Source organism: Manacus candei, unplaced genomic scaffold (assembly GCF_025592945.1).
Source record: "Manacus candei isolate 608988 ecotype Guabito, Panama unplaced genomic scaffold, ASM2559294v1 h1tg000049l, whole genome shotgun sequence".
Classification (NCBI taxonomy): Eukaryota; Metazoa; Chordata; class Aves; order Passeriformes; family Pipridae; genus Manacus; species Manacus candei.
Window position 1 is genome coordinate 455,242 of NW_026138097.1, and position 118,066 is coordinate 573,307.

Consider the following 118,066-nt stretch of genomic DNA (forward strand, 5'->3'; position numbering starts at 1 on the left):
TAGATAAGACAGAGACAAAATATGTTCACAACCACGTGAGTTGTAGTTTCATTGTAAAATGGAAGCATTATGGTTTCTGTTAAAGTCTTCATACTGCAAGCAGGGAGTCCTGTTTGTTTATATGTGCCAGCTGAGCAGATGTAAGTAGAATATCCTGCATCATTTCCTACTTCTAATTCCCCACTAGTGAGGTTCTCTCTGCCATTACTGCGATGCACTCTCAGTAGCTTGAGTGTGGTTGCACAGAGGTACGTGCGAGGCCAAAACAGAGGTTAGACCTCTCCTCTCCAGCACAAATTTAGCTCAAGTCAGAACCACTATTTTCAAGGTTAGGACAAAATCTTTAAACAGGGCTGGTTTTGAGGAAAAAATTCTGATTAATGTAATATCTAGGTAGCATCCATAGTGGAAAGTAATTTCAACAACACAAAAGTTTTTATTTGTTTGTAAACATGACAGTCCCTCACCAACACTAAACATCAAAAATAGCGTACTGAATTAAATCTTCAGGATATTGATTACTGCACATATTGTTCCTTTCTTCATTGCACTTTTCAGAGCACTATTTTCCAGGGTGGCATTAAAGATTTAGCTGTCATGCTTACATGATATATAATCCCATGGTTTACCTTTCATATATGTGACTCAGAGCTAACTTGCCCAAGGTTAGAGGTTTAGCAAAGATTTTTTCTATCACAGGGATTTGTTGCCTGGCAGAAGTCAGGCCTAACCTGATGTTTTCCTATTTATGAACATTTTACATTGCCCTCCCCTTTCAGCACTAGCAAAGCTCAGTGTCCATGTTTTCATCTCCACCTCCACCACCTCTTCACCCTTGGCAGTGGCACAGCTGTGCAGCTCCCTCCTGATTGCTGGGAAGACCTAGGTTTTATTCCAAGACAGGAAAGCCCAGTGACTGCTGAATTAATTTCCTTTTATTCTAAGTTTAAGAGAAATGTTTGGATTTCTGAATCCTATAAATTGATCGTTTCTACCTGTCTCATATTTCTGCTTGCCTTGTATTAACCACGAGGTCAATGCACCTCAAACTTAGGTGGCCGCCAATAGAAAGTCTTGTAGAGATTGATCCTCAAAGTCCGAGGAGACTCTTGCTTATGAAATGCACTGTCATTTTAAAAAAGTGTTTTCTGCTTCAGTCAAGTCATATGAAGGCCATAATCTTCCATCTCAGCCCCTTAAACTGGATTTCTCGTCTGGCTTAAAATGAGTTCTCTGTATATCAGGGGCATACAACTGATGTGGCCAAATTCCCTTTCCCTTTGCTGCAGCCAGGTGCCAGCCTGCTAGAGAAGCCAGGACTGCATCAGGCTGCTATTTCAAATTTCAGCCACCTACTTTACAGCTGGATCCTAAACCCCAACCTGAAGAAACCGAGCATCACTGTGTTAACCCAATGTGAGATAAAGTCTTCCCCATTCCCATGGGAGCACCACATTCATTTTCTTCCTGCTCCAAAATCTGCAGGTGTTCCTCATGCCTGAGGCCACAGAAAGGACCCAGCAGCCCTGTCATTGGCCATGGCATTGACAACTGCACCATTTCTCCAAGTAACTCTTCCATATTTATGAATAGAAGAAATGAAAGGGCAGCTGCTTATGCTTCCCCAAATGAAGTGCTCCTGGCATGTCTTCATAAAAGCATCACAACCCAGAAAAATAAATTCAGAACATGTTAATTCTCTCTAGCTCAAAAAACCCTAAACCCAAAATTATCCACTAGATTTATCTTCCCCTCTTATTTTTACTATTTCCAGTCAGTTGGTATTTTTCTCAAATTAACATATTGCTCATGTTTTTAGATTAATTTAAAGCTCTGATCTTCTTAATACCAAACTCTTACATCTGCTAAAAATTATGAGAATATCTTTAGCACTGCACACAGTTTTAATTCTCTATTAGAAAAAAAAAAGTAAATCTGACCAAACAAGTATGTCATCCTATGAATGAAAACCCACACAGTTATTGTGGGTTATAACATGTATTGTTATTTTCAACATAGCAGGAAAGTGACAACAATCTAGGGACAACTTCAGGGACTATAATACTGGGGCTTTTGCATCCCATAACCATTTTCTCCTCTGGTGGTTGCTGTAATTGGCTTGTAAGCTTTGGACCCAAAGCACAGGGGTAGCTTTTCATGTAAAGCATCACACTCAAATGTAGTGCATGTGGCTACACTGAGGTAATCACGAGGCAATCATGTGTTACTGCTCCAGTTCAGCAGTTGAGCAGGAGGTCACTGCCTTTGGGTTGGATGCCTGCTCTGGTAATAACAAGCCCAGTCCATTGCAGCCTGCCAGCTACATTCCACATCCAGCTCTTCACATGTTCTTCTCACACAAACACAAATGTTTATCCCACCTTTTCTTTTCCAGTTGGCAACTTCCTTTGAGAGGCCCACATGTTCTCCTAGATTCCCACCACACCAAGGAGTGCTGAGGAAGAGTCTTCTCTCACTCATTGGTGCAAATGTCAGGGCACACCCAGCTCTCTGCCAGGCCAGAATATGCCGCATATGGTGCCAGGGCAGCACTTTTCACCAACAGTAGCACTAAATTGATAGTGACCGTGCTGGTCTGGGGACAAGCCGCTCCTTAGTGTTTCCTGGCAACCTTAGTGCTTTTGGAGGCCATTGACCCCTTTCAATCACATTTGAAAAAGAGAAGAATTCGCTTCATACCTACCTGGAGTCCTACAAGTTTTGGGGAAGAACAGGGAGCTAGAAAGAGACATGGAGGATCACAGCACCTTAGTCTCTCCTGTGGTAAGCATTTTGCAATGAACTTGCCATGCAGAAACTGGAATTAAGGGACAAAAGGCACAAACATGATGGCAAAGCAGGCTTCATTAGCTCTGCTGCTCACAGAACAACTCGTATTTGACACTGGGCAATTATCCAGCCAATAACAACATCTTCAGCTCAGCAAAAAGTCTTAGAGGAAGACAGGGGAGGTTTAAAGGCTGTTCAGTTACATGCCATCTGACACATATAATCATGTTCTACAATTTTGCGTATTTTTGTCTTCTTGTTACATAAAAGAATCCAAGAGATAACTTAGGTAAGGAAATCAACCGTGAAAGCGAGCAAAATAATTGCCTTCTAAAAGAGCTGAAAGAGAAAAATAGCATAGCTTAAACAGCTTGTATTGACCAGGTGAGTTACTATTTTATTTTCTCTATTTTTTTTTCCTGTAAAAAATTCTCACAGAATATGCAATAAAGTAATTTCTATTTCTCACAACTTTCCTAGTTTTAGGCCTCAACACTGTTTTATTTGTTGGCTTGTTCTTAAAGTTGATGAAAATAATTAAGGAGGCCCTTAAAAGACTTCTGTTGCTTTTGGCTGATTTCATCCTTAGGCTTGTGTTGATAGAAAGCAAAACTGGTACTTGTTAAAACCTAATAAAGGCATCAGTTTTTCTCCAAAAATATGATAAAAAAAAAAAACCTAGGAAACATTCTGGTGTTCTTTTATGATGGTTCTTAGAGGTCACTGGAAGTCTTGCAAGAGTGCTAATGCATGAATTGCCAGGCTGTTCTGCAGTGTGGTCCTCATCTTGCTATGGGGCACACGCTCCTCCTCTGTCAGCTCTCCTGACGTGGAACAGTGGACAGCCAGGTGCAATCAAGAGCAATATCCATGCATGAGCTTTCACAGACATATTGTTTACAATGAATTTGTGTGTTGAATCTATATGGAGCCTGTCCAAATGCCCTGAAGCAAGAAATGTCATTTATATTCATATCCCAGAAAGGAGGAGAAAATTATTCTAAAAGAATGAAAGGCTGCTGAGCATGGAAGAATGCCAGGCTTCCAGACAAAATCTGTGTTGCAGAGCATAGGCACAAGACAAGAATTGTTCCTCTTTGTAAAGCCACTTATTTCTACATGGATTCTGTTTGTCATCAATATCATCAGGTTTCAGGATGCTGCACACCCATAGTATTATAACATTTTCCTGTAGGATAAACAATTACAATGAGATGCTGCAGGGTATGAGAGGAGGAAGAACAATTGGTATGCTACTGGCTTGTTCTCACTACATCTCTTAGCAATGGCCTTTGTCCTCATGGACTGTTCTGTACCATCAGGTATATTTTCCGGGTGGTACATCAACCATTCTGCCCAACTGCCTGCAGCTGTGGCAAAGTGTCCTGGAGAGATCTGATGCAGAGTAGGTCAGGCCTCAGCAAGTCTGCTACTCTCTCAACCTTCCTGTGGTCTGAACAGAGATCTCCTTAGGTGTTCTTCAGAGATTAACACACCAAATCTATTCTTTTGGTCTAAATCATTTACGATTTGCATTACGCATGTCTTTGCCTCCTCTAAGTCATGTTGTTTTCCTGCAGAGCCCTGAATAACTGAGAGTAAGGGCTATCCTGCTGATAGGGTCAAGAGTACTTCATTTAAAAGCTGCAAAAATACACACCTCACCACTGTAAAAGGTCCAGGATCACCTCAATTTATACCAGGAAAGGGCACAGGCTGACAGAGACAGAAGCAAATCTCCAGCTGCACAGAATAATGAAGGCTTCACACGCTGATACGAGATTGTCCAAATAACACCTTACTCAACTGAGAGTTGAAGTCTTGGGCTTTCCTGTCTCACAGAGGAACACAGAGAAATCAGCACTACCCTGCCTGGCATCTTTGGAGGTGCACAGAAGGCTATGGACCTTGCGTATGATTCCCTGGCATTCAGGATGGTGTTCTGAAACAGCGGAACACAGAGAGACAGGTCTAGGTGTGTATGCATGATTAGGACAAATAGGTGCTTAATTTGTTTGAGTGATTTTACCATCTTCTCTTAAATCCCTTTTCCAGACCCTACAAAACTCTCTCTGCTCTTCCTGCCACTTCTAATCCTCCTTTCGCTGCTTTAGAGGAGCACCCAAAGTAATCTGCACACCAGAAACAAGCCACAGTAGTGTGGGTATCTCTAGATGGTACAGGTTGCCCTCAGAGCCAAGAAATGGTTGATGGGATTTAGGAGACATGCTTACTTTAGTCATTTAATGCACAGCACAGCAAACCCTATTCAGCAATCCACAAACCCAAACCCTAGAAAACAAGTCACCAGTAATATGGAAATGCAATTGTTTCACTCTGCAATCAAGAGTTTGCCATAGACTATATATGCAAAGCAAGTTGAAAGACTTGGTTTTCTCCAATTACTCAGTCATTTCCCACATTGCTGTGTGCCAATGAGATTAAAGACTCATTTTGTTATTTTCTGTGATGTCCCAGTAGTATTATCCTTCCTCTTATCCTTCCTTCCAGAGAGTAGGTGCTGACCTGCACAGGTGGCAAGCCTGGGGAAAAAAAAAGCAACTTGCCTGTTTCCAGACAGGCTGCTTCTCTCTAGCCTAACTGCATCAGCAAAGAGAAAAAAGGGGATGAGAGAGGTGATGGAAGAGATGTGCATGGCAGTAGCAGTAGAGGAAATGGAGACAATAGAGAAAAAGGCAGAAGGGAGCAAGAAGGAGACCATAGTTCAGCAGTAATACTTTCCTGAACTAAATGCAAGTATTCCTGGAAAAAAAATTAAAAGAAAAAAAAGAGAAAGGAAGGAATGATCATAGCTCAGTCTTGATCTGTCAGAACCAGCCACAGCTACCTCTCTACACACAGGGGGAAACACACAGCTGCATGTCACCATTGCCACTGGGACTGAAGGAAGGGTAAATCTGAGGATGGAGGATAATTCAGTGGCATGAGACTATTCTCTCATCAGCCCAATATTAGCCTCACAGATTTCCTAGACTGTTGCTGATTTCAAAGCAGTTTGCCTCACTTTGAAATGCAGCATCATGTAGGTGCAAACAAGGTAACACCTAAGCATTTCTTTGCATACCACTGGCTTTTCAAAAATGTTTTCTCACTGCTTTGGACTCTCAGCTACTGAGCACATTGAGAGGAAGAAAAATGCACCTGTGAAACCTTGTGTGTGACAGGATAGAGGAAGCTGATGGTTTTCCTGCATTGTGAAGTTCCCCTGATTCCCTCTCCCTTCCCTTCTCCTGGGGAAAAAAAAAAAGTGCAAGAGAACAATCAAACTGAGGCAAGAGGGTCGTTTAAGTAGCATCCGAAGTCAGCACCAGTCCAAGGAGCAGTCTGTTCTGTGTGTACACAAAATTTCCAGCTGAATCAACAAATGGAACAGAACTGGCTCCCAGAGTTTTGAGTAGTAATGAAAAGATTTCCGTGAATGTCAGCTATAAGTTGCAGAGAGATGGAGCTAGCTGGGCTCCCACACTGCAGTACCTTTGTTTTCTATATGCCAACTCAATAAATGTCATCTGCCAAGCCTAAAATTGGTTTTTTATTGTTTTTTACACATCAGGATCTGAATTCCTGCAGGCTTAAGAGCAGATTCAGGGCCATGCTGGCCCATAGTCTAAACAGAGGATGCAAAGCACAAGGCAGTGAAGGCCTCTCTATGTTCCCTGAAACCTGCTAGTACTCTTGGCATTGAGTGCCAAAATTATACCATTTCACCACCCAAAAATTTTGGGGGCTGATACAGTGGTCGTTGCCTATCTTTGAGAAGTCAAGCCAATGGTACTATCATTAGTCCAGGGTTTGTGCTCCACGGGAACTGTTAGATACCATGCTCCTGATTAATCATTTTCTTTCTACAGTGGTATGAAGCTGGTGTAATTAGGCCCCAAGGGGAGCAAAATATCAAAAATTTCCAGGTTTGTCTTTCATCTGATTTTTCCCATAAATGCAGCCTCTGTGCTGAGTCCTTTATTCCTTATTTCCTCCCCCTTCAGTGTCCCCTGACCCTGGGCCTTTACCCCTCTGGCTTATTTCAAACCTCACTGATTCAGAATACCAGCTAGAAGGAGGGTTGCTTGCCTGGGGAAAAGAGCCAATCTTTCATGGGGATTGATGAATGGAAGGGTGAGTTCACAGTGGCTCTTCCAGCAATGTTCCTTTATTCTACCTCTCTTAAAACAGACATTAAAAAGTAAATGTCATAATTTAAATCACTTGCTTATCTAAATCTTCCTCCTAAAAATCTTCCTTCCTTCAAAACCCTCTCTTACAGACAATGGAGTCAACAACAATCTTGAATTGCACCCATCAAGCAACTACAGCCCCTGATAATTTTTTTACTCTTCTGTGTTTTTCTATATTTCTGAGGTAGATGAACAAGAGCAGTAGTTTCTCAAGATTAAAAAGGAACTGGGACACTGACATACAAGAAAACTGCTTCTTTATTCAAACTGATTTCTGTGAGAAAAAGGAACTGGCTACTGGAGCTACTTCTAAGCAACCAGATCATCAGGAAATTCAGAAATACATATCTGGGGAAAATACGTATCCCAAGCACAGCTGAATAGGAGAGATCCAGATGTCATTCTTTTTCCATTCCAGGAAAGGGGAAAAGGTTTCCTACAAAAACATATTTTTTCCCTGTCTCAGGAAAAGCTATGTTAATAAATAAGCATCACAATATGAATCTCTGCCCTGGCTCCATCTGTTAAGCCACTACAAGACTCCAGAGAGTCTTCAGACAAATAACACTAAATAGAAACGAAGAGCAGCCTCAGATTTATTTCTCAGCGTCATAAAACCAGGAAGAACAGCTAAGTCCATGCTGCCAGCATGGAAAACGTACTCTGAATGGTACATGGTACATTTGCCTTGGTTGCTTCATTTGCCTTGGTAGCTGCTAGTGTACAAACAGACCTTACTGAGCATGGGTTAGATTTTTGATTGACCAGGTCATGTTTTTTTCCATCAGTGGATGAACCATCGAGGAGTCAAAAAGCAGCTTCTGCCTCTCCCAGAGGAGCAAAGAGGTTATCTTGAGGCACTCTCTCCCCTTGGAACTTGTGAGACAGACAGCATGGAGGAGACCCAAGGCTGATAAAGCCTCACCAAGTAAATTTCTCCCCAAACACTCTCACAGCAACTTTTTCTGTAACACTCTCCTGATGCACTAAGGTGTAGAGGTTGCAGTTACAGGACAGGAGGGTGATGAGGAATAATAAATAGGTACCAGCACACTGAGCTTATTTGGAGGTGAAACAGCCAGCTGCAACTTGAGGATAAACTTGGGTCAACTTGGCCTTAGAGAATAAACTATGCTTTGGCAGGGATGTGGGTTGCTATTTCAAGCACAGGAGGGACAGTTTTTGGAATAAAGTTCACTGCATAAATGAGCTATGGATAACAATTTATTATATAAAGTACCCCAAAAGTACAAGCACAGTCCTCTGGAATCAATCTCAGGAATTCCCTCTTTGATGGCTAACTTCTTCACATCCCAGTCATTCTTTATATTAGCAATATCTCCTTTCTTTAAATCCACCATTTCTCTAATTTTTCTGCTCTATTTTTGTTAATTAAAAATCCTTGCTAGCTCCCATCAATCTTCAGCTAACTTTCCAAGTGTTCCTCATGAGTTTTCAATCTTTTCTACATCCCCACCTCTATGATCCACTTTCTCTTCATACATCAGCCTTCTGAAACCTTGCTAATATTCATTCCTGTTTATTCATAACTGTCCAACAAGCTCTCATAATAATGCTCACATTTTGGAATTCCAAATCCTTTCCAGGGATTCAAGATCTGTGCTTTCCACACATTTCTTCAAATTTCCTTCTAAGCCTTCAGCGTGAGAATGACAAACAATATTATAATGTCATTTTACTAGAAAAACCTCACTAAATTACTGTGCACAGTAGATACTCTGAGCATGTGTGAGGCAGCTATAACCAACCACCATTTCCTAGCAAATCTGCATCTCTGTGGAGATGTAGACTCCTTGAGCTATCAACTGCTTTAGCTATCTGCTCATAAATTTCTCACATCAGACTGGAGATGGAGGACTCAGTTCTGCTGATCTACAGCTTCCAGAGTAGCAAAAGGTCAACACCTGAATGTTGTGGGACTTGTGTCCAAGGATTCAGTGTCTCCCACCTGTGTTACTTGTTTGATTGTTAAACAAAGCCCACACCGATTACTGGACATGCTCTACACCACAGGTTACCTCATTCTTGCCTTTCTTCAACCTTTGCAGCCCTTGCATAACCCTGCCTCCACCAGCTGCTGTGGCTGCAATGTGTGGTTGGGGCCTCTTCACCAAGGTGAATCACTTGCCAGCAATGCACTCTCCCGCACTTTATAGCAGGATCTCCAGAAGCCACCGCTCTGTGAACACAGGGTATCCAGGCCTTCCCAAAACTCCATTGAGCATTTCTGCTCATATCTGTGGAAAACATAGATTTGTACAACACAGTTTGGAATCACCTCCAATGTCTGCAAATATGCAGATTACCCAGCATTGCCACAGACATGGTGATAAGTCCTTGAGCCCACCCTCCTCCTGAGTACAGTGGAACACCAACAACTCCTTTTTCCTTCCTCAATTCCTATTTATTATTTTGTCTTGTTCCAGCTTCTTGTGGTTTATGAACCCAAATACTTTCCTCCCTCCCCATCCCCATGCTGGGCTTCTCTACATCCTGCTTGTAACCTTAGTACTATGTCAGGTGCCGTGCATTATGCAGGAACTTGTTTTACACATATTGGCTGGCATACAATGCTCCTAGCAGCTATTCAATGCTTCTTAACTTGGTGTCTTGCTACTCACATTCTGAACAACTTTTAAGTCATCTTCTATGTCCTCCCACTGAGAACTATTAATGCCCACCCATAACCTTCGCTTCTGCGCCCTTGCTTGCTGCTTCTCCTCCCACCAGTCCCTCCAGCTCAGAGGCCCCAGGCTGACATCCTCCTCAGCATCCCAAATCTCTCTTTCCCTTCATTTTGTAACATTTTCCCTTTTGGGATGCCAATTTCTCTCCCTGCCCCCAATACCATCTCATCTACTGATTACTTAAAACTCACATGGCACTTCTGTCACCATTTCCACATAAAAGTGTGTGGAGTTTCTGTGACAAAGCTGTCATGGCAACTTGAAGTTTGTCAGGTTTTCACATTATACATAACCTGCAAAACTGCATATTATTAAACATGTTCTGATGCTCCCAATTACTTACAAATTATTCCATTGCCAAATCCCACTGCTATATTCAGTCAACATTTGTCATCTGGAAGAAAAGTTGCCATTGCTTCAGGGCATTGATGAAGGAGGGTGTTCTGTCATGCCTGCAGCAGACTTGGAGGAGAGGAGGGTGTTCTTCTGTCATGCCTGCAGCAGACTTGGAGGAGATTAAAGTCTCCAATACTTTTCCGGCTCAGCTGGTGGATGGACCTAAGAGCCTCAGTAGGATGGGCTGCTAGGGTACACAATCACCTCTGCATGCATCTAGTGAGCCCTAAAAATGTCATACAATAGCTGTTGTCAACCCTTTTCAAGGACATTTCTTGTTAACATTCACATTTTGGTCAACTAGACTCAAATAAATGCATGGCGATAGATGTAGACATAAGTTAGATAATCCATAACACCAAGCTGAAACTCTAGTAGGTACTAACAATACTGTGTTCCCCTCCTTGGAGCCCGTAGAAGTGCTACATAAGCCTGACAGAGCCAGGTATTTCATACACATCTGTGCTACTGTAAAGACATTTCATTCACTAATTTAATTTCCCATTTCAAATGAATTATGAACACCTATTCCTAATATGGCTCAGTCTCTGATAGGTGGCAGATGGAATTTCCTTTTATTTTATTAGGTAATGAGGCTTGGGTGTGGGGAGAACTTTTTATTACCTATCTGATTTTAACTTCAGGTGTAAGCACATGCAAGTATTTTTCCATCTGTTCCCTGATTTTCTTCTTCATAGGCTTCAGACATTACTGGAACTACTCCATCTTGAAAAAAAATCTTGCTCTAAGAAAGAATACTGAGACTGCTGAGGCTTTTCCCTGAGGAAAGATAAAAGATTTAATCAACTATAATGCATTGACTGATTTCTAATTTTTAAATTCCCCATTTTTTAACTCCCAACAAACCTTTTTACTGTACAAAACCTATATTAATAAATTAATAATTAATCAATTTTCAAGAATTAAAAAATTACCTAATAAACAGTTTCATAAAGTAATAAATCAGCTTGCTTCTTCCCCTCTATATGCAGAGTGACTTTTGATTTATTCCTTTTCTGATGAAAAATTACATTTGCTCTGCAATCTCTGAGCAGCTTTAGCCATTATATTTTGTATTTGATCCTACTGGGACATCCAGGAATAAAAAGCTCATGAGAAGGCAAAAATGTGCTAAAGAATTTGTACCTGTTTTAGACTGAGGTCAGGCAGAACAACATACATTGCTTTCCCACAGACATTCAAATACCACCAAGCTCAGCAGCATCCTGAGGTACTTCTTTGGCATTATCAAGGGAGATATTACTGTTTTCTCCATCTTTTCCCAGGAGTTGTCACTATTTTGGAATATCTGAAGGATATCCACTGTGATGTGTTACAAATTAATTTGTGGATTCTGAGTGCAATAAAAATAAATTTGTGGATTCTGAGTGCAAGAGTGGCTGTGGATAGGTTATTTTCAAGACACAATTATCTGGCTTGAATCCTACCCCTCTAATGAAGTTAGAAAGTCAGTTTTTTCTCTGCACTGTGTTGAAACACTCCAGGACACACTCCATGGCCTCATCCCAGTGACAGTATCCAAGCCTTCTCTATACAGTCACATTTCTACCTCTCTGATTTTACCAAGAGAGCAGAAAAATTATGATAGGTTCTGACTCATGACTGAAGGAGTTATTGCTTGACAAACATCAATTTCCTAGGTGAATTCCTTTACTTTCTATCTTGTAGCTGCTTCTATGAACTTTCTGCCCTCTACATACTCTCCAGTAGCTACCAAATTACCCAGGTGCTTCTTTGATATGTCACAGCATTTCTCAGCTTTTTCTGCCAGGGCATCAGAAGCTGTAGCATGTGTCAGCTTTCACTTCTTTGATCTTCTGCTTGAGTTTCTGATTTTCACCTTTGTCTCTATCTTTACAGTGAATTTTTCACATCCTCTTTCAAGGCCTCATTTGGCTCTGCTATAGCCATAGTTGGTACCTCAAACCCTGAACAACTGTAGCTGTGCTCTATTCTTGTCAATATTCTGTTGTTTAAAAAAACCAAAAACAAACAACCCCCCCCCTGCAACTCACACTCAAAACCACACAGACACACACACAAAAGATTTAGGGATTTCTAGCACCTCTTTCAAATACATTCTGATTCATTTGTATTGCAATCCTTTTAAGGGATTCAATGCCTGGTGCTGCCAAATACTCACCTATGCATCTTCCCAGAAGACCTAGTATCCTGTATCTCTTACCTCCCAATAACTCTAGTTTATAATTTCAAGATCCATAAGAGCCCAGTCTGCAAACTGGATACAAATAGCACCGTATTTGTCCCTCTAGGATCATCAGATTCTTGACCTCCTTGAATCTTGCTAACTTTATAAACCCTTTCAAAATCCCTGCCTACATTTACAGTACTAACATCTAACTTTCTCTTTAACCCTTTCAGTGTCACAGTAGGTCCAATTAATTTTGGTCAGTTATGACTACTTTGCATTGCAAAGTCTTTTCTAGCAAAAGACATAATAGAGTTTTTCCAGTGTAAGTAGCATTCTCACTCAGTGTTCTACTTTAGCCTTTTTCCCCTTCTTACGATTCACTATTTCATCTCACTTGCTACAATTGCATTCAGATTTATCGATTCTTGTACACAAATGGTCTCCTTTTATTGAATTTCCCAGGGACCTATGAGATTTCCCCCAACACAAAAGGATTTCCAGTTGTTTGTAAATGTTGTAAAGAGCTGCTGGCAAAAAGAATCGAAGAATCCAGCATTGTTTGGAAGAGAAACACCTGTCTCAAGAGGCAAACAGAGATATTTCCCAGGAAACAAATCATACATAATGGTCAATAGGAATGCAAACTTGCAGAGGGTGCACTTGATCCCACTGTCTGTGTCACTGACAAAGGTGTCAAACAGTGTCAGTCCCAATATCGACCCCTGAGGAACACCATTTGTCACTACTCTCCACTCTCCTGCCCAGCTGTATTGCCCATACTTCCTCTCTCTCAGGCTCCCTTTCCTCTTCCAAACTCCAGATTCTCCTTCCTACAGGTGCCTTTCTCCTTTCTTCTCTGAGATCTCTTCCAAAGCCTACTCTCACCAGCTTTTGTCCCAGCTGTTTTTCTTGCTGTCAAAATCTCATCTTACATTAGCTCCCTGAGCCCTTCCTCACTCATGCTCAGTTTTTTTCAAGCCTTTTGCTGCTGCAAGGCCAGCCAGAACTTTCAATAGCTCATACTGAGAAGTATCCACTTCATCAGTCTCAAAAGGATGTTGACAAAAGCTTCTCAAAGGATAAGTGAGTCACTGTTTCACTGACACTATTTCATCCCTGCCCATTCTTGGACAGCTCATTTAACGAACAAGTGACCATATCAGGGGATTTGCTCTACTGACATCAGCAGCAAGTACAACCAACACAAAAAGAATGTATTATGATGGTAATATCAGCTCAATACAGGATTTTGCAGCTCTTTTCATTTTGATTTAGAAACCCCATATGTTCTAATAGCGCTGAATGTGTCATGTGTTTTGTTGGTCTTGTTTCATCTCTAAGCCCCTCCAGCAAACTGTAAACTTTGTGCTTCAACAAACAACACTAAGAGGGTTACTAAAGTCCATCTAACTTAAACTTATGTATTGCTACAGCAATTACAAAGGATTTTGCTCATATTGAGTTAACAGAATCTGCATTTTATAGTAGGACAAAGATAACAAGTAAAAAGACACTAGCAAGAGGAGGCAGTATGCCAATATAAGATATGAAGGATGATTGGAGGACTCATCATCTATATTCAAAAGAAAATGGATTCACAACTCAAACAAAAATCTAGTAAAAATAATCCTAATTCATTGGATTAAACCAGACTACTCTGTTCTAAAGCACTCCTAGGTTGTTTCCATTCCACAAAGAGGTTTAATTCAGTTGCACCCTGTATGTGTAAAAAATACAGGTATTACCTGTTTGAAGTGATGGAGCAGAATCTGGTGCCCACAGCACTTAACACTAGCAATTACTAGTCAAAACGCAGGATGATTACTGGATTTGCATACAAGTTGAAACAGGATCAATAATTTCAGACTTCCACACTGCAGGGGAAGTGTGCTGGACTACAGGAAAAATTTTCTTTTCATGTGACAAGTGCAACAAATTGAATTTGCCAATCCATGGTACCCTTGTTTTGCATGGAACTTTGAGATGCCATTTTTACAGCCAGTCAGGGTCGAGATGAACCATAACTGTGCCTCTGAGGATGGAAGACCAGTCTGTGGGCTGCATTCCCAATAAGGCTGATATAGTAAGTTCAAATTAAGGCAGTGGGCAGGAAACAGGGCTACCATACCCGAATTCTGACATTGCCTAAGGCCAAAATATTACAGCTCAGAAGGTGAGGAGGATTTAGTAACACTGGACACATCCTTTTTCACAAGAGAAGTAACTCAGTACCATCTAGGTTTACCTGGCTTTGAACAGTGCTCTTTTTGGTAATAATTTCTGGTGACATGATGATGATATCAGTCAGAGAGACCATGTTTCAAGGGGGAAATTAGTCTTCTTCTGGTCTCTGCTGCTGGAGGCTGAATCTTCCTTGGGGCACCATCATGTTGCTTCTTGCTTTTCTAATCTCCCTCCAGCCACAAGCTCTTCCAGTTTCTCTGAAGCTCTGCTTATTCGGAGTAGCAATGCAGATGGAAGAATACCTCCCTGGGGAGAAGAGTCAGCTCCCAGCTTGAAAACAGAGCTAATTTTCAGATGCCTTTTTTCCCACACAAGGCAGGAACATCCATTCTGCCCCTTCCTTCTCCCTTGTTACTGTGAAAGAAAATAAGCATTAATAAATAAAGATAATCCAATTAATTCTTGTTGTGGCTGAACCTTTTTGCAAAACACAGTGAACTGCTGCCACTCAGGGAGTGAAATCAGTGGCAGATTTGTATTTCAAGTAATAGTGTAAATGTTAATAGTCCTAGAGGTTTTTCTTTCTTATAAAAAGGTTATATATGTTTGTTATAAACAAAACCATCTTAAAATTCAGGAAGAAATGTAACACCTTTTTGGATTTCCATTTTCAAATAAAACTTGTCCATAGAAACCCATCTAACTGCCAGATCTGCACAGGGAGTTTATAACTATAATTCTTTTTTTTCCCCCCATTTAGGGAGCCTTCAGATTTCCCTGTTCTTCCATCCACACTTCCATCCTCACTTAATGTGAGTCATTGTGCTGTCTTACTTCAAAACGAGGGACTCCTCCCACAAAAAATAATTACAGCTGAGGCTTCTTTATTTAACCCAACTCAAAGCCACAGGTATGAGGAACTACAGATAAATTAGTACCACTCTTCCACCTAACACATCTCCTTACAAAATATTTGAAAGGCATTGCATAGCTGCAGCCAGCCTCAGTCTACAGAGGAAATTCTTTTCTCACATGTCCCAAAAGACTAGCTTTCTATGCTTGGTGCCCTGCTGTCCTTCCCTTCAGCTCAGCTTCTGCTCAAGAAATACTCCTTCACTAAACAAGCATTCAGAGAAAAGCACCCAAACATGACCTGGACTTGTCTTGACTGACTGAAGATGTGAAAAACCTTCCTTCATCTGCTGAGCCCTCTCCTGGCTGCTGGGTCTTTGGATGAAAAGGAGTCTCTGGCACAGCTGGCCCATGTTAGCCACAGGTGGAGGGCACAGCTGGACACAACCCTTGGGATGATTAGCAGCGACAGGCCAAGAGGAAAGCATGTGGCAGATGGTGTGAAAAGAGGCAGGAGCCTGAATGAAAAGAGTAAGCTTGATCTCAGAGGAGCAGAAGGGTAGAAAACTTAGAAATACTTGATGCCACAGTCACTTTATAGGAAGTAAATATATTGTTAAGAGGAAATATATTTTTGGTCATGAATTAATACATAGGTCACATATACATATGTAAAAGCATGTACTGCCAATTTCCAAAACAAGACAAATGGTCCCCATGCTTTCCACTTTTGCTTGGCCTGGGTGACAGAGGCAGGAACCATTTATACATCCCTTACCTCTGCCAAATTCTAGCTACCATTTCTCTTGATTACTGTGAGAGCCAGAAAGGGAGTATGAGGCTTTCTCGGAGTCCATGCCTTCCCCACATCCTGCTTTTTAAACTTCCAGTCAGTTTGTATGTTATTGCTTAGTTATTATCTGGAGACAACTATACTGAAATAAATACAATAAAATGAAAAAAGCATTTTGTGAGAAGTTAGGGCTACAGAAAGCTATTTTACCAAATCAGAAAACTCTGGCCCCAGTGGTTCTACTAAGAGCTTCCCCAAGTTTAAGATAAACTTAAGTGGAAAATATGCATCACTTTTTTGTTTGCTTTATCACAGTATTTTATTTTACTTCCATAATAACTACAGGCATTACATTTTATTTTCCAATGCAACTTTAACTAGATTTAGGTTTTAAGGTATTTAGGTATTACTTTTTTTATTTTTTTATTTTAAAATCTGACTTAAATAATTAAACTATTTTTCTCTACCACCTCTGAAATACATACAATGAGGTAGTTTGAAAAAATGACCACATGGTGTTGCTTAATCTTGGAAAAGTATCTTTCAATTTCCAAATGGAGCTTTTTTCTATTTTCTGTTACATTAAATAAGAATATTTTCTCACAGAGTCATAACGTCTACACTGAATGGCAAAAAAGTCTGTCCTGTGAAATGTTTGCTTGACCTGATTCAGAGTGATCCCAGAAAAAGAAGAAAAAAACCAGATCTGTTTTGAATAAGACAAAGCATTACTTTGGGGGTTAGAGATCTCAATCACCATTTAAACTCACTGTCTGTGTACACAAAAATTGGTCAGAAATTCTGCTTTCTCCCAGTCCGGAAAAAAATCAATTCTGGCGCCACAAAATGGAATTATCCTCCTGCCAGCTCTGCCCCAGACATGCTCGGGTTGGCCTTTATTCGCTGGGGGTTTGTTCTGTGACAGCCAGATGAATGACATGGTTCTATTTCTGCATCCATGTGTTTCCACTAAACACCTCCTTTGAATAACTCTCACTCCTTGATGCTCCTGGGACCAATTTTGTTGCACCTTCAATCAACAGGTGTCCCCTCCAGCTTTACTTTTCCTGTTTGCTGTGATGGGTTAACAGTACAGCTTCTCTGAGAGGCTTTTAAATGGAACTCAGTTAGACAAATGCCAGCTCAAGAGGCTCTCTGTTGTTTTGCATTTAGAAGAAAGTGGGTGAGATCTGGTACATTTTGATGTGGTTTCCCTTTGTACTCTTTTGCACAGATATGAATTACTATGTGAGGCTTAAGGTATGAAAACTGTTTGCTTCAGTCTGAATGATCTGAACAGTCAAAAAGAAAATAGCTGCAAGACATCATTTAAAACAAATCTGTGCCCTGACTTGAATGGCCAAAAGCAGACAGGCAGATTAAACTGTGATTATTTAATGTATTAAGAATCACTGGGATACGTTCACAGGATTGGGTCTGAATTGTTGATATATCTTAGTTTGTGTCCTGAATTTCCAAAAGATCAGAGCTGCATTAATAGCAAGACATTATACTGCCAGTAATAATACCTGACTATGATTTACTGCAGTTTTCTGCCTAATAAACAAGCCTGAAGATACTCAGTGACCAGAGCATTGCGAGTGACATCTTATTATAAGCTGTCGCAAAATGAATATCAATGCAGAAAAAAAATCCTTTTAGCTACATGTGCAGAGGATACATCAACCTTGCTGACTATTTTACTGATGTGACTAAATTAGAGATAAAAAATTCTCTAATCTTTCTCTGTTGGAATTATTTAGTTTTCCATTTTTTATCACTCTACAGAACAACCAGTTTCAAGTTTGTACTGGGGCTGGCAACTGGAACCTGTACAAAATATACATGAAGAGAAGATATATACACTATGGAGTAAGAAAATAGTGAGGTTTACATTCACTTCTCTGTAGTGTTTGTGATGCTACTTTTTTTCTTTATCCTATCCTTCCCTTCAAATTTCATAATATTAGAAGAAAAAAAGAGGGCTTTTCATGTCAAGCATTGGAAGAAACATGTTGCTTGACACCATTTTTCAAACTGGAAGAACTGCAGAGAAACATGCTAAATGCAAGCGCTTGACAGGCTTAATTATCTCAGGGTTATTGGCAGATACAGCCCACATGATGCTATGCACCAGGGAAAAAGGCAGGGATATCTGTAGAGCCCCACATCTCCAGTGACAAGTTCACTGAAGAAGAATAGAAAAAAAAAAACAACTAGGTGCACTGCTTGAGCTACTCAAACCCTTATTATTTTCCAGTGAAAAACACCTCCATGCAAACAGCTTCTCTGACGAGTGAAATCAAGGACATTCCAAAATGATTCATGAGTGTGTAACCTGGCTACAGTTGGCAGTAAGATGACTATGCCTTTATAGGGATGACAGGCTGAAAGATGAGCTCCTAATGAAATCAAGCTCAAAAGCAAAAGTAGAGAAGGCTCTAATGGCTGATAATTTAACACAGAAAAACTTAAGATATAACAGCACCTGGGAGTGCTCTGGTGTGCAGTCATGACCTACGTGGTCACATAATAAAACAAGTATCTGTAATAAAGCAGATATGATCAAAGCCTCATGAGAACACAGGTGAAGGTACAACAGCAGGACATGGTATTATTACAAGAGAGGCAAATGTTAGAACACAGCAGGTTTGCAGCAGAGGTGGGCTGTGCACACCTGGTGTACACACAGACCCACACATAAACTCATTCTACCAGAATTAAGTGCAGCTAGACTAGCACAGAATATCAAGCTGTACAGAGTAGAAACAGGGGCATAGATGGTTTGGGGATTGGTTGGGTTTTGCCATAGGGCAAAATAAGATAAAGATGGTCATAAGGAATTTGTAACACCCGATGTTAACAGGTCTTAAAGAAATTTCTGTAACATTCAAAATCTGGAGACAAATAGACTTCAGCATAGTAAAAGAAAAAGTCTAAACATGAACACTGTCTTTGTGAAAAAGACTAGTAATTTAAACAGTCCCCATATACAAAAAAAGGTTATATTAAAATGCAGGTACAGTCAATGATAGGATGTCAGCATCCAGGCTTTTTCTATAATAAATGTGTATTTTGCATCAGCACTAGAAAGAAAAGGCTTAAAACTATTGAACTCAATAACAAATCCACCAGCAGTAGAATTCATAAAATGAAATCTCACATCAGAGGAAACTGAGAAAAGGTGTACTGATTAATTTAAAATCTCACCGAGACTTTGCAAAGCCATGTTATCTACAAGTACTGCTAATCATAAGGGACAGAATAAAGGAGAGATGACAACTTACAAGGGAATTGAATAGTGGAGGTGGAGGAGCCCTTGATATGGGGGAGAAAAAGAGAGAGACACAGATATAAACAGTTCCCTAAGGAAGAAGGAGGATACTGCTCTCTACCCAGCTTGGGACGCCAGCTGTAAATCCTGGTATCGAATACATCAAATAAAAAACCCAAACACTGTGCTGGTGTGCTGCTTCCCAAATCATTTGAAGAGACTATTTGAATTAGAACTGTATCTGAATTGCAGAGTACATTTGAATTATGTAAGAGAAAAAGAAGAGCTAATGGTTCTGCTTTCTACTACTACAGAGCTTTATTCTATCTGGTTTTGGGCTGTTTTAGAACTTCTCAGAGACAGATTATTCACAAAGGGACATTATTTCTGACATCACTATTATTATTATTATTATTATTATTATTATTATTATTGTTATTGTTATTGTTATTGTTATTATTATTCCTCTGTTGAGTGTCTCTTGACTTTCTGCTAATATTTAACCTAGCATTTTTAAATTATTTTTACTTATCTGCTACTTGAATAACACCCATGCACAAAACATCAGAAAGCCCTAATTCAGTGAATTAGTTATTCACTACATTAAGGTAATCTAGCTGTTTTATAGACATGTTATCACATTCTTTGTAAGTTAATCGTTATCAGAGAAAATTAATAACTCCTTGGAGGTCAGGCAGGATGGCACAACACACTACGTGTGGTAGACAAGAATGTTAGTAGGCAGGTTGTAACATTAACAGCAGTAGCAAAATCAGAAAGTTAGCTCACATTAAGCATCATCTAGGATGCTCCAAGTATGAAGTTTTAGAGAAGTTTTCTGAAGCAGTAACCTAGACTAAATAGGATACATTTACTGCTGTAAGCTCTAGCATGCATATCTCCAGGCTACTACTCAGAGCTTCTAATGGTGGTATTTTTTTACTTAAATTATTGCTTTGAAGTTTCCCTCCTTATTTACCTGTGTGCAGCTGGGCTCCAGTAAGATGTGTTTATTGCCAAGACGTGGAAGACAAGCACTGGGCCTGGAGCTCTGTTACCTGTTACACCAGGATGATCCCCGCAGTGTAGTGGGCATCACCACACAGCAGTCCTGTAACTCCTGAGCTTTATGTTTAGTTTGAGGGTGAGGAAATAAGCTATCTGTGTTAACAAGTTTGGTCAGGAAGAAAGCAGAAGGTGCAGGTTGGAAGCTATGTTTGGGCTCCCTTTTTTGCCCAAAAGGTAAGTGATAACAGGAGAAAGTTACTATCAATGCTGCCAGGCCAGAAGCCAAACGGGCACTGCAGGCTGAGCTGTGGGGATGTATACATGGCCTAATGACTCAGCTCAGTGCTCCATGCAGGCCACCCAGATCTGCTGAGAATCAGGGCACATCTGGTCAGATGAAATTACATTGCAAGCCAGCCCTTGTGGTTTAGAATGTGGTTAAGAACTGGATCTGGCTCCAGTATTTTGTATTGAACGGACATTTTCTGTCTTCCCATTATAAGGCTTGGTTCTTCTGGGTTAGGCATGAAGTCTGCTACTGAGAATACCTCTGCTACATTTCTTCTTTAAACAAAAATTCTAACGGGTCTCTCAACAGAGTCCTGCAACCTCATTTAATTCAGCCTCTACAAATACCACCTTGCAGCATTTAAGGCTAACCAAGTATCTTGCTATTTCTGTCAAAAGCCTGGAGTTATTATTTTACTGGAGACCCTTAGCTTCCTGGAGTTGTGTTTTATTACTATTACACAGAGCATATCACATACCTCGGGGAGCAGTAAATGCTACTGCATGACATACATCAGCACATAGTGCTGCAAATCTCCCTGGAGCCGACATCCAGCCAGGATCACCTCTGGGGGATCACTCATCAGCAAACTGTGAGGGTGTCCAAGGCTCTAGATCATACTACCAACCTGAAGGAATCAAATATTTTGAATGACAACTGCAAATAGGTGTACAGTTTAGTCCTTACCACCCTGACCCCTCTACAGGCTGCTGGAGGACCTGCAATCCCCAAAGCACTTTCTGTAACTCAGCCCTGCAGTTTTACTCAGCTGCCATACATACAATTCATTTCAAAACAGCTCATTTTGATACAGTAGGACATTTTGAAAACCCCTGGCCTGCACAGCTGCCAATCCTTGCCTTCCCCCTTCCTTGTCTGTTTGATCTGCTCTGGGGACAGTTCCAATGACATCCTCCTCATAAATAATGCCAGCTCAATCAGCTCCTGAGGTGTTCCCTGGTTCTGTTTGCTTTCCCCCTCTTCCCACCTCCAATGTTACCATACCGTTCCTGATACTCCTCAATAATCACATAGGTAAATAAGCCCCCATTCCCAGGATCCACAAAACAGGCTTTTGGATAAACACTTGATCCCAAAATCACACCCATCTCTGCCTCTCAACCAGAACTTCTCACACAGCTTTTATACCAATACCTAGTTTCTTTGCTCTTTGGAAATTTTCCATTCCCACGATCTCAAGCCCTCTGAAAAGGGTTTTGGATCAAACCACTTCTTCTAGGTTTCAGCTAGCTTGTTGCAGTTAGTGACTCCACACCTCTCATCTGCCAGACACAAGCTTCAGCCCATGTCAGCAAAGTGAGCATCCCTCCTTCAGCACTGTAGGAGCACTGTGTATCATAGCACTTTCCTCATAGCATTAGGCAGCTAATAAAGGTTCTGCAACAGACTTCCTAGTGTTCCACAGGAGCAGGGTGATTTCCAGCAGCAAGAGCATAAAACAGCCACCTCCAAAGAGGGTGATATATTAACCTGCCCATGTCACATCTTCTACTTACCTTTCCATACCTCTGCAACTGTAAAACTGTCTGGGTTCAGATTATGCCAAATGCTAGCTAAAAAACTCTGTAATTTCTGCTACAACAAAGCAGTTTATTAAAAACACAAGAAAATCCATTTCAATACCTGTTTTAGATTCTACCTAGCAGATTCAAAAATGTTGCTCAAATACACTGGGTTGTTGTGAATGGGAAACTGGAAGTGTACAGTGAGATTTAGACTTGCTAGTACTCTTGGGCAGGTGTCAGACAGCATAGGAAGGGCAGGAATTTTGTGGGAGAGCTCATGAGTTGAGGTAAGGTCTCACACCCTACCACACCTGTATTCAGAACTTTGAAACAGAAGGAGGCAGCTGAGGGCTTTAGGATATTATCACAGCCTGTAGTCACTGGCAGGATTTCACAGGCCTTGATGAGTGAAAGAGAGGAAAAGAACCAGTTGGGACAGAGACACTTTCATCACAGGCAATGGGAACTGCTAATGAAGGAAAAAGGGAACTAAAAGGAATGATTAAGAGTTCCAATATTTTATTGGTGAGTTTGGAATCTGGTTAAACAATACATACATACATTTGAAACTGGGCATCCAGTAGCACTCATATACAAACCATCACAGTACCTTGGCAAATTCACAGTGCAGAAGGAAAAGCCATTTAAATGCTGCAGGCTCCCAGGAGCAGGGCAGACAGTAGTAGGTAAGCAGGTTAGCTTACCTAACTAATAGAAGGGGGGTGGAGGAGAGTGTGAGATATCCAGCTCTAGGCATCTGCTTTCCCTATCTCAAATTAGCCAACTAATTTCCCCAGGTGCTCTCTACAGAAACAAGTTTCTCCAGAGGGCAATTCACTGCACAGTGTTATACTGCTGCTCTACAGAGCTCTTGTGAATTTATTTCCTGTTTCTTAGAGGAATACTAATGCTCTCACCAGCAATTGCAGAGCATGCCCAGGGAGATGTGTTGGCTAATTTTGATGCCTAGAGATGTGTGAATCTCTGTTCCCTTTGCCTTCCCTCCACAGCTACCCATTTTGAATTACCATGTAAACCAGTGGCATTCACCCCATATTCACAAATGAGGAATTTATCAAGAAACAGGACCTTTCACAGGCTGTCATACATAGGAGACAGACACACAGAGAAAACTCTAATTTCATTATAAGCCCTGATGGACTTTTTGCATTTTGCCAAAACCCCACTTTTCCACCTCATACAGCATCAGATGTGCCCACACCATGTCCATCACATTGGCACAGAAGTCCCTGTGAATGCTCAGTAGGGTGTCCATTTGGGTGGACAACCACAGGATCTGCCTGCACAAATCTGCTGCCAACCCACATGGGTTTCAATCCATTGAAGGTAATAGGAGGGTTTTCACTGATTTTAACAGATAGGGTAGATTTAAACAAATGTCACATGCAGAATTCATTCACACATCAAACTCCAGTCGTTCCTAAAATCTGACTGATTTGGAAGAAAATATATGGACTTTCCTTCCTTGTTTCCAGCTAACTGAACAGTATCTAACTTCTGAATGAACACAATTTATCCAAAGGAAGACTTTTTTTCCATCAATATTGACTGGCTGTAATTATGTATACATTCACAACATATATGTTCCCTTATTAAAAGACTGCCCAAGTGATAAGGTGGAAAAAAAAATGCTTCCGGTTTGAAAGAATAACTGCACAGACTGCAGTTTGCTACTATATTAATGTAGCACCAATAGAGGCTGTAATTAGAAAGTAAAAGGCAACCAGAGGAATTGTTAATAGTTTTGTGCAGTGTTTAGGCTTCTAAAACTAAAATGCTTCTTCAGGGAAGTGATAGTATTCTCATATGTGATCCTGTGACTACAGTATAAATGCTAAAGATGCATTCCCACAAGTGTCACATGCCATAACCTGTGTTGGTTTTGGCTGGGGTAGAGTAAAATCGAGTCACAGTAGCTAATATGGGCCTGTGTTTTGAATTTGTGCTGGAAACAGTGTTGATAAAACAGGGATGTTTTAGTTATTGCTGAGTTGTGCTTGCATGGCCTCAAGACCTCTTCTGTTTCTCATCCCCTCCCACCAGCAAGTAGGCTGGAGGTTCACAAGAATTTGAGAGGGGACACAGCCAAGACAGTTGACCCTAAATGACCAAAGGGATATCCCATACCATAGGGTGTCATGCTGAGCATATAAAGCTGAGGAAGGAGAAGGAAGGGGAGGATATTCAGAATGAGGGAATTTGTCTTCCCAAGCAGCCACTGTTCACGATAGAGCCCAGCTTTCTTGGGGATGGCTGATGCCTGCCCATGGCAAGTGGTGAATTAATTCCCTGTTTCACTTTGCTAGCACATGTGGCTTTTGCTTTGTCCGGTAAACTGTCATTATCTCAAAACACCTTTTTTTTTTCTCACTATTACCTTTCTGATTCTCTTCCCCATCCCACTGAGCAAGCAGCTGCGTGGTGCTTAGCTGCCAGCTGGGGTTGAACCATGACATAACTGTCTGGCTATATTTGCAAATTGCTCCATTTTATACAGTTCTATTCTAAATTTATCACTATTTCTAATGAATTTCCCTGTTTCCAGGAGCACATTAGTTATTTTTTTCTTAAAGGCAGGATATTTATTATTTTTCACCGTTACCCATTCACATGCTAAATTAGATACAGAACACAAATCAGGCACAATAATATGCTGCTTCCAGTACAACAGAAGAAAAATATTTATATTCAGTAGAAAGCAAGCAGGCAATTCATTAGTTTAATGTATGTACCTAATCTCTGCTGGGAAAAGATTTCTATGTTGGCACAGGACACCAGAGAAATTGAGTGAACTAATACGGCAACTATCAAGAGACAAGATTTTTCTTCTATTCTTTTGATATGAATACAGATTCTATTTGAAGGTAGATGACTTCCAGTGTGAAAACTACCCACCTCCCCAAAAAATGAAACCACACACAAAAAACACCCCCAAAACTAAGAGGCACAACAACTAATTAGAGCAAACACACAGAACAATTCAGGGCATCTGGAAGAAAAGGTCAGAACTGTGGTGGCACAAGTTCTGCATATCAAGTAAAGAGGTGAAAAACTAAACAAGAACTTCATTGCAGCTAATACTTTTTTCTAGAAAATAGTACATGAATACTACCAAGACATATCTCATTTTCAGACATATCTGGAGTGGGGGAACACATCTTAGAAGAGAAAATTATATATAGTATTTACAGTTCTCCAGGATCTGCTCTCAGGGATATTTCCAACTGAATCACAAGAAAGCTTGTTGTTGCTAGGTTCCTATCTACCTGAAAGGACAGCAATGCATCGGTGTAGGTGAATGCTGCTTTGTTCAGGTGCAAACCAGAAGGCACACGGTATAGCCCAGGCTCTCCAGACCACCCAGAGAGTCTAGGAATCACAAGTAGTCAAAAAGAAGGTAATGAAACAGAAATAGCAACTGCTTGATGGCAACAGTGAGTTCTAGGCCTACAGCTTTTCTGTCTGCCGTGTTCTTCCTTCCCTAAGAGCAGTCTCAGGAATAGATTTTCTCTGGCTCCTCACAGTACTGTTGGATCACCTCAGCAAGGTCAAGGCACCGCAAAATTCTCCATTTCTCAGCAGCCAGCTCTTCCTTGGATACCTGGCCCAGCAGTTTTTTGGCAAAGAGGTTCTGATCCTGCATGAAAAGTCCCACAGAAGACCTTGGGGCTTCAGGGAAGTTCTCCAGGCAACCACTTGTGAAACAGAAGTTGATTTTCTTTTCACGTCTCATCCCTGGTCCCCTTTCTTCAATCCAAGTCAGAGGTCTAGTGTGAAGGAACAGAGGAAGAGTATTTATTAAGAAACGGAATCAACAGCTCTAATTTATGTGGTTTTTTCCTCAACATTTACAGAAAGTGCTCTAATAAATGCACCATTTTTAAATATCAGTCATTGCATATTCAGGCAACATGTTCTGAAAAATGTGCCTTGTGGTTACAGAGCTCAACAGCAAGTAACAGTCTTAACTCTGCCATTTCTTCACTCCATGACTTCCAGCACACCATCTAAGCTCCCTCCAGCTTTGTTTTCCCCATGCACAAAGTGAAGCCAGCAATGTCCAGCCAGCTCACAGGGAAAAGGGAAGTTTAATCTGTTTGTTCATGGACTTGGATGAAAAGTGCAGTGAAACATTCAAATATTTTGTACATGATTCAATCACAGCTAATCCCACAAGGCCCTCAATATCTAGTCATTCCTCCAGCGAGAATAAATTCAGGTCGCTCAGGTACATAATGATGATCCAGGTGCTACAGCGTGAGCTGAACCTCACCCCTTTGGGATAAACTGGACAGGTGGCAAGTTCACTCACACAGACACAAGTGTCCATACTCTCTGAACTTTGAAAATATGTTTCTTTCTCTACACTGGGACCACTGAGCTGATCCTAAAAATTATACCAGAAAATGGCAATTTTTCCTATTTCAGTTCTCAGGCTGATCTTTCTTAATCAGAGCAGAATCCTGTCTTATGCCAACTTGATAGCCACAGTCTCTAAACCAAGCACTGGTGGTAATGGCTATTGACCTGCACAGCTTGCACTTTTCCCCCCAACTTCCCATATTGGCTGAGGAGAGAGGAGCCATGGGACATGCTGCATCACTTCAGGGTACTCAGACTCCCTGACACAACACTGCAAGTGCTTGCAGAGGCTTTGAGGAATGGTCCTCAACACTAGCAACAGTCACAGTCCTCCCTTCCTGCTCTTTCTCAACTGTCTGAACCATGCCATTACCCTTCTGCAGCTCATTCATCAGCACTCACTACTGCCTCTGTTTAGAGGATGCACATTATTTTTCTTACTTGGTTATTGATAGCCCTTCCAGAGTCCTTTATATCCCACTTTAGTCTGCCATTCACAAATTATGAAGGCATCAATAGCCTGGAAGAACAAATTCTGTTTCCAAGTACTGCCCATTAAATCTTCAGTATCATTAGATCTGGAAGGAAAGTCCTTGTCAATCTACCCTGAATGCATTCTGCAGAGCACTCAACTTAATGATTCTGCACCTCTCATCTTTTATACTTTAGGATTCATTTTCTATATTTTACATCATTGTATCAGCTATTCTTTGCTCATCTGTACTGCCACACCACACCCCCCTCTAAAAATTAAGCATGGCCAGGTGAATCTGCCTGAACAGAATAAAATAACTGGAGGGGGGGAAAAATACCTAAATCACAACCTGCAAGAACACACCAAAAAAATCCTCAGGGGACTAATAAATGCAGAGACACCACGGGGTTTAGGAAGTCTCAAGGCTACATGTGGCTGCAAGCCAGAAGGGTGCTTGAGGGCCATATCACTCAGCGTTTTCTGTGTTCTCATCCTCCTTCCCTGAGGTAAAGGCTGTTGATCTGGGTCAGAGGCTGCTGAGCAAGCGAGGCTTTGCTCTGACTTGACAGAGCTGGTTTTATATTCCTATGATAGTAAACAGCCACAGAGGGTTCAGGCCACTGTTATTCAAAGCTGCTTTAGCTCAGGTAGGGAGATATGAAGAAACCACTGGGCAGGTATAGGCAAAGATCTCCATCATGTAATAGCAAGGAGTTCACAATACGATCCAAAACAGGCCCTGTCAATGCAGGGTCACCTCCCTGGGATGATCTAGAGCAGATGCACATCAGTGATCAGGCTCAAGTGTACGCCTTCTGCTCTAGCTTGGGTAAGCCACTGAACCAGAAGCACAATCATGCAGAGCAGGCAGAGTTTAATCGAAATTATTAGAATGACTGATTTAGATCAGTGAGCAGGAAAATGTTGAGTTTACTAATAGATTTCTCTTCTTCTGCAATTGGAATTATAGTCATCTTCCCAAAGAGAGGTTGATGCTACTTGATTGGTAATCAAAACATATTCTTTTTAATTGACAACTTCTACTCTAAAATTAGTCTCTTATTTTGCTATAAAAATAAGTGTGTTGTAAGTCCACATTATTTAACCAATTTTGTAGCTTAAGAAACAGGCTTATATTTTATGTCAGAAAACTGTGAAGGGCTGCTGCTTTTTTCATAGACAATTTATCCACTTTCATTAAAGATTTGTATGAAAGTATTGTCTGGCTACAGATGTATTTAGTTATTTAGAAGTGTTAGTAGTGTTACTTAGAAGCAACAAATCCAACATTTTTGATAGCTGAATAACGCCACATTAAATATGTTACATATTTAAAGAAGAAGAAGAAAAAGAAAATTTACCAAGCATTAACAAACCACTTTTATACTGACTTTTTTCAAAGCAGTCTGCAGAGAAGAAACCACCCTGACTTTCTGTCTTTCCAGATTTCAAACTGGCAGAGATATCCTAGCTACATTTTATCCAGAGATAGGAAGAGACTTTCTGCTTTTCTGATTCCCTGATTCCTCAAATAATGAGTGGCCCTTGCTGGATTGCATTAGCTCAATAAACCAAAATGAAGCAAGCATTCTTTGTATCTCCAGAAGAATTAAGCTGGCTTCATGCTTGAAAGAATTCTGGGTACACTCAGCTTAATATTCTATGCAGCAACTTCTGCAGAAAGCATGTATTACATGATTTTCTATGCAAGCTCAATTTGAAGCTATTTTATTAGACTCTGCAAGCTTAGATGTCCATAAAAACATAATTTCAAATGTTTACTGTCAGAATAGGTGTTCAGAAAATGTCTTCAATTTCTTTTAAAAATTTTCCTTTTCACACTTTGAAAATGCCAATATTTTTTATTTGTTATGCAGTCAATGAGGGTCTCCCTTAGCTTGGATGGGAATTAGACAATTGGACCCTACCTCTGGTTAACATCAAAAGAGATGTTGTCCAAATCATTATCTCTCCAGCTTGCACTAAAAATTGATTTCTGACATTTACTGAATCCAAGCTCTGTAATCCTTGGACAGGAACTGCAGTCCCAAACCAGACGCGCTGTCAGTAGAGGTTTGGCTTTTCCTGGATTGCTCAATGTTTTATCACAGAGAGGCTGTCAGCTCAGCCTTCTTGGAAACACAACAGAGGCAGAGGTCATCTCTCAAATAGCTGGGTGCCAGGCATTAACACACACCTCCAAAATTCACCCAGAGACAGACAAGCAGCCAGGGTGGGCCGTGCAGCAGAGACAGGCTATACCCTTTGCACAAATCCCTGCTTAACAAGCAGAACACAGGCTCCCGCACTCTGCACCTGCTGTATTTTCCAAGGCAGAAAATAGGATCAATTAATCTGTTTTCTCAAGGTAGTGCATTCATGTCTTTCAAAAAAGGATGGGATAGCTCTCAGGAAAGGGGCAGACCTTTCCCATCCTTCAGCAAAATGAAGATTGGGCAAATTAGAGCTGTAACACCATCACCATTGCTGCTGGGCCATAACCTCACTTGACAGACAGTGGGCCAAATTCTCTGCTGCAGTAACTCCATTGACGTCAACAGGGGAAGGTCAGCAGGAAGTATGGCCTCAGCACTGAACAGAATACAGGAACGCTATGTAACTTTCCAACTGGCATAAATTATCCCAGAGGCATAAAACTGACTGTCCCCAAAGTCATTAAAACACTCATGGTGACAAAACACTGATCCATCCAAGGGCTAAGAAAAGCAGGTATTGGTTAGTGGTGTGGAGCAGGAAAAAACCCCCAGTAAAACAGAAACAGTTCTGTATCCAGCAAATATCATATAAAGCAGCTAAGGACTACCCAGGAGACAGGACAGCAAGGGAAATGTTTAAACCACCCGCTAGTTCCACCTGCTGGAATTAGTTCAAAATCTCACTCTATCAAGATCTTTACAGCTACTTGTGTTACTAGCAAACTGCTAAGAGGGTAAACAGAGCTTGTATACAGAGTTCTGTCCTCTCACAACTGCATTTTAAAAGGAATTGGAAAGGATGTTTTATTTAAAGAGAGAGAAAAATTGCTAAAACAAGATGCTAATCCTAAGATAAACGCCAGTAGGCTCTGTAGGAGTGGCTGATAAAATGCTTAACTAGACCCGAGGTGAAACCAACAGTTCAAAGGAGCCCTGATTATTCCCTCCCCAAATACTAGTCCTTCAGGGTATTACTTTACCTAAACAGTTTTCTAAAATTCTGTGTTGGCTTTGGTTTTTTTTAAGAGTTCTAGGAAGATGTGTGCAACAAAAAAAGGGCTATTTGTTACAAATGAACATAGGCCAGCATATTTTCCCATGGGGTCTTATTTTCCCCTGCTCTCCACAGTCTTTTCAATATACTTCTTGTCATATGCCTATAAGGGGTCATCCATCTCAAAGGCAGAGCATCCTATATAGAAAACTAGGAAAGCAGGAGTAAAAAGAAAGGAACAAATTGTTCCATCACCCTTTCTACCTCCTAGGAAACACGCAGAGCTTGGGTAACTTCTCTGTACCTTTTCACATCAGATAATTCTCAAGTTGCATCTATAGCACACATTAATCTGTCATCAACAGTAACTTCAGCCTATCAGAAAGGACATAATCTCTGTACAGATGGTCCAGAATAACCAAACCTGAGAGTTTTTACCAGACTTTAGACCAAGCTGAGTACTCAACCCACAGTATGAAACACTGATTACTTACTTCATAGTCACAAAATATTTTAAAATATGCTATTTTATAGCAAGGTCATTAAAAAGATCCTATTTGAAAGAAAAGATATTGTTATCATATAGTAAAAAGGAGATCAAACTCAATACTACAAAATGCATCATCAAAAGAGTTTTCTCCTGTACACCTTCATGTCAGCATCCAACCACTGTTTCCTCAAGAGGAAGAGAGGATGCAGAATTCCTGCAGACAATGAGGAGCCTGGCTCACCTGCTGCCACAGCCATTACTCACTTCTTATTTGCCGTCTGGAAGTGAACAGTCATTCTGGAATAATTCTTATCCTTCTGTTTTTCTCTGGTGGCAGAGGTAACAGTGAGGTCTCCAAAGAGGTCAATCAGCCAAGTGAGCCGGGCAATTCCACTGAAAGCTGGGAATCCTGATTTGTTTTCATCAAGGACACTACCTGGTGCAACACAATAAAAACTCTTGAGAAATATGAAAAAGAATAATGCTTTCTGCATAGGAAAGGATGAAGTAACTGCAGAGTTGTCGACTTAAGAGATCTGGTTGTAGAAAGGTCATGAGTGGATGGACTGAGTAGGAAAGTCAACAAACACAGTCAGCCTTGAAATGGACAAGTTGGTGACCTGTGGCAGAGAAGGCTGCACAAAGTACATATACAACAAACCCTTTGGGACATGCTGAGGACAGGAGGGTGTATGTGGATTCAACAAGGGTATAAAGCAGGGAGGAAAAAGAAACAGATTAAAAAAATCTCTTCAAGGTCTTCTGTGACCAAACATCAGTATGGAAGACTAAAGGTCTTGAAATTGGAATGCTTCCTCAGCACTCAACCTCCTCTTCAAGACCAATATGAATGAGAAATTTGTCACTCACACCAGGGTACAAGAAGGTCTGAAGGAGTGCTCTCTCCTCCATACACCAAGGCATGGGCTTGCACCCCTCACCAGATAGCAGAAAGAAAGTAGCAAAGCAACAGTCCATAGAACACAACCGTTAAGGCAAAGGTGCTTTCCAGACAGTTCCATTGTTTCATGGAAATATCCAGAACCAATACCTGTGTCCCTACTCAGTTTATAGACAGACTAATGTGTAAAAGGACTGAATGAAGGACTGGTGTCCCTGTGGAGCAGGCACATAAGTCCAGATGTACTTTGATTTCCTCACAGCTACTGACCTGTGAAATGCAGCGTTCCCTTCACCAGGTCTTTCCCAGCCACCTCTTTTTTCAGCTGCTTGTACTCTTCAGTAAGAAGTTCAATGTGCTCCACATGGAGCACTTTATCTGCCAGTAAAAAAAAAAAAAACAAAAACAAAAACAAAACAAGCCAAAAATCAGGACAGATTAAATAAAAGCTTTCTGTGTGAATCAAAGTCATGTCTACACAGTGAAGACTTCACCAAGCACCAGTGGGAACTCACTTAGAAATATTCTCATGCATGGCTGGCAAAGTGATGTCAGGAAGAAAACCAAACATGTGCCCTGTGCTGAGGCATCAATCTGGGTTAAGGATTTTCGGGAGACAACAAATATAAAGACTACGGAAACAGTAGTTTATGTTTAACAGAAACTCTGTAATGAAACTCAATACCCAACTAAGGCTGACACATGAGTCTTCAGAGTAACGGATGGATTAATTCTTGGCCTCTTTTTCCTCACGTTTCCTTGTTCTGCATTTTTCCTCCCAGGGTAGTATGAAAGAAAAAGGGAAGGGAAAAAATAGTATAATGCTCAGACCCAGATTGGAACAATATGTTAAGGAGTACCTCCCTCCATTGCTATTAATTGGGTTGCTTTGGAATAGAGGTTATCCAAGTTGAATGTGGCCCTCATTCAATATGTTTTTCTGGAAGATTTCCAGCAGTGGTTTAGGCTGCTGACAGTAACTGCTGCTGTTTCAAGAAAAGATGCATAAATTCTGCTCAATGGGAAACCATTTGGTGAGCAACAAGACAGTAAGTGGTGTTGGTACAGGGAAACAGCAAAGCAGAAATCCTATACCTCTGGTGTTTCAGGACAAAAGTCACAAAGGAAATTTTTAAGAAGCAGTGGTATAAATAGTACAACTTGCCCAAATAATTTGCACTCCACTCCTACCCAGCACTGCTCTTTCCCTGGCAGCCCCATTCATCCCCACTGGCCTCAACTGAACCGCCAGCTTCTGACCCTTGTCACCACAGGGATGGTACTACACACTTCCCAGAAAAAAAAAGATTTTGCTTAGAGACAAATTGTCTTTCAGACAGGGATGCCTTGCTGCCCCACAATAGCATGAGCAGCTGTATGTGACCAGCACATCGCAAATGCTAGAAGCTAGGGGAGCTGTTTACAGTTCCATTTCAAGGGAGAAAGAGGACAGGGAAGTGCTCAAGTCTAATGGCTGCACTCACCAAGTGCTTTACTATCACTGTGACAGAAGTTTTCTTCTTTAACTGCACTCTCAGTGTCACAAACAGAGGGTATGTTTTTGCGAGGGTGAACATACTCAGCATTGACATTTGAGTGTTTGTTTCCCTACTGGCACATGTCTTAAATCCTAGATTCGCACATCTCTGAGACAGGAATACTCTCTTGAATGTGATGACTTATAGTAGGCTGGAGACACCTTTGAGTTTGATGCCTGTGGTACTACCCAACAGGTAGTACTTTACACTCTTGAGAACAAATGTGTTACCTTTCTGCTCAGCCATCTCCCAGAGCTCATGGGCTGCCTTAGCAGACAAAGCCATGGGGTACTCAACAAGGACATGTTTCCCAGCTTCTAAAAACATTCTGAAAGGGATAAAAGATCAGTCATTACAGAGAATTTTATTGTAATCATCTCTTACCACTGTGCAAGTTGCTTCTCATTCCCACAGCCAGCTCCATAAGGAGAAATGCTCAATACGGAGTAACAGAAATAAATGGCAAATTTCCTAGCAAGGATAGTGTGATGGCTACATCACACATTTAAACAGCATGGAAACTGGGGTTTAAGTCTTCTTTTTCCACAGAATTCCCTCACTCCAGCTGCTAAAATACCACAGAATTGACCACTACAATTTCTAACTTACAGACACCCAAGTAGCTGGAGAGGGGTGCTGGCATATCCTTCTGCTATATAATCTGTGAGGAAAGGCTTTGAATCCTGTTTTAAGCTGCCTGTCCATCAAACACAGGCCTAGATGTATGCAAATGGAATTACTTGGGAAACGAATGCATCTTAAATCCTTCTCTCTTCCAGAGCTTATTGGGTGCTCTAGGGAACGCACTATCATTCATTTCAGGCCTCTAGTCTGGCAGTCTCTTCTTCAGTGTCTGCATCCTCTCCTGTAACAGTTTACACAGCTCCTCTGTGCTTCCAAAATACAAGGGAAAGAGTGTGAAAAGGAGGGCAAAATCCATCAAAATACCTGATGGTTTCTTCATGGCTTCTGTTCTCTGTGCTGATGAAGGCTGCATGGACATCTTTGCTTCTTAGAGCATCTTCCAGGCTAATCTGCTTGGCCTCATTAATATTTCCAAAACTTCTCCTGCATTATTTAACATAAATATAACTGTCACAGTCCATTCTTCACAACTGCACGTTGTATAGCAGTACTTAAAAACTGTTCCCATGGACCAGCCTCACTGAGCTCAAGCAGGGTAAAACAAAGGCAGCTCAGTTATCCAGGAAGAGTGTGAGCACTTACAGACAGAAGTGGAGTGCACAAGAGAAACAAACAGATGTGCCAGTGTGTAGGTGGTGGTATCAGTACAGACACTGGCCTGCTATTGAAGTGTAAAGTGCTTTCTGATTCTGGCATTTTAGTTTTTAATAAGTATCATTACCAAAGAGCCTTTGTAAAAGAGTGACTTGAAAGAGCACTGTGCTCCCATGGGAGAACTTCTCCCCACTGTCCTGGACAAAGTGGGCAAAAGCACTTGAGCTGGCAGGGCCACACACAACTGCAAGTACGGACAAGCAGGAGAAGGACAAAGCAGATGCTTGGCTGTGATGGCTCACACCTGGCAACATACACAGCATGTCTGTGCCAAGGAGAAAGCTCTTTTGGCCAGCAACTTGAGCACATCTCCAACTGAAAATTAAACACACACACTCTCCCCAAAAGCCCTTTGCATTACTCAAGAGTGGAGCAGGCACCTTGACAGTATTAGGATAGGTGACAGAAGGCATGAAAGCAGGCCGCAAGCAGAACTTGAAAGCAGACAGGTAATGTTTGAGTGTGATTGGAATACAAGCAAGATTATGCTGAATCATGCATTTCAACAGCACTGTTTCTTAAAAGAAGTAGTAGAAACCCTGTCTTCAGTGCACTTCAAGGCTAGCTGTAGCACTGGCAGAGGCATCAGAGGACAAAAGTGTATTTGGCAGGGAGATAAAGGGAGTGACCTAATGAGTCGATTCAGTCTCAGACAACCCAGCATAATTTAAACATAGCTGGAAATATACATTTACAATCTGAGATCCGTTCATGTACTGCCTAGTTATTTAAAACTTTTATGCTCCACTGTAATGGGGCAGACAGTGTAGCAGGAATGCTCAGAGGAAATACGTACTAAATTTCCACAGCTCCAACCTAGTGAGAAAAACTGTTGATCTCTAAGAAGCAACCTTATTGTATGTACTAAATCATAGGATTTTCTTTAAAGGTATCTACAGGTTCAATATCTGGCTTTAAAAAAATACAATTTTATGATGAAGTTGTAGTATTGGGAGCTTTACAGCACATGCTTTTGTAAAAAAAGCTTTTTTAAACTCTGTAAAACTTCTTCTTTTTAAAAACAATTCTACAAACGTTATTCAAACACTATGTCATTAATGTAGTTGTTGTCGCACTACCTTAAACCTGTAGGAAATTTCAGTCAGACGGAATTGCAATTTCTTCCTGTCATACAGATCCTACAGCAAGAACATCTCTCAGCTTTTATTTTAGTAATTTCTTAAAGGTATTTCACTAAGGTAACCTATTTCTTCCCTCTTGCAAAGCTTTCTGTGCTCATTTCTGAGCTGCCACTTAGAATGATAGGTATACTTGCATAAACTTTCCCTTTTCAGCCAGCCTTAATTATAAGAGAAAAATAAAACTTTGGATCTCATCCCTGACCCCCTCAGATAGTTGTCCTCCACCTGGAAAGATACATGCACCAGAAAAATGAAACATTGCAATATACATATTAAACATGATAAGATGAAATTTCTAACCTGGATACGAATCCAAGGAGTTTCAGGTGCTCAGAAGGGCTGGAAGGCATCGGATTCATCAAGTCTCGGATTCGTGCTAAGCCAGCAATTCCAACGCCAACCACTACTGTCCCAAACATTTTGCTAGACTGTCCAAAAGAAAAAAAAAAAAGGCAATCTTGTTTTTTTTTTTAAGCAGGGAGAAGAGCAACTGGGAGGGAAGGTGGGAGAATGGATTATTCTTGAACTCTGCTTTCATACAGCCAAACCTTATTGAGATGTCAGCTAACAGAGATGTGATGCTGTATGCTACTGAGCTCACTTGCATCCCATTGAAATGTGGTCAAGCGGTTCAGCCTGTCAAAGGACTGGTCTTGAGACTTGTATTTAACAGCTATGAAATCACAGCTCCAGCAAAGTTCTTCCTTTCCGTGAATAGAAAGTAGGCTTTAGAAGTGAGACATTCTTCTATTTATATTGCCACTTCCACCCTGGAAAGGAGCCAAAAGGTTCTGCAAAACCAGCAGAGCTTTATATAAACCCTGCTGACTTCCTGAGTGTCTGCAGTACAGCGGGCCCCGGGCTGCCACACAGTCAGTCACAGAGTACAGCAGCATAGCTGGAATACTTTGGGACAGGAAGCAAAGAGCATCTTTTCTTGCCCCATGTAACCACTGGCACATCCTACAATGTCAAGCTGCAACCAACCATCTAATAATCTGGTGGAGATACTTGCTTCACATTTCCACGCACAAAGAAAGCTTTGCCAACTCTTTAATAACAAGCAGGCATGTCTTCAAGATCTACATCTCCCAAATGCACATTTCTGCCACAACGTGGAGGGCAAGACAGGTATTGCACTCACTGGCTGGGCTGCTGGGTACAGGTAATAAATTTTTCTGTTGGTTTTGATTTGCTATTGATTTGCAGAAGCACTGAGCAACTGGTGAAACCTTTCAAACCTGTACTGCTCCAGTACCCTGACAACTAGCAACACTTTGTAAAGTAATTGAAAATTTATAGGAAAAATGACCTAAAACAGTCAAGTCACATCCTCTGTACTTTTTGTTCCTTCCATCCCAAGAAAACACCCCTTCAAATTCTATTTCTTCTGTCTTGGTCTTCTCCTTCCCACCACTGCCAATCCCTTCATCTGAGTGAACTCTTTAGATTGTTTAGATTTACTGCAGCCCTTTTCTGACACTGAAACGGATAGATGGACAGTGCAGCATCACAGCCATAAATGACTGTTCTGGCAGTCTGAGAGGCTGACAGCTGCTAAGAAATTACATCAACTGGGACAAAGGAAAAAAAGATCCTGTCTCCAATCACATGCCTTGTCTGGATTTTGTTTTCCTATAAGCTCCTGCCTATATTCCTGCCAGGGCTGAACTCCATTCCCTTCATATATGCCAAAAGGGTACAAAGATAAAACACAGAGCAGCATGTTTAATGTAAAAGAAAAAATCAATGATATACTGAAGAGTTGTCCATGGGCATTACAGTGACATTCCAGTGATATTTGAGGTATAACATTATGACACTGTTCACCAGAGAAAAGAGGGCTGAGAGAGAGGTGGGGGGAAAGGAGGGCAATATAACCACACAACCCATTTTCAGGACCAGCCACAGGCAGAGTCTTGGTCTGGACTCTGTTACATTTGCTTTTCTCTGTGGCCAAAGAGAAAAGAGACTGAGACTTTCAGAATGATCTCAGCTGTGAGGAGGCCCAGAAGGTCACTTGATCCAAAACCTATTCAGTTGCACCATGGCCATGCTGAGTTCTGAGTTCTGTTCCCATGGTTGGCAATCCTCCAACCTCTCAGGCCCCTGCTGCCGTGTTTGACCGCTCTCACAACAAGAACTTCTTCTTAGCATCTACAAAAGTTTCCTGTGTTGCCTTTTGCCATTTCATAGCACACCTCCAAAAGAGTGTGGCTCAAATTCCTCTACACGTTCCCATGAGAAAGCTGTAGGTAGCAATATTAATGCCCTTTACATTTCTTTTCTGCAAGTGGGAAAAACTGAGTTCCCTAAGCCTGCCGTCATTCATCATCTCCTTGAGCCATTTACCATCTTCATAGCTCTCCACAGGACTCGCTCCTGTATTTCATCAGAGAATCATAGAATAATTTGGGTTGAAAAGGACCTTAAAGATCCTCTAGTTTCAACCTCCAGCCCCCACATGCAAGGACACCTTTCACTAGACCAGGGTGCTCAAAGTCCCAACCAAACTGGCCTTAAACACTTCCAGGGATGGGGCATCCACAACTTCTCTGGGCAACCTGTTCCAGCACCTTGCCACCCCCTCAGTAAAGAATTTCTTCCTAATATCTAATCTAAAGCCATTCTCCCTTTTCTCACCCATATAGGCCCTTGTAAAAAGTCCCTCTCTAGCTCTCTTGTAGCCCCCTTTAGGTACTGGAAGGCTGCTATAAGGTCTGCCCAGAGCCTTCTCTTCTCCAGGCTGAACAACACCAACTCTCTCATCCTGTTTTTTTAGGAGAGGTGCTCCAGCTGTCTGAGCATCTTTATGGCCTCCTCTAAAACTGCTCCAACAGGTCAATATCTTCTTATGTTGGAGGCCCAGAGCTGGATGCAGCACTCCTAGCAGGGTCTCACAAGAGCAGAGTAGAGGGGGAGAATCCCCTCCTTTGACCTGCTGGCCACGCAGCCCAGAATACAGCTGGCTTTCTGGTCTGCAAGTGCACATTGCCAGGTGACATCAAGCTTCTCCTCAATCAATGCATTCTCCACCCAGCCTGTATTTGCACTTGGGATCACTCCAATCCAGGTGCAGGACTTTGCACTTGGCCTCGCTGAACTCCATGAGGTTTGCATAGACCCATTTTTTGAGCCTGAAAAGGGCCCTCTGGATGGCATTATCCCTCTCCTCTATTATACTGACTGCACCACCCAGCATGGTGTCACTGGCAAGTGCATTGCTTAAGGTGCACTTGATCCCACTGCCCTGGGACAAAGATGTCCCAAAGACTGACAATGTCAGTCCCAATACTGACCCTTGAGGAATACCCCTCATCACTGGTGGACATTGTGTTGTTGAGTGCAACCATCCAAACAATTTATCTGCTGAGTGATCTTTCCAGTTCAGACACACGGATGTGTGCAGGACAGTGTCAAATGCTTTGCACAAACCAAGGCAGATGCCATCAATTACTCTTCCCCATCCACCAACACTGTAATTCCATCATAGAAGACCATCAAATATGTCAGGAACTACTGGCCCTGCCAGGTCCACCATCTGCCAGTTCCCTCAAAAGCCTTAGAAGTCCCATGGACTTGTGCACTTTCAGGTTCCTTAGGAGAAGGTCAGGTTCAAAAACATCTACAGTGGGCAGTTCTTCATTCTCTCAGTCCCTGCCTTTGCCTTCTGAGACTCAGGTAGTGTGCCTGGAGCACTTGCCAATGAAGATCAAGGAAAAAAAGTCATTATGTATCCCAGACTTCTCCATATCCCAGCCAGGTCTCCCATTTTCTTCCAGGGAGGACCCACATTTTCCCTAGTCTTCCTGTTATCATACCTGTAGAAGCTTTTCTTGCTGCCTTTGACATCCCTGGTCAGCTTTAATTCTATCAGGGCTTTAGCTTTCCTAATCTGCTCCCAGGCTGCTCGGACAATCTCCCTGTATTCCTTCCATACTACCTGTTCTTGCTTCCATACTTTGGAGGTTTCCTTTTTGTGTTTGAGTGTGTCCAGGAGCTCCTTGTTCATCCATGCAGGCCTCCTGGTGTTTTTGCCTGACCTCCTCTTTGTTGAGATGCATCACTCCTGAGCTCAGAGGAGGTGATCCTTGAACTTATTTCTCGTACCAGGGTACACAAAACTGGACACAGCACTGCAGACGGATTAGCCAGGTCCTGTCAGCTACACTCTTGCTAATGCAGTCCAGTTCACGGTTGGCCTTCTTTGCCACAAGAGCATGTCATGGACTGAGTTCAACCTGTCCATCAGTAGCTGCAGGGCAGCTTCTGACTTTCTAGCCACACAGTGCCCAACCTGTACTGATGCAAAGGTGTACCAGGGTGAATTTATGCTGATACTTTTGGTCTGTGTTTGGCCCCAGCCACCTGCAGTAGTTTACATTCTCTTTGCCAAGTTCACTGATAAAACAGTGAATTCGTCCTTGGAGGGAGAACTTCTGTATAAACTGTTTTAATTGGTGTTCTGTGATTGGCTAATTCTCTTCCAAGGGCATTTGAAGGAGAATTTGATGAGGAGGGGAGGAAGGTTCGCCCCCAGACTCAATTAAGAAAGACCCCCAAAGCATACTGCACGTGCGTGAGGGGATTTCTGAAGTTCTCACGCGTGCGCAGAGGAGATGCACTTACATAACTGGGAGGTGGGACTGAGGGCCTCTGGCTGGGCTGTGCTGGCCACACCTGGGAGGTCGTGGTCACTCAGTTAATTGTATAAAAGCAGATAGTGCTTTCTTGGAGAGGAGCTAATCTTCACTCCAAGGACAACATTGCCTTTTGGTGGGGACGCCTGCCAGTTTGTGAACTTACTGACTCTCCAAGGATGCAGCTTCTGCTCTGGGTAATTATAGGCATGCTAGGTCGGTAAGATAACTTTATGGGCAACAGCTGGGTAACCGGAGAGGTCGTGCTGGGGGCTTATTTCTCTCCTCCTTCCTCCCTTTTGGGTTTGTTCATTTTGTTGACCACCTCTTAGTAATAAATATTGGTTTTTAAGCTTTTAACGGTGTATGGTTTTCAGGTTTCAGTATGTCTCAAACCCCTCCCTAATACAAAAGGGGGCTATTCTACATTTGCCTTTGCTGAACATCAGGATGTTCCTGTCTGCCCAGGCCCCTCTGATGTACTGACCACTCCCTCCAGCTGGATTTCATCCACAGACTTACCAAAGCTACGCACTTACCAAAGCCACGCACTTACCAAAGCCACATTCCAGGTTATTGTGCAGGTGGTTAATAAACACATTTAACAGTATTGAAGATGAACACAATACTTACCCTTTCCAGCCATCAGGATCCTCCCTGATCACCAAATGGCTTCATAGGGATATCAAGCAAGTCCCTAGCACTCTTGGATGTACTATGTCTGCTGCCAGGGGCTGTTATACATCCAAGAGCTATATCACCATCTTCCTCTACTATGAGTAATGTAACATTCCCATAGAGTCTGTTAGTAGACTCAGAAAACCTGGAGGTCTGTGGACAAACCTTACTAGAGAAAGCCTTCGGGTTTTGTGTTGGAGGGCAGTCAGGAGAACCCTGCTGATCCATGCCAGCTTTCTGCCATGCTTGTCTCTGCTTCCAGAACACTGAAGACAGGCACCTGTGCTCTGGGGAGATCATCCCTGTAGATCAACCTCAGCCTCTCTGGCCCCCCAGGACAGTGTTCCATTAGAACTTGCCAAGTAGAGCCATCAAAAAGCCAAAATACCTGCTATTTTGAAGTATATGGTTGCAATTCTTTAAAATTTATATCCATAAAGAGCTCCAAGTGTGCATCAGGACCAGGTCAGCAGAATCTAGAAGTAGCACAGTTTGAAAACAGGAGCTTACTTTAAGTTCAGAAATTTCCAAGGTTAATAGAGTGTTAAGCTGTTAATATTTGCCTATTGCCTTCAGCAGGATTGGGAGTTGGAGTCATACAGCAAACAAATTCCACTGAACCTCCTAAAATCATCTCGTTTCCAAGAACTGCTTTTTTTTGCTGGTAAACTGCTGACCTCTGCTTCAACAAAGTGGATAAAGTGGGGGAGCTGACTACCTTCTTCAATGAACAAAGAACATCTCTCTGTAGATGCTCAGGTTGCTGAATATCAATATTTTTGCCTCTCTTTTGAAAAAAAACTTTCCTAGCTTCATACGATGAACACCTTCTGACCTCCTCAAAAGTAATATTTAAGATAAGCAAGATTATTTCATACTAAGAACAAAACCTATTACTATGCAACCTGTTGCCATAGCAACCAGTCATTTGGTCCAAGTCAAGGGTGGTTAAGGGTTTGGAGGCTAATACTGTATCCATACTGAAAGAGACAGCTACTAAATGTATATTACAGAACAATTGCTTATACACATAGCTAACAGAAAAATTGCTATGCTTGCATCCCTTCTGCCACTTTTTATTACCTTTATTTTGCTCACACAACAAAATCTGCAGCTGCTCAGGGAGAAAAGTAAATTAGATGTTTTTCAGAACTGTTACAAACCAGGTGAGAGCAGAATAGAGAATACTCATCTGATGAATATATAAAAATTTACTCCTTATTTCAAACATTTACATGAGGATAACAGCTACAGTTATCTTTCAAGCAAAAAAATGAGGAAGTAGGAAGCCCAAATCATAAACTGCTGTGCCTGCCTTTCTTGCTTTTTTCTTACTATCAGTGACCTCGGCTAAAGCTTTGACAAAAAAGATTTCAGAGGCATTTTCAAGGCTGCTGGACTTTGGCTCCCATCATACTGAAAAAAAAAAAGTACCATAAGTGATATAACAGTACATCAGCCAGTGTCCAAAAGCATTTTTCCCACCCTTTTCTAATGGGCTGTACAAAAGCAAAGGCACTGGTGAGAAGATTAGAAAAAGATGACCTTCATGCTCACACACTGTGAGTGGGGAATGCCTCCCACACTCCAGCAAGACCTGCCCTGGCCAGGTTGCAGGCAGGCCTGCCAGCTCTGCTGGGGTGCCCTCTTAAGTAGGATAGGGGGGATGGAGGCTGCCAAATGCAGTGGGAGCTCTTCCCCACTGACAGCCAGCACAAGTGGCTCCTCTTACCAATGCAGACGAGCCCTGCATGACACAGAGGCAGAGATGAGAAAGGCATTCAGCTGAAGAGGATCATTTATCCTACACTGATATATCATTGTCCCATCACTCCTCTGCTCTTGAGCTTTCTGTGCTTCTGCTGTGTATTTCCTGCAGTAGATCTAGGCTACTCGAAGTAAAAAAAAAAACAAAAATTGCTCAATACCCAAACATTCTTGCAAAATTTGGCAATGAAACAAGAATATTCAGCAGCAAAGCAAACAACGGAGTATGTCCAAAGGGATCAGTCACCCAGCAAGCGTGTTCCTCCCCATGCAATCACACTGGGACTTCAGCCTCTACATCTTAGAACTGTTTACACTTACTGAGGTAAGCTTAAGGGAAGTGAGGCTTACCTCTGTTTTGTGCAACATCACTAAGGCAATGCAAAGTCCGTGGAGAGGCAGGATAAAAGGCAGAACTTAAGAACAATTTCTTTTTCAATAAAATTTTTCATGGCATACTTAGACATTACAGAATGAGAACGGGTACCTTCTCTCATGATATATAAAGAATTTCAGTAAGCCTCATGCATTTTCCCTGCAGTTTTCACAGTCTTGTTCCCACAGATATGAATGAGTGACTCACATCAGAAATCAAAATATTTTGTAGTTCATGTCACATATAATAACATGTAGTTCATGTCACAAATAACACTGATGCAGGAGGCTTTCCTGAAGCACTGCCATCTGGGTCATTTTATGTGTGCTACTTCAAGTGCCACACATATCTTAAGAGTAACAGAAACCTCACAGATGAGTACTTAATCTGAAAAAACTGTTGTCAAGGTTAGTTCACTTTTGCATAGTCAAAAGTTGAACCATGAGTGTTTGAGCCTGGCTGCTGGAGGGATCCACCTTATACACATATATTCTCACTTACATATTCTCACTTAGCAGACCTTCAGCTTGCTCAGTCAGAAAGGGGACAAGATGAGACTGCTGGTGCTGTCTGTGTTTCTGTGAGTGCTCTGTGATTTGTGACTGACCATGTACATATGCATATACATGGCGTACATGTGTGTTCTGCATGCATGTGCTGACTGGAAATATGTTTTCAGCCTAAATACTGACCAGGGGTCATACGAAGTCTCGCCCCTTTCAGGCTGTTGGATTCCGCCTGATCTTTTCTTCTAATATAAACCAGGCTGGACTGAGGAAGTTTGCCAGAGCTCCCTTTGAATAGCCTTGTGGATTAGACATCCTCCAAAATGTTTTCCCTGTTACTGCAGTGAAACTCCGAGATGAGGGTTGCAGAACCTCAACAGAAATTTTCAGGGGAACACCAGACAGACAGCAGTAGTCACTGTAAAGTCAACAAGTTGAAAATTTGAAATTCCTTTCAGACCTAACTCACTGATTTCAAATACCCAGAGAAGTGGAAGATGCTGTACTCAAGGTTGTTGGTACATGATACAGCCTGTGCCATCACATCTTACTCTCATTGTCTACTCTTAGCAAGAAACATCTGCCTGGAGCAGGGAAAGCAGAAGCTGAACAGAGTGGCTTCTGTTAGTGTTGGGGTTTTTGTATGAAAAAATTCACAAATGCTCCAATTTAGCAGCCTATTCAGACGCATAAATACCCTTTGTTCTGCAGGAAACCATTTAGGCACTTTAACCTCTGCATGTACTGAAGGACCTGCTGGAAGTAGACCCAGCCCGGGCCTCACGAATCCTCACTAAAGGCAGGACTTGAAAAAAAAGGCAAAGCAAAAATGAAGGCAAAGAAAATTATTGTTTGAATGCCAAAATGCTGGATTGTTTTTGCTCTGCATTTGCTGCAATACAGAAAGAGAAAAGTAAAGTGTTCTGCAAGAAAGAGACAGACAGGAAGGCAACCGCCAACGCTCTGTTACTTCTCTTCAAAACATTAATTGAACATAAAGTCAGAATTTGTCTTGAAAACCTGACAAGACCATTTACAGTTTCCACATTTCAGAGGAAAACAGCAGCACTTAGAAGTTGTAGAGCAACCATGTACATTTTCCTTGAAAGCTGTTTGTTACTGCCTTAAATGTCAATGCTTGCCAGCACCTCTTCATCTCTCCTGCCCATCTTTCAGGCTATCAAAACCCAGGCCACAGTCTCTTGGCAGGCACACAGGCTCTGCTGAATGAGTTATAACTTTAAGGCACCAACTCTTACACAGGTTTGCCGGTGGAAAAGTCTCTCATCCTGACTGGCACCACTGTGGAAAGAGCCAGAGGGGACTTTTCTTCCCGCATTTTAAATGCCATTTGAACAATACACGTGCATTGTTTCACATTTTTATGCAGGTTCACCAATTAAATTATAGTTTTCCCTGGCTGCCAAAGCTGAAGTTGATATAGTTATATTGAGATATGGCCAGATGCTGTGTTACAGCTGCCAAACAAGCACCTTTAGTCTACACAGTGGATCGTTGATAATAAAGGACTGCACTTGTACCAGATACGCTGTCTCCAGCATTAATATCTGAGCAGAAGGAAAACTTTTGTTAGAACATAGTTCTGCAAGCTAAATCTGCTAACTCCAGAGTCTGCAGTGGTTCTGACTCCCATCTCAGTAGGGCTGCTTTCCACAGCCTGCAACTCCATAATTGAAGCAAAACCATCTCATGAAAGTAATATAACACCATGAGAAGTACTGAAAGAATAACCTGAAGATCTGGTTTTAATATGTGATATATTCCACCCTGTGGAGGACTGAAACAGAAGTTCTGTGAGGGACATGCATGGGTATGAATGACCATTTCATCCTGTTCCCTTGTCTGTATTCACCCTTTGGGGTTCAGATTTGGTTGCTAATATGCAAAGGAAAAACAAAGGCAAATAACACTTTTGAGATAGGTCATTTTGTTTAAAACTGAGAGTCAAATTACATTTTGATATACCTACATTGCTAAGGCTGAAACTATCCAGGAAAGAACTGAGCCTGCTTTGGGGCACCTGAAAATTAAGAGGAAGGACTCATGAAGGACTCCACTTTTTATTTTATAAAAATATTCCCATTAAAAAAAAAAAAAAAGCAAACCCTTACTTATAGTGGTAATTTTCCAGGAACTATTCTGGAGTGAATTTCAGAAAGTCTCGTGAAACTTCTGGTGGGTAAATAAACAATTGCACAAAACTGCAGCCTCATCACAGCTACTTTTTAACCAAAAGGCTGCTTGTATGTGGCTAATTAGCACATGCCTAAAACAAAGAGAGACAAAAAAACGCCCCCAAAATTTATTTCAGGCTTTAATGTGCTATAACATTTTTTGAAAGCCAGTGATAGAAGAAGAGAAGAGTGTTTTAACAAGCAACAAGCCAATTACTTTGGAGTAAAGTCTATTCAGGACAATGAGCTATGTTTTGGAGCTATCAGCAATTCACAGATCCTAATTTTCCATGAGATCAAACAATATTATTGCTACAGTCCCAATCTGTGCCTGAGAAAATAACCCCTGTAAAGCTAAAAACGGTTCTAACTCAAAAAGGAAAAAAAAAAAAAAAAAAGGTATGAGACACATCCTCCACCACTTTTTTTTGATTTAACACCCACATAAAACACTAGAGCTATCACAAAGTTGAACTCTGCCAGGTCCCTGTGGACCATGAACCATGTTTCCTGGCTTCCCTGCAGAGCAATAAAGCCCCCAGCGTAAAGTGTCTGCACAGCTAAGTGTCTGAACACTAATAGCTGAGACTCTGCTTGAACATCTATTTCATACAAAGATATTATTGTTTTGTGCTGACTCTTACACTTTTTTTTTTTTTTTTGAGAGCTTTTCATATTCTGGTAAAAACAATGACTGGAGGACTACTTATCCATACCTGCATTTCTGGGGAAACTTTACTCAGAGCTAATCACGAGGGCAGGGAGCTGAGACATGCCCGAGAATCTCAGCCCATTTCCTTCCCTCCTTCATGCTGCTCATTTTGTTTTTGCTGTATCACCTACTGAGAGAAGAGGCTTCTCCACATCACCTGATGGATTCACAAGTACTTTGCAGGTAAACTCTAATGCCAAAGAGGCTTCCAACCTTTTGTTGTAATACAACTGGAAGTGATGATGAACAATTATGGAAAAATGTTCTGAAATATTTTCTTAATTATTACATCTGCCCCTGAATTTTCCTGCCAATTACTGCACTCCTTTCTACAAGCTCTTACTTCTTCAGAGGGCCTAAAGAACGCAGAGCTGTGCTGGGCAGATGCAGGAAACCCATATTTCCAGGCTGTATTCTTACTTTCTCTGAGAAGTTTACCGGGTGACCTAAAGCAAGCAAATCACACCCCCTTTCCTCATCAGTCCTCCCAGTTCCAGAACAGCAGAAACCTCTCTCTCTGTAGAGCATTCTCAGACCTACTGACAATAAGTGCAATGTAAGAAGTAGGTATTACTACAACCTCTCTTCTTCTCTGTAGGAAATCCCACACAGAACAGACACGTAGAAAATATGACTGTAACTAAAGTTTGTATTGAAATATCTATATAAAACAGTGCCCTATAATGCATAACACAAAAAGAGATTTCTTCTTTCCCTTCTCTTGCTGTTAAATTAATCTGAAACTCGAAACCTAAAAGGAATTATATGCATGCTTAGCTTTAATCGCAAGTAATCCCATTGATCTCAATGAGAATACTCCTACGAGCCCATTAAGAAATAAGAGCTCTTGCTGTTTACTGTAATATTAGTAGGCACAAGAACAAAACACATATCCAGCTACAAGTATGTTCCATTAATATCTTTATGGACTCAACCCAATAGATGATACCTATCTTCCGGTCCACTAAAGGTCACTGCATCCCAGATCTGTAACAGGCTGACCTATTTTGAGAATTCCCCAAGCAAAAAAAGCACTCCTGCTACACGCTGCAGTCACCATAAAGATATTGCTTACCATGGCTGATGAAACCCTCTGCCAGCATCGTTAGTATGATAGCAACTTATAACACCAGAGGCCTGCCCCATACTCTCTTCAGAGCAGACAATATACACGAAATTCAGCTAGTCAGATAAGCATACTTTTTTAGCTTTCTCATCCTCTATCCAGCAGTAAAAAATATTTTCACCCTTCTAAAATAAATTGAGAGTAAGATAAAGTGTTTTTTTTTTTAATAACTAGATTGAGACAACTTAGGAAATTGATAAAGTTTTGCATAATGTTCTATTTTTAAAAATCATGCTCTAACACCTCTGCCATTTTATCAAGTCTACAACTCCATAGTAAGGCCTGAAAAATGCAATGGTTTCTCTCCATTCATATTACATTTTGGAAATCTACCAATGTCAGACATTGCTCAAGACTAGGGAAAAGGAGAAGCTTTTGAATGAAGATTAACAATTGAGGTTATTCACTCCTAACTTTAGAGCTCAGTATTTTTCATGTTACTGGGCAACACAACACTCAAGAATGAGATAGGCCAGCCTCTCTCTCATGAAGAGTTAGTCTGTAAATCAATGTGCTTTAGCAGTCAAGAAGTCCTGATGTGCTATTCATCTGTTATAATTGTCCCAAAAAAGCAAAACACCTTTACTGAAGTATCAGCCACTAGAGGGGGGTATTTGGTATCCTACCTAAAACCTGATAAGAAAATGAAATAATAAAAAAAAAAATTTAAGGTTACAGAAAACCTGTAAAAGCATATTTCCCACAGTACTGCAATTACACATAAGGTTCCATGCTAAGTGTTTTAGGAAAAACAATGCTTTCTTTGTGTATAACTGAACACAATGCAGAAGCAAACGCCACGTCTCCTCTTCCAATTCTTAGGTCTACCCACATCAAACACTGCAATCTCTGTGAGCAGAGATGTAGTTTTATATGCCAAGAACATGGCTAAATTATCACTAGGTTTGATTTGCCTGTACAGTCAGTCATCTCTGAGCATGTCTAAACCTGATCCTTCAAGCATGCCAAGCTAGAGCCTGACGTGCTCAGTCTTGGGCTTGATAAACAAGAAAAAGGACAACCTACAAAATGGTTCCTGTCTTCCTCTTTACAGATTCACAATCCCCAGATTTATCGTTCCAAAAAGTCTCCAAAAGGACCTAGAAAACTGCCATCAGGTTAGGTCCAACTTCAAGCAAAGTAGAAGATTCAACTTGGCTCAAGCCACTCCCAAACTATCTATTATTTAAAACACGTTAAGTGAAAGATGGATATACATTTCAGCTCCTGCACATGAATCTGTAATGAATACAAAACTCATCAAAAACTATAAACGGACTTGATGATTGAGTCCATGCAGGGACAGCCTGGAGAAGGGTACAGGATGGATTGTGCCAGTATATTAAGGGCATCATAGATTCTACATACTTTGTTAACTTCTGTCAGTTTGGGGACAGTGAAGCTGCTGGCAGAGCTTACAAAAACTCAAGACCCTCTCCAAAATTTATGTAAAAATAACTATAACTGGGTAATAGACTTAAACACCCCCAGCTCCCCTTTATTCCTCACAATATGCCTTCAAAGATGTGGAGCTGGAAGGTTTTAGTGAAGCTGACTGCCTGCTCAGAGGAGTATTTTAAATACACAACTCATTCAGAACCAGCATGGCCATGCAATTGGGATAAAAGAATCCAGTATCGCTCCTCTTCTTTCCTCTGCCAACTTCATGCACTCAGTGTGGACTATTACGTTATTTATAACAACTGTGGCTGAACAAACGGATAATATTCCATAAAAGACAGAATCGGCACAAGCACCTAACTTTGAAATAACTAAAACAGCTATTGCAAAGGTTCAGGAGCAGACAATACTTGGGGCACTGAAAGAGGCGAATATACCTTGTAAGAGAGGTAGAAAAATAACAGGATCATGGAAGCACTAGATTTTTTAGAGTCAATACTTGCATTTGAAACATAATGCAGACATTTCTCTCTATTAACCGGATTTTACTAGAATATATCCACCCCACTTTTTCTACAATATTTTGGTGAAGTGATTTAACAGTTACTGTTGGAGACGAGATTTGACCCCAACTCAAGTTCACGTCCTTAACTGCACCATTCCTTTAAACAGCCAAAGAGGTCACTGCATTCTGAAGAGAGTGGCCACCAATAGTAATTTTAAAATGTAACAGCAATCCTGATCATTGCTTTATTCAGCCTTGCTCCTTTTTAAAATACCCACCTAAATCCCTTCTTCTCTGCTACCACAACCCAAGAAAGCATTTTGAGGTTCTGGGAAGAAAGTTAACTTTTTAAGTTTATTATCTATTATTTAAGCCATCCACATCTCAGGCATGACTGTGGCCCCTCCATAAAATGAGTTTCAAACAATCTCTTTATTATTAGAAATGGAAAGCATAAGGCATCTTACACTAATATGATAAACACAAACACTACACATGGGCATCTGTAAGCTGTCATTGTTTTACAGATGCCTGTCTTAGATATTGGACACTAAATCTCTGTTCTTCCCTCCCATGGTCAGACTTGTGTACATAAAGGCAGCAATGGAGCCTCAGCAGCTCAGAGTATGTGAATGACAACTGCCTGTAGTAATCTGTAATAATCCTCTGAGACCACTCAGATCCATTGGCTCTGTTTAGGATTGAGTCAGAAAAAGAGTAAAAAATGGCCCAAAAATGGTTTGTGAGACAGACATTTGACTACACTTGCTGTAAGGCTGGATGCTTTTTCCTCCCAATGGATTTTAGTTCCACAATCTGGAATAGGAAAGTTTATTCCAGATAGGCCAATAAGCAAAAATAAGGTAATGTAGGAGCTGTAAATTAAAAATAATAATGGGCACACTGTAAAGGAATCTGCTTTGTTAGAACAACAGATGGTTTGGGTTGAAAGAAACATTTAAAGATCTTCTAGTCCAATCCCCCTGCTGCAAGTGTGATGTTTCCTTTTTCCTGTCACTAGGGACTTCATCTGATTGCCATGACTTTTTGAATATGATGGAGAGTGACTTGGCAACTGCATGAGTTCTCCCTGCTGATGAGGATTCTTTGTATGAAAAAGGCCATCTCAGTCAGCATAGTAGTATGAGATTCCACAGGCAAAAGATGAAGAGTTAAAGCCTCATTAAGTAGTCATTTAACCAAAAGAAAATTAATCTCTGGTGTTATCAGCACCTTCATGCTTCTTAGGAGTTGATAACTTAGCAGCATCTAGGATAGGAGGATTTTCCCTTCTGTGTTTTAAAAACATTTTGTTTCTGATATTACATGCCATTTGATGCTAAAAGGTACCAGCCAAATGACAGGGATGGTAACATGCAACAGACCAGCAGTTGTTTCTGAAAGGTGCTCTCAATCTGAGTACATGAATACAAAAAAACTGCTGACCTTCCACCAGGGAAACAAGGTGCCTCATGCGTATCCCTGGTGCAAAATTAGGGCTTCTTTAAAGACACCAGGGAATAAAGACTGTGGTCTTCATCTCTGCCCTCTTGAGAAAGCAGCATCCTCTTCGATGGAGTCTTAACAGAAAAACTGGGTTCAGAGCAGCCAGAGAATCACATGGCCACATTCCCTGCTTGAAGGGCAAGAGGAGAAAGGATGTGAAGCTCTTATCTTCCCTAAAACAGAGGACCAGCCACTTTAAACCCTGTTTATATTATCATATAATACAGCTATTTTTATGGTTCTTTCGCCATGTCTTCATTGTGTCAATATTGCAAATATTACTAGATCAGGATGACTGTCACCAGGACCTATACAGGAAGGACTGCATTGGAAACTCCTATTTTTAAACAGAGTCAGGCAAATGACCTATTTATTTTGAAAATAGTTTTTCAAGAGCCCTCATTCTTAAGGTCTCATTACAGATGCCAGGTTTATAAAAACAGACAGTTTGCCTTAATTTGTAAATACTGGGCTAAATACATGGATAGCTATCTCACTTCACTATGCAGGTAAGTACATGTAAAATAGATTTAAAAAAATCTAAAGGCCAAACAAAAAACACGTTTCCTAGAGCAAACATTTTCAGCAGCTGCTGAGATCGCTTATGCTGATTTCTGGATGATGAACCTAAGATCTCAGATACCTCAGAACTGTTTCTTACAGATAGTGCACTCCAGGATACTCAAACTGAAAAGTCAAGTACTCCATACTTATTAAAAAAAAAAAAAAAAAGAAAAAAAAAAGACACAAACCAGGAGCTAATTTGCCTGCTCCATCCAAATTTTATGAATCTGATGTAATGGCAACCAAAAAACAAAATAAATTCTCAGTCCTTCATACATGTGTATTTTCTGTCACCAAGACTAGGCACAGAGAGATCTATACCAACCTGCTGATCCCACTTCCAGCTACGTCTGAGAAAAATTAGCAAATTACTCCAAAGACAAGTATGAGCAAGCCACCTCAGTCTCTGTGTTCATCACCAAATAACAGACTAACCAGTCTTCTGTGGCTAATCTGTGTCGGTGCCAACAAAAGACACTAAATACTGACTAAGGGCTGCTCTCCCTAGCAACAGAAAGGGTCACAAAGCTTTACAGCTTCTAGCATAGCAAAGAATGGCATTTCAATTAGAACAATTGTGGTCTCAATTTTACCCCTCACATCCTGTACAACTTCTTTCTTTCTTTCTGTAATTTAGGGATTATTTAATAATTCCGTGTTCTTTCCCACAGCTTTCCTCTCCTCTCATTCACAGAACAAAGGTAGTGACGAGACAATAAATATACCTTTTTGCCTATACCTTTCGCTATAAGGGAAAGCTAATAAACATGGTAACATTACTTGAGCCAAGAGAGTTTGTTTTATTAGCCAATGCAGTGTAGCCTTTAATTTAGCATTTAGGATAGTTACCACAACAGGAACACTAGTTGCCCCAAACAGGCTCTTTCTAACTGGTTTATAATGGTATACTGAAAAGAAAGAAGATTAAAAAAAACCAAAACCTGCTTTGTTTATGCTAACTGTTGAACTCATGTTGTTAAAGTGGTGGATTGTGCTCATCTGGAGGAACAGGATTAGCGAAAGCATTTCATTATCTTTCCCAGTCAGGTGTGTTTTCTTCAATGTTTTCTAATGAGACAGTAGAGCTCTGTCTGGGTTGCAGTCTAGGGAATATTTAAGTTCAGTTAAATAAAAAGCCAAAGCTCCTTTTGCTTAGTAGAGAAGAAACAAGTAAAATGTATATTTATTTTTTATTATAATTACAATTATTTTATAAAGTTTCAAGATGTAAGCCCAACAATTAGGCCTTACAGGCGAGAGAACACTTGCCATAGTTCAAGGCAAGCTCCAAAGAAGGGGGATAGGTCCTCAGCAACCTTTGTTCCACTAAGTTACAACATGACATGTATACATCCAGTGAGGTTTGGGGTTTCTTTAACTATGGGATTAAGCTGGCGTCTTGACTTTTAGATTGTTTTTCCTCCCTAAGCTCCATTCCCTCCCACCTCAGTGAAGCAACCTTTTTGATGTCTTGCTTAATAACATACAGTACAAGCATAATGTAAGTTATTTTAATACACTGAGCACTACCTGCAAGTTTCAGAAAGATCTACGGTTGTGTGAAAATTAGAGGCGAAAAAGTTATTTGCAGTCCAGCATATGCTGATGTTGCTCTATCACCTTTTGAAACACAGAAATTCCTTTCCAGGGAATTGTTCTCCCACTGCAAAAACTGCTTTATCATATCCATCCAAGCTCTTTCTGTTATCTACTCCACTTCTTTCCAGCTTCGGTTTAGTTTTATCTCCTGACTGCTGCTTACCTAGCCAGGGATGGCAACACAGACAGAGCTTCAATGGACTGCAGCAGTGGTAATGGAAAACACCCAGTGAAGCTTCCAACAACATATCTGCACAACATACAGTGCAATATCTTCTCTGCAAGACGGATGAAGCTGAAGTTATTTCAGAGTCATCATTAAAAAGCAAAAATGCCAATGTGCATTCCAGTCTTCCATCTTACTGAAGTCTTGACACCAAAGCATAACATAGAAAGTGATTCCCATTTTAATTTGAAAACTGGTCAGTTAATGTATCCATTTATCTTCATTTGTATTGACCATGACAGTTCATTTTTAGTGGAGAGAGCGAAGTGGTCCTGTTCCCATCTGCTAAGCCTACTTTTCAAAGTCTGTAGATACAGCAGATGTTCTTCATTACAAAAAAAAAAAAATTTTAAAAAAAAAATCTGTCCTTTGACCTTTAAAATGAAGTCTCTCAGAGCTGAATGTGGTGGTATTTTTGGGTTGTTGGGCTTGGGTTTTTTCAGGGGCTGTGAGGAGTGGGCATTGAAACATCTAGTTAGCATAATTTCGAAAATAATGAGGACACTAAGAATGAGAAGTTGAAAACTACAAAGATTGATTCTGCTTTTTTAGCTCTACAAAATAAGCATTGCTATTCCTTTAAGGATAACACAGACCATACTTCATTGACAAACTCCAGTTACTTACTAACAGTAACTTAGTTCACTGTCTGAAGAAACTGAGAGGACAGTTTGTTGACCATGTGGATGTAAATCCAGGAGCACAAGTCCAAAATCATCAGCCTTCCAGTACAGAGGAAGTTCCCTGATCCAATGGGAAGAAATATATAATTTGGTAATATTTCACTATCAATTATTTAATATCTAAGTGGCATGCACTGCTTGTGACTGTTTCTAGTAAGACTTTAAGGCTTTCTTATATATGCTTAAAATAACTTAAAATATTAACCTATTGCTCTTTATTTTGCAAAGACTAAACTGCAATTTGGATTTACATTATTGAAACAGATTTGTCTTCATTCCCTCATTTATTGACACAAATGACAGAAAGATGCTCAAACACTATGTTATTGATTTTTGGCACAGTGTCATTCTGTGTTCACATCTGTAATCAGAGAACCAACAGGTGAAAGACTATCCTCACTCCACAAAAAATAATTTGGCAAATCAATGCAAGGAATTGGATAAAAATTATTTCACACAAAATCAGTTAAGTAAACTGTTGCCCTAATTAACGCTGGTTGTTTTCTTTTTTTAACAAGCTCCAACACAGAAGTTCAGCATGGTGCCAGGAAGTATATAAAGGCTGAGCTTGTCTTTTCGCTGTATATAGATTGAGACTTGATGCATCTTTTTCTTTTTTTTTTTTAAGATAGAGATAGGCAATAGCTGTGATAAGAGCATGAAGTAATTACTAATAAAGTGTCATCGTTTTACACACAGATTCTGTACTGTATCTGAGAACATAAGAATCACCTTTCTCCCACCAAAAGCTGCATGAAACATGTGCCCACCTCGTTCCTTTACAAAAGGAAAATATTCTCATCCCCAGTTTACACGTGGGTAAACTGAGGTACAGGCTGCTGGTTCAGAAGGGAGTGTCAAACATCTGCAGTAAACATGGATTTTAACAGGATTTGGAGGAAGTTCAGCACTTCTCAAAACAAGCCCAGAAGCCACTTTGTAGGAAAGGCTTTATATGACCTCTCACACTCTCACCATGAAGTGCCCTGGCCACGCCACGATGCTTATCGGTTACTTCCACATCATTTACAGGCTAATACTCTTCTTTTACCGCACCCTGGACATTCTTCCTAACAAAAGACTTGTCCCTTTTATTCTTTCTCTCCGTGACCCCCCCTCCCCAAGCGCTGGCCTCTCCCTCTGCTGTGGTGGGTGTCTTTGGAGCAACGTGACTCGCAGGACTCCCCCAATCCTTCGCCACCGAGGGGGGACCGCCGGCAGCGAGCAACCTTGAGGAGGGCTGCGGGGGGCGGGGACAAAAGACGAAAGCGCTGCATCCAAATCCTAATTACAGTTAGCAAGGATTAAGTAATAGCCACTAACCTCGTAAGATCACAGAGGAGAAACGTGATCCTGTGTAATTCTCCACTGCTCCCTGCAGCTCCCTCTTACACAACGCTCCGCAGCTCCGGCATATCACCGACCGCACGCCCTATCGCCGCCGCGGCAGCAACACCCCCTCGGCCAGGAATCCAATAAGGCTCCATAGGGGCGGGCTGTAGCCAGAGGCAGCTGGTGCGGGGAGCTTTTGCTTAGGACACACCAAGAAAGCTGCACGTGGCTACCAAGGGGCACAGCGTCATTCTGTGACACCTCCCTGGGGACCCGTGCGAGACCCCCAGTTAAGCCCGCGCAGCGGTCATCACCCTGACGTACGGTTTCCAAATAGATACACTACATATCAATAAAAGGCGTTGTCTATGCTCAATATGCCTCAGTAAATGCATCCACAGAAAAAGAACAGGGAAAAAGAGAACTTAGGATTATATATCTATTGAAATCAGTCACTATGGAATGCTGAACTAACAGACCACAAGGATTCTTGGCAGAACACCCAAGACAGGGTCCAAAGGAGGAACAAACAGTGCCAACAATCTAAAGTGCTAAATGGGTAAAAGGGATTTTGGCAGGGGGAAATCACAGCCACTGACTCACACCACACCGACTCTAGAAACCACCGACTCAAAAGAAGGAGAAGACCGAGTATGAGGACTAATTCGTATAAGAGGTGAATCATTGAACCAATAGAATATAGAATACTACTTAATGAGAGCACTATGTAACTTGTAGACAATGAATACTGATATTTTGTTTGCTAAAACGTATAAGTAATGTAAAGTTCTGATGATGGGGAAGCTAGCCTTTTGTGGGTTACCACCAACTCCCTACTTTGCACAAACTAGAATAAAGAAATAGACATACATCGCCTCTGTGTGTGATTTGACATTGCACACCAGGTAACGAGCCCACGTGTGGGACTGTAACCCCAGCCAGGCACTACCCAGAGCCCACTCATTGCGATGGCCTGCAGACACTTTTACGTCAGCAATGCTTGTGTCTGCCCAGCTGCATCCCCTAGGGTTTACACTGCAGGATGAATCTGTGCACAGGAAATTGGGAGCTTCAACACTGGGAAATTGGGAGTGGGAAAGAGATCACTCTCTGCCTGGCTTTGCCCAAGCAGCAGGTATACAGAGAGCAGATGCTGGGACAGCCCAGGCCAGATGTTAGGCAAGCTCTTATTAAAGACTGTTTGCCTCCCTTTCTACAGGGATTGCTTCCTGGCCCACAACATACTGTGCTTAAGCACTAGATTTTCCTAGGAAAGCCACTTTTTACCCATATCTTACGCCTAGCCTCTTCACTTGCCGTTTCTTATCTACACGCAACAGGACTTTTAGCTGCTACTTTAAGGGCTTGGAAGATAAAAGCCTGTGAGGGTGCAGTTATTTACCCCCAGGCCAGCAGTTACTGCAATGAGCAGTGTATGAAATGAGGATGGTCTGAATTCCACATGGAAACTAGAACTGTGTCACATTGGGACTACATGTACAAAGGATCAAGTTCTGTACTCATTCATCTCAAACATGAAATAGAAATAACGCTGGAGAACTCAGTACCTTTTTTGTTTTACACACAAGTGTGTTTAATTCAACCTGCTTCTCGTAAATCTTAGGGTGTGCTGTGTAAGTAGTCATACCGGAAGAAATCTGTCATTATTCCTTTATACTGAAATTCTGCAGATGGGGATTTTGAGAGTGACACACCTTTCTTTCCATCTTTTCTCACTCGTTTCTGACCAGTTAACTTCCTTATTAGAAAGACTTCAGGAACTCCCTTGGCCTCCTCTCAGCTACATTTCCTTGAGAAAACTTCCAGAGTCACATTTTCTGAGCCAGTTATGAAGTTTTAACTCTTGCAAAACTTCCATAGTCTAACATAACTTGACCTGCACACAGAGTTTATGCTGACATTACTATGCTGGTTGTTTCAAATACGTCACAGGATGTTTCAAAACTTTTTCCGTCCGCTCTCAAACATGTTGTATTACCATAGGCTAAGGCACAGACCTATGCCACAGCAGCTTTAATTACAGTCATTACACAACTGAAATAAGGAGGAGCTCCAGAGGGTAACTCAAGCATTATACACAAAACTAACAAGCAGGAAGTTTAAAGTCTGAAGGTCTCCAACATATATGTGATATTACATAAAGGGGGATTGGCAGACCAGGAGATACAGAATTTAAAGATGTGCCTCATAAGTTCAACGTATGGGACAGTTAATGATTAGCACGTAACAGTATGCTTAGCATAAAGTAATGAATCAATTAGCACATGATAGGAAACCTTAACGCATAGCAGAACACGGGAAAGAACGCATATGGGAGTGATTAGAGGCAGATGTAACTCAGAGCCCTTGGATTCAATAACCATGCTCCCATTTGTACAGCCACGTGTTCTACAGGATGTGGGACACGTCCAATCTCATAATTAATCTTGTCCAAAAAAATCCAAAAAACCCACCCACTTTCCAAATGAATCAGATCCCCAACCAGATGGAAGTGGTACAACACACAGCCAAACAGGAGGGCACAACTCTTTCGACCGCACAGTAGAGTTAGGTTAGCTTAAACCAGTCATGTGCCTACTTGCTGTTTGATCCCTGTATACAGCCTGGAGCTCTCTCTGCCATAAGGTTGTTTGCTTATTCAGGTGGCTAGTTAAAAACCTCAACATTTAAATGAGCTCCAGATCTGGATAAGATTGGGAGGGTGGGGGGAGTGGTTCTTCCAGAGATGGAACATGATATGGGCTCTGGAGGAGTCATGTGTGGCTGTGAGAGGAGTGGCCAGGATAGCAAGAGAAGCTGGGTCCCCAGGGTGGTGACAGTGGGTACAGGGAGACACCAGCCTGGAAAGAAGCAACAGCAAATAGCCCCCAGCATGGACATAGCTCTACTGGTATTACAGTGTCTTACACTATCTGTTTCTCTTTCCATGTGGAAATTTCAGGAGTATCTATGAATAATGAATATCTTTCAATACCAATAAGATTTCACCAAAATTGGATGGATATTGTATGGCTTTCATCGCTGCAAAAGTACCACTAAAAAAGGCCTGCAGGGGTAGTTGGGCCAACGCAGGCATAGCTGGGAACTGTAGACAAGCTTTTGGCACAAAATCCTTCTTCGGGTCTGAAATATATGAAACAGATTCTTCAGAAGGTAATTAGACATATAGGACTCAGACCACCTTGAACCTAAAGGCCACCAATTCCCACAAAGAAGAGATGGTAGTGGAAAGGCAGGAGGAGACGAAGAGAGGTTAAAAAACCTGCAGCTGTGCATACAAAACAGTCTCTTAATGCCAGGGCTTCTTAGGAGTGTAGGAAGAGGCCACCCGCTCCCTTTTTTGTGCTGTATTTCTCATTGTCTCTTTTTTGGTCATATCTGCATGTCCTTTAGCTCTGCTGATTGTCTTTCCATACCAAGTTTCTGCCAGCTCTCACCTTCCACAACCCCAGGAGTTTTACAAGTCCTAGCAAGCAGTATTAATTAATTTCTGCTACAACGTAGCAACATCTCAATTGTCAATTATTTTGTCAGTAACAACTAAGCAATGCAAAACAATGTAATCAACTCCTGATGACAGGAGTTGACTTGAAACCACTAGAAGTCCTCCATGGGAAGAAACAGTTTTATACCGGAGAATAAAATAGCAGATAGTATTCCACTAAATCACAACGGTAAGGCAAAAAGTGTACATAAGATGGAATAACAGAATATTGGATAACAAAACAAACTGGCTTGGCAACAGCACTGAGAAGAGTGCCTTACACAATTCCTCAGCCAGGAAGCACACACAACAAACATCAAAGCAGGTAGAATGCAATAAGGAACAGCAGCGGAATACACTCTGACGTTATTGGTACACTCATCAGTTAATTTCACATGAATCAAAACCGCAAGCCAAGGCTCGGGATGACATAATCCAGCAGCACTCACACACACACTTTACAAATGCTACGGCCTAAGTGCTGAGCTCAGGGACAGTGCTGGACAGCTCGCTTAAATAAACTCTGACAGGGACACCAGCTTATGTGGGACAATGGTGAGGGATAAATCTGGAATGAAAAAGATGAGCTAAAGACAGCAGTGATTAAATTAAATATTAGTGTGTGGAATTAGACGGTCAGATTGGAGCCAGAGTTTTTGGGGGGGATTGCTGGACAGACACTTGCAGAAATTCTGTTGAGTGTTTCAATTTTATTTGACTACACAAGAGTTGTTTTATGGTGTCCATTGGATCAGGGCTTGTCCTGGAAAAAAATAATATTGAAGCACCATAAAAGAGCAGATCTCTGGCAGCAAGTTCAGGTGTGGGCAGAGCTGGGGGGACCTGAATTGCTGGGAGGTCTGTGCGGTGGCAGCTAGCTGGGGGACTGCAATGCTCTCTTTGCAGGCCTCCCACAGCTTAGCCCTGCAGCCGAAGCCACGGCTGTGGGACACCTGCCAGCTCCAGCAAGGCACGGACTGAGGAAACTCCCAACTAGGATACTGAGGAGAGGGACCCTCGATAAAAAAACCCTGGTTGAGACATGATGCAACAGAACACAATAAAAGAAAGATATTAAACTACTAGAGAGTATCCAAAGGAGGGCAATGAGGACAGTGAAGGGTATGTAGTAGAAACCATACAAGAAGCGGCTGAGGTCACTTAGCCTGTTTGGCCTGGAAAAGACTAAAGGGAGAACTCATTGCAGTCTACAACTTCCTCGTGAGGGGAAGAGGAGGGGCAAACACTGATCTCTTCTCTCTGGCGACCAGCGAGAGAACCCAAGTGAACGGCATGAAGCTGTGTCAGGGGAGCTTTAGGAAAAACCACCCAGAGGGTAGTTGAGCACTGGAACAGGCTCCCTAAGAAAGTGGGGAGCACTTTCCAAGCACCAAGCCTGCCCGAGCTCAAGAAGCGCTTGGACAACGCTCTCAGACACATGATGGTCTTGGGGATGGTCCTCTGCGGGGGCCAGAAGTTGGACTCGATGATCCTTGTGAGTCTCTTGCAACTCAGCATATTCTGTAACTCTATGACACCCTCCGCTGCATTCGCAGCGTCACCTGGCATCGCCCTCTGCCGCCCGCCGCCGGTATCGCAGCAATGGCGGCCCCCACGGCCCACGCCTGAGCCCGACCGCTGACCGCCGCTGCCGTGAGTGGGGACGGACGGTCAGCCGAGCCCGAGGCGCGGCCATGGCGGGGCCCCGCTGCCCCCTCCGCGCCCGCACCGCAGCACCCAAGCGGGCCTCACGCTGCACAAAATGGCGGACGGGGCGCGGGAGGGGCTGTGGGGCAGCCGGGGCCCCGCGGGGGCGGGAATGGGGGCGCGGGGGTGGGTTTGATCCAGGAGGGGTGCGGCCGAGGGAGCACGGCAGCGGCTGCGGAGAAGGGCAGGCGCCTACAGCGGCGGCAGGGGTCAAACCAGGGGCACTGAGCGGTGGCATCGCGGCCAGGGGCGCGGTGCCGTCAGGGGGGCGTGGGCGGGCTGAGCGAGGAGCCCAAGACCCCGAGAGCGCGGCCGAGGGCAGTAACCACACACACCATCTCGCAGGGCGAGTACCAGAGCTGTGCTTAGGGTAACTGCACTTCAGATACACCTCGCCCACTTCGAGAAGCGGGACATGAGGCAAATTTACCTAGCAAGCTACAAACAAAGCCTGATGCACACAAAATATTAAAGCTGCCATAAGGGCCTGCTCTTTCAACGTTGGTTTCACCCACCTAACTATCATTTTTAAAGACACTACTAGCTTCCATGCAGGTTGGCGGTGCAGGAGGCGCAGCACACCATTGCTTCTGCCCCATGGCCACCGCGCTGTGGCAGAAAACATCCCTTGTTGTTTAAAATAGGCACAGTTTAAAAGAGGCCCAGGCCTGTGGTGCCCTGTGCTGTGGGGAATGCATTGACAGGACCACAGCCAGTGGAAACTTGAAGCGGTAGGGCAAACATAAGGCAAGTCATTCGCAGTAACTCATCTGCATGATCGGAAAACTACAGTCAGCTTTACTTTGTCATTCAGGTACAACTTGTGAAGTGATCAGGTTGTCTTGAGCACATTTAAAGTTCAGATGCTGCAAAGGAAAGGGATTGTCATGTTTCTTTCTCTAAAAGTTGAAATATTCCAATTTAAGACTACTGTGATCACTAAACCAGACGAGGTTTCCCCTATCCCTTCTTTTTGGTTCCTCCTGCTTCTCAGCGTAGTTGGTTTTGACTCAATTACTTTCTGTTCATTCACATGAACTCTTAAAGTGCAAGAAGAGAGTATGAGTTATAAGAGAAGGTTGGATTGCTTCTGTTAGAGCTAGGTTTTGATAAACTGAAGTGCTCAACCAACCAACCAAAAAAGCCTCCTCCTTAATCCAGTCTCACAGGCTGGAGTAATAGCAGGCTGTGACAGCAAGATGGCCCTATTCCACTGTCCAGCTGAACATTGTGCTGTACCTCTTGTATCAGGTTTAGGGATCAACTAGCTTTTTGAACGTTGGTTTTTCCAGTGCATCACAGCTTTCTGGACATGGCATACACTGCAGCTACACAGGCCAGCAGAAGGGAGGGAAAAGGGGCACGAGTGTCCTCCATGCAGCAGCAACTCACAGCTGCACTTAGAAGCAGTGTTAGACTGCAACTACTCTGTTTTGAGTCTAAGCTTTGACTCAAATTTGAGCAGTAACTGATGTTTCATATCATGCAGTAGCCAATGTTAAGGGGTTCTCAAACTTGACTATGGGTGTGGTAGAGGAAGATGCGTGCATGTTGACAGATAACAAAATACTGCCTTTCTGGCAGCTTGGTGCCTATAGACCCTTTTGTGTTCGTTAAGACTTGACAAAAACTGCTACCCTCACTATATCAACTTAATTATTTAAAGTGCTAAAATATCCCAGATCAGCCAAATTCCATTAAACACAAAGTGGAAAGAAAAGTTATCTTAAACAAGCAATGTAGCCCTTGTAAAGTTGTTCCATTTCTTCCCTTGAGGAAGAAAGTATTCTCATCAAGAGGGGGGTGAAGAGGTTAGTCAAACTTAATGTGTCACTTTTTTGTTGGATGAGCTTTAATTTAGACTACTGTAAATTGAATGAAAAAACATGGAGAATGGAGATAAGGAGCTTTTGGGATTAAAAATAAAAATAACCCCCAAACCCTTTATTACTGTCTTACAGCTTTTCCTAAGTAGTACTTTGCTGTTGCAGTTCTGAAATTAATGAAGTGTGCATGGATTATTGCTGAGCATATTTTACTTCAAAGCTGGTTATTCCCCAGAAGTCAGAGGCTTTGCATGTCTGTTAGTGCAGTACTTTCCAGGCCACTTTTCTAATACAAACTTCTGGGGTTTGACTTAATGCCAGAGAAGCAAAATAACATCCTTACCTATGCAGCTGTGACCACAACATAAAATCAAGCAGGAAGAAGAGCTGATGCTGGGGGTTGTTTTCACTACACTTAAGGCACCTTTAGAGTTGGCACTCACACAAAGAGATGAGGCCATGCATGCCCTCCCAAGCAGCATGGCTGTTAGGGCACTTGGCCTTTCTTTTATACCTACCACAATTTAGCCAGCACAGGTGAATGCAACTTACCTATTATACAGCATAGGTCCGTGTGAGCATTGTTATGGCACAGCAGTTTCCCTTATTTGCCTGTCCTGCCTTACCTAGTCAGCAGCACAGGCCTTAGAGCATCTCTGGGGACAGTTTGGTGGCAGCCCAACTTGTGGTTGTTCTGAGAATTCGAAGGGAACTCTAGATGCGTATCTGAAGGCTGGCTGCATCAGATCTAGCCTTCTTTTGTACATCGACCTCACTGCCTGTCCAGCTCCCACCTATACAAGTGCCACAGAAACAGAAGTCAGCAACTGATCTGTGCGAACACTTGATCTTGAAATGTTTGCATATTCAAGTAAGTGGGAGGGGAGAGGGAAAAAAGGGACTTAGCTGAATTTTTCTATTTGTCTGTAATGCTGTTAGTGACTCAGTCTACAGTTTTGAGCCGTGATTTTACGTAACTGAAAAGGTTCCTGAAAAAGGCTGTATTGTTTTTTAGTTTCTGGAAGGAGCAGTTATGTGACCATCAAGCTAGTATGGGAGCTAAGCTCTTGAAGATGTAGTCTTACTTTTTTCTACTCATCATCTTCTAAGGAATAGAAACTCCTTCAGAGTGTGCTTCTGAAAAGTTACCTGATACACAAGAAAACTCGAAATTTTACTAACACTGTTCCAGTTATCAGTTCAACATTGCTTCTTAGTCTTTTTCCTGTTGTGAGCAATTCGAAAAGCATCACCAGCTACTTTATACTGACATTTGCCTTTCAGCAGGTTTCAGAGATGCTTTCTGGTATTAGAATATCTTAAGTGACAAAATACTTTCATCTGGTGTAGTGGTGTTTTTTCAATAACTCCACAGCATTAATAACACTTGTGTTTAACCCCCTCAGTTCCCGTCCCCCAGGGCAGAGTAATATGCTTTTCTTGGTATTCATGTATTTTCATTAAGTGATTGCATAGCATCCCACCACCTGAAATATTCCCTGTTTTCAGGGCTGTCTCAGAGTACTCTGTGTATCCTCAGTACACAGCAGATAATAAGGATTTTGTGTTGCCTTTCTTACACCTCCTTACACCAAATAAAAAGTCAATCCTGATATTAATTTGATCACTCTACTAAACATAGTAAACCCAATTATCCCGTACATCAAAATGTATTCTGCCATCGTATTTTTAGACGTCTTGTAGATCAAACTGGAGGCACGTGAACAGAGAATGTTTTCTTTTTTCATATCTATAGCTGTATCTGCTTTGAACGTTGGCTTTGTAAGCTTCTCCCGTTAACTAACAAAGAGATAAAAATCTTCCCCATCCCTGTGTGCCTTCTCCAGATGTGGATTAAGTTCATTAATGGCAACAGTAATCTCCCAGACTGTCTGACAAGTGTTGATCTATGCTCCAGCACTAGTGCAGATTCCCACTTTGATGCTGTTAAATGAGTTAGAGCCCAGAGCGTGGGTTTGAAGCAGATTGTGTCCATGTACTGCACTTTGACTTGAACATGAAGTTTCAGATGGATCATCAGAGGTCACACCATGGGTGAATGCCTAACTCCCTCCACAACTCAGAGATGGGAAAGTCCAAAAGAACAGGCCTGAGCTACCCTAAACAAACCACACACACAACCTACGTAGTGGGAACACAACCCTCACCATCGGGTATTTTGATTTTCAGAGCAGATACCAATATAGCCAGCATTAATTATAAAAATCCAGTCTAGCATTAAAATAATTTAAAATTGATGTATTGAACTTCCCCAGAAGGAAGACCCATAAGAAATGGGAATATCCGTAGGGAAATTTTAGCCAGCAGAAGTCTAGCACAATCCCAGAGACCTTGCACTAGTGCTTTTCTGTCTTTTATCAGTCTACAAGAGCCTCTACAACTGCTTAGGTGGTGTTGGTGAACACCACAAATTGAAGGTGTAAACACAGGGTGGTACACCAAGGTCTAGACTACTTGAAAAGACATGGTCATCTGAACAACATTCATTTTAATGTAACATGAGAAATCATTCACCCTAGGCTGGGAAATGTATGTAGGGTACTTAGGAGGTAGGAGAAAATAGGAAGATACTCAGAATGCAAAGACTTTTGCAGATACAGAGTGACTAAACTGCCTAAATGGAGTTTGCTTTGGTAGGCTATGGGTAGAAGGAATACAAGTCTTGCCAGAGACTTAAATTAATGGATTTGTGTCCTGTTCATGGCATAAGAGAACCATGAAAGTAGTTTTAACATTAAAACCAGGCACAGAAACATAAGTTAAAAGGTTAGAGAACTGCAAGAACCTACTCTGGAAAGCATGTCAGTTAAGAGTGATTAGGATTGATTAGATGGGTTTAGAGTCAATTCAGATACTTTCCATACAGGTGTGGTTTTTTAGAGATTGCTTCTGGGCTGCTCTTTAGCCTACTGGAGAAAATAGTATAAGCCAGTAGGAGAAAGACAGACCTAGCCAGGTAAAAAGTCAAATATAATGTAGATGGATACACAGCGAGGCAAACAAGTAATGAAATTCCTTATTTAGCAGGAAGGTGTTTTTTCCTGAGGTCTTAAAACAAGGAACAGTATTGTCTTAAAAAGTCCTTCATGTCCTGTCAGCTCAGTGCAGACATCACTAAGTACTCTGATCTCTGGTATCATTTTCTTCTGATCCCTCCACAAAAGTAAGACCCCTCCAAAACACATAGTTAGCATCTCTTCAGTGGCCTTCCCCGAAAGTACCCTTGCCAAGCAAGATGGAATGATTTTTCCTCTGTACTTCCTGCTCACCATTTTCTCCAGCCATAATAAAGACAGATTTCAAAGAAACACTTACCATGTTTAATGGAACTGGTTGTCCAGTAAGTATGTTATTAATGAGCATTCTGAGGAAGGAGACACAGCCTATCTGCATAAATGAGTGACACATCATTGTTTTCACGTGATTTAAGCATTTAACCTTCAGTCAATAAAAGCTTTAGACTTGAATTTTTTTCCTTGGCCCCTTAATATCATCTGTCGTTGGGATCCAGAGAGCTGCAACATGATGTAGTTCATACACCAACCCATTTTGACTACTGAGTTTAGATGGAAAAATGATGTTGCTTATTCCACTAGGACGGGAAAGCAAGTGTCAGCACTTAGAGCTACAATGTGAGCTGCTGCAAGAAGTTTATGAAAATTCTCTGTTAAATAGAAAGCACGTGAGTTATTAGAGCTGCAGCTATCTAAGCTTAATCCTGGCATCCAGGAACATTTCCTTGGGTTTTTTAATGGATATGCACATTTGTGGACACAGCTGTACGAGCACTGAGAGAGAAAACTAAAAGCCTACATGCTTCATAGCCTGCACTACAGTTAAAAACATACAGCACAGTAGCAGAAGCAAAAGGGAAAGTTGCCATGTGCAACTTCATTGTTACATTAGGTCTAGCAATTGCATGAGCACAAAACTGCTCTAGAAGTGCTGATTTTGCTGTAGTACAAGATTTCTACATGTAGCATAGTCAGAAAGCCCACCTTAAGAGCTGGTTTAGAATAATAATACTATTCCCTGTGTTGTATAGGAGTCCATTAAGAGGATGGAAGTCATCACACACCACTTGGAAAAGGAACATTAATAGCTTACCAAGAGTCCCATATACACCACGTAACAGTCTTCAATCCTTTTAAAAAATAAAAATGTATTGAAACTTGTATCCTTCAAAATTTTCCACTTAGTTTCCTACTTAAAGTAGCTGTAGACTCCTGCTGTATAGTGATTCTTCTTAATACTAGAAGCTCACAGGTACTTTCTTTCAAATTGTGCTGCCTCTCACCTGCTTGTCTTTTTAACCTTTCTCCTTTAAGCCTTACAGGTCCAAAGCTTTCAGTTGAAAAATGTACTCTTTAAGTCCGCCTTACCCAGAAGTGGTGAGGAACATGTTTCTCCAATCTTAATCCTGCTAGGTATGAAGGATGAATGCTTAAAAAAATAAGTTGTCTGAGTTTCTATTACTTTTTTTTTCTCTCCAGTTAGGGATTAATTATGAATTCCACAGGCTTCTAAGTAAATGAGTTGAATTCCAGGGGTGTATATGAGTTACAACCACTGTTAAATACAGGATGTTTGCTTCCTGTGTTTATTACAAAATCTATGGTGATCTCCACACTGCTTCCATTTAATTGAAGTTTTACCACCAATTTAAATAGGTAGCTCAGGTCCAAATTCTTTAACAGAATGGAAAGATTTAATCCAAGTGTGGGATGTAGTAGCTCAGATTAGAAGCTGAGCCATTGCTTTTACATGATGAGCATGCCTTGGCTTGATGAGGTTATTTCCTGAAACTAAACTATAAACAAGCAACCGTTCAAAGTTGCAAACCTGCGTATGGGATGCATCTGCTGGAAATTATGACAGAAGCTAACAATCTGCACCTCAGTGGAGTTAGTGAAATATTTTCCATCTACTTGACTGGAGCCAGGATCTTGCTGTAGGTGCCTACACTGTAACTTTGCAGGAGTTAATGCACACTGCACAGTAAATTCCTCTGAAAACTGTTTTAGCTCCTCTCCTCCCCAGTTCTCCCTTTTTCTTTAGGCTGAGTTTTAAAATGCTTTCCTAATTCCCCTTTTAAATCAGAAACTGAGTAGATATCCTTTCAGCATTCTGCTTGAGCAACACCGTTGGCATCACTTTTACACTGTATTAATCATAATGCACAATAGTATGAAGTCTTCCATCAGAATTTGAAAGCACTTAACAAACATTAATTAAATGTTGCGTCTCTGTGAGGTATGTAAATAATTAATTTTACAAGCCAGCGCCATATACAGGAGAGAGAAAGGTGGATTCTCACATTAGTGCATAGCCTCCTATTTGTTTACAGTTGTTTTCTTCACAGGTGTCTAGACCTGAAGTAAGTTCCTTACATGGCTTTTGTAATGGCCTCAGTAACAGGAACATTTGTGAAGCTGAACTGCAAGACACCTCTCATATTTCCACTACGTGAAAGCATGTCCTCTCAAATTTGTAAAATGCAATTGTGGTAAATCAAGTCAGTAGAGAAGACAGGTGAAGAAGAATTTGAGTCTTGAGCTCCAGCCCTGCCTTCAGTTCATCAGAACAGGCATTCCTAAACTTTTGCTGTCCTATGTTTGCTTTTCTACAGGTAGCAAAGGACTTCCTGGATGCTGCAGGCTTCCTTTTCCCAGACACATTTACTCTTTCCACCTGAAAATCACATTTAGGCAGATTTTGAGGACTTCATAAATTCATCCGGGCTTTCCAGATGTCTGGTAGCTGTAGGGAGCAGACACTTCTGAGCTAGTTGCTGCATGCCTATGAGCATTTCCTGCAGTTACAGAACATGAAGGCCCCAGCAGGAGCAGCTCTGTGTGTGTGCTGTGCTATCCAGCCATGCATATGAAGTTCAAAACATCAGAAGCAGCAGACTTGATGTAGATATATTGTGCAGCTACTAAGGCTGTGCAGTTGGCCCCATGCTTTTGTGGGGGAACTACACAGTTATTTGCATATAGACTGTACATCCCTTGCTCCTGGGTGTACTGCAGCTGCTGTGTATGCACATTGTTTTTTCTACCCATGAAATCCTCTGCAGACATATGGGATTCCTACGGCTCTAGTTGGCACCATGATAGACGCACTCCTCCGCTAAAGCAGCAGGACCCTTACTTATTCCACTTCTCCCTTCGATACCCCCTTCCCTTTTAATAACAAGTCCTTGCACTAAGAGAGTGCTTTCATGGCACATCCTCAGGCAACTTCAGTTTGTAGTCCCCAGTCCTTTGCTCTCCCAGGAGTCCTTGCTCTTGGTCATCCTGCTGCTTACCTTGCACTGGTTCTGACATGTGTTGGATCCTTCCATTAGCCACTGTGACCTATTAGCCTGGAAGAAAAATAGCAGAAAGGTGGGTAGCTTTCCCTGGAATAGTGAGGTAAATCAGCTGACTAAATGATTTAAGATAAAGGATCAGCAAATTTGCCAGTGATACTAAGCTGTGTGGTGTGGTTGACACACTGGAGGGAAGGAATGCCATCCAGAGGGACCTGGACAGGCTTGAGAGCTGGGCCCATGTGAACCTTGGGAAGTTGAACAAGGCCAAGTGCAAGGTGCTGCACCTGGGTTGGGGCAATCCCAAGCACCAGTACAGGCTGGGCAGAGAATGGATTGAGAGCAGCCCTGAAGAGAAGGACTTGGGGGTGTTGGTTGCTGAGAAGCTTGACACAACCTGGCAGTGTGCGCTCACAGCCCAGAAATCCAGTCGTGTCCTGGGCTACATCCAAAGCAGCATGGCCAGCGGGTCAAGGGAGGTGATTCTGCCTCTCTGCTCTGCTCTCGTGAGCCCCTACCTGGAGCACTTTGTCCAGCCCCAGGGCCCCCAACATAAGAAGGACATGGACCTGTTAGAAAAAATCCAGAGGAGGCCACAAAGATGCTAAGAGGGCCGGACCACCTCTCCTATGAAGGCAGACTGAGAGAGTTGGGGCTGTTCAGCCTGGAGAAGAGAAGGCTCTGGGGAGACCTTAGAGCAGCCTTCAGGTATCTGAAGGGGACCTACAAAAGCTGGAGAGAGACTTTTTACAAAGGCCTATGGATAGGACAAGGGGAAGTTGTTTTAAACTGAAAGACAATAGGTTTACATCAGATATTAAAAGAAATTTTCTACTGTGAGAGTGTTGACACGTTGGAACACATTGCCCAGAGAAGCTGTGGAGTCCCATCCCTGAAAGTGTTCAAGGCCATTTTGGATGGGGCTTGAGCATCCTGATGTAGTGTGTGGCATTGCTGCCCATGGCAGGGGGGTTGGAACTAGATGTTCTTTAAGGTCCCTTCCAACCCAAACCATTCTATGATTCCATGATCAGAGGAGTACCGGAGCTGTTGCAAGTGCAGCTGGGAGGCTGGGAAAGAGATTGAGAGAATTGACCTCTCACTTCTGCAAGTAGCTTGTTAGATCAGCTTAGCTGCCTGTGAAGTGGTAGTTTGATTTGTTTCTTTTACAGAACAGAGGCCCTACAGTGCATCTTTTTCCTCTCCTCCTTGTCATTTATAGCTGTGTCATTCAATCTGGGAAAATTCACAGTTTTTGTCACAACACCACATTAGAATCTTTTATTTGGAAGGGTTATCAAGGATTTTCTACATCATTCTCCTACAGGCAATTGCTTATAAGCTTTCTTTAATATGTTTCTGTGACCTCAAACCAGTTGGGTTATTTGGTCTTCTACTGTTATTTATATGTTGGGGAATAAAACCACTGTTATCATCATGTTCAGATACCTCTATACTTTTTAAACATGCTTTTTCAGATTCTACATTATCCTTAAAGAAAGCTTTGAATTAGTTGTCTTTCTCATTTGAACTAGTTTCAAAATTGTACCTAAAGCTAAATACAGCTCCTATATTCTGAGGAAACTGCTTTGAAATGAAACAGAAATTTGAGAAGCTTTGTTAGCTGCTTCAGAGAGAGTCAAGCACATGATATGTTCCTCCAAACCCCCTGGAAAATTAATAAACAAACAAACAAATAAATAGTTTTTTCCCTACTGCCTAACATCCAGCTATATTTGAACTGGAAGAGCAGAATATCACACCTGAATGAAATTCTGATTATTCCTTCAGTATTGTTTGAGAAATGATGGAATACTTCAGTGCATTAATAAAGCAATTTAGACATCCATCTGCCACCGTGGTGGAGCTCAGAAGATCAAAAGAACATTCTCATCTGCTTGACACACACAACACCCAGCGTTCGTTCATTAATGGCATACTTTCAGCGTAGGTTATAACTGTACACATTGTACAACAAAGCAGTGCCATGAAGTCCTCTGTCCCTAGGAAACAGAGGGAGGAGGAAAAAAAAGGCTTGTTGATTAAAGCATTCTCAGTGGCTGAGAACATCACTAACTCTGACATGTTTGACTGTGAACTTTGAAAGGGTGGGAAAAATAACTGCACACCACCATCTTCATTTGATTGTGTTGTTCAGAATGAATCCCCCACTGATAAAATAATTCCTGATAAAAGGCATTCTAGCTTTCTAAAGTCATACACTCGAAGCAGACGCAGTGGGGGTGCGTTGTAGTATCAGTGCTCTGTCAAAAAATGCACAAATTAGTGGTTTGTGTCTGCCCATATATTTTGATGACAGAAAGGTCTAAATGTATGTGTTTTAAGCCAAATATGACCCATTTTAGGTTCTGAAGAAAAAGAGAATCCATCTTTCTCTGGCAGATTAAAGAGACCAAACCCACTGTCTTTGTCCTGTTACCTGTTCCATAGGGTCTCTAGCCTAAAGACCTAAACTTAATTGAAAAGCAGAAAGCCCATGGCAGGGGACTTGGAACTAGATGATCTTTAAGGTCTTTTCCATTGTATAGTTCTATGACTTGCTTATTGGTTTTGCATTTTTAGAAAATAAATTTTCTCACCTCTGATTTAGGAAAATTCCAGTTGTGATGATGCTAACTGGGCAGATTCCAGATCACACTCGTTCCTGGCATGGTAACGTTGACTTAGCGGCAAAGCACCAGGAACGAATCTGGCCCTGTCTCTCCATGAAAGTGAAAGTGTGTTAGCCAGTTGTTTCAGCATGCAGAGTAATGTGCCTTAGGATTGCACACAGCTAATCCTCTTTATACTTTGCTGACTGTAACCTGCTTAGTCTTACATGAAATGTATTCGTCGTCTTTTCCTGAGCCTGATCCAAAGCCTGTTGAAGTCAGTGGAAAGAGTCCAGCTATTTTTTCAGTAGTTTTGGAGCTGACTCTATGTGAACAGCTGGTCTAGCACTGAGTCTTCTAGTTGAAAGACAACGAAAATAAGCAGCACCAAACCACATTGGACTCAGTGCTGTATTAAATATATAAATGAAAGTAATGTGAAACTTGTAAAACCAGACTGGACAAAACACTGAAACATGCTGCAGGGAACAGTCTAGTGCTAGCAGGGGAATAAGTTAGCTCTTTAATGATTCCTTTTCCATAGCTCTTACTTTTCCACATATTCTGTAATGTAACAGTACTTTTTTCTCCTTGGGCAAATAGCTGCCAGACAGCAGCCCTGGAATGAGAACATATGTAGTGTTTGCTTTTATCTTACGTTACAAAAGAAGTATGAATGCCTTGTGTTATTCCAAGTATAAAATTACAGGTGTCAAATCATTTGGTGCATTAAGTGCTGTGCCAGAAAAGTAATCCAGTAAAAATAGCTATGCCCTGTCAAAGCTGAGCAGTTAGTATTGTTATTACGGTTCCTTGCATGGCTCCAGCAGTGGAAGACGGCACAAAACAAGTGTAAGAGACCAGCAAGAGACTTGCCTGGAATTGCCCAGAGCATAGAAAGACAGGAAGATGGAAACTAGGTAAACCTAAGGGCCCAAGCTGAGAATCTGCCTGATCTGTTTTGCAGTTGGTTTGAACTCTAAAAATGTGGTTAAACAAAAGCTGGTTAACATCTTTAGGGCTGATTTTTACCCACAGATGCCAAAGAATTATAGCAAAGAGTGATTTGTGCTTGGTTCTGGGTAAGTATATGGTTGACCCTCTGTCCTAAGGAGTATACCATTTAAAAAGTAGAATAATATTTAGCTGGAAGGGTCAAAGAATTTTATCATCTCTATATTACAGGTGAGAGTGCAAAAACAGGGGTTAAGATGGTTTGGCTGGGTTAAACAGTCAGCATCTGCCTGTGGCAGAGATCCCCTAAATGTTGTCAAGTGCTTTACAAACAAGGCCATCCCTACCAAGTTGTGGCATGGCTGAGAAGTTGTGAATGAATGTAGGTGGGGAAGTTTGCTGTGGACCTGAACTAGAACAGGCAATACAAAACCAGGACATAGCAGAGTACAACGTGAGGTTTTGGTATGTGAATTTCTCCTCAGCAGAACTTGGAGAGCCACACACACTTTATGCAGCTTCTGGAAATTAAGTTGTACTTTTATTGTCCATTCCACAAAAGCTGGATTTGAAGAAAATCTCTTTATTAGGTGATGTCCCTGAAGGGGGCAGAAGAGTCAATGCATTCAATACTTTCTCTAGGTCTTCAGTGCTGCTGTGAAACCTCGACAGAGATAGCCTGATTTGCTAAATTGGGAATGTGCTGCTTCTGTCAGTATAGATGTTCAGAAGCTTATTAAAGGACATAGCAGCTGACAAGTGAATCTTTAATCCCTGTCAAATCCCTTAGTTTATGACCAGTGTAAAGCAGTTCATATAAAAAAGAAACTTTTGCTCCTCAATTCATGTGTGTTTCCAGATGAGATGTGTTTACTTTCAAAGTGATAATCGGAACACATTTTACTTATAATTTTCAGGATGAATTTTGTCTGCCTTAAAAAACATTCCCAAAACAACAGTTCTCCTCCTCTACTTCTTGAAAACCATGGGAGTCATAGTCGGTGGCTATGCTGGTATTTTAAGTAAGTGGCACGAAGGGTGTGGCAGGCTGCATAGTATGCTGCTGAGCAACAGGCCTAATCCCGATGCATAGAGGCTGCAGTTGAGTTAGAAGGTCAGAAACGACAAGGACAGGTAGGCACCAAAACCTGCCTGTCCTGACAGAGATAGGAGTTAGGGGGGTAACGGTCATGCGTGTTGATTTACAGGCAAACTTTTAATTTGGTTCCTCTCCTTCTTTGCAAACCACACGCTCTTGCTCAATGTAAATATCTCACGCTGCAGTGACTAGGTTCCTCTTTCATGCAAGTTTCGTTTCCATTAATCTGTGAAAGGACTGTACCAAAAACCAGAATCAGCTATGAAGGGGGTTTTAATTTCTGAAAAAAGAAATCACTGCAGTAGATTAAAGGATGCATCTAGTGTACCTCGGTATGCTGTAACGTGAGCTATTTGTTCAATAGTTAGCTCTAGTTAACTAACATGACTATTCATTCTAAAATAAGCACCCTGGCAGTGTTTGCTCCCAGGCAAATACTTGTTCTGCTACAGTTCTTTCTCAGCTCAGCTGCCTCTGATCCCCTTTGCAAGTGCCGAAGTTGTTAGCCTTTGTAGTCATGAGAGTTAATTACCACTCATTTTGTTCACTTTTCTGCATGGCCAAAAGCTTTTATGTCCTTTACGTGATTCGGGAGTGGAAAGACTAGCCTGCATTAAGGGACTGTTTCTTATGCAATGTATGATTAATAGTTGCCAAGAAGTGGTCTACCACATGCTACTGGCAGGTTGGTGGCTGTGCAGCTGCACTGCTAATTACATAGCTGGGCTGTTTAAACACAGTGTATCTGATGGTGGAGATAGGCTCCAGGGCCCTGCAGGAGATTGAGGTTAGGTAAACTGGGCCACCTGGGAAGTGGTGGCTAGATGTGGCATCTGGGGACAGATGGGATGGATCTGCTGGGGATGAAGTCTGGAAATGTGGAGAGAACAGCTATGAGCCATGATACGAGCCAGTGAGTAAAGGAGCAGAGGAAGAAGTTAGCAGCAGGCGAAAGCAATTCGTGTAGCAATCAGCTGTGCACAGCATGGCCCTTCGGTATTGGACTGGACTCCCTTAGTGTTGGGAGTGGTTGTGGTAGTAGGAGAGGAGCATATGTTATTGTTTAGCTTTCATATCAGTCCAAGAAAACTAGATTTATCTCCCAGCCAAAAAGCATTGTCCCCACAAAAGTGAATATTTAAACACAGTGCACTTTAGTGGTTGTGGCCTGCAGTAGCAGGAAGCTCAGCAGAGACCTCATACTTCTAGCATCTCTAATCTCTGGAATTTTCTACTTGAATTATGTTTTTCCTTTTCAGCTAAATAAACCATAGCGAAAAGCCTTTCACTGTGTGCTGAGATACTCTCAAGTGCTCTTGTTTCCAAGGGTTACTTTATGGGCACAGCGGTGTAGCCTCAGAACAGAGCTCTTACGTGTCCCAGTTACAGAATTACTTCCCGTGCTGCTGACAGCTTGATTTGTGAAAGAAAGAAGAACAAAATAGCAAAACAAAACTCAGCCCACAGCCCATGCATGAGAGAAAAACAGTCTTGCTGTGCTATAGAGGAAGCATCAAACACAAACATTTCAAAGGAGGAAAGCTTCTAGTCTTCGTGTACATGATAAAAATCCTTTTACAAGGATAAGTCACATAACTGTAACTATTTTTAAGCTTTAAAAGTTTCCTGTTTAATACCTGTGGGATAAGTCTGTGCAGCTAGCTGGAGTCCAATTTTAGCCTTGAACCATTGAAATCTGTTTACTTGTGGCTTGGTACAGAGCTGGCCATTGTGGTTTTTTTCCTGCTTTGAAATAAGGAATATCTGGGAAACCACCCCTGCAAAACAAAAAATCCATATGATTGACTGTGCACTAGATCTGTTTTACTTAGCTGCCAAGTGTTGCAAAGTAGCCAGATACTGAAAGTGGTGCTAATCAAGCAGACGTCTGACTTAGAAATTCACCATTATGCCTTTATACTGAATAAGATGGTCAGTAATAGATACTAAGAGGACAATAAGTGCATGTATAATTGCAGAACTGTTTCATTCTGGTCTGAGACTAAGCAGTAGTTATAGAAAGAGAAGACTGAACTGAGATGTTCTGCTGTCTAACAAACAGTTTTATTTCTAAAGCGAAATCTCATGGCGATGCTCTACAGGGCTCATGATTCATACATCTGGTAGAGTGCTGAAGGGAGCTGTGTCTTGATTGGCCGCTTATAAAACCAGGATTTTGCTAATAAATGCATTCTTCAGAATTACAGCCCAGCAGATTCTTAAATGTGGAGTTCATGGCTTTGTCTTGAAGAGTAGTCTCCTATGGTTACTATGTACTGTGTTTTTATGATAGGTGAGAGAGCTTCCTCCTGGCCACTTAGTTATGTCACTATTAAAAGGAGAAAAGGAATTGCCAATGACCTAGTCTAAGAGGGGTAAAGCAAACAGTAAAGCACTGCCATTTATGAAACAACTTGCTTTAAGCACATTCTCTAGTTAGTCTAAGTCATCAGTCATCAAATATGTTTATTGTCTTCTTCCTCCTCTGTCTTTCCCTGAGCTGTATTGTAAAGCAGTGCTTTGACTGAAATTGGGAGTGCATTATGGGGGGCTGCTCCTGAGAGTAGGCAGGGACTGAGATTTTCGGTAGGGACTGAACCAAAGCATAAAGAGAGGAGCAGAGCCCAGGTTGCAAGAGTTGCTTGAGTCAAGTGTTGCTTCTTAAGGAGGGCTCTGAAAGGATATATGCAACCATGGATAAGCCACGCATTAGTCCAGCAACTTCCTTAATGCCTGTTCCCTATACTACCTCTCATCCCTGGAGTTGCCTCTGTTGCTTCCTTCTGATGCAGGCTTTGGTCCCAGACTGGATATTTCTCTCCGTGTCATCTCCCTGTTCTCAGTGCTAGGATTTCCTGTTTTAAATCCAGAATTTTGAGAGGAAAACAATATTCCCTGGTTATGAAATTGAATAAGTCAAACATACCTTTAAATAGCTGCATGTATTTCTGGCAAGAGAATCTGAGACTGCAGGCACAGATCAAAGTGTGGCATATAGTGAGCATCCCCAGCTACCAAACTGAATATGGCCACCCAAATGGTCATCTTTTAAAACTACAGGTGAGCAGCTGTATTTTGTTAAGAATTAAGAGAGACACAGAGGAATTGATTTTCCAGAAATACTAAACTAGGAGGCATTGCTTTGTTGCTCACAGTACACAATTTTTCCTAAAGTCAGCCAAATATGCAGTTTTGGAGATGTACTTCTAGTATGTGCTAAACTCAGGAATCTGCCTTCACTAGTAATTTAACATGTCAGGAATGTTTTCTTCTCTTCACATGTCAGTATATGCATGTGTGTTCATCTGTGTATCTGTGTGTATATCCCATTATTAACAGTGAGCACTAAGTTTAGGCATCAGGGATGAAACGGACTGTGAAATTTCCATGCCATCTGCCCAAACAGCACACTGGCTTTAAAAAGAATGCTCAGATGTTTATGAAAGCTAGACTGAATGATGATGATGAAGTCTCTGTGTGAGGGAAAGCACTCATTTCTCAACTGGCAAGCTTTTTTGAAAATCAGGAATTTTTGCTATCTGATGCACTGTCTTTCAAATTTGTGATTCCAGTTTTCTGCTTTGTTAAAACAGTACGTAGAATGAGCAAAACAAAGTTAGTGGTTTGACAAAATGTTTTGATATGTTGTTTTAATTCTAGAGAGGGTTTCTCACCCCTCCATGGGAAAGAGCTAGTGGTCAGCATGGGCTGAGGGTGCAGCGACCCCAGTTTTGGTGACAGAAGTTGTGTCACTGGTTTTGTTCTTCCACAAGAACTATGGGATGAAAGCAGCACCAGGGGCGACAAATTTGTAGAGGAAAGAATACAAATTTGATTACAATATTGGTTATGCTATTGGTCAAGTTCAGCCAATTGCATTTGTGTTGAGCAACATCCAGAGCCTGCTGAAGCCAGTGGGAGTTTTGCCATGAGCTTCCCTGAGGAGTAGGATTTTGTTCATTGTTTAAATTAGCCCTATCTTCATGGGAACATATGGAGCAAATGCAAAGGTTTTGAATTGAAGAAACCAGTAAGCAGCTTTATGCATTTACTTTGTTATTCAGGTAAAAGCTGAGACAGCAAAACCCATCTGCTGGACCTTCAACACATCCCTGTAAAACTCATGGTGAAGTCAGAGCATTCTTTTCTATTTTATTTATGACCCTGGCTGCCTGAATGAGTGCATCTGGAGCTCAGATGTCTGATACCCTTATTGTAAATTAGTTAACTTGAAAAACTGCACACACTGTCAGATCTTTGCTGTGGAAATGCCAGGCTCCATAGTTGAGGTGCTTTTGTGTGTGCATATGTTTTTTTACGTGAAAAGGCTCTTGAACTTTATGCATAAACACTGTTCTCCCCTCTTTTTTTTTTCCCCTCCCTCTTTTGTTACAGACTGTGGACTAACATTGAATATTCAGGGAAAGCTCCCCAGGGAGATTAGGGACATGGACAGATTTTAAACAGAGACTTAATGCATGGACACGAAAGGACAAACATTCTAGTGGGAATACTAATGCAAATTCCCTCTTTGGGGTCAAAATGCATTAAACAGCTGCTTGCATGCTAAAAATGCTTTTAAAATCAATAAAGATCGGAAATTATAAAATTTATAAATAGAGATCATGCACAGTGAGAATAAAAGTACTTCACTGACCCTTTTGTTATAAATCATACAACAGTATGTACCAGTGCTAGAGAGAAGCACATCTATGAATCCCTTTCTGCAGGGCTCAGAATCCCAGATCCCAATGAAACTTACTTCAAGCAGAATTTGTCTGTATCCTTCCTGGAGAGCTATGGGAACTGAGACTTAACAGCAGTAGGAATTAGATGCCTTGACATGAGTAAACTGCTGTTATCATCAGTTACTCTGATTAACTGTTGTTAACAGGTTATTAAAAATAGCCTGTTGCTATTTTTAATAAATCTACATTAAAAGAATTTGAGTGAAGCCATTGCACAAACAAGCAGTAATAGTACATATATTTGGGCCTGCTATGCAGCAACGAAACTCAAGTGGAGTCCAACTGTAAAAATGGGCAACCTGGATGGGTCAGCATCTGAAACTGGGTTGAATAACAGCAACATGGCAATATCAAAGCCGCAGTGTGGCTTTAATTGCCACACAGTGGGTATTTATCATATAGCTTTGTGTGTATTTAAGAATAAATGCAATGAAAAAAATATTTCTGAAATAACTATATTGCCTTACCATTGCTGTACATTTGCCTTATGGGTCCTTCAACCTGACTCAACATCACTGCTGAGACCTGGTCACTGAAATGGAAACAAGTGTCATTTACAGTATAGAAGTGCAATAGCACCCATCTAATACTTAGATCATTTAAGTTCCCATTGTGGACCACATTTTATTACCTGTGCATTTTATATGACCCATTGCCTCTGTTGCCACATGCTGTGGTAATCCCTAAAAAAGCTACCACTAAATTGAGACCCTTTGTTTTAGATGCTGCATGCTTGCAGCTGCTGGAAGCATTTGACAGCTTTGAACTCTGTATTTCTTAAGTTCCATCTTAGCAAAAGAACAAGTCTGCAGTGTGGAGCCCTGCAGCACACTTCTCTGCAGCCTGCAGCTTTTCATTGCTGCCTGCCTTCTGACTGTCCCCATAGCTCTTTCTTTTGGCTCCTCTTTGCTTTCTACCAGTTCAGACATTTCTTTCCAACCTCACAGCTTTTTCTGGTCTGCCATTCCTAATTGTGCTTTTTAAACCATTCCTTGGAGACATCTTCTTTGCACTAAAAGTTGTTCCCAAGCTTATTCTGCAAGCCAGTTTTGAGGGTTGTGTTAGGTGTATGTATCCTGCTTGCCACTTGGAAGGCAGCGGTAAGAAATAGGAAGAACTGCAGCTGCTGTTTGTAGGAGATATAATTTTGGATTTCTTCAGAATGAGGTGGCCTCTCTAACCTTAGCCTTGCTCTCAGTAATGTGTGTGGTGTAACCACATGCAACAGCTTGTGTTTTGAATGTTAAAGAGGACAATTTCCTGTGAGAACACAATTGCTGTTGACATATATGGCAAGACTTCATGATGTCTGCACTCATACATGGCCATTGAAGCTAATGGGCCAGAGAGTCAGACCCCTCTCCACAGGCTAGTCCTTGCTGAAATTAATACTCTGTGAGCCCCTGAGATGGTGCCTCTGGTGTTAACCAGGGTGCTTTTGCATGCCCCTGCTTTTCACCCCTAAAATGCACAGATGTCTCAAAGTAGTGCCACTGTTTTGTACCTACTTGTCTGTTTCTCAGAAATGCTTGGAGAAGACAAAATGCTAAAGGGAGAGCATTTTTCCTAGTTTGTGGTATGTACTTTTCCTCAGAAGGTGTGATGCACTGTGAAGCTGCCTTGAGTTCTGCTGCTGCCACGCCACCAGGGCTGCTCCCTGTCGGTCATGTGCTACATAGAGATGGATTAAAAGGTGAAGAAACCAAAAAACGCAGGACTGGAGAGTGAAATGAAGCCACTTTCCTTAGTGTTCTTCCATCCCGAGAGGAAGGTGAATAACGCTTGCGTGTGTCCAGAAGGTGGCACCGGCAGCCCGAGCCTGCCTGCAGCTCTTCCCTTGTCCGGGCCCAGCCAGGCGGGCAGCGCCGCCCCGGCTGGAAACACCCTCGCTAATCCGAGGTCTCAGCCTCCTTAAAGGCTCTCAACCCTTTAAGCCTGTAACCAAGCCTGTGCTCTCATTGCCTGGCTCCAGGCCTCTGAGCCCACGGGTGACTGGCGTGGGGGGTGACCAATAATCACTGCTGTGATTGGGATCTTGGGACTTGAATAAGCAGCTAAGTCCTCGGAGCAGCAGAAGCTCTAAGCAGCAGGATCTTTGCCACCTCATTACAAGATTAGTTTTGCTGCTGAAGTGGAGAAAAGCCTGTCTGAAGACACCATTCAGGATTGGTTTTTTTAAAGGATGTTTCGCGACAGGTGCTGTGTGGGCACTGCCACTCTGTTAGTGGATGTGCATGTATTGATGCAAGCAGTTGAGTTATTACTGGCAAGCATTTCTCAGGTGTCACAATTCCAAATACTAGAAGAAGAGACCCTGGTTCATCTTCTCTGTTTTGGGAAAACCTCTATGAATGTGGAAGGTAGACTTAGAGCAGGATTTTTGCACTGTGATCTGAGACTTTCGGCCAAAGCCTGGGGTGAGGAGACACCTTGGGGCTGGAGGGCCCTTAGCTGAGGACCCCTGGGCAGTGAAACTTTTGCTGCAAAGGAGAGCAGATAAAACTTTCAAGCATGCTTAAGGAGTCAGACAAGTTAGGCTTTTCTGCAAGAGCAATTCTGGCTGTTATGTTTGCCTTTCTTATGATGGAAGATAGCTTTCTTAATTTAGGCAATGGTTTTCCAACCTCAGAAACCACAGAGATCCATATGAAATTTTGGAGATATCCTGCTCTCTATGTTGGCCAGTCTATCCCCGTTTTCCCTTACTAGCATTACAGCTCTTGGTTACAAAAAGAAAACACAGCATATTTTCCCCCTCTTTTCTTCACCCCATCTCACCTCAGCAGGAGCCAAAACCAGGCTCCTGTGCCTACCACACAGAGCCAACTGCTGTGGTAGGAAGGAGAAGACAGGCACGGGGCCAGCTACCAGCTGTGGCGCCGGTGCCAGTCCTCATCTTCCAGCCGCTGCCCTCCGTTCCCTCTGTGGCCGCCGTTCAGTCCTGAACAGTTAACAGGCAGGAGCAGATACTTGAGGGAAAGCAGTGGTCTGCCTACTGATCCTGTTCGTCACTTTTGCGAAAAAAAAACCCAGCAAAACAACATCCAAAATAACCCCCAAACTCCCAAAACTCTTTTCTGTGCTTGTTCTTAGGCGCTATTAGTTTTCAACTTGTGGCATGAAATTGAAAAGCTGTCTTGAATAAAATCTTGGTATCTGGGCACAGTGTGTTACCATGTGCCTTCAGTTTAACAGTGTCCTGAAAGGACCCTTTTTCCTTTATAGCTATACACTAAGTAACTAGAAGTAATGGTTTTACAATACAGATAATTAAGTCCATTTAAATTTTAAAAAGGTTTTACCACTAAGGAGGAAATGTGTAGGTTGAAAATAAGGAGTAGAGGAGAAGTTGACTTTGTACTGGAACAGCTTGCTTTTTCCCAGGTGCTTATCTACTGTTGATGGCTCTTGGCATTGTGCATATGCAGGAAGGCAGAACATGCAGCTGGACAAGAGGGCTGCATACAGAGAGAACATTTTTGACCTTTCAGCAGCCTCAGATGTTGCTTCTTATTTCTAGCCATGTCCTTTGTTTCTTACATAGTTCCCTTGCTAGACACAGTTAGGGGCTCAGCCTCTTGGTTGCTTTTTTTTTTCTTCTTTTTTTTTTTAATGTTGTTGGTTAATACCACTTCTGATAAATTCTTTATCACCTGCTCCCTGCAAGGCAAACTAGAGGGCTGCTTCCCTTCTGTAGCAACTGTGCTGGAGGACTGCTGATGAGGAACAAAATGGGAGCTACTGACCAGTAATTTGAAGGCTGGCTATTAAAAAGAAAAAAGCCAGCTAATTAGAGCTTAGAGGAAGAGACAACACTTTATGCAAAAACACCAGAAGGTAAGCCCTTCAAATCCCATACACTCCCCATAAATAGCTATAATTAACCCCACAGTATTCAATTTATTAATTAAAATTTAATTAATATTTTCTGTCCTTGACAATCACCTTAGAGGCTGTCAGGAAAACATAGTGGCAGCTGGGTTTCCATAGAGCAGTAGTGACATTCAAGAGGGCAGAGGCACAGAAAAATCATCTCGGTCTCCAGGTCATACCTATGATAAAACAGAGGTGAAACTGGTCACTGGATTTCTGGGAAAGGAAGGGATACTGGGAGACAGTGCAAGCGCCAGTATTCTCCTGGTCACTTCCAGATGTCACCCTACAAGTGCAGCACTCACCTGGTTATCTGAAATTGTGAGAGAAAGGAATAGTGGAAAATGTATGTTACTTACTTGACCACACCAACTGAGGACTACTGTACAGCACTGTTTCACTTGGTTTTGATGTTCTGCTTGGTGCTTTGTCTCTTTGTCTGACATATCTCTCCTGAACTTCATGGACCGCGCCAAAGTAGAACAGCTATTACTTAAAAATGCTGTGTCTGTACTAGTAGCTTGGTACACTGCTGTTCTTCTCCAGGGATGGGTGTCCTGGTCATTCATACCACCCATGTCAGTATGACAGACACCCGTCAGTGTCTGAGCACCCTTCTGAAACAAATCTGTTGTTATCCCCGAGGGGAAATGTGTCATCAACTGTGTAAACTACTCCAGGATTTGCTCCAAACAGATAGGATAGATTTGGAAGACAGCAAAATGTGTTTCCTTCAGCAAGGACAGTGCTTCATCATTATTCAAAGTTGGGCAATAGCATCATTTGTGCTCACCTATTCTTTTCCTAGAGAACGCAACAATTTTTTTTCTGGCATTATAATGTGTTTGACACAGCACTGCTCAGCTGGCCTGCAGCATCTACCTGTTAGTACTCTCCGTATTTTGAACTGGAAAAAGCCACCAAGCCCATGGGCCGAATATAATGACTGTTAGCTACAGGGTCATGAGAAGAGATGTGAGCTGAGCGCTGTGCAGCATGGCTGCAGCCAGCCCACTCAGCAGGGAACAAACTCTTAACAGTGTGGTCATGAACCATCCTGCCAAAAGTGGCCTGTGGGCAAGGGTCTGTAGTACAGGCCTGGTGAGAATGGCCATGGGTTAAAGAAAGTCTTTTATTCCCCATTTAACAGAAGACAGAAGGGCACACACTGACTCAGCAAGAGAATGTACTCAAGAGCGTGTTGAAACCAGATCTCCCAGGTCACAGGGGAAAAGCTTTCAGTACAGAACTGTTAAAAGCAAGTGGGAGAGGAGGTGGGACACAAGGACTATCATCACCAACTTCTTGTCTTTTCTTCTCTGGATGAACCATGGGGGGTTAGGCAGATTTTTGATATACCTAGTGGTTCAGGCCCTTCTGGTAGGGAAGTGACATGCCATCTCTCAATCCTAGGGAGGCCAGACACCAAGCTGTTCAGTGCAGTGCTGAGTGCACCCAGAAGCAGAACTGAAGTTTGCCAATGAACATCACCATTAGAAAAGCAGTTTGGAGTCTCTTTGACTTCCAGAATTTGGTGCATAACTACAACTTGAGGACCATCACAGACTGTGCTCTTATGGTCTCTCCTATGGTCACACAGGAAACCAGCCTCAGGTCCATCAGACTGTGAGTCAGATCTCCCATCAGATGTATGCTCCCAGGTATGGCAGTGGGGGCTGGAATGAACAAATTCTCTACATTTGTGTGAAAAGAAGTGCCTTTGATGCCCTGCAAAAGAGCTCATGCAGGGCTGTCCCTATTCTGCCAGCAGCAAGGCCAGAAGGGTGGAGATGAAAATGCCTTTGCTATTGCAGTGGTTCTGTTGGCAGCAGGCTGGGACACTCGATAGGGTAACATTGAGTCACAGCAGCATATGTAATCTTGTGTTGCCACACATGATGAAGCAGGCTCAATCCATTGTTATACTGTTGGTAATTCTAGATACATTTCAGTAAAACTGAGGGAGAAGGAGATAGATGCTGAGAATCACTGCAGCCTTCATCCTAAAATGGAGGTCCAAAAGAGCACAGTAATTGTCCAACAATGATTGCAACTTTTGCCTGACTTTGTATGCATCATTTAGTCTTTCTTTCTTTATTTTAAATAATTGCAGCTGAATTTTTAGAAAAGTATTTCCTGAACCTCTCAAAAATTCATCAGCTTCCCCGTCTTTTACAAAAAGAGTAAGGGGAAAGAACAAACCCTAGGCAACTCACTGCTAAGTTTTAGATTTGACATGCAGAACAACAAATTCGTCCAAAATGAGTTTTGCTTTACTGTTAGTCATTTGTTCTAACCTGCAATTAAAAGGCTCAGCATTTGTTCTCATCGCTTTCTGAAATTACATTTTCCACTTCCTAGGCTCTGGCCTCAGGCAGTGGATTTTTGAAGTAATCATGCCTTGGTAATTAATGTTTAAAGATGAATGTTGCAACTTTTAACACAGTGTGTTGCTGAGTAAACAGCAAAAAGAATACAAAAAATACAAGGCTTTTACTGGAAGCTGCAGGTTTTGGAGGCATTATCCTTAGAGCTCCCAGCTGCAGTACATTTGGTTACCCCTTCCTCTATGCTTGCAGATGGGGGAGACAGCCATGCTTAAAAAAAAGCAGAGGAAAATAAACACCACATTTAATCTGTCATTTCTTTGTGCTACTGACTCATCACCCCAGAAAGCTTGCTGGGAATGATTAACTCACACAGAGAGAGAGGAAACAAATCTTTGACAAATGGTCTGTACCTGTAACATGACCAGTGCTATTTTTGATTTTTGCAAAAGGGTAGGAAGACAAGGGATGAAGCAGGAAGAGAGGAAGGGGTAAAAATGGAAGAGGGGGAGGGTAAATTGTGGTTATAAATTCCCTTTCTATTTCATGTCATTTTGTTTGTCCTGGGTCTGCCTTTCTCTGTAGAAGCCACATCTTCCAGTCTGTTACTAACCCAGCTGGATTTACCTGTGACAGCAGCCCATCCTACACAGGGCTCCTAAGAAAGCAAAAGTGGAAAAGCACTCCTGTGATCTTGTGAGTGATTTCTGTCAAAAGGGGCAGGGGGGTCACACTGTACCATGGGAGAGGTGCTATTTTTCATACACAGAAGGATTTCATGGTCTGGCAAAAGCCATTGACAAAATCCTAAACAGATCAACTGGAACAAGAACAAAATACTGCTTTTGGATAGTTTTATTTCTTTTTCTCCCCCCTTCTCCTTCTTTTTTGTCTTCCAAAAAAGAGAATAAAATTCCCAATCCAACAAGCAGGTTGGCTAACCTGCAGGTTGTAGCAGGTGCTTTGGGCTTTGTTACTCTTTGATGTTCTTTCTGCTCAGAAGAAACCAAAACCTAAAGAGCTCCTGGAAGAACTCCTTGTGTCTGATTCTGCATTTAAGTGGGAAAATGGAACCTCCCAAATAATCTTGCCTTTCTGGAAGTGAAGAAGACTGTAAAAAAGATTAGTAAAAGACACATTCAGCACTAGTCATACTCATTTGGGTAACAGGCAAGTTTCTGCCTGTGCTCACTTCTAGTATTCATTATGAATGTGAATTAGTGACTTCCTAAGCAGTAATCCTAGCAGAACAGTAAATGAAGCCTTCTGCTTCAATAATTTCCTGTTCTTTTAGCATTGTTTATCAGGATGCTGATACATTAACTGGGTACCCAGTGCTTGACTATTTTATTATTCATTGCTTTAGTTATCTGCCCAGATTCCTGATCCTAAAAGGATTAAGCTAATTTTTAGATGATTCTGCTGTTGAAGCACAGTGATTTTGAATTGTTTCATTTGTTTGTTTTTTATGACTTCTTTAGAAGTTATCCAGTAAAGATGAGGGCCTATTTGTACCAAATTTAAGCCTACTCAAAATATTTTGTTTGTGTTTTTTTCTGTTGATTTTTACAGATCTCTTAAAAAACAGAGGTCCAGAAAGCACTTCTGCAGGATATAGAATGCTTCGGTTACACTTCATGCTAGATGACACAGATCATTCAGCATTTTGCTAGAATGAAGCATTACCAAGTCCCATGGAAAAGAAAATTCCTTGGGATTAAGAGCAGTGTGTTTTTCAATAAAAGTTTAATCCTAAACAAATCATTCAAATGGAGTGTAATAAAGACTACTACAGCTAATGAAAAGATTTTGTTCAACTCAGTAGGCCCTCAAACAGGCAGAGATAATATGCTTGCCCTTGCTAACAGTGTTCACTGAGCTGTGTTTCCTATCCTAGGCTGGAAATTAGATTTCCTTCTCCATTGTTTGTATAGAAAAACTCAAACTACTCAAGAAGGTCATGTGGGAGCCCCTGTGTTTAGAAGAAGGAGCTGCATTTGAATAAAAGATACTTCCCAGCTTCACATTCAGCTACTTAGCAGTAGTCAGAATAAGTGTCCTTACCATGCTTTTGAGCTGAAGCCCTACAGCAGACTGTGTCCTGCACACACTGCTGTGCTGCAATGAGGGACTGTACAAGATCCGGCATAAATAAACAGCAAGCAGCCATCTCACACGCCACCTCACATGTGTGTGCACGTGTTTGCACTGGTGAGCAGGTGTATTAAGCCACCCAAGTTTATACACGTGAGGTGGGAAATGTTTATCATTTTTTTTCTATGCTCCATTTCCAGCTTATTCGAATCCTGTCCAGACTTAACATCCTTTGTTCTTATCTTGCCTACTTTGAAGGCTTTGGACCTGAATTGGGCAGGTCCAGCACTGTCAGCTGTCTGTGGACCACACTTCATATGGTACATTTTTATCTAGAGGACATTTTGAGAGACATATGACTGCTGACTTCCAAGGCCATTTCCTAAGGACCAGGGCTCAACAAGAAGCAAGCAGACACACAGGAGCAAATTGATCAGAGGCACAGTCACCCAAGTATCAGGGATGAGGGTAAAATTTAGGGATCTGGCTTTCTACTTGCACCACAGCACAATTTACTCTCTTTGTTTTGTTTTATCTTTTGCTCTTTCTCCTCCTTACTTCTTCAATTTTAGAATGAGAGTGGCCAAGGTCATTTATGCTCCAAATTTCTTTTCTCATTCTGAAACTGGCAGTGAATGCTGTAAGTTTTCCTGAAGGAAAACCTTTCTTTAGAGGTGCCACATACTACAGTTTCTCTCCAGGAGCATGGGATAGGGAGAAAAAACTCTATTAGTAACCCTTTTGCTGTGTAACCTTTCCTTAAAATGCCAGCAACTGAGCTTCCACAGAGAGAACAACAAATATTGAAAGAGGAATGTGAAGGACATTATGAAAGGAGAAAGCAAGAAAGGGGATCTGCTCAGACAAGTTTCTCAGGAAAGCTGATGTAATAAGTACTGTAGAAAATCCTAGCAGTTGACATAACTAACTTTCTTTCTAAATAGCTGTGGATCCCAGCAAGCTGGGAGAAACAAAATGTACATCTGGGAATACAGCTAAGCAGATTGTTTTGTCCAAAAGAATATAGTAGGTGTAAAACTTCTTTTCAAAAGATGTCATTGAAGTTTAATTGAAAAGTGTCCTTTTAATTAAGGCTGAGTGACCAGTGGATGAAACTCTCATTTCTGTTGGGACTGTTCATGAGATACTGTACCATTAACTCCCACACGATGGGAGTACTCAAGAGGCTGCTGTTGGGATGCCATGGTATGCAGTTATGTAGCAAGCATTCAGTCTGATTCTTAGAGTTTAGCAAACATTTAATAAGCTTTTTAGCAGCTGTCTTGAAAATTGACTGACTTTGTATTGGCTGACTTGCACATATTTCAGCTTGGTTTCCTTCATAAAGGACCATACTCAGCAGGTGTGTTGTACACATATCCACATCTGTGTATACACAGTTTGGGAGTCTCCCTCCCTGTTATAACAGACCTGACAGAGACATGCAGGGTCTTTGAGCAATTGAAGATGTTAGACTTTTGTGGCAGCAGGTGGCTGGATACCAAAGGACTTCTGGATATTCTCTGCAGGGGAGAAGCTGCAGGGAACTGTGGTCTCTGTCAGCCTTGGAGACTCCAAAAGACCCAAATCTGGAGGATATCAGGTGTTCTTATTCCACTTTTCACAAAGCTTGAGGGTTGCTTGCAGCCTGAAATGCTTCATCTTTAAAAGCACTAGCTCCTCTACTTTGTTTGTCTTGGTACATGTAGAGCAAAATACTGCATGTGCAGAGACTGATAAACACAAAGTGCCATTAGAAGTGCCATTTACAGGTAGCCTAGTTCATAAAGATTGGATAAACTGGCAAACAAAAAGTCCCAGCACATGGACTATTGCAAATTGATTCAACATTACGAACAGAGGAAGAACTGTACAGAAGGAATGTCTATTATGAAAATTATATTTAGTTACAAGGCTGACATACGTGGTCTGTTACCTCCTTTTTACAAATACCGTTAGCATGGCAGGAATGATTTCATGCTAAAGAGTGTGTGGTTATTTTCATAAGGTTTTTGTGAGTAAGACTGGAGAAAGCTGCAGGAGATCCCTAATGTTTTTGATAGCACTGTTGTCATGTCAAAATATCATGTGCAAACTTCTCTCTTTACTGTAAATTGGTTACATGGAAAACTCAGGCAGTAGGACCGACAGTGCTAGATGTTGTCTTGGAGTGGAATATTGAGTGACCATGTTGAATTCTTGGGAATGTTTGAATATTCTTCCTCTGTCTCTGATACATACCCACTCCTCTGCATTTTCTCTTTTGTCTAGGGGGAGTCTGGATAAGACCTGTCAAGGGAGCTTCTTAGCTGGTTTGGGACTACCTAGTGATAGTGATCTTCAACTGCAGTTTTAGAGGAGTGGCACCAAAAAGCCAGTTGTTATGCTGAGTGCTTTACAGGACAAGTAACATTCCCTGCTTCCTCAGCTGCCTGAAAATCAAGCCATAGATATTGAGCTTCAGTTTGAATAGGGTAAGTCAGAAACCTGCATACATTGCATGACTGAGTTTAAAATGTAGTTATCAACCTATCATACAACTGTCTGAAACAAAGCCAGGGGAAAAATCACTAGAGCACAATGTTTTGTAGAGGACACTGGCAATCTCTCCCTGTTGTACTAAAACTACAGTAAATGAGGTCTCGTTAGTACACCCTGGTGCTGTACTGATGTTGGGTTGCATTTCAAGAACTTCCTAAGTTACAGGAGTGCGGAGGCTGGAAAACTGCAGTGGGTCCACTGGAAAAGCCCTACCCACTGCCAAAAAGAGTCTTGTTTCTTGGCCATGACAAAAGCTCAAGATTTCTTAGTGCAACTTCTGTTTACTTCCTAAACTGAAGAAGATATCTAAACTGACTAGTTATTTAAGAGAATAAAGTAGCAGTCGACCTTTTTGTTTTACTTGGTTAAAACCGAAGATCAGAAAGACGTCAAAGTAACAACTCTCTATCCCTAAAGATACAGTCTTCAGAAAGGTTACTATATACCTAATGAGACAGTAACCTTTCAAAAAATCTCTCTGAGATACAGTATTCCTAAAGCATCCCTTAAAGTTACTGTATCCCCAAAGATACAGTAACCTTTCAAACCCCTCAATTTGGGGTTTCCTTGTGATTTGCTAGGCTTTGTTTCAGAGAGTTTCCCCCATCTAAGTCCTTGGTGGCTCCAGTGATGGTGGAGGAGGAGCTGTGTAGCAGGCTGCTCTCTTTTTGCATGGAGATGAAAATCAGGCTCCTGGGCCTTTAGGCTGGCATTTGATAAAACTTTGCTCCTTTGCCATTCCCACTAAATCCTCTCTGGTGTCACACTCACATAGGAAGCCCTTTTCCATTCCCACACAACCCCCATACATACTGTTGTTTCCTTAAAGAAGTCCATTTGTGGCTTGAAAAGCTCATATCAGAATCAAAGCTATTGAAATCTCTCATGATTTCTTATGTTTGTTCTTTTGACATCTAGGTATAGCTGCTAAAAGTCTGAGAATGTTTGCTGTTTCTGTTTCAATTTCTTCCCCTCTCCACCCCTAAACCAGGTGGCATTTTTAACTTCAAATTGTGCAGCGGGGAGCATATTAAACACTAGATCTGAGAGAAATGGGACATGATGGGACTGTAGCTTTAGGTGCTGCAAACGGTCCAAATCTCCATATTAAAAATAAACAACTTTTTTGGTTTAAAGTGTGATCAGTCCCTCAAAAAGCTACTTGAAATCCATTTTCTGGATGATGTAACGTATGCCTGCCTAGTTTGCTTCCTATTAGGTTATTAACATTTGCTGCATCTGTAACTGCTGGTTATCGAAGGAAGGACTTAACTCTCTGCCAGAACCTTGTGACTAATTAAAACCTTGCCTCTAACGTTTAACGAGAAAGTTCTTGCTTTCACCAGGAAACTGGTTTAGACTCCTAATCCCCTAAAGCACAAATGGCACATAGTGCATCATAGTTAGCAAGCAGATTTGAAAAAAAAAAAAACACAGTCAGAGGAGTGCAGCTTGTTGCATAAGTTAAAAATGATTAGTTGATTTCTTTTTACTTTCTCCACCAGTACTGGATATTATGCATGCTAACTAGTATTCCCCTCTCAGCAAGGTATCCAGACCTTGTAGGGCCAGTTCTTTTTACCAATAAGACCTTTACATCATAAAAAATCCCAGACAAAACATGCCCAGGGGAAAATCCCATGCCTATAGGTACTTTCAAGCCTTTTCAACCATTTGCTTGACTAGCTGCTTATCTTGGGTGGAGGAGAATGGCCTGTTAGAAAGTGATGGCCAACATAAATGGAGAAGAACAAATAAGACAATTAAGGGTGTGTCTAATGGATCTGAATATCCAGAACACGAAAGGATCTGCCCATCTGTGCCAGACTTGGGCAGAAGAACAGAGCTGGTAAGTTTTAGCTCTGTCAGACAACTCTGCCATCTTGGAAATGGGACTGGATTTACACTGAAGAAGCATCACATGAGGAGAGTAATGTTTGGGAACTGTGGGTCCTCATTACTAATTTTATAAAGATTAAAAAAAATACCACAAGGTGTTTCACAATGCATTTACAGAGAGAATTGTAAGGGCAGTGAATAGTGCATTTTATTCCAAATGGTTCATTTAACAGATGTTAAATATGCATCTGAACACTGTCACTTTGGCTATTGAAGTCAGCAAAGTCATTACCTGGTATTAAACTCAGAAGAGTCTTGCTTTTTACCTCTACACCAAATCCCATTCAATTCAGTATGAATACAACAGTACATTTAAGTGGAATGCAAGAACAGAGACAACAGGAAAATCTGGAGCTGAATTTCCATTTGAGTAATCTTGAACTTTGTGGCATAAATCTTCTTTTCCTGCAGTGTGATCTAGTTTATTTTCCCCAGAAAGAAGTATATTTTCTTTTTTGCAAACAGAGGCCACATAAAACACATGGTTGTCTTCTGAGCAATATCTCGAAGACCACAGCTTATACATTATAAAAAACCAAACAACTTCTGTTTTGAAGCTAAATGAAGGGTTTTAGTCTATCAGCATTTTTATTCCATACCAGTTTTCTGCATAATGGAAAATATACACCCTTAGAAGGGTAACAGCTATGATAAGTTGTTAAAAACAAATTATCTCGGAAAGTAATTTTTTCCATTATGAAAGTGGCTTGTCATATATTAGTGAAATGAATTAGTCACTTAGCACACCTTTCACAACCTCAAAATAATTAGATTGCGGCCTATATGTTCTCCTGTGTAACAGGAGCAGCTCTCCTCTTGGTACATACAGCACTATCACTCCACAGTTTCTGATTATGTTTTATTCATATGGAACCATAAATCACTCATAAATCAGTCCAAAGCCTAAAACTAACTAAACCAGTTCATATTTCTCGCATGAGCTATTCTATTTGCACGCCTTTCCAAATTAAACATTTCTTGTTGGGATATAGAAAGATTCCAGGTACGTGGTATTCTATGGAAAAAAGGTGACAGCATGACATATAGAAGGTGTATGGATGGGGAAGGGAGGAAAGTAGGAAAGCAACAGGGAAAGAAAGGGACATTTGCTTTTGATCCTTTCAGTAGAAGAAAGTCAACTGAGCAATAGCTACCCAATTCATCCTTTGATTTATCCCTGTTTTCTGGAACTATTCAGAGTAGAAAAGGCTCAGATGGCATCTCATCAATGTATGTGAAGGGAGAATGTAAAGAAGAGGGACCCGGGCTCTTTCCATCAGTGCCCAGTGATGGAACCAGAGGCCATGAGCACAAACTGAAACACAGGAAAGGCAGTCTGAATATCAGGAAAGGTTTTTTCACTGTGAGGTTGACTAATTGCTGGCACAGGTTGCCCAGGGAGGTTGTGGAGTCTCCATCCTTGGAGATACTCAAAAGCCGGACAACCACCTGTAGGCAACCAAATTTGGAAAAAGTGACCTCCAGAGAGGTCACAGCCTCAGCCTTTGTATGATACTGTGATGCTACTTTAGTCTCTTGTCAGGGAGAAAGTGATACAACTCATTTACTCGGTGGCTCCCTTCAATCAGGAACTGCAAATTTTAGAAATGCAAAGGGTGCTCCAGCAGCCAGGAGCTCTGGAAGGGACCCCAACAAGCACTTAAAGTTTGCTGTGGGAAGGAGTGAAATGCTTGTGGGGTCAGGATAGGCAACTTTCCATCTGGCAGATTAATAGAAACAAGGGAGGAGCTCAAGAATCACGTGTTACTTCCACTTCAATCACTCAGAGAATCATTCCTCTCCTTTTTGTTTCAGAGAGGGAGAACTGTGACATAATTAATAAATATACTTCAAGTATCAACTGATTACTACATCTTTGTGCCAGCGGCACTGGGAGCACAGGAGGGATGCTGAGAACTACTCTGAAAGGACTTGTCATGTGAAAAAGCAAAGCAGAGAAATCTGGATGCCTGAATTTTATGACATTTGATTCTAGTGAAGACTACACTGAGGCCTTGGTAGTTTCTGGGGTTATCATCATGTTTTCCATACTGATTTACTGTATCATTCTCCTGCACAGAATGAAAATAGGTACATCCAGGGGTTTTACAGTGCCAGTTGCTGGTGCCTGCAACACTTAGCTCTGGCCATAGACAGGAATCCCAGACTTTGGGGCTGCACTGTGATCACACTGGGGGAAATATAGAAAAAGGTGTCACATACCTCCCTCTGTCTCCTGTGACTTGCTTGTCTTCTTGAATGCCAGCTCTCCTACATGCTAAAAAAAATAGCTGATCTGGATTTAAAGTGGTGCAGGGCAGCAGAAAATGTTAGAAGGCAAATTCAGTGCCAAGTTCAACACTGCCTTTTCTCAGAATGTCACCTCCCTGGAACAGCTTCCCATAAACATGGCAAGATATTGTGGCAATTTCTTTTTCTTAAGTGAATTTTGCAAAAGGATGGGACAGAGGAGGCTGAAACTTTCAAAAACAAGAACTCTGTAATGATGAGTTTAAGCAAAAATATAACACTTTCAAATTGTACCTGGCACATTAGGGCAAGATACAAAAGTGCAAATGCAGCTTTAATGTAGAAGTAGCAAGTTTCTGTCATACTGAAAATACAAAATCTTGCCAAGTTATAAAGAAGGCATTTTTTCATACTCTGCAGTAGGCAACCCTGTTATTAAATAATAATGCCTTCATCTCTTGGTGGTGCTGTTGGAAGTGGAGAAGGAGCTCTTTTCACATCTTTTCTAGTCTGTCTCCTCTTCTAGTAAATACAAGTGCCTGCTGAAAAGCTCTGTGCTAAAGTGCTTGTGTTTCTCTAACAGGGACCTCAGAGAAGCACTGCTGGGGTTAACATATTGTTTTGCCCAGGCATATACAAGTGTATTGCAGAAGGCACTATGCAAATAGTGTTCACAGAGTTTATAATTTCCTGTTGGAACAGCAAAGAAAAGAAGGTCATTGATTTAAACCAGAGAATACAAATGATTTCCTGCCCACAAAGCTGCCAAATGCTTGGAGTTATTGATTTTTTTCCCTTCCCTGCTGCTAACCAAACACTTCTGGTCCTGTCATGGGCATCATCAGCTTATTGACTAAGTAAACATAACTCATTAAGCTGAACATTTTTAAAATAATAGAAAATTATAGTGACTACAGTTAAAAAAAAATAAAATAAAAGGAGAGGAGGGGAAAAACAGTTCCTGAAGTTAATTAACTTTTATGTAGATTCAAGTTTCTTGAATTTAGGTTGGCATACAAAAGAGAGAGAAAGGAGAGAAAGAAGACTCGGGGAAAAAAAACCAGAACTCCTTTCCTAAAGAAGCCAAAAAGAGGAGGGTGCAAGAAAGTGGGTACTTCAGATTTTTACAACCACAAGTAAAATAAAAATTACTGCAAAATTGAGATTGAAAGGGTAAAACTGTGTGGCAGCAGCATGGTGAAGGCATGTTTTTATTTATTTATTTACTTATTAGCAGCAGGAGGTCTGTGCTGTTGTCTGAATATTTTTTTTGAAGCCAGGGCTGAGCACAGCTGATGCCTGGCCTTGGAACGTGTCAGCTTGAAGATAACATGTATGGTATTAATAAATGTAGAACAATACTTGCTGTCAAGTTGGTTACAAGGCAGTAGTTCACTGAAGGGGGCCTGACAATGTCAAAAAGCATTAGACCAGAGCCAGCAAATGCTTTATACGCTGCAGCTGAACCTAAAAGATGAATTGATGTCCTGGATCTGACTTTAAGGCATCTGTCTGCTCTGAAGAGCATGTGTTTGTCTGAAGAAGCAGGGAAACAAGTTGCTTTTTCCTCCTCCTCCAGCCATCTGCTTACACGCAGAAGGCAAGGAGCAAAACACAAGAGAAAAAATCCTAGTGTGTTGTAAATGGACCGGGATGCCTTACAGACAAAACAGTCTTTAAAAGTAGCAGCACAGACTCAGGAAAGGTGTTTAGAGGCAACTCTGAACAGCAGGGAGGCAGCTACCAGGCTGAGACACTGCAGAGAGGGCTGGCTTTCCCGTGGGACTTGCTGTTGCAGGTGCTGCTGCTGGCTTCCCTGGCCATGAGTCTTGCGGTCCTTCGGTGTGAGAGTTAGCAGTGAGAGAAGAGCCAGTGGGAAGAGACACCAGGAGGGAAGTAAACAAGCAGATTACAAAGTGATGAAAAATAAGGGTATCGGTGTTCTACAGTGACTTAGAAAAGGTGTGACTGTTTCCTCCACCCCCTCACCTTCATGCCTGTTGACTGAAGAATACTATTAAGTTAGGTAGTCACAGATTATTAATGACCTGTTAACAGCTTCTTTAATTTTCTAATAAGTGCCAACTGCAGCTGCTATAATTATTCTGCTGGTCCTACAACACGCCCTGTGCCAGACTGCAAAACATTTTTTTTGTCTGGAACACATTGTTGTGCTTCTTAACATGTGTGTCCTGCACATGGGCAATTTCATACCTAAGTAAAATTAAATCTTAGACTGTCAGAGCCCTTTGCAGCCATTAAATGTTGGTATCTTCCACCAAAGTAGGAACTAGGAAGTGTTTAGTCACCTATTTTTACATGTGTGAATTGAGACACCCAAAGTTTATGGTTTTAGCCACAATGATACAGTGAATCAGTCCCTAAGCTGCTTGTGAAACCTGGGAGCACCGTCTTCTGCTTTGCTTGTGCTGGCATCATATGAACTGCAAAAGTCAGGGGTAAATTGAAAGTAAGGCCAAGTAGGGGCTTTTTCTATCTAAGTGGAGGTTCCTGGGAGTAACACTGTATAAGAGTGATTGTATCTCTTCATCGCTCTTCCTAATTCCCACTAAGAGAAAGCTGAGTAGTGTGTGATGGGAAAACAAAACATAAACAGAAAAATGTTTGTGTTGTGGTCAAAGGCAAAGTATTTCCTCTTCAGCCTTCAATTTAAGAAATCTGTGGGCACAGATCCCTACCAGCATCATTAGCAGCCCTCATTCCCCGCTAACTGGTCCTGTTTCCTTTTCTAATGGATCACAGCACACCTATGTGTCTCATGTGTGCCACATTTGTCAAATTTCATTGTACTGAGCCCTCGGTAATCTAGCGTTTGATCAACAAACCCCACAAACGAGTATTTGAAGATTACAGTAGCAATAAGGAATGTTGTTAACAGCCCTGTTTGAAAGCTGCTAGTGAGGATGTATCTTGAAAATGCCGCAAAGCAGATGCTGAATTTTCAAAGATCCCAACAGTTTTAGAAAACAATGATCCTGTGAAGGTATTGCCTGTTGAGCATACACAAAACACACAACGTTTTGAAAAATCTCACCCATCAACAGTATGCAAAGGTGTGATTCGTGCTTTTGCCCAGCTCTTGCACTGTCACACCTCCTTGTTGGACAAAGCCCTATGCTGTAGCTCCATAGGCAAAGCTTGTCCCCATATCCCTAAAGGTAGGTTTGTTGTAGGAAACAGCCCTGGAATTGTGCTGAATCTGTCTAGGCTGGCATGTTTTAGCCTAAAAGAAGGCATGGTTCATGGGCAGGGACACAGCCCAAGTCTCTTGGAACCAAGTGTCTGACCTGTCACAGACTTCCTGTGAAGTTGTTCCATGTTTTTCTGCAACAGCTTTGCACAATGAAAAAAAAGATCCTGCATTCCCTAACAGAAACTGTTGAAGGACCAAAGATTTAGTGAGTAACATTTAAAGTATTAAACAGAGAGATATTTTTTCCTCAGATCTTTTCCCACACATATTCTGAGGAGGAAAATATGGATTGTGGTCAGCTGTTCTCTGAAATTCCTCTTGACTCATTTTTGGAAGGGAATCTGATTCACATTCAACTGACTTGTGAGTGTCCAGCATATCCTTTCCTTTTTCCAAGGGTGGATGGATAAATCAGTAGCTACTGCCCAGATCAAATCAAAGGTCTGACTCGAGATGCTGCATGTGCAGTGGTGACAGGTTCCATCACTTCCTTTGCCCTTTTGCACCCTCCATCTTGTGCAGCTCTGTGCTCAAGTTAACAAGCTGGATCTGTCTGAACAGAAACCTTCAAGTACTATGAGAACTTCTTTTCTTTCATTTATTTTTGATGGTTCCCATAATAACTTTTTTCCCCCTTTTTGTCTTTCTGAGAATAGAATATTTCTAGGTCAGAATCCCTGTTGGTCTTGTGCTGTTTTTGGTCCTCAATGCTTATTAAAAAGTCACGAGTCTTTGAGGTTAGTTTTTCCCCAGATCCTAATTTGTGTTAACAGATTTAGCTGAACCAGTTCTGCTCATATGGGCAAGGACCAACTTCTGTAAATGATCCGGATGTCCAAGATGTTTGAAAGTAATTAGTTTTCCTCAAAGCCTTAGGTTTTAAGTGTTGATCTGATATATTTAAAAGGGACTTGACTTTCAGAGGAAGGGTAGGATCCTTCTTTTTTGAAGGAGGTGCCCTTCAGGTAGGGTGTAAAGATGGGCACTTGAAATAAACTTACGACATCTGAGGATCTGAGGGGAATTAAGATAGCATTTTTTTTTAGTTTTGGTTCTCAATAGGAAGTTATGAATAAGAGCAGTGTGTTTGTGAAATGCCAGAAATATGTACTGCTATAATATTATATAATAAAATGCATTAGATCAGCAAGGGTTTTGGCCATAGGGCTGCAAACCTCTCCAACTCTGCTGATATTTTAAAAGCTTTGTAAATCAGGCTCTATGCTGATCACAGCAGAGCAAATCACATCTTTTATCCCCTCATTTCTGGAAGCAGACACATTACAAGGGAGCAAGCATCTTATGATTTACACTATGTTCCTGCTTTGAGCGTTTTTTTCCCTATGACTGCCTCCCCTGGCGTTCGGTTCCGTTAGGTCACCATCTACTGCATGCCTATTTAATGCATGCATGTGGCTCACATTATTGAAGTTAGCAAGGCTACAGACAAGCACAAGCCTTATCAGGATTGGAGATTGTGAACTTCCAGGTTGGTATTAACTTTTAACATAGCCACATAGAGTTCCTAACCCCGTGACATCTGCAGTACTTCTATGAGCTTTTGTGACCATTTGCTTTTCTCTTTGCAAGGTAAAATGTGACCTGTTAGCCAAGAAGGTTATCACATACTCCTTGTGTTTCTTGATTTTTTCCCATATCTCAGGATTTAGTAAGTTGACCTAAAGCAAGATTGGTCATTGGGTTTTGCTTTGAGATTCTGTCGGTGTCTTTGGCATAGTGAATATATTGGACAGAGATAAATGCCCACAAACTGCCAAGAAAGCTAAGTAGTTACTACTTCATAGAAAGCATTGCAAACTCTTTGATCTTTCCATGAGAAATCATTTTGTACTCTTCATTGCTCCCTTACCTTGAAGGTTCAGTGAACCTATTCTAGGAAACTATATACAGAAAACACACACCACACTACAAAATTGTCCCTGGCTTTACAGTCCCTTTCTGCTAAGCACAGAGGGCTATTCCATCTCATCCTGGCAGCACGAGACAGTCAAAGGACTATATCTGCTGTTTATTATGTGATTCTTTTATTTTAACATGCCCATTTGGAAGCTGGGCTGTGCCGCTTGCTGTGGGGAGAGCAGGTACAGCACAGAGCATTTCTTTTGAACCTTGGATTGCAGCACCCATGACCTCACTCCCAGCGGCAAGGAAGCCAAGAAGCTGTCCCAGAGCTTTTCCAGGTAAACCCCTCACTGTTAAAACCATAAACACCAGTGATCTTTTCTTCATGCACCTTGGGTGCAACTTTTTCATTTACCCTACTTATGAATTCTTACTCTTAAATCCTTTGCAGTTCACCTCTAAAACACAAAAGGTGAACATTCACACCTTCTTCCCCCCTCCATGGTGTCCAATTACAGAAACATACAATTAGGGATGCTAATGACAGATTATGAGGCATTAACCTATAATGCCATCCTCCAATAACAGCAAAAATGGGTCACACTGTAGCTATAATTATCCTGGTTCTCTAGTAACACGCCCTAGTCGTGCCTTGTTTCTGCGATATCCCTTGTATTTCAGTACAAAGTACAGACAGCTCTAGATGTCTTGGAGGGTGATCTGGAGCAGATTGTTGATCTGGCTTGCACATGGACGTGGCCTTCAAAAAGACTGAACAATCTAGTCTGTAGCATCTTTCCAACTTAGAGAAAACCAATAAAGAATTTTGGCACCTGCCTTTGTAACCTACGGTTAGGAAGACAGGCTCCATTTTCACAGAGAGAAACTGAGGGACAGTAGGAGAAGGCTCCTTGGACAATGGGAATGGTGGCTCCACTGCTTCTCTCTGCTCAGCACTGGGGTGGTGTTGCAATAGTCTGCAGGGTAAGAGGGCACATAGAGGGGTGAAAGTGGGTGGATAGGAAGAAAAGAAATGCAGTACAGGTGAGCCCACCAGATGAGACCATGTAGCTTAAGAGCACAAAGGGAAGTAGTCTGTGATAGTGGAATAGAAATGCTATTTTCAAATAGAACAGAAACATGAAAATAAGAGTGCCCAAGAGAGGAAAAAAGGGAAATAAAACTAAGATATCTGAAGGCACCATATAGGCTTTGTACTGGCTGAGAAGGCCACCTGCATTGTAGCATGTGCCCCAGGACAAGTGATACAGCTACAAGAGTAAGGTGGCTGTTTGGAGTCCTTAATCACTTTATTGACTGCTTTCACTTTCCTTGTTAATTAGCCAGCAGCAAAGGCAGAAAATAAATTTTGGACTACTGGCAAGCCAAGAAACAGTGTTTCTCATATGTAGAGTTGTCCTTTCAATGCGTTTACACTAGGTAAGTTAAACATTTCTGGGAACTGATCCACTAGGAGACCCTGGGAGGGACCATTTCAAAGCTGGTTGAAAAGGTTTTTTACCTTCCTAAATGCCAAAATATGCATTTTCAGTGCATCTGTAGAAGAATCGCATAGTGGAGAAAAAAAAAAAGGAAAGTATTGCTCTGACTTTTGATTTGATTGTGAATTGAGCAAACTTCTTTCCTACAAATTTCTACGGTTTTGGTGAAAGCGGTTCATACACAAGACTTTGGTCTTTGGTGTTTCTGAACATGCTGGCAAGGGGCAAAATTTGTGCTGTTACTTCTCAGAAATAGGTAAATAGTATGTTGAGACTATTTCTGTGAAAAAAGGGGACTATAATATGCTGAAATCCTGTCAAAACACTTCTGCTGTACTGTCCTGTTTTTGGTGACAGTACTGGTGAAGGTATTTTGTAGTCAGTGAGTGTCAAGAAGCTGTCTCTAAAATGTTGTCCTGGCATGTTACTAGTTTAGAAATTGGCATACACCCAAATGCCTTATGGATCTTACAAGATCAATGGATAGGCAGGAAAGCAAGAATGTGAAATACAAGTGTGTGCTCTTGTGTAGTTTGCCTGACTTTCCCTTCATCTTCTGTGACTTCCTCAGTGGCTTGCAGAAAAGCTGGACCTAGGGCCAATTCAAATCCCACCAGCCCAAGGGGATGTTTCATTGCAGAAGGGTCAGGCAGCAGTTCCAGCTTTGAAGTTAGATGCTCAGGTCTATTGATAAATTTTAATTTCATTGTAGTCTTTTCCACATGTATTTAGTGTGTCATGTCAATACCTCAGGACTACAGTGGTTCAAGGTGGTTTAAAGGCTCTCAGATGCTTGCCTTAGTGGCCTCTCATTATATTGTATTGATGAGCTGGGTAGGCACTAGCCCAGATCGAGTTAGCTAGCAATCACACTGAGTTTGCATGGATCAAGTTACTTCTCTCTTATTTCAGAGCAATATTATTGTTTACTGTTTGATCTGTGATATGACCCAGAATCTGGAGATGCTGGGGGAGCTTGGTGATATCAGGAGTAGGAGAAGGAGGAGAAAATGCCTTCCCTATAGAACCTGCAGTCCCAGCTCCCTTGCTCAGTTCTGAGGAAAATAAAATTAATGTTTGAGTCTTGGTGAAAATGCCCTTGCTTCACTATTACCCGCCTTTGATGGAGGTGCCTGAGACCAACCTCTGCCAAACGAATTTCAGAGATGAGACAGAAAATTCAAATTTGTGAAAAATAAGGGAGACTCTCTTAAGGCCAGCCTATTTTTAGAAGATCCTCTGTGGAGAAAACAAAGTCTAATTAGAAACAGACTTTATTGTTACAGTAACCCACCATTTCACATGTGACCCTGGGAGTCTTCTACCTCTCTGGGTTTGTTAAGTCTCATTAACTGCCTGAGTCCCACTCAGCTTCAAAGTCAATCCTGAATACTACCTTCTCCTCCATATCTTGCTATTTTCAAGACACAAAGCAAACATTACCATTACTTTAATGCTCTGCTCTTTACTAGTTATTTTTTGAGAACACTACTTACAGTGATTTAGTGTCTCTTCTCTTGATTTTTGTATGTGCTAATCTCCACTTAATCTTTCTTACCACTGCATATGAGGTGGAGGAAAAGATGTCTGCAGAACAGCGTAGCTTGGAAACTGTGCCTTTTTAATTACCGGCTGTGAAGAAATCTGTTTTTCCACCAATTGACTTGCATACTTTTTTAGTGGTATAACAGTTTCTGAGGGGAGATCACACAGATAGCAACATGAACTTCCCTCCTTAGGAGGCAATTGCCCCTATATCTGTAAGATTCTTCCAAATGCATTCTTACAGTTACTGCCTTTGTGGCAAATGAAGTGGAGGGGCTTTGATCCTTCCCTTTGAGAGCCTCTACACTTTGCAGGCTGTAAGCAATTTTCAGAAATGCTCAGGACAGGAAGCATGCCTCTAGGCACACCTCTGCTTCCCTTCCCTAGTGAGCCACCTCCACGGCACTTCAGCAGATTGGAGCAGCAAACACAGTTGGCCATAGGACAGAAATCCTAGTGATGAGTTCTTGCATACAACAGATCCTTACTACGTTTTGGTCTTCCACAAGCTGATACCATTAGTTTCTCCAGTGTCACCATTCAGAAGTCATCAGCAGCTGTGTGCCAGAAGATGTAGTATCCAAGCATCCATTCCACCAGGGACCAGGATGGCAGGGAAGGGAAGCAGCAGCCCTCCTGTGAGTGATGCACTGGGCTCCAAGGACACTTCTGTCCTTGGGTTTGCAAAGTCTTGAGAGGCTTGTTAAACACCGAGCTCTGAACCTCTTCCCACAATGTGCTGCCATAGGACTGGCTTGGGAAAACAATTGAGAAGCAAGTGAGAGGAGAGCATCAAGGTCAAGCCAGGGGATGGGGTGGTCCAGCCCGTGGGCTTCCCACTGTGACCTAAAGCAAGCAATGGAGATGTTCTCCCTGTTACCATGTGATAGTTTCAGTCTAGGCCTTCCTGGAGACCAGCTTGTAACCAGGAAGGAACTAGGAAAGTGACCAAGGAAGTATTCCATGCTATTCCTTTACGTAACCTGAGGTATAAATAAGCTGGTCAGAGAGACCTCTCTCTCTTCTTCCAGTGAGGTTTGGGAATGGTAGGTCCCTGTGTCGGCCTTGCTTTTCTGGAGCTGAGGCCTGCAGCGACTGCTGTTGTCTATCACGCATGAGGGGAGAGTGCTGGGCTGCATCTGGCTGTCCTGCTTTTGTCAAGGGAAGTGGTAAGATTTTGCTAGTTCTTTATCTTGTTGGTTACCGGGTTTTTTGGTTGTGCACAACTGTTATGTTTTTGTCCCTTTTTATCCCTTTTTGTCCCTTTTTTTCCCCTTTTCCCTTCCCCTCTTTCCCTTTTGGGAGCGATTTGGGGTTCCTGTATTCGTATGTACATAGTACCTTAATTGTATATCTGTGATATACATAAAATATATATATTTTATATAGCTTTTGCTATTCCATTTTTTTTCTCATTCTTCTGGGAGGTTTTTCAGCTGTAGTCAGTGGGGTTTGGCAGGAAGCCAACTACAACCAGCTACATACCGTAAAGAGGACCTTGGGCACACCTCAGCCCTCCACACTTCTGCCTCACCAGGACCAGCAACAGACGACATCCGCAAGCAGGGACAGCACATCAGGGGCAGCAGTGCTTAATGGGATCACCATTTCTCAGCAGCCAAACTCCCTCACCAAATGTCACTGTCTCAGCATGACAGTGGTGGTGATGAGATTCTGTGTGAGCATGTGACTGGTCAGCACAAAGCTCTTCCTATTCCATCCATCTCCCTTGTTTGGGTGCAAGCAGAGCGTGAGACCTAACAAACCTCAAACCCACTGACAGCGAGTTACAGAGCCTCTGATTTCCGTTGTTTGCTAGTCAGGTCCTCTGAGCCTCAGTCAGAACCTCCTCACTGGTGCAAGAGCTCCACGTCTTCCCTCTCTTACTCAGCAAACTGCCAGCAGTACCCCCACCCCCAGACATTTGCATTCAATTACCCTGAATTTCATCACAGAAAGCAAATTTTGCCTAGCCACAACTTTGGAAGGGGCAAAAACAAATGCCACAGGTCACAACCTGTTATATCTGATCCTCCCTCCAGATTTACCATGGTTTTTCTTCCCATCCCTGTTATGTGGTGTTAGTGTCAGATCCTCCTCTTGGCCAGATGAATCTTACAAGAAACTTAGTTATTAATCAGATTTTACATGGATTTAAGGAAAGTTGCAAACACAAGCATGCAAGCAGAAAGCTCTCACTATCCTTGTGAAATGGCTACCTCTGTTTCCCTGTAAAACCACACTTGTATTTCCTCTGCTGCAACTTCTCATGCCCCTCAAGTTCCTCAGGGGAAGCAATGAAGAAAACTCATCAGAGAAACGAATCAGGAGGAAGAGGACTGTACCAATGGCATAATTTGGGCATTTTGGGACATAAAATAGACATTTCTATCACTACTAGTGATCCACAAATTTGAAGTAAATTAAACAGTAAACCTAAATATAAAGAATTCTTTAAAATCAAGGGAACTAGTTAATAAGGAAAGCATCCACTGGAGGAATAGCATGCTTTACAATTAAATGCTAGTGCCAACAGAGCAGTAGATGAAATTTATACATGAGTTGCACTCAGTTTTCCTCAGGCTAGAGCATGCAAGAGGCAGCATATGGGCATGTCAGCAGAGTCATGAGCAGAGGGAGGCTGCCAATGTCACCCTGACCCAGCCACGATGGGAAGAAGTCCTGACATTTGCCTCTCCACCCTCTCTAAACTGTGGTTGTCAACTGAACAATATCTGACTAACACATACCTGAGGGATGCTAGAGGTGGTTTTCACAGCAGGACTCAAAACGGCCTTGCCCAGGTCACATTTCTGTAGCTGGTTTGGGCCTTGGTTTATTAACCAGCTCTTGCTGAGTGTAATGTTTAGTCACACCATCATGTGACAAGTGTTTGGGATTAGAAATCCCAAACAGTTACCTCAATTATTTGTATGTCTACATGCCTCTTTGAAAAGAGCAGCTTTTTGCTAATGTGTTTTTTTAATTGTTGTCAAAACCATTCCTCTTTCCCATCCCAGCTGCAAGAGTATCAAGAGCATAAGCTGATACTCAGATGCTTGTTCAAGTCCCATCCTGCCACAGCCTGAAGCAACATGCTACTCCCCCACTGACGACTCAGCTTGAATCCTACTAACCTGCTGTGGGCAGGAACATTAGCTCAGGCTCTTCAGGCCACACAGTCCCCCTCTTACTCAAACTGTGGAAATGTTTAGTAGGTTGACTTTCTCAGAGGTGTTTCTTATTCTGCTGGGTCATACATTCAAATGCCAAAATTGTGACTCATTAACAGGGCAAGTTTGGGCTAGGGGGTGCAGGAAGGAAGAAAAATAGCTTGCAAGAGCCTTCCTGTTTATCCATGGCTTGGGAAAAAAAATGACACAACAGAATACGCACACCCTGGCTCCATTATCTTTGCTGGCACAGCGCTGGCTTGGCTCTGTCCCTTAAGACTCCAGGCCAAATCCATCCCTGCCGCAAGCGTGTTTACTTTAGAGGAGTTTACTCGAGAGAGAAATCTGGCCCCCGGAGCCTGAATGCTCACAGTGTGCGAACGAGCACACGGGCACCGGCAGCCCCCACGACAATGCCACCGCACTGGCCCCCAGCCACACCAGGGAGGTCATTTTCTTCTCAGCAATTAGTGAAGTGGTGGCATCACTAAAAGAAGTTGAATAAAAACATTCAACCCAGCTGGGTTCCCAGTATGCTCTGTTCTCACTACCCTTCCTTCTGGGCCAGCGGTGGGGCCCCAGCAAGCAAGAGCCCAATGCCTGTGGACTGCACTTTCATTCAGGCCTGGTTGGAAAGGGCTTTTAGGAAAGAGGAGGAGGGGGAGAAGTAACCCTTTGGCTTTCTTCTTTTACAACAAATGTCTTCCCTTTTTCTTTTCAGGGAGGAAAAATGCCAGCTTCTCTGAAAAAACTGCAGCAAATGGCTGTTTTCATGGGACTGTTCAGTGGCGGGGGATGCATCGTGATGTATAATCTTATGCAAAGTAAGTCTTGCTGCTGTTAGCAACCTTATTTCTCCTCTGCCCCTTTCATTGGCTTTTGTGTAGCAGGGAAAATAGCAGCATGCAAGATGTGAAAAGCAGATGAAGTTAAGGGAAGTGTGGGTGAGCCTCTGGGTTCTGCCTCTGTGGGCTCTGCTTTGTTCATCCCCAGGGCTTTTGCTCTCCCAAGCACTGCTGCATGCACTTCCAGAGGCGAATATTGCATAGGAAGCAAGCTGTTGTGGTCAGAAGAAAGTCTGGGTTTTGGGGGTTTCCTGAGGGTGAAGTGAAAGCTTAGGCAGTAATACAGGTTTCATTTCTTCACTGAGATTTTATAACTGGGCAGAAAAAAAGGACCATCTGCAAGAAGGTATTAGTATCTAGCAGTTTTATCTGTAAATCTCTATGTGGTGCTGCCCCTAAACACAATGCACCTGTGAAGTGCTAAGACGTCATTAGTTTCTCCTGAATGAGGGATAGATAAGAGCATCAGCACTGAGAAGACCAGGACAAGGAGAGAAAAACTAGACAGATGATGTTGCTGTTTATAGACATCTCTAGTTGCTACACGTCTCTGGCCAAGAATCCAAATTACTAGTCCAAATGATAGATGTTGCCTTTCTCTAAAACAGCTTCTAGATATTTAGCATCAGAACAGAAATAGGCTTTGCCTCTCTTTCAGGGGGTGCTATAGGCCTCTTGCTGGTGCTATCAAAGACTATTGCTTTTCACCTACCCTTATATCAGAGGATGCTGCCAGAAAAGTGTAGCTGAGCCTGTTTCCTCAAGCCTTCAGATAAGCTCTGAAACCTCCCCTTCATTTTACACATATTAATAATAAATCAGACAAGGCTGGAAAGCAGGATTTAATTTTAGGCAGCTCATGCCCTCAAGCTCCAGACTACATGGAAATATGATCCTTTGCTTTAAAATATTGAATCTGGCTTTAACAAGGACATTAACATTTTTTAATTTTCAACTTCAGCATTGTTATCTAGAAATCTCGTGGGGAAGTCACCCCCTGTGCTATACAGCAAGTAAAGTGGGCTGGTTCCTGCATCACTTAGCTGTGCAATCAAGTGGTGCAACACGATGGCTACTTCTGCCTCTGTTGTAATATCAGGGGCCACTGAGTAGCTGTCTGGTAAGTTGGTGGCAGGCAGCGGGAGAGGGTTTCTTCCCTTTCTTTGGGCTGAAGGGAAGTTTGCGTGCACGTGGTCTCTGTGCAAACACTCAGGTAATCCTGTTTCTACTGACTCTTGTCACCTCCACACCCTTCTCATGGAACCGGTCTGCTCAGCAAACTCCAGCATCCTTTCAGCTTTTCTACCAAGAGATGTGTGAACAAATGGATTAGTTGGGTATTTTATGTTTAATGCATGAGATGCTAACAAGGAAGAGCTGAGAAGGAGCACCAGGAAACTAGAACCCCTTTCCCCTCCAACCTGCAGGATGGACAACATCATATTTTTAACGTGGTCTGGGTGGCTGTTTGCCATAATCTGTAGGCACTAAATGACTGGCGTGCTGGAGCTCCTTAAGATGGTCCAGGGGGGCCAGGGGAGATCCAGCGCAGGCTGCAGCCTAGCAAAGCTGTTTCTATGCCAACTGGATGCTACCTGCTCACAGAGGATGCCTCTAATTAGGAAGAGGGGGCAGCATCCTTCTGCCTCATGCTCCAAGATTAATACTGACAGGCAAGAGACTAGGAAACAAACCTTACACCTTGTGCTAAACTCTCTGAAATGTGAGGGCAAAGTTGCCAGAGTAGGACTTTTGCAAATGCACACTTTTGGCTTAATTCTACCCTTCTTGGTGTCAAGAGATTGAAGTTATGCTGGCTTGAGTAAATCTAGAAATCTCAGCAAGCAAGCCTTAAAACTGTTAATAAGCAAATACCTGCCACCATAAGGAGGGTCGGCAAGTTTCCAGCCTCTCAACTCTGCACTGTCCACTGGCACCCACGGCACAGCTACACATAGCAACCAGACATTGATAAATAGCAATTTACTTCAATTGTCCTCCATATGCCAACACTGCAGCATCCATCTCCTGTGCTATTGTGGCTGCTTGACCAGTAACTCTAATGGTGCTTCCTTGTGCCTCCCTTTTAATGCATCTGTCTCCCTTTTAATGCATCTGTTGGTAGGGTTGCAGCTTTGTGGCTGCCACTTGGAAAGCTGTATCAAGACCACAGCAATAGTTCCACAGCAGCAGCTGTTCCTGTCTTATGTCAACGTCTGTAAAATATTCTCCATTCCTAAAGTATTTTATGTGCCTCCTATAAAAAAAACCCGCAAACTTGAATTGCCATTAGAACATTTCAGATATTCATCTTTATGCCTTTTTTTCTTATTTTTCTTCCTTTTAGATGACCTACAAATGCATGAAAAGTGAGGAGACACAGCCATAAGCTGTACAGTATGTCAGTATGGAACAGTCTATGTTCAGGGCCCTTTTCACTTAAATGAGTTGAATAACATTTGATGACGGGGTGTGTTTCTTCCTTTTGCCAAATTTCTCCTAATTAATAGTTTTGGACTGTGCATCAGGAAAGGTGTGGTAATCTTGAGAAATTTTTTTTTTTAGCATATGTTTTGATTTTAAGTGAACAGTCTCCTCACTACCCTGTTTCTCTCACCTAGAAAGTTTTGCCAGGACCCAGTATTACCAGCAAGCTTTGGAGCAACTGAACAGCAATCCTGATGCCCTGGAAGCCCTGGGTGCCCCCCCTCTTAAGGTTCACAACATCCGACTGACAGATGGGAGTAATCGCGTAGACACAGAAAGAGCACAGGTAATGCTGGGGAGGTGGTGTCACAGGGTGGCTTCCCAAGATGTCAGGTGACAAGAGATCAGCCAGGGGATTTTGTGACCTGATCAGCAGCTCATAAGTCATTTGAGGACACTGAAAGGCAGTAGAATAGGATATCAGTTGATTTGGAAGACGAATGGATTTCCAAAGTATAAATCTACTAGACTAGAAACAGCAATAGCAGCATCTTCCTGTTGTGCTATATGGGCACATCACAGAATGCCAAGGGACCTCTCAAGCCAGTTGATAGCCCTCCTGCAACTGTAAGCCACAAAATTATTTTCAGATACATATGAGATCCAGCTTTAAAATAGCACCTGTCTTCCTTTCCCCCCCGGATATATCCCCTGCTAGTTTTTAAAGCTTTGTTCAGAGTGAAGTTTTATAGCCACTTACAGGCTATGCTGTAGTACAGCACAGGTGGTGTGGTTTTTAAAAGCACCTGTAAGTTTGTGTCATGGAGAACTGCTGCCCAGCCTGAGACTGAGCGTGGGGGTTACATAGTGACTGGAAAATGCTGCACTGCGTGCTGGAGTATTGCACAAGGCTGCCTTGTGTCAGCTCAGGGCTGGGCCCAAGCAAACCTTGCTAACACAAGTCCACCTCCTCTCAGTGTTGTTGCCTGAAAAGGACTTTCCATCAGTGTTTTTACCCCTTAATCCAGGGCTAGTTGCCCTTCCCTTGTTTTGCTGGTGACACAAAACGTCCCTATCGACTCTCCAGGTCCTTCACTGGGGTAACTTGTCACATCAGAATAATTTTGTTCTTCCTGTTGAGTAGTTCTGAATTTTAGGGACTGAGCAAGGGCATTAAGGAATGATTCAGATGGTACATGAAGGAGAGGGACTATCAGGGCAAGATAAAACCCCAGCCTTTAACCAACTCATATAAAATTTCTTTACATTTCCCTCCAGCTAGGCTGCACTCACATGACACCCTGTGCCAAAATGTTTCCCAGGTTTTATAGATTCTACCAAGAAACATGTCTAAGGAAATAAATGTGCAAAACCCCACACAATCTCTTATGCTGACTGAAAGGCAGATAACCTTTCCCACTGGTGTTTTCCTATGTCACTGTTTAAGAATGCTAGTCACTTGGGTGACTCAGGGTGAAGTCAAACCCTGCCTTCTACCGACCTCACCCAAGACACAAACCACCAACTTTCTTCTCCGCTTTTTCATGCTCCTAAGCATTCATGTTCTCATAAAACAAACTAGTAAATCATCATTATAACATAGGTCAGTTTACTGACTCCATAACATTCCCATCTCCTGGGTCTGTTGGAGAACACCTGGCATTTTCTCTTTGTGATTACAACACCGCCAGCAAATGCTACACCTGAAACATATTTCTTTTTTTCAGACATTAGACCAAGTGCAATTGGCCACCTTGGTCACTGCTGCAGCTCCAGCTTTGTTTGTCAATAACTGAGTGATAGAATTTATGACACTGTAAAAAAAAAAGTAAAAATCACTGAAAGTCTTATTGCCTTGGTGTGTGTTGAGGAACTGATCTGTAGAGGATCTCAACCTACTGGCTTGTTATGGTTATGAGAAGCCCTAACGGTGCAGGTTAACTCTGGATGACCATGCATTCTGGTAAGGAAAGGTGTTTGCTCATAAATATTTCAGAGAGCGAGTGATTTTCCCTGGGGGTTGCAGCTGTAACAGTACATTCTTTCAGCAGAGAGAGATTAATGCATGGCAGAACAGGCATACTTGTGTAGCCACACACATGTTAGCTGTTAGAATGGCTTGGTCAGACTGAGATACAGTGAAAAACATACTTAGAGCTTAAGGTAAAGAGGTGTTATATCTTTAACTGTAGAAGGAGTAAATGTCCTTTTTGCTTCGATGAATCTTTAACATGCTTTTACATTTGCAGATAAAGCTACCAGTATCTGGAACAAAATCAGCGGGATACCTCTACATTAACTCAGAGATGGACCACTCCCGTCAGCGGTGTGTACTGGGGGAGGTGCTGGGAGAAATGTCTGGATGCAGGGAAAGAAGTGGTAGGAGAGAAGAGTAGAGCAGGATATTTGCTTTAGTCATCCGTGTTGCTGAGATCATGCACACAAAGCAAGCGGAAACTCCTGTCTGAAGGTCTTGTGAAAGGTCATTAACACCATTATGACTAAAATGTAAATTAGTTGAGAAATATATTGAATTCATCTCTCTGAGTGCCAATAGAAGAGCAACACGAGCCATTCATTTGTGTTAACTGTGTTCTGCAAACTGTAGCTTGGTACACATACAAATACTATAAGCCAAGGTAACGCATTGTCCCCTTCCACCCCTGCTCCCCACAAAGGTGAGAGGCTGTTGAACAGCAATCCTAACTCTAGTCTGGTATGGATTGCAGTAAGCAAATCACACATTTCATCAGAGCCATGCAAGGCGAGCTGAAAATGCAGGATTTTTTTTTCATTTCATAAATATGGTCCTTATGGTTAAAAAAAATTGCTAGAACAGATATATTACAGTTGAAGGATGCTCTGATTCCACATCATATAGAAGTGACTTTACATTTTTGTAGTACTGAAGCCTGACAACCTCCTTTGTCAAGGGTAAACTGGTTTCTAGAACTGGGCAAAGAATTGCTATGTGAATTCAAAGTCCATCTTCCATTGCAAAAGACTGTTTTATTAGATGCAAAGCTCTTGTTAGGTACTTCTGTTAGCTCTATTTGAAAACCAAAAGCTACAAAACTCTTACTTAGCTGCCACCAGCCATATGGTAATGTTTTATTTTCATAATTAGATGAGCATGACTTAGTGTTTCTCTTCTGAGTAAGTACAGGCAGTAAGGTGTAAAATGATGTGAGTAAGGCACTAGACTGGGACTTGAAAAACTCAGTACCAGGCCTGGCCTCCTCCCTAGTGACCAGAGATAACCCCAGAGGTCCCCAGCCACCTTTCTTGCACACATCACTTCCTTGGTGCCTCAGCTCTGATCTCCTCGCTCCTCCTTAGCCCCTCACAGACTAGGGAAATAACAGTTCCCTGACATTCCATGCTCACAGTTACTGTGAGGATAACTGAAGATTGCAAGGTGTTGAACTACATTAATGCTTATATATATATCTCTCAGAGTTTTGTTTTAAAGTGTTTTTAAAAGTTTTTAAAGCTCTCCGTGTATTTCTATAAGCTTAAGATAAAAAAAAAAGGCATCTTCTTGTAAGAGGATTTACATCAGACTCAACCAACTCCATCTGTGTGCAGGGTCCCGTGTACAGCTTCATGTGGGGCTAAGGCAGGACTTGATGTCCTTGCACCCAGCTGAGGAACTAACAGTAAAATGGCTGGGAGTAACAAACATGTACACAGGCTATCCTAGTGGAGTTCCACAGATTATACATGTGTGCTTTTCCAGCAGTGACTGGGGAGGCAGTCAGACCCATTCCATGACGCTGGAATGGGCTGCCCATCCAAAGTGGTGGATTCTCCATCCCTGGAGGTTTTTAAGATGAGACTGGATGTGGCACTCAGTGCCCTGGTCTAGCAACCACAGCGGTAGTGGATCACGGGTTGGACTTGATGATCTCGGAGGTCCCTTCCAACCCAGCTGATTCTATGATTCTATGACACTGGGAGTTGAGTGCTCTGTGCAAGAATAGTGTAGGCTCCTAAGCCACAGAAATGCATCTGACTCTGAGTGTGCAGTCTGTCCGTAGGGGTTTATTTGTTTATAAAAGAGAAGGCAACTGAAAAAAGGGAAATTTGGAATCTGTGAGTTCATTTGGAGCAGGAGGAAGAGGCATTCGCTCAAGCGCAGGCAGTGCAGGGGTGGGGAGGGTGTCCAGAGGCGAGGGCAACCAAGGCACCAGTTGTGCAAAATGACACTTGCCTGCCCCAAAGTGAATGGAGAGAAGGGCTGAGATCCCAGGCCACACTGTGGGGAGGGAGCAGTTCCTCCTTCAAGCCCGGTTATAAAGGAGGCAGTTGCTTGTCCTGGGTTGGGAGTGGAAGCAGAGGGAGCAAAGAGCCCTGCTGCAGACCCATTGCACAGAGGTGCGGCAGCCTAATTACCTAATTGTATGTACTCAGCACTGACTCCAGCAAAAGCAGAGCTGGGTGAGCACCAGGAGCTTTTGTAAAAATCCTGTTTTAGTACCCCAAAATAATAGTCCTTTCCAGCTGGAAAAGCAGCATGAACAGTCTCTCAGAAGTGGGTTTGGAGCAGAGCTTAGAGGAAGGAAAAGACTCCCCCTCAGTCTCCAACAAATGCAGTTTTCCTTCTTTGAGTAACCACTGTTGTACCCTGTCAGGGTTTCAGCAGTCACATTGAGTGATCACACAGTGTTCAAACTCCTCCAAGCCAGGATAATTCCTTAGCAACACCGTCTGGCTCCAAGGCCAGAGAGGAGTGGAGTAAGGAATGCACCCGCAGGATGGAGAGGAAAAAAAGGCAATGGGTCAGAGGAGGAATATTCCTATCTAAGAAGAGCTGGCAGGATTTTATTTGAGTTGCAGCAAATAGGAAACAGGCATCTCAGACCTTTGAATCTGGGCTGTGCTATGCTATTAGGGAGAACAGCTTTCAGAAGCTGGCACTTGCAAACCAAGTTTTAAAACGTTTGAGAGAATTTTTAAAAGCAGTAGAAGTGTGGAATGATTTGTTTCTCTGTGCCAGCTATTTCTACACTGACTTTACTACTGTGATTGATAGAAGTTAAAAATCTCCTTTGTTTTGTGTCAGCTGGTGCCTTCAGGATGTCACCTTGAAACTACGGGATGGTCAGAATATCCTTGTTTACCACTCCCCGGTGGAAAGCATTGGTGTGCAAGAAGGCTAAAAATCAGAGACAGCTGCCTCTCCACCTCCCATTGAGCCAAAGGAGCCATTAATCGATTGCATCCTGCTGTGTCCATGAATGTACACAGTTGTCACAAGTGACAGTTTCACTTAAGTGGGTGCTCTCAAGACAATTTTCTCTCTAAGATTGACCTCATCATTGTTGTAATTGTAATTTCTTTCTTTTGCTAGTTTATTCATGTGTTCAACAGAAGCCTAAAATAAATACCTTGCAAAAGACTTGCTGTTCCAGAGAAGTCACGTGTTATGCCCTGTGTGTGCTGGTATTATGAATTTGAAATAAATAAACAAACTGGGAGGAAACTTACATTTGTTTTACAATTGCAGACCAAAGTCAGGACAGTTGAGCTGCTCTGTCATAGCCAGAAGACCAAGCCAGCTTCTGAAAGCGATCCCCTTGCTGCTTCAGTTTTAGGTGTTACCTAAATCAGGAGCAATGAAGCAGCAAAGGTGAGGCTCAGCAGCAGCACCCTCCACGCCACATATCAGGTAGATTTGCTCCCTTACAGATATAATTAAAAAGCTCATGAAATAGCTGAGGCTATTCCTTGTAACTTAAGAATTCCAGGAAGAGACTCGCTGCTCACACTGAAGGTCACTCAGAAGAAGCCACTGCCTCACACTGGCACTGCCTGACATGAGTTCAGGAGGGGACATTTACTTAGGGAGGAGAACACTCAGGAGGTGCAGAACGGGTGAAGTACTGTCCCAGTTCACTCTGACTACAATAGGAGATTTTGACTGTGCCCTGATTCTGTCTATCAGGTAGAGAATTGCCCATCACCAGAACTAAGCTGAGGAATAAGTAAAAAAATCCAAAACATCAAAAATACCCCAAAACCCAAACCAAAATCCGAACCACACCAAACAAACAAACAAAAAAACCCAAATGCATGCATTTTCCACTCCCACCCCAAACTGCACACATGAACAATTGCAAAGCCTAAGGCACAGTCTGAGACACTGAAAAAACACAAGTAACTGTCCTGCCTTCGTACCTTAAAGTAACAGATGAGCCATTAAGAACATCCAGGCAGAAGAGTATTTTGGATTCACTCTAATGGAGATGCTTCATCAAGCTGGGAAAGCCCAGAGCTTATATCACTCAATTCCCTTTTCCTCCCTCTCCATGTCTTCATCCAAATTTGAGTCCTAGAAACCCACCTGAGGCAGAGGCACTGCAAAGCTTTTCACAGAGAAGGGCAAACTAGATCAAAGAATTGTTGAATAACAGTGAGCACTTTCTTGTTCAACAATGACCCAGCAAGCTGGGCAAGGTGGCTTTTGAATAAACCCGAAGAGCAAATGCCATAATAAAAAGAAAGAGATACTAAAGGACCACAGCAAAGGCGTCTTGGACTAACAATTTTAGAAAGAAACAATACACATGCTGTAGTTTGAACTTCACAAAGAGCAGTCAGGATGAACAGCTCTTGTGAGACCTGATCCAACCCGCATGAGAGCCCAGCACACCAGGGAGAGGATTAGGATGAATCAAAGAGAGACAGCATTACCCAGATTGAAATCACTCCTTACTGGTTTTGTAAAACAAAATATAAACCATGTGATGTGAAAAATATCAGCCGAGCACTACTGCAGCCCAGCTAGCAAGAGCATCTGAGAGATATGGAGATCTCCAGGACACCTTGTGTCTCAGAGCTTGATCAGCTCTAGCTTTTGGTCACTGAAGAAGTTTGGTGGGGAATCAAACAGTAGACAAGAAAAAGCAAAATAAACCACTTCTTATCCATCAATTACCACTTTCCTGGCTGCAGCTTTGATTTCTTCCTAATCTCCAAAGATGATGTGGCTGTGGAGAGCAACCCCAGCCTGCTCAGTCAGACATAGTCCCTCCCTATGTCTTCACTGGCTGCATCTGGCATGCATTGCTGTTCATCTGCATTTTGTCACCTCTGTGTGCATAGTAAGCCTGGAGCCTGCAATGGCTGCAAGGGGAGCAAGTGTCCAGGAGACCTGGCCACAAGCACCCCAGCCTGCAGCACAATGCTGGCTCACCACCTCCTTGGCTCTTGAGCTGGCACACACAAGATCCCCACTCTGGCTTCACAAATTGCTGCACCACAACACCACTGCATGGCCTGGCTCTAACCCTGGGTTTTCCAGGCCTGGAAGATGTATCCTCACACAAACCTTACCAGTAATACTGGAGATTTTGTTACCTTCCTTGGGGGAAGCAGGGCCCACAAAGAGGTTTCATCTCTCACTTTCCCCCCAGAGACCCAACAAAGCACCCCTTTAACTTTGAGCACACCCAGTCATCCAAACCAACCAACAGGGTCACCAGAGCTGTAGGAACAGACAGTATCATCATATCATACCAATTCTCTAAATCAAATCTTTAAACCCAGAGAAGTGAGAAAGCAATGGGTGGAGCTGGAAGCCAGCAAATCATTACAGTGGGACAAGAGTAAAATCACAATCAAATCCCTGCCTTTGTTTTATTACCAGAGTCAGCAAACACAGAATTTCTTACCTCGTGACCTTGAAGAGCTGCAGAAGTCACTTCCTCTCCATGTTTGAGCTCTTTTAGGACGCACATATTCAAAGGGGAAAAAAAACCACTCAGCAGGTTGGTGCCAAGCTGCTTTAGCCATGTGGCTCCCATTAAATACATCACAGCCCACGGCTGCTTTCAGAGAGGACACAGGTGCAGCAGGAGCAGCCAAGGGAGCTGGAACATGCCAGGAAAACAGGGAGAGCAAAGGTCTCAAAACCCAGCAGCTGCTGAAAGCCCAAATAACTTCAAAAGGGCACCTGGGCCCTTTGGAGTCTTTTCTTCTAAGGAACACTGGAGCAGATTAAGTTCTATTTAACTTCATTATGTCACTGAAACACTGATTTCATTTTTGTTGAGAAAATATTCACCTTTTGATAAAAGACCCTAGATCCCACAGAACAGTTAAGGTTGGGAGGAGCTTTGGGAGATCATCTAGTCCAAGTGTTTCATTCCCACCAGGGTCAGCTAGAGCATATTACCTGGGACCACATCCAGTCAGCTTTTGAAGATCATTAAGGATGGAGACTCTGTGACCTCTGGACAAGCTGTACCAGTGTTCAGCCATTCTCACTGTAAAAAAAGCTTTCTCTTATGATTAAACAGAATTTCGTGGGTTTCAGAGTGTGTGTCCACAGCCTCTTGTCCTGCAACTGGACACCACTAAAGAGAATCTGGCTTCATTCTCTTTAGTCTTCCCTCACACTGATAAGATTCCTTGCTGAGCCTTCTCCAATTCCAAGTCTCTCAGCTGTGTTAACAGGTGCTGCAATCCTTTAACCATTTTAATCATGTTCAGTATGTTAAATAATTTCTTTTTAATTGTCTTGAAAATTTGCACAGTTCCTTTTCCAGTTGCTGGTGTGGTTAAAACAACCATCATTGTCATGACCTTCGCTGGATTGCGTGTTTGTTTCTTATTCTCTAGTTTGATTTTAATTGCTTCTGCCAGGCAGCCATCACCCTCAAGGAAACTATCAAGGTGGCAGACTGTTCAGGGCAAGGACTTAACTTACAGCTGAGGAACAACAAATATTGCTCAGCAGGCTTGAACCTACTTGAGTTGGACCTGACTAGCACACAGGGGCAGTGTAAAGCCAGGTGTTTTAAAAGCACTACCTTCAGAAAGCCTAAGCGGGTTGACATGTTCCCTTTTGAATATGTTTCTCCAAGGAGTAATAGAGTTTTGTCCAAGTCAGTTAACTTTGTACCTTGGGCAGATGTCTTGCATTGCACTGGGAACACAAGTAATTTGAATTCATCTCGCATTCAGAAATGAGAATGCGTCCAGTTGTTTCCTTCATCTTTCCTGCTTGTCAAAGAAAAATCATTTTCCTGCATGGTTTTTTGCAAAATTTGCAAGTTCCCTGCAGCAGGGCCCAGACAGTCCTGTAACACAAGGAGCAATGGAGACCTGCACATTTTTGGTGTTATTTTGGAAGACACATCACACTTGGCCAAATGCCTTTGGTTCATTTTAATTAGCACCAATTGTATAAAATTAATAGAATAATGTAATTTCTTAACCAATCTAGTGCTGTTTCTGTTAATTTGCTTTCCTAGGGGATTTAGGAGCAAGCACCTTTATTCAATAACTTCTGAGAGACAGTCTTTGCCTCTCTTTGCTTGGTAAGGCCCACAACAAGGACTTCCACCCAGTGACCAGACCAGCTGGATCTCACAGAGTGCTACTGGAAGGTGGCAGACAGTAGGGTGATACCCCAGCAGCTCAGGACATTTCCCTGTGAGGATTAGTGAAAAGGCACCTGTGTAATTCAGTCTGTATGCTGGCATTACAAATTCATTGAAGAGATGGGGTACACTGATTTCAATGCATCACCAGCTTCGTTGTGATTCTAATTGCACAAGCAAGCAAAGACTCAATTAAGTTCTCCGTGTTTACAGGAAAAAAGATAATCCTTTCAGGTAGTTCCCTTTCCTCTCCTAATTTTTCAGTAACTGTTGTGGTCCTAATGCTCTGCTTCATTTTGACAAATCCTAACCTTTCCTTAATTAAGAGAGATTTTTACACCCATATGGACTTAATTTTTTTCTGTTTTATAACAGAAAATTTTTTTCTGTCTTTTCTGTTTTCTTCAAGGTTGTATTTTTATGGAACCCAAATATTTTACTCCAAGAAAGCTCTACAGTTGTTAGCTGTCTTATAACAGGAACAATTAATGAAATTAGGCAGTGTTAGAAGAGGAAATGCCTTTCCATAGAAGAAGAAATGGTTTTCTCACCCTAGGATCATCAGCTAGGATCTAGCTGATGCTCTAACTTTCCCCACAGGAAGTCACATCAGACAAATAACACAGTTCTGGACACAGCACATTTTGGAGGGGATATCAAACTTTCACTGCTTAGGAGCAGACACTACAGCATGATTTGTTAAACCTGGATTAATGGTGATTTGTATCTGCTCCACCCTGTCCTGGATACACAGCTGTCCTACATTGCACACAGTTCTTGGCATTTAAATACCTACCATCTTTCCAACTGCACGTCCTCAGGTAGGTAATTTCCCAGTTGTTCAACATCTAAAATAACAGTCCTAAATCTAATGGAAATGTACTTCTAGGTTTAGT

General features: G+C 42.0%; 2 protein-coding genes across 12 annotated transcripts; one reads left to right on the plus strand and one right to left on the minus strand.

The window, feature by feature from the left end:
* Positions 1-22,691: 22,691 nt before the first annotated feature.
* On the minus strand, positions 22,692-61,616 carry BLVRA (biliverdin reductase A). Of its 9 annotated transcripts, XM_051799438.1 has the most exons (8): positions 55,435-55,560; positions 54,056-54,172; positions 35,928-36,055; positions 34,135-34,254; positions 33,417-33,514; positions 31,919-32,026; positions 31,012-31,183; positions 22,692-25,977 (listed from the first exon to the last, which is right to left on the minus strand). In XM_051799438.1, the coding sequence occupies exons 3-8, from the start codon at positions 36,044-36,046 to the stop codon at positions 25,704-25,706; spliced, it is 891 nt and encodes a 296-aa protein (XP_051655398.1). In that variant the 5' UTR covers positions 36,047-36,055; positions 54,056-54,172; positions 55,435-55,560; the 3' UTR covers positions 22,692-25,703. The 9 variants fall into 9 exon arrangements, with proteins under 9 accessions (XP_051655398.1, XP_051655399.1, XP_051655395.1 ...); XM_051799439.1 differs by lacking the exons at positions 54,056-54,172; positions 55,435-55,560 and adding an exon at positions 61,171-61,616; XM_051799435.1 differs by lacking the exon at positions 54,056-54,172 and having other exon boundaries at positions 55,435-55,581.
* On the plus strand, positions 60,355-113,272 carry LOC127476479 (cytochrome c oxidase assembly factor 1 homolog). Of its 3 annotated transcripts, XM_051799444.1 has the most exons (6): positions 60,470-60,601; positions 88,794-88,996; positions 105,231-105,333; positions 107,976-108,127; positions 110,031-110,107; positions 112,847-113,272. In XM_051799444.1, the coding sequence occupies exons 3-6, from the start codon at positions 105,240-105,242 to the stop codon at positions 112,941-112,943; spliced, it is 420 nt and encodes a 139-aa protein (XP_051655404.1). In that variant the 5' UTR covers positions 60,470-60,601; positions 88,794-88,996; positions 105,231-105,239; the 3' UTR covers positions 112,944-113,272. The 3 variants fall into 3 exon arrangements, with proteins under 3 accessions (XP_051655403.1, XP_051655405.1, XP_051655404.1); XM_051799443.1 differs by lacking the exons at positions 60,470-60,601; positions 88,794-88,996 and adding an exon at positions 60,355-60,443; XM_051799445.1 differs by lacking the exon at positions 88,794-88,996 and having other exon boundaries at positions 60,463-60,601.
* The last annotated feature ends 4,794 nt before the right edge of the window (positions 113,273-118,066 follow it).

What these genes read in the sequence shown, in the direction of transcription:
- BLVRA (XM_051799431.1), bottom strand. Translation starts at nt 39,639, where the DNA reads ATGAACAAGGAGCTCCTGGACACACTCAAACACAAAAAGGAAACCTCC. An exon ending in AAGTATGGAAGCAAGAACAG is followed by an intron (nt 36,056 to 39,570) that starts GTAGTATGGAAG and finishes TCTTTTGGACAG; the next exon opens with TCTAGCAAAATGTTTGGGAC. An exon ending in TTCCAGACGGCAAATAAGAA is followed by an intron (nt 25,978 to 31,011) that starts GTGAGTAATGGC and finishes CCTTCACACTAG; the next exon opens with ACCTCTGACTTGGATTGAAG.
- LOC127476479 (XM_051799443.1), top strand. Translation starts at nt 60,387, where the DNA reads ATGATGGTCTTGGGGATGGTCCTCTGCGGGGGCCAGAAGTTGGACTCG. An exon ending in AGTTGGACTCGATGATCCTT is followed by an intron (nt 60,444 to 105,230) that starts GTGAGTCTCTTG and finishes TTTTCTTTTCAG; the next exon opens with GGAGGAAAAATGCCAGCTTC. An exon ending in GATGTATAATCTTATGCAAA is followed by an intron (nt 105,334 to 107,975) that starts GTAAGTCTTGCT and finishes TCTCTCACCTAG; the next exon opens with AAAGTTTTGCCAGGACCCAG.